The sequence below is a fragment of the Dreissena polymorpha genome, chromosome 4 (assembly GCF_020536995.1).
Source record: "Dreissena polymorpha isolate Duluth1 chromosome 4, UMN_Dpol_1.0, whole genome shotgun sequence".
Classification (NCBI taxonomy): domain Eukaryota; kingdom Metazoa; phylum Mollusca; class Bivalvia; order Myida; family Dreissenidae; genus Dreissena; species Dreissena polymorpha.
The window spans coordinates 68302389-68415232 of NC_068358.1; the positions used below are offsets into that span (position 1 = coordinate 68302389).

At 35.4% G+C, this 112844-nt stretch overlaps 4 protein-coding genes and 2 long non-coding RNA genes across 19 annotated transcripts; 2 read left to right on the forward strand and 4 right to left on the reverse strand.

Moving 5' to 3' along the window:
- Positions 1-9703: 9703 nt before the first annotated feature.
- Positions 9704-18786, reverse strand: LOC127878182 (collagen alpha-1(I) chain-like). Its single transcript, XM_052424670.1, has 6 exons — positions 18543-18786; positions 15331-15557; positions 14410-14486; positions 11020-11097; positions 10647-10835; positions 9704-10448 (listed from the first exon to the last, which is right to left on the reverse strand). Exons 1-6 carry the CDS (start codon positions 18603-18605, stop codon positions 9967-9969), a joined length of 1116 nt encoding a protein of 371 aa, XP_052280630.1. The 5' UTR covers positions 18606-18786; the 3' UTR covers positions 9704-9966.
- A 58-nt stretch (positions 18787-18844) lies between these two features.
- Positions 18845-35487, forward strand: LOC127878177 (protein Daple-like). Of its 14 annotated transcripts, none has more exons than XM_052424654.1 (14): positions 18845-18995; positions 20422-20551; positions 21024-21127; positions 22025-22148; positions 22755-22877; positions 23019-23150; positions 23759-23887; positions 24630-24761; positions 25368-25496; positions 25878-25981; positions 26431-26608; positions 27050-27130; positions 28794-28874; positions 34096-35487. In XM_052424654.1, exons 2-14 carry the CDS (start codon positions 20429-20431, stop codon positions 34372-34374), a joined length of 1719 nt encoding a protein of 572 aa, XP_052280614.1. In that variant the 5' UTR covers positions 18845-18995; positions 20422-20428; the 3' UTR covers positions 34375-35487. The 14 variants fall into 14 exon arrangements, with proteins under 14 accessions (XP_052280614.1, XP_052280610.1, XP_052280612.1 ...); XM_052424650.1 differs by having other exon boundaries at positions 18981-19050; XM_052424652.1 differs by having other exon boundaries at positions 18981-19050; positions 34105-35487.
- Positions 35488-50607: 15120 nt separating this feature from the next.
- Positions 50608-67673, forward strand: LOC127878178 (uncharacterized). Its single transcript, XM_052424665.1, has 13 exons — positions 50608-50641; positions 57361-57456; positions 58239-58931; positions 59188-59401; positions 61186-61274; positions 61875-61937; positions 62336-62422; positions 62588-62713; positions 64754-64927; positions 65165-65257; positions 65561-65590; positions 65810-65872; positions 67379-67673. The coding sequence occupies exons 3-13, from the start codon at positions 58283-58285 to the stop codon at positions 67483-67485; spliced, it is 1695 nt and encodes a 564-aa protein (XP_052280625.1). The 5' UTR covers positions 50608-50641; positions 57361-57456; positions 58239-58282; the 3' UTR covers positions 67486-67673.
- Positions 67674-68228: 555 nt separating this feature from the next.
- LOC127878183 (uncharacterized) lies at positions 68229-100640 on the reverse strand. Its single transcript, XM_052424672.1, has 4 exons — positions 100517-100640; positions 72918-73382; positions 70638-70755; positions 68229-69303 (listed from the first exon to the last, which is right to left on the reverse strand). The coding sequence occupies exons 1-4, from the start codon at positions 100554-100556 to the stop codon at positions 68892-68894; spliced, it is 1035 nt and encodes a 344-aa protein (XP_052280632.1). The 5' UTR covers positions 100557-100640; the 3' UTR covers positions 68229-68891.
- LOC127878188 (uncharacterized) lies at positions 82112-85893 on the reverse strand. The gene is made up of 3 exons (XR_008048762.1): positions 84616-85893; positions 83464-83564; positions 82112-83091 (listed from the first exon to the last, which is right to left on the reverse strand). It is a non-coding gene; the product is annotated as an uncharacterized LOC127878188 (long non-coding RNA).
- On the reverse strand, positions 86589-87522 carry LOC127878187 (uncharacterized). The gene is made up of 2 exons (XR_008048761.1): positions 87088-87522; positions 86589-86942 (listed from the first exon to the last, which is right to left on the reverse strand). It is a non-coding gene; the product is annotated as an uncharacterized LOC127878187 (long non-coding RNA).
- Positions 100641-112844: the final 12204 nt, after the last annotated feature.

Below are 112844 nucleotides of genomic sequence, written 5' to 3' on the forward strand. Positions count from 1 at the left end.
ACTTGAACGGTTTACAGTCATAGCTCGTGCTTTTATGGAAAAACAATTATACACATAGATGTCTGACGTCATTGCCTTCGCGTAAGACTGGGAGTCTTTCCATGTTCGAGCCGGCGCTAGACAAGCCGATAGTCCGTGGGCATAGTTTAAAACCGAGCCAGGAAAAATAAGCTCTGACCAGATGATTAAACAACAGCAATGTAAGATTTTATTATAGTATTCTAAGTCGGGTCGCGTATTACTGCTGTGTAAGTGGCAGCGTTTATAAACATTACCATTGATCTATTTGCAAGTTCATCATTTGCGACTATAGGTAACTATTTAAATTACTCCAAAAGACGCTTTCGGCTACAATCTCACTAAAATAATATCATAAGTTCGCTCCCTTTGTGGTTGTTTTAACTGGTTATGTTATTAATGAGATTTCAATGGCAAGCCATATAAAAAAATCACTTTCGGCGTCGGTGCAACAGTGGCAGATGTACATATGTGGGATTTGCATTTGTTTATATTGTAGCCACGAGCAATTTACTTGTTACTGCGACTTAGTATCAAGCCCGACGACTAAGTTATTCGTGTAAACGAATTAGGTAGTCATTTGAACGAGTCAGTCATTTTTTGTGATGAATTAGTATGTCGTCGGAACGACATAGCTACCGATAACTTTTAACATATTGATTACATGTAAACCAATATTTAAAATAAAACATATTATTTAAACTTTATTTTACGAATTATATGTATCACGCGGCCAACCATTAGTACTTATTATCATCATAATGACTTATGATCAAACCTTCAGTATGTAACCTTCATCTCAGGACTTCCGCTGTGCACATGTAACCTTAAGGTTCATTGGAGGGATAAAATTAATCAAAACTTTGATTTGGTTTTTCTTCATTCAATGTGGTACAATATGGTCAAACTATATATCATTTTAAAGGTAAAATCGGATAGAATAACATAAACACATTTTGACATTCAATATTTTTTTGCTTTATTCATATTTTGGTTTAAAACCAATACATTTTTACACTAATTTACAAAATCTCAATCTCAAGTTAGGAAGGATATGCACTACCGTAAGTTAAATAAATACAAAGCTATATACATATACAAGGTCAAGTTAGCAACATTTCACAGAAAATTATTGTAAGAAAACAACAAATGAGTTATTATTCAACTGCATTTTTTGGATAATTTTCCTAAACAAAGTTTTTAAAATAACTAAACTGAACTACTTTTTAAAAATCAAGGTATGGTGGATAATAAGAGTCACCATTCAATTTCAAGGGCTTAACAATTTTGCTATAACCAAATGGAAAAGTTTAAACCATCTCAAATTGAAATAAATTGCAGACGACATATAAAATTGTTAATAAATATAAAGAAATAGGGTTGGATGGGTAGAAATCATTGTAATAAAAGGAGATATTGCTCATCAATAACAAGATTTTATGAGTTTTGTGCAGACGGCTCTAGAAATCATAGTTTCACATAAAAATACAGCTACATGTTGGTATCATGGTTTTTTTTCTTTCTTCCTTCCTGAACAACTACTGTCCTTGTATCGTTTTGAATAATGTGTTCCTTTTGCCAAACCGAATCTTTTTATACATTTGTATATCGATTCCTTCTACCCATTTTAAAAGCGTGGCACTCGTTGTGCTCCGTAGAAAAAAATGTGCATTACAAATCGGTCGAAATCACGTGAATTAGTAAGAAAACCTGGTATGTGTATACACATACCTGAGAAAACACATCATTATTTTGACAGATAGGTCGCGACTAGTAAAACAACTGTTAACATTAATCAGGAAGAGATCGCGCTTAATAACAGAAATGATCACACAGAGATACAATCACTTACCCCATTTCAAATATTTTCCAGCTGAAAACAGGTATTTTTTTAGTGTATTTGAATTGTTTTTCTGGAGCCGTGGTGCATCTCACATAATATCCATCCGACTTCCGTTGTTTTCACTTTGTTATTAAAAACTCCGTTTAAAATAATTATTTTTACATTTAGGTTGTTGAATCGAATTATTATTATATATTATCAATAAAATAGTATACCGTGATTAATTGAACGGAGTTTCGTATCGATCTTTCTGTCAGTCTGTAAGCGTACTATTTTGTGCGCAATAATACAAGTACATGTGATTCGACAACAATTGTAAACATTGGTGAAATGCTTCTTACAAATTTTTTAATTTTTTTTGAGTGTTTATGAGGTCTGATCATGCAGTTTGCACACATCAACGGAAAGATTACAATCCAATGCATTTGTCATCGTCAACCGTTTGGAATGTCAATTAGGCGATGAGTGAGTTTAAGCATGTTTCTTTCAATTTTATTAATTTAAAAATGACTGCCCCTATCGTCATGAAATGGCATGTGTTTGAGTTTTGATATTTCTAGAATTGTATATTTTTTTTACTATTTAAGCGTAACTTGCCCTAATCAATGTCGATATTATTAACTAGTTGAATAATTTCCCGCCGATATAAGTTTAATAAACATCATTCAGATTTTTGAAAATAATGTCTATTTTTTGTGTTAAAATCGCTTTGTATTTTGATTGATTTTGTCGATGGTATGAGACTTTGCTGCACAAAATTGATAGCAGTTTGAAGGAAACCCATCCTTTTAAGCAAATATGTAAACATTTTCAATGTGGCACTCTTCGTTTAGTCAAATTTGAGTTCAATGCTAGGGGTCCCACATTTTTCGAACTGAAGCCTCTACATGAAGCTTAATAGCATATTGGAGATAATCGCAGCGAGTACTGTGATTTTACCTGACCAATTTGTAGCAGCAGATTCTTATTCACTACCAGTGCTGCGTTAAAATGATTTCACCAGACTGACATAGATGTGTTTAATATGAGACATTATTAGTAATGTTTGTCGTTAAAATGCTTAATGCTTAAAATGCGGCATCTACCAATGCTGCTAAAGTAGTATACATATTAGTAGCTGTAAAGTTTATAATAATAATAAAAGTTAATTACTTTTCTCATAAGACATATATACGTTCTGGTGTTTCAAAACATACTTTTGGGTATTACAATATAAATTATAATTTATTTTGCGTATTTTTACTTTCAAATTAGGATTCGAACCGATATTCGCTATCCGAGCCTTTGGATTCGAATTCGGATCCGATTGAAATTTTAGATTCGGTGCAGCATTACAGAATACAGTCAATGCCATAATTAAACATACGTAAACACGCCCCTTTTAAATCAATAGCGCATACAAATTGTTGTTTGATGCAAATTTAATTTAAATTGTACTAGAAAGAAACAAACGTGCCGTTATAACCTGCGTCAAACAATATGCATTTCGTCAAACTCCCAAAAGTTCGCGAGAAGCGAACGAATTTTCGATTGACAAGTGTTCAGGGGAAGCCATTGTGAGAAAAAGAACTATTGCATTATGATTTCTTTTTTTTTTTTTTTTTTTTTTTTTTTTTTTTTTTTTTTTGTATAAGTATATTTATTCACCAAATGACGATACAATTGCACACATTTTGACATAGCAATAAAAAAAAAAATAGCAAAAAAAAAAAAACATGCGATAAACATATCTGTCGAAATTTATAAACGAGACAGCAGCAAGCAATATTCATAATTACATACGGTTCGACAAATAGATCAAAGCATACAAATGCATGTTCTGGCAAAAAAAAAAAAAAAATTATGTTAAAAAGTTGTTCCAAATTGCTCGAAAGGTTTCTATTTGATCTTTATTGAAAGCAATTGTCTCCTCAATGTTAAGCCTATTATGAAGATACGTGTTAAAATGATAAATATTGGGAATGGTGTTCTGATATTTATTTCTAAAAATATAAAATTTTGCCAACAATATGATAAAGTTAACAATATGTGATGTTTTGGAATGACCAACCGAAACGTTACAAAAGCTAATATGTTCATAATCAAAATTTGAAATGCTCGGCAAATTCGCAGTTTGTTCGATATACACTTTTACACTGTTCCAAAACTGTTGAATTATAGGACAATCCCAAAACATATGCATATTTGAATCTACTGACATGCTGCAAAAATCACACAAATTGGAATGTGTCAAACCACACTGCAGTAAATAACTATTGTTAGGAATAATTTGCATAATATATTTATACTGAAAAGTTCTTAGTTTGGTATCGTGGGTCAGTCTAAACGGTTGAGTAAACAGTTTATTCGTTTCAAATTCTTTATCAAAAATTAATTCCCATTTTGTAACTGCCTTGATTGGATTGATTTGCTTCGTCAGTACGAATTTTTGGTATACTAATTTGCAGATTTTAGTTGACTCTGTAATTGATGAAAGTAAATTTTCTGGTGGTTGATAAATTATGTTTTCAGTTTTCAGCTTTTCTATCCAATCTTGTGGCACACTTTTTATGAGACTATAGTATTTCAGAAAATCACTGTTATTTAACTCGTACAAGTTTTTTAATTGCTCAAAACTATAAAATTGCTTTATTCTATAGTCGTATATTTGTTCTACATGATTGAGTCCTTTAATATGCCAGCTTTTGTAGAAAAATAAACCCTGAGAGTTTTTTATAAAAGAGTTGTTCCAAATTATTTCTTTTCCTATAGTTGTGATGTTATTTTGAGCGTTAACCTTATTCCAGACCTTAAGTATCTTTTTTAAGAACACTGATCGAATTTTAAGTGTGTCTATATCGTCAGGTTTAATGTGATTTTTTAAAATGAAAAAATTTCCATAGCTTTCCAGAAAAGTACTGTATAATTTTGTTATTTTGGATTCCGGTTGATGTATAAATCGTTTAACCCAAGAAGCTTTGAGACCATCCACAAAGCTTTCTATGTCAATCATTTTTAAACCGCCATTTTTATATTCTTGTATAATTTGGTCACGTTTTATCCTGTCTGGTTTATCGTTCCATAAAAATTTGAACATAGTTGTTTTTAAAGTTTTAATTTTACTTTCATCTGGTCCTTCTAACACTGTAAATGGGTATATTAGTTTTGGCAATGCAAAAGTTTTGATAACTGTGATTTTTCCTATAAGTGAAAGATTCCATTTTTTCCATTTATGTAAACAGTGTTCAAATTCCAGAATTTTTTTACATATATTGTGTTCAACCGTTAGATTAGTAGTGTTGAATATAGTTATCCCAAGTGTGGTCGCGCTTTCACATTCCCAATCAAATTTTTTATGTGGACAGAATTTTACATTTCTCCTCATAAGTGCACCTAGTTTCATTACAGAGCATTTATTGTTATTCAATTTTAAACCTGATATGGTTGCAAAATTGTCAAGGGTCATAATTAAATATTCAAATGATTTTTGACTGCCGTCAAGAAGAAAACATGCATCATCTGCAAATAATGTTTGTTTGAGTTCAATATTGCCTATGTAAATTCCTTTTATATTTGTATCATTTCTTATATAATTCGCTAATAATTCAATACATAAGATAAACAGATAGGGCGAAAGGGGGCAACCCTGCCTCACTCCCTTTTTGATGTCGAAGAATTCCGAGAAATAACCATTATTAATAACACTAGTTTTTGCATTACTATAAAACAGTTTCACCCACTTTAGTAGAGATTGGCTGAACCCCATGCCTTCTAAACATTTATACATAAAAGTATGGTCTAAACTATCAAAGGCTTTTTGAAAATCAGAGAAAAAGATCAATCCTGTTTCTTCGGCATCGTTTATTTTATCAATAACTTCATTCAGAATTCTTATGTTTTCTCCAATATATCTCCCTTTTATGAATCCCGTTTGATCTGTGTTTATTAGTTTTTGAAGAAAAGGTTTTATTCTATTAGCTACAGCTTTACTTGCAATTTTATAGTCAACATTTAACAAAGAGATTGGTCGCCAGTTATCAATAGATAGAATATCTTTATCTTTTTTAGGCAACAATGAAATAAGACCTTGTGTTTGAAGTTCGGTTAGAGTTCCTGTTTCAAAAGAATAATTTATTGAACTGATTAAGTATTGCTTTATGTCGGTCCAAAAAAGTTTATAAAATTCTGTTGTTATTCCATCTGAGCCTGGGCTTTTGTTATTTTTCATGTCTTTCAATGCTTGAGAGCATTCGTATTCTGATAAATGGTCGGGGTATTTTTCTCTATCATCGTTTGATAATTTTACAATATCTTGAAGAAATATGTCACTGTGTTCTTGGTCCAAATTTATGTCTTTTTTATAGAGTGAAGCGAAATATTGTTTAACATTTTCCAAAATTTTTGAGTGATCGTTTTCTATTTCATTATTAATTTTAAGCTGTTTAAGTACTTTTTGTTCAGATCTTTTTGATTCTAAGTTTGAGAAATATTTGGTATTTTTTTCGGCTCCCTCAATCCACTCTGCTTTTGACCTTATTAGAATCCCTTTGATTTTCTCCTCATTTATCGCATTAAAATTATTCTTTTCTGTTTGATAAGTTTGTAGTAATGTTTCGTCATTAGGGTTATTTTTTAATTGTTCTTCAATATTATGTAATTTTGCCTCTATTTCTGTTTCTCTTTTTATATTTATTTTCTTTTTGTATGATGAGTATTTTATGCTATCATCCCTGATTCTTCCCTTTATTAATTCCCATAAAATATTAGGGGTCGTTTCTTTGTTAAAATCAACTACCTCTTTTATGGAATTTTTAATCAAAGTTTTATAATCTATGTCAAAAAGAAGTGAATTATTCAGTTTAAAATAACCTGGACCCCTTGTTAGGGTATCAAAAAGAATGCTGAGCATGACAATTGAGTGATCCGATTTGAAGCCATGGTTAATAGTACAGTTTTTTGCATTGCTTATCAGTGAAGCTGCTAACAGAAAATAATCGAGTCTACAAAATATTGGCGGGTATGAGTTGGAATGCCATGTATATTCCTTTGCCTCTGGGTTAAAATTTCTGTAAATATCTACTAAATCGTGTAATTCTTTGATGTCATTGATTTTATCAGAACATTTTTTATTGGTATCATTTCTACCATTCAACTTGTCTTTTATAAAATTTTGCACGGCATTGAAGTCACCACCAACTATCGGTGAAAATTCATCTAAGTCAGCAATAGTATTTTCAAGTGTGTTGAAAAACGTTATGTCGTCATTATTTGGCGCGTAAATGTTAATAATAGCTATTTTGTTATTGTGGACTAATAGTTTTAAAACCTGAAGTCTTCCAACTATTATTTCAGTATGTTCAATAATATGTATTGCACTTTTTTTGTTAATCATAATTCCTACTCCTAAACTATTGGTACTTTGGCCACTTAAAAACGTATCCCCTGACCAATCTTTGGCCCAGGTCGAATTGTCTAGTTTGTTATCATAATGAATTTCTTGCAGCAGTGCTATGTCAACGGCTTTTGATTTTATATAAGTTATAACTTGTTCACGTTTTTTTTTTGCAACTAAGACCCTTAACATTAAAGGTGCATATATTTAGACTTGTCATGTTTTCCTGTTAAATGATTTGACTCTGTTTTCAATATATTTATAATTATTGCAGCGGTACACTATCCCAATTTTGAAATTTAAATATGCTTTCTTCAAAAGTATAAATGAAACAATATGAAGGCCAGTCTGCATTTTTGAAACAAATAAAATAGTTAGGTGTTGCATTTTGTATGTAGAAAAAAAAAATAAGTGTCAAGGTTATTTGAGATATTATCACACAAGCGGTTAAGCGTAAAACTAAAATTTCATATAAGCCTTATTATGTATATAACATTTAACAAAATGCATGTTTTTACATAAGTTGAAAAGAAAGTGAGGACAAGTATCCATTAAAAACTATGTTAAGCACGCTTAAAAAAACCGCGCGCTATTCAACAAACAAAAAAGTTCATCACTGTAAAATGATCTTGTATAATGTTTCTTAAACAAATTAATGGATTTATATTGAATGTCAGTTACATTGAAAAAACAACAACAGGTCAATTACTACAATAACAGAAGATATATAGACAAAAAAACAAATATATACATACATATACATATACATGCATGCCTACAACAGGTATATTGTAAAGGATATAATACAAACTATTTGTGTTGGATCTTTAAAAACCAAAAAAAGCTATATGTAATATCGATGCTGTTATTTTATGAACAACCAGTCTGCCGATATCACATAACCCTCATACTATAATCTTACACGGAGATAAGAAAAAGGTGGGGTCTGTGACTTGTAGTTTTACATTTCAATAATGCAAAGTAATCTTAAATTTGCGAAAGCGAAATTACCTAAGATTATTTTAGGCATTTATTCTTATAAACTATTTTATATAATTCAATTATGTTTATTTGCGAAATGTATCTATCTCAATTACTCATCATGTTCCTATGCTAACATAAATACTCGGGTTCACTTTTGCTATGAGCAACTAACATATTTCGAAATCTATATACTAGAGCATGTATTTTATAGCAACAAACATGTACATGTATGAAAAAAACATCTTACTGTAGCAAAAACAGGACACGTATTTCTTCCTTACATGGCATATGAATGTATTACAAACTTAACAAATAAAATAAAAAATAAATACATTCATATTATAAAAATGTATACACATTTTTGTTGAATTGAAAACAAAAAAAATACGGAGCCATCCATCCATGCCACACACACGTACTCACATACCCACACTATTTATTTATGTTAATAGCACAATAACTACCATTATGATGCTATGTTCAAGGTCAGTGCTCTCTTTCGTTTATCTTCTTTAATAATCCGGAAAAAAAAACAATGAGTGTTCCTCGCATGAATTATAGTTTACAGGTAACACATTAAGTAATTATATCGGACAAGTAATAACTTGATGTTTTAGAATGTTGTGAAAAAAAAATATGCGTATTGAAACAAACAAAACGAAGCGAGAACAAAGGCGATATCACATCGCATCGACCTCGAAAGCATGTCATGCATCGTTGATTTTATTCAATAGATTGTCCGATTTACAATATAACGCTTTTGTTTGCATAACCGTTAGACGATTGTTAGATTACAGATTCAATGAATTACTATCATTACGGGCTTGTATAGTGTTTAAAAAAGAAAAGTGGTCAATATAATGAAGAACTGTAGATACAGGCATATAATATAGTACAGCATTAATCTTTGTAGTAAATGTAAGCACGTGTGACTTAACAACACCATTTTGTATTTATTTACAAAGTAATTTACTTATTTATTTATACATGTATTTATTTATTTACTAATTTATTATTTACACATTAATCTTTGTAGTAAATGTAAGCACGTGTGACTTAACAACACCATTTTGTATTTATTTACAAAGTAATTTACTTATTTATTTATACATGTATTTATTTATTTAATAATTTATTATTTACACATGTGTATACTTGTATTAATATGTATGAGGTCCAGCGTTTTAAGGCCACGGTAGATCGATCCACTCTTGGTAGTCTTCAAACCGAACTACTATAATCTTTTCGGCCTTGCATTATGATTTCGCAAATTGCGTATTGTTCAGAATAATTATACATTTAACTCATGGCCGAGACAGGCCTAGGCTATACCCAATCGATTTTGTCCCTTTATGATAAACTGTATGTTGTTTTTATGATGACATCAAAGGTCTCGCAGTGATCGATGTTACTTACGCAAAGGCAAATGGCAGATTTGATTGGCCCATGTACAGACTACAGTAGACAAACAAACGATCTTTTGCATTTTAATGAATAGTTTATTAATGTCCATCGGCGTTAACAGAGAACTAACGGAATCTTTCAAACAAATTAATCAGTCGATTTATTTAATATACAAGTAAAATTTCAATATTTAGTACTGCTTCCAATACATGTATATGTAAAATTCAAAGCTAATTTACAATGTTCAACCAATGTATAATATCTAACAATTATGTGTATTAAATATAGCGATATAATTGCTCTTAGATAACGATAAAACCAGGTGTCATCGCATTGGATAAGTCGGTTAACCCTTCGTGGGAGCGGCAACAGCGTATTTGGAAGGAGCGGCGACAGCGTATTTGGAAGGAGCGGCGACAGCGTATTTCGAGGGTGCTGCAGCGTAGTATACGGGTGCCTGAGCGACATATCGGACTTGGTAGTAGGTGGCGGGCCCTGGTGCTCCCTGTGGGCCGGTCTCGCCCGGAGCGCCTTGATATCCGCGGGGACCCTTGCCTCCAGGGACGCCTGTTGGTCCCTGTGGTCCTCCTGCACCGTCCGCGCCTTGTTGTCCGCGCTCTCCGGGCATTCCATGTGCGCCCTGCTGTCCCTGCTCACCTTGATCCCCGGCATCTCCTGGTGGTCCTGAAATGCCTCTACCTCCTTTCTCTCCTGGGTAGCCGGGGAATCCCTGTGGTCCCTCGTATCCGGTCACGCCCTTTGCCCCCGGGGCTCCATCCACGCCATTGACCCCGGCTGCGCCTTCTTCACCCTGCTCACCGGGTACCCCTGAGAATTCAGAAAAAAATCTATTTTTCTGGCAAAATGAATAGTATTAATTTATAAGTTACACACGTAAGGAGATCAATTATGCATATACACCAAATACAAATTTTTTTAAAGAATGTTTGTACACAGCGACCCTATATACAATATATTAACGGTATGCATTTTGTATCTTTGATGTGAATGGTGTTGCGCACATACCTGGGTATCCTGTCTGGCCGACTACACCTGGTGGTCCTTGGACGCCCTGCTCACCCTCCGGTCCCTCCGCTCCATATGGTCCATAGGGGCCGGGTGGGCCACGTGCGCCGCGGTCTCCCTTGATTCCCTTATTTCCTTCCTCGCCTGCAGGGCCAGCGGCGCCGTTCTTGCCTGGTTTACCAGGCGCACCTAGAAATGGAGTGCTAGACAATGATTTCCCGTGAATCTGCTTGGTGGCCACCTCACATAGGATCAAGATACATACATATGGAACATACACTTGAAAAAAACACCCACTTATATCTGTATATTAAAAAGAAACAATTGCGGTCGAAATGCTATCAATATCAGGTTATGTGCGTCTTGTACTCACCAGCGGGTCCCTTAGCGCCTGCAACCATCAATGCCATGGGTACCCCGTACCGGTATCCGTGTCTCTTCTGGCGAGAAACTGCAACATTGTCCGGATACATAAACTAATGATGTGAAGTTAAAATAATTATTTGTGTACGTACTAACGACGTATATAATAGCTATAATATGGTGTGTAATGCATGTTGACTTAATGGAACAACTCGCGTCTTTTACACGAGCTGCACAAGGCTGCGGTCAATCGCATGCTAATTAAATGAATGTATAATTATGTATATGCTTATAACAACCGAGTTACACGACGCGGCGCTGTGTCGTGTAATGACTTTCTGAATATAAAAACGTATTTTATGTTAACCTTATTCCACACTTGCGCGCGCTAACTCAATAAACGTTCACGCGTCAAATACGCGAGTTGCATCTCTTGTTGTTGAGTCGTGCTTAGACTGACTGAACGTAAACGGGCCTTATATATAAGCTGCTTACAGCGGCGCAAAGGCGCGTACAAACTGTCTTCTTCATTTTTTCGGCGTAAGCTGCATAAGCCAGCTTTTCACCCTGACTTGACCTTTGTAAGTGTCCAATAAAATTCAAATAAAATTTCCCGCGGCTAGGTACGAATGAATACACTTCATTTATTCCATTGGCTGATTTGAGTATACCACCAGAACGTTGGAAACATATCCGCGTCTTTGTAACACTGTTTTACTGTATGAAACAATTTTATCTCTAATGAAAATGCTTAATAGATAGAACAGTTTTACACTCAATTCTCGACATCAATACAGTTTGTGCGTACACCTTTTATTTTCAGAGTATTACCAGCGCAAAAGCGTTTATACTTAAAAGGCTATGTTCTCATATTTAGTACTTACTTCCATATTCCTGTCAACATGTTAACATGTAAAAGTATAAAGAGCAGTGGAAGCGATGCCTCACTTTAAAGAATTGCATTTCAACCCGCGAGGTTTCGGGTCAAGTCGCGGACATTCAGAGTTTATATACAGGTCATCACCGGAGTTCGCGGTCAGTAAAATAATCGTTATATAATAAAGACGCTATCCATGAACTAGGTGACCTGGAATTTTCTGTAGACCAGAAATATGTTAAAAGAAGATATTCAGCAATATAATTATGGTATGTCAATAATAGATTCTTAATGTGTTTTCAACAATACAATGATAAATATTATTTTTAATAAATTTAACAATAATTATTCCACCATATTGCCTAATGTACTAAAGTGATATTATGAGCATGTAACAGTTTATAGGTGTCTATCGCAACCGTTGATTATTTTTTATGTTTCTACTTCATATACACTTATAGTAATTAATGCATCATCAACATACTAAAACAATATACCAGAAAGAGAAAAATAATGCATTTGAATATTAACCGTACTTTCGTTTGACAACTGATCATGCGTTTACGAGTTGAACCTAAATTTAGTTTTAGTGCAGATTTGTTCATACGACACAAAGACACAATATTGTTTTACGGATCATTTCGGCTTACAGGACTGGGTGGGTCACGTAAGAATATCGAATATAAAATATATTTTTATAAACAACTGGTAGCAAGGTGAGTTGCAGATAATTGATCAGTAACCACATTTTAACTAACTATTTTGACCTGTTAATTCTTTTCAGCTCAATTCAACAGTGCAAAATGCCCATAATATCACTTTAAGCATGAGCACGATGATTCTCGATACTGTTAATAAAATCTGTAAATCAAATAGCAATGCCCGACAGACCACTAAAACAGGTTTGTTCTCGTGTGGCCGGTTGACTCATATGTTTAAATTTCACTTCCATTCTTCTTTTGGTTTTCTGTTTTGTATCTATAGGTTTATGACCAGCAATATGTTATAATGAAAAATAAGCCGCGAAAACTCCCCGTAACATCCCGTACTGCGTGTGATGCAGCTAAGAACTGCACAGAAAAAGACATTCGCTATCCTTGATCTCATTCATTAAACTATTTACGCCGTATATCTTTTTTAAAGATATTTCTTGTTATCGAGTGCACCGGGATTGTCTCCCATATGGCCATCGCCCCCAGAAATACGTGTTAGTTGGTTACCCCGTTCCAGAGGTGACCCTGGGTCTTTAAGTGCCCGGTGTATAGCACCTAGTACACTGCACCTCGGTTTAACGTCTCATGCGAAAGACGAGTTAGTAGGTTAGGTTCAGCGAGGGATCGAACCAGCGATCTCTGGATTGTGAAGCCAGTGTGTTACCACTAGACCACGGATCCGCTACAAACTTCTTTGCCGTCCACGCTTATATAGCAGCGCTGAGGTGCGAGATGACTTGCTTAACAAATAAAACAGGGTGCAGGATCACGTGACTTTGTGTGGTTCCCCCTTTGGACTTTAATGGATGTAAACACGACGGTCAGTGGTGCTCTAGTTCAAATAACTGTTAAAAGCAATTTTTTTTAAAGAATTTCAACTAGTGCATACAAAGAAAGATTTTTACGCTGCTTATTACAATGTGAAATACGTCAGCATTAATGTATTTTAAAGGCCTGTGTTCTTGTTCAAAATTCGATTTGTACTCCACGATTATGCTTCACGCAACGTGAAATTTTGTCATCGATTTCAGACGTATTCAAGTTTTCATTCTTATACCTAAAGATATCGGCACAAGCTGCAAGAAAACTGTCTTTTTACTTAAGATTTTTGCAAATGTATTTCAATTTCTTGAGATATTTGCAAAAAGTTCTCAACTGTGTGATTAAATTCCTTCCAGCCCGTGTGTAAAGCCCGGAAAATCACGTTAATTCTGCACCCTGAACGCCTCATACGCAAGCAGTATACGACCGCGCTAAGTCGTGCTTATCCTAACATACACGCGTCTTATACGTGACTCATATACCGTCTGCTGACACACATGCTGCGCATGAGGAATACTAATCTTATGGTTACAGTATACTAATTATTTAAGTTTTGCAAAGCTACACTCTCCAAAAATCATACCCATTAATATGAAGACACAAGGTCGGAGACTACATGATACATTGACAGCGCCAGTTGGCGGTATACCTTCATCAACTGGAGAGTAGCCGGAAAAATCATGAATGTAAAACAGTGAATTCTTATTCGTGTCAATTTCTTAATCACATCGAATGGCCTATCTTTTTTTATTCGATTCGGATTGGAATGCTGTCTATGGTTATGAGGTTACGTACGCGCAAAATGTTGCGTTTATTATTTATGTTTTTTTTTGCTATATTATTGCTTTTACATCGAATTTATCATATACATATTTTAGAATATTGAGACATTATACACGAGTCATAGCAAGCGGTTCCGTTTCGCAAAGGAACTACACACCTCATACGCAAGCTGTCATGCGCGGCACAGCATGGCTTGCTGACTTACTTATCTCCTTCTCCTCCTTGATGATGCCCTCGAGGTCCTCGATACGCTTCATCCATTGCTCGATATCGGCCCTGTCTCTGTGATAACAGAAACCCGGTGCATAGGTTAAATAGAGACACTGGGGGAAAGGTAAAATGTCCAATAAACATTATTTTCGCATTTGATTTTGCTTGTATTCATACATTTCTAGACTTCTCTTTAACCCATTTATGCCTAGCGTCTAGAAAAAGGCCTTGGCAAACAGCGTAGACCCAGATTAGACGGCACATGATGTGGCGTCTCATCTGGGTCTACGCAGTTTGCTTAAAGGAATTTCTGTAAGAAATATTCTATACATAGAAATAAATATACTAGAAATCCCTAATTTTGGAAATAAATTGATCCAATGTAAAAGGATGGGAGAGTTCACTAGGCATAAATGGGTTAAAATAGCTGAATATAAACGCAAATTGTCTGTTTTTTATTTGAAACTTATGCAAAATTAACGGTGTTGTGATCAAATTGTAAAGGTATATATTACATCTTATATATGGTTAAAGTAGAGCGCGCTATAAGGTTAGAAAAGGTGAGCAGTAATTCAAATTGCAAGCATTAAATTCATTTTTAAGTTGTTGCTATTGCCATGACATTTTACAATACATGAACGATGATCACATTTTCATTGTAAAAAACGCCTATTATTTTTTCTCAAATAAAGTGCCCGCCTTGTCGACATACTGACACACATGTTAACACGTGTCCAGAACGCGCAAAATGACAAAAATATAAATATTTCTTAGGATTAAATGTTTACAACCGACAGTTCTTGGCATGACTAGAAGAACACGAGCGGTACATTATGTACAAATAACCTGCGCAATATACAACACGAAACTTAGATTTTTTTACAATATTAAAAAAAAATTATGAAGCATGACTGACCTCTGCACTTGTGCCTGAAGCTCCGCAATATCCGAGCGGATATCGGCAGCGGCCAGCGACACGCCGACGACTAAGAGCAAGATGCCGCCCAACATTGTTCCGGTAGTGTTAGATAGATACTGCCGGCACAGAACTGAAGGCGATCTGATGGCGTGGCACTTTCGGCGAGGGGTTTTGTCTGTCAGTCTAATGCAGGGGCGGAGCAGGGCTAAATGCATCGAGGCGTACTGTTGATCAAGCAATAAGAGCATGTATTCATCTTTGACGCTCACGGCAATATTTCCAATTAAGAATTGGTTTAACGGTCCGTGTGGAACTAATTATCATATGGGGAACACGTGACCAGTTCCTTCATGATAGCTCACTTATAAAATGCACCACTGATCAGATACATGCCGTATTGTCAAAAATATATACTACAACAAAAAGATGTGAGGGCATTTCAAAATTTATTATTTTCTCGAACGCACTATATGATATCACTATATGGTCACCGGGGTGTTGGCCAGCACTCGTAATTAATCCAAAGCGAATTTATAGTGTGAGATGCATTTTTGCTACAGTATAAAGTTTTTACTGAAAATTGTTTAAATGGGTGGAATTGTGCTTAGTGTGTGTGTGTATGTGTGTGTGTGTGTGGGGGGGGGGGGGGTGAACATCCAGGAGTAAACCCCATCTTTACAGTAGTATGAGCACCAACCATACTCTGGAGCACCGGGCATTGAATCAGAGATGAAAACATTTTATACCAACAACTCCGCTTTAAGATTTTCACTAATAAATGGTAATACACGAATATTCAGTTATAAAAAAGAAATGGAAAACATGATACTTAAGAATAAAGCACTCAATTCTTCTTTTGTTTATGACGTGAAGCTGCGATAAACGGGTGAGCTTGTTGCGAACCTCTGTGTCGCGCTACGCTCTGCCTCGCGGGAGTAATTTAATCAGAGGAGGCTCAGCTAAGTGTAAATCAGTATTCAGAAACGTTCACAATAACGGTTTAAGTAAACAACGTGTTCTGTAGAAGTTTCTACAACACATAAGTCATATGTTAGTCGGTTTCTATTTAAAATATTTATACAGAGCGTCTTGTTCATAGCCTCTCCTTCTGATTTCTTTGTTTCTATGTCAAAAGATAATTATATGAATTGTACTTTTGTACTTAAATCTTTTAAAATATAATTTCAATTTAGTGTTGTTAATCGATGAATAACCAATATGGGCTTTTCGTGTAAATTTACTGCGAGGTCGTAAGACCGAGATGATAAAAAAGTCTTACATCAGAACGTCAAAGAGTTGTGTATTGGTATAATAATAATAAAGACAATGCAAACACCCATGGTTTTGAATGTAACATGATTTAAAAAAATGTTATTTCATTTGAAATGAGTACCTTATTATTATATTATGTGCTTCGGTGCTTGAGTTCGTTCAGCAATATCAATGTGTACTTTATAACAGTTATATTGTTCTAAGCGAGTATTGTGTTAGAAAGTATTATTGTTCACAGACACATTGGTGTAAAGTTATATGTTTTCCCATTGTGTTACATGTATCAGCACTTTCATTGGTGGTTCTATAGTGACTCGTGTTCATACATTTCTGTTTCGATCACAATTATTACAAAATATGAGCGTTTGAAAAGCCCACTTGGTAAGTTGGATGGGCATCGGTCGAACCTCACATTGGCTGAGTCTGCAGTTCTGTTATCTCAAAAAAAAAGAAATCGCTTAGAACATAGTTTAAAACAGACACTGGATAAGCCTCCAAGTTTTCACGGTCAATAAAGCGCCAGATAGGAAACAGTGTTTGGCTGGCGCTTCAAAGCAGATAAGCATTCTTTGAACGCTGGCATCCGCCCCAACATTGTTCATGTGCACAAAGGATATGTATTAGAGTAAAAACAAGGGATGTTTCAATATTGATTGATATAATATGGCCAAAAATGAGTGTACCGCACTAAAGGTTATGTAAAGACTTCTATAACTTATTTCTTATTTTAACATATTATTATTATTACTTCAATAATGATCATTATTTTAGACATTGCAAACGCCTTTGTGTAACAATTTGCTTGTAAATGATCTTGTCTAATTCGTTTTGCGTTCTCTATTTTAAATAGCCTTAATAATATAAATTGGGTCAAATGCTTTATTTTTAACTGCAATCTGCTAATGACTAAACTCTTAATAACGCCAAATGCTTTCATTGTAATTATTTCGATATTTACCACAGTCATACAAGCTGTACTTCAGAAGACCAATGTCGAGTTGTATTCGGTATTACCTTCCCCTGATACCACGTTAATGGGTCAGGCCCAGACGCCAAACAACAACCACATACGTTGTGTAAATCGAACCGATCTAAAAGAACGTGTTTTTTTAGAGAAGTTCTTCACAGCTCATTAATCAATGGATACGTTTAACGGACAGAACTTGAGTAGATAAAGTTTGGTTGAAATTCATTGTTTCATGTACTGAAGAGTGAAGACTGTTGTGCATTGATTCGTCTCAAAATGGACACCCCTTATGTTTAAAAACAACTGTACCAATTTAAATATTACGATTCGTTCCTTCGATTTTAAATTAAGATTATTGATGGAGAATACTCTCGTTATTATAAAAACTAATTTAAATAATAATAATAATACTTACATGTATAATAATAATTATAATAATAATAATAATAATAATAATGATGATAATAATAATAATAATAATAATAATAATAATAATAATAATAATAATAATAATAATAATAATAATAGTTATAATAATAATAATCACAAATTATATATAAGAATAGTACAATGCAAAATGAAAAGAAACAAACGACTTGTTTTATTGTGCGACTGATAATACATAATGTATATGATATGTGATACGTCACCATTTTTTGTAAACATCACCGGATTATTTTTAAATGTTTCATGAAGGCGTTAAAATACTTAATGATACTGATAGCAGATTTGTCTTTTTTAACTATACCTATATATTGTTTACATGCAATTGTAAGTGCGTATGTATATCCATAATGGTAATTGAGAACAGATTAATTATTACCTTACATAAGTAGGCGATATTACCCGAGTCAATTAGTGAGTGAAATCTGTAAGGATATAACACTGTCAAATTTTGTGGTACATACAATTTATCTGGCACAATTTCGTTATAAATTCAAACAGAATATACAAAAAGCAAACAACATACCTGGAAAAGTTTTAACGCATCGATTTGACAACAAATTATGTCAAAAACACTTTTCCCTGTCATTTTATTTTATTGTTCGTAAATAGAGTATTTAACGTGTAAGTTATTATTTATATCTGATGATTTACTAACAATAACGGAACGGTACAGTTTCCAGATTAAGGGATACAGCATGTTTCAGATCATTAGTAAATAAAACATTGTGGGCTATCATCGGTTAATTTATACACGGTAAATTCGAAAAATATGGTGTGCATTTTTCCGATTGCACGCACCAATGTTATTAATTCAAATAAACTAACTTTATTACACGTGGTTTTATTCATAAATAGCTATCATGGGCAACTAAGACCATAGCTATCGATAAACGATATGGACAGTCGAACAAGCCCTTAACAAGGAAGAAAATTAACGATTTGATAAATTGGAAACGAAGAGCTGCATTTTCCAAAAGTATGTTACTTTCCATTTCGATAATTTGTGGTCTGAGTTTCATCTTGCTCAACTGGTATTTGTGCATTTTACTTGTGTATGATTATTGTGGTATTGTTTATAAATACTATAATATAAAACGATACTTTAAATACATAATAACGATTGTTTATTTTAAAAAGACATCAAATATGAAGCTGACGCAATAGACAATTTTATTGTTATACTTTAAGAAATACTTTTAAATGTGTTGAATAATGGACATACACAAATATTTAGTCAGGTAAAATAACATTGTTCTTCGATGTTCATAAAATTTATAATAAATCTAGGTGGTGTTTATACTTGCATACAGATTATTACGAGCGTCGTGAATGTGAATTACTTAAAAGTAAATGTAAATGAATTTAACCCATTTATGCCTAGTGGACTCTCCCATCCTTCTAAGTTGGATCAATTTATTTCCAAAATTAGGGGTGTCAGGTATATTTATGTAAATTTTTAATATTTATGTCTATTTTTAGAATATTTCATAAAGAAATTCATTTAAGCAAACAGCGCAGACCCAGATGAGACGCCGCATTATGCGGCGTCTCATCTGGGTCTACGCTGTTTGCAATGTCATTTTTTCAGGACGCTAGGCATAAATGGGTTAATTTAATTGTTTTTATGGATAAAGGATAACTACACCGAAACTACACCGAAATAAGGTTAGGTATTGAAAAAAAAATTGTTCAAGGCTTAATCAAGTATTCACTTGTATATTCTGCACATTTCTAAAACATGGAAATCGAAAGTAAAACTGAAAACTAAGCGACGAGATAACAGTTTGATTCAGTCCCACCGTTCGTCGGTCTGTTTGTTAGTATAATATGTTTGGATAATTTGGAAAGTCAACCTATATGTATGTTTGTTATTATTTGATAGTATGTTTGGATAATATGGGAAGTTAACCTATATGTATGTATTTTTGGATAATATGGGAAGTCAACCTATATGTATGCATTTTATTATTTGATAGTAGGTTTGAATAATATGGGAAGTTAACCTATATGTATGCATTTTATTATTTGATAGTAGGTTTGGATAATATGGGAAGTTAACCTATATGTTTGTGTCTTGTTCTGTGAAAATTGGGCAAAATGCATGTGCGTAAAGTGTCGTCCCAGATAAGCCTTTGCAGTCCACGCAGGTTAATCAGGGACGACACTTTCCCTCAAATGGTATTTTTCGTTAAAGGAAGTCCCTTTTTACCGAAAATCTAGTTTAAGCGGAAAGTGTCGTCCCTGATAAGCCTGTGCAGACTGCACAGGCTAATCTGGGACGACACTTTACGCACATGCATTTTGCCCAATTTTCACAGAACAAGACACATTTATATATACACTGTCATGTCTAGTGGTTTGCTGTCGATGAACATCATATGGTTTCGTTTTGTTAAATTTAGTTGCACGATGGCATCGCGAACAGATTCCCGGGCCGGCCAGTCAGTACAGAACATGATAACATGTGTTGAGGAAGTGCTGCGTCTAGCTGGACCTGCCAAAGACCAATTAAAAGGACTGCAGCCGTACATTGTAAGTATACTTTTCTTATACTTTGTTATTGTTTACTTAAGTGTGTAGCCATTTTGTTGGTGTTTTTACCTTCTTTTTTTATTGCAGTCATATACAGTCGTTAAGCTAGCCTTCTTACACATTTCCTAAGAAGTTTTGCAATAGTAAGATCACATACTTACGCCAAGCACTGACCACTGCCCTATTTAAGTTCGATAAAGTGGAGAAACAGCAGTTCATTTATTTCAATACCCCCCCCCCTTCCCCCCATAACCGATGAAGCCATGTTTGTGCTGTAAATGCCCATGAAATAAAATATATATGATATATACATACATGTATATATAATTCGGGGGGGGGGGGGGCTGGGGCGCTTAAGGCTTTCTTAATATATCTTATTTTACCGCATCCTGTATTAAATTTGTCTTTTTCATAACTGTATTACATAAGTGTATCAAAATATGTATGACAAACATTGCATTCTATATTTTAGAGTCAGCTATTAAGTCAGCAGAGCGATGAAAGGAAACATAATTATGACGCATTATTGGCTGAAAATGCACAACTCAAAAACGATCTGCTGGCATTGAAATCAAGGTATGTTCAACCGTGTGGGTGTTTGTCTTTAAGTTTAATCTTTAACGCAAGTCGCGTCTCTTTGTAAATCGTGATATGTTTGTTAGACGCTAAGTAACAAGCAATAACTTAGAAAACAAGTTATTGTGCACCCCATCGGAGATATTGGGGGTATTTTGCTTTCAACCTGTCAGTCGTTCGGTCGAATAGTCGGTCGGTCAGTCTGTCCGTACAAGATTCATCTTAGTATATACTACTATACTATACTATAATCGTCAGATTGGAGAAAATAAATATACATAGCGATTTTAAGCTCAACATGTAAAAGGTCAATACTAAAGGTGATATCTTGAGAACGCTATTACAAGACTTACGATCATGCATTTTATAATAGTGGTTAATCGGGAGTAAATGAAGCCTAGCTTTTGTAGTCAACATTTTTAAGATCAATGTCGCTGGAGCTTGTTCCATGAAATCGGTTTCAACACGATACATATAGAACGTTTAATTACAATAGGAAAGAAAATAAGAGAAAAATTGATGTAAGTCAACTTGGACTTCGATATGTTTCAAATCAAGAACATTTGAGCTTTTAACATGAACAATATATCGAAACGATATATAGGAAACGGTTTTAAAAGGACAATAAGTATGCTTAAAATTCTTGAAGGAGTGATTATCCAAATCGAACGTTGAGATCAAAAGATGAAACGTCGATGATACATGTATTTTGAATACAAGGCTGCAACTCGTAAAAAAAAAATGTTACAATGATTTTTACTAAGCTTTTTAATGAGGTCGACGTTTTCGTCGCGTGCTGTAAAGTGGGATGTGTAATGCACCGACAATAACACAGCATGGTCTTTATTTCTGACAAATTATAAATTAAAACATTTATCACGTAAGAATTTCTTTCAGTCAACTAACCATCTGCAGTGACGGTAGGTCAATAGAAATGGTGTTAGCTGAAATGCAACAAACAATAATGCGGGGTAAAGACGAGATACTTCGAATAAATGCAGTCCGTCTCCAAGCTATCCAGGTTTGCATAATTGTTATTATGGTTAGTGAATGGTAAAAGAGTCAATTGAATGATATCTAATTAGTCTGTTTTCACAAATGAACAAATTTTTGTATAGCATAAGCAATTCATACATCAAAACCTGTTAATAAGCATTTCTGTTGATACATATATGTTCTATCTAACAACGATATTGTTCGGATTCGAATTTAAAATCAGGAATGAAGACCGCTTGCGCCATATATTGATCGCACTGGTTTAGAACCTGTAAATACATTTGTACATGTATAACTCTGCTCTTCAGAATTAGTTCAGTGTTTAATGTACCCGATGGAGTGGTTCAATACAACAATGTTTGTACAAATTCGTATGATTCCTCTGTTAGAAAACGAAATAAAACTTGCGCAAAAAAATCTTATTTTACCACACGTATGTGACCCCTTACAAGTTTACATGTAATAAAAAAGTCATGGAACAATAGTAAGACCAATTAATTTGCCGTTAGGCGGCTGCAAGCTGTTAAAATTAAATTATTTGTGTTTATTATTTTACCAAAACATTGACAATTTAAAAAGTTTCAAAACCACAATCTAAAGAAGCCAGAACAATTATAGTCGCCTATTACAGGAGGAGCATATCCAAATGCAAACACAACTGGAAGAGATGAGGAGTACGAATGCAACGCTGAATTGCCAAATTAAATCTTTAAAAAACGAGAGAGACGAGCTAGAAAAATCTTTCTCCGACCAGGTAAATTAAATGAATAAAATATATTCGTAAATAAACCTTCACTCATTTGAGGAATGTATGTTATTCGTGTAAAAAAAATTCTTAACAATATTTTGTTAAGTATTTTAAAGAGGTCATTCTCATATACTGAATGCTTTTCAGCACGATCGTAACAGTAGTTTGGAAGCGGGATGCAGCCAAATTCAAACTCAGCTGCAATACATGACAAGCCTGAATGAAACCTTAAGCAGCCAACTGCAGTCTTTGCAGAAAGAAAGCGATTTTTCCAGGAAGGTTAGTCTATAAATCTTCATATAAGCATTTGAAATAAACAGATTTTTACCATCTCAAACAGGTTAAATGTGGGTATACTGGAGTAACCATATTGCTTTGTACTCTGTTCAGTAGGTTTGTAACCTTTTTTCTTTCGATCCATTTTTCAGTTTTTGTTCTACTTTAATGAGACTTTTTACACCTCATACCGTTAAAGTTCAAAACGGCTGACTTGCGGTCGATCAAGTTAAGTTTAATTAAATGGGCAAGTAATACCTCACGCTCCATTTTTCAAAATCAGTAGGGTCCATTTGATACGTTTGTATTGATCTGATTTAAGGCGGGCGACAGACAGCAATCTTGAAATTATGATGTTTTCGAGAGCGGAATATTTCCCTTAACTTGAATGCACTATATGAATACAGTTCATAGTAGAGTAAAACAATCGCGATTGTTTTACCCATGCAAAATAACAGAATTGCCTCCGTTTTCTATTTTGTTTTGATTTATCAACTGGCGGCGATCTTCGATTTGTCAAAGTGTTTTTTTTTTCCACGAAACTTGATACACTTCATGAACAATGTTTCATCATGCAAAAGGTTTGATTTTGCTGTTTTAAATCTCCAAAGCACGAAGCAGAACGTCAAATATTGCACTTCGAGTTGGAAAAGATTAAAAAGGACTATGAGCAACAATCCAAACAACTACACGAAGTATTAAAAGAAAGGGAAACACTGAAGGAACTCGTGGCAAGCCAGGTAACGTGCACACTTAATGTGTATAGCATATGTCTTAAATGAGCAACTAACATTATGGTAGATGATTTACCACCACCAAAACGACAAACAGAGATTAACATGTCATAGGTGTCTTATCAGCCTTTCTTTTTGAATTTATTGTGTCCACAAATAAATAAAAACGAGCATTTTGTATCTACAAAAATCTATGTAATCATACCACGTCTAGCGTTGAAATTTTGGCTATTGCTGTAAGGAACACTTATTGTTTAGGTGTTAACTTTATTAGCTCACCTGAGCGATAGCTCGGGGTGAGCTATTGTGATCACTCAGCGTCCGGCGTCCGTCCGTCCGTCCGTCTGTCTGTAAACAATTTGTAAACATCTTCTTCTACTAAACCATTGAGCCAATTTCAACTAAATTTCATGTGGAGCATCCCTAGGTCATGGGACAAAAGAATTGTTAAAAAAAATTTGATCACATAACCAAGATGGCCGCCATGACCATATATGGTAAAAACCTTAAAAAATCTTCTTGTCAGAAACCGCTCATCAGATTTTCAAAAAATTTCACAGGGATGACCTTTGAAGGCTCCCCTGAAAAAGTTGTTCAAAGAAATTTGATTCGTCAAAAAACATGGCCGCAGGAGCTCGTTGAACTTTGCATGTTTATTCGTTTTTGCCTATTTTGTGAAAACTTTCAAAAATCTTCCACATTTTTTGTATTTTAAAGAGGTCATTCTCATATACTGAATGCTTTTCAGCACGATCGTAACAGTAGTTTGGAAGCGGGATGCAGCCAAATTCAAACTCAGCTGCAATACATGACAAGCCTGAATGAAACCTTAAGCAGCCAACTGCAGTCTTTGCAGAAAGAAAGCGATTTTTCCAGGAAGGTTAGTCTATAAATCTTCATATTAGCATTTGTAATAAACAGATTTTTACCATCTCAAACAGGTTAAATGTGGGTATACTGGAGTTACCATATTGCTTTGTACTCTGTTCAGTAGGTTTGTAACCTTTTTTCTTTCGATCCATTTTTCAGTTTTTGTTCTACTTTAATGAGACTTTTTACACCTCATACCGTTAAAGTTCAAAACGGCTGACTTGCGGTCGATCAAGTTAAGTTTAATTAAATGGGCAAGTAATACCTCACGCTCCATTTTTCAAAATCAGTAGGGTCCATTTGATACGTTTGTATTGATCTGATTTAAGGCGGGCGACAGACAGCAATCTTGAAATTATGATGTTTTCGAGAGCGGAATATTTCCCTTAACTTGAATGCACTATATGAATACAATTCATAGTAGAGTAAAACAATCGCGATTGTTTTACCCATGCAAAATAACAGAATTGCCTCCGTTTTCTATTTTGTTTTGATTTATCAACTGGCGGCGATCTTCGATTTGTCAAAGTGTTTTTTTTCCACGAAACTTGATACACTTCATGAACAATGTTTCATCATGCAAAAGGTTTGATTTTGCTGTTTTAAATCTCCAAAGCACGAAGCAGAACGTCAAATATTGCACTCCGAGTTGGAAAAGATTAAAAAGGACTATGAGCAACAATCCAAACAACTACACGAAGTATTAAAAGAAAGGGAAACACTGAAGGAACTCGTGGCAAGCCAGGTAACGTGCACACTTAATGTGTATAGCATATGTCTTAAATGAGCAACTAACATTATGGTAGATGATTTACCACCACCAAAACGACAAACAGAGATTAACATGTCATAGGTGTCTTATCAGCCTTTCTTTTTGTCGTTCTGACGTATAAACGTGTCTTTCTTTCGTGTTGGCGTTTTGACGAATTTCTTAAACCCACAAACACACCAGAAGGGTATGGCAGAAAATAGCCAAAATAAAAAAACACACTGTCCCTTTGCTCCGCTATATTTATATTCGAGGTCAGTATATATATAATGCTATTAAATTGTGTTTAAAACCTTTGTTGTTGCAAATGAATCGACTAAAAGACAAAGTTTACCAAACACAATACTGCTTATATAGAAACGACAGTTAAACACAAGGATTCGGCACTCAAATGAAGAATTCGATGCTGTCGTTGAGAAAAACGAACAACTTCAGAGAGACCTTTTGGCATCTCAGTCGCGGTAAATACGTGTTTCTTTTAATAGAGGCAATGCGTTTTGTTATAAACATAAATACACAAATATCGACAATTCGGTTTTCATTTTTTATAAGTGAATCTTTTGTCCGCATGAAACTACAATTTTAATATTGTACAAACATCTTGATTTGATCAACACTTCAATTGATAACTTCGTAAATAACTGTATTCGTCATTCTATTTATTATTTGAACACAATGTTTTTGTCTGAAAATTGCTTATTTTAAAACTTGTATAATACTTTGCATGTACATTATCGTTAAAAAAATCTAACTAATATGAGTGTATATTATTTTGTAGCAATAAGTCTTTACTATAAGCACCATTGTCTTTTCATATTAAATACAGGTCGTGTTACTCTTTATTCGGGAATGTATGTATAGATTATATTCGCTAATTCTGCTTCAAAAGATTGTCATATTCTGATTACAGTCATCTACCGGCTCACCAAGAGCTTACATTTACTGACGAGTGCAATCCTGAGCATATTGCTGATTTGTACAAGAACTTGTACAAAAACTTCTGGCCGGATGCTTTTATTGAAGGAACAAAATTCTCACGCCTCAAGACCGACTACAGTGTTAGCCGACTAATTCTGAATGTTTATAACGTGAGTATATCATGAAATCGAACTTGATAATACATTATTTCATAGATAATGTACATAAGCTCTCAATTACATCTTACATATATTAATAACGTGCTCTGAACGATAATTAAATTTGTATAGAATCTGATCGAAACAGAAAATTATAAAAGATGACATGCTTTTCACTTTTCAGATTTATGAATAAAATATTTGGTATAAATATCTAGGCTAACGATTGAACTAATCAATCATTAAATGCCCCTATATTTTAATGCCCAAAATATCGAACCTATATAATAGTGTTTTATTTCTAGCAGTATAAATAGAGGAAGTAAATTATTTAGTGCTTAATTTACTGAATCAAATGCACATAACTGTTAGCATATTTTCAGCATTTTGGACTACAATAAAGAATATAGATAGCGTCCGTCAGTATTTATTTCCGTTTTTGTTTTGTTATAGGCCGTTTACCTATTTTGTAAAGACGAATGTGCTCGCCAACGTGTTAGTTTAGAAAAGGCGTTATCACTAGATTCGGAAAATGTAAGATAATCCCTTCCATATAAATACATTTGGAAACTTTAATTATGTACTGGAGTGTTTAGTTAGTGTTGTACTAGCTCAGTTGATGAAAGTCGAAATGAACTATTTTTACACAGCACGCGAGATACGTCATAATTTGCCTTATCACTTCATTGAAGATAAAACTACGGAATGCTGGTTCGAATTAATTTTGAGTGAAGGTACATAGCGGATACAAATCGGATGATATGTATTATTAAAGTTACGGTTGAGCTGGGCTGGAAGTCTGTAATCGGCCCTAGCCGCAAAACGGCCTTTACAGGCTATTTAGTCGTTTATCGGCAGCGGTGCAGATTATATACGTCATAATTGTCTAAATAATAACTTCATTAAGTTTCAAGGTAAAGCGACTAAATGGGTCACGTTCTTTCAATTAACGGGTCAAGAAATAATTAATAATGACTACATATTATTTAATATATCGTAATTGCGAAACTATTATGAAAGGCAAGGCTAGATGCGAAACTTAATGACGACATTGTCTGAAGATAAATATGATGTTGACAATTATTTTATGGAGGGGCGATAACCAAAACATGTCGTAAAGAAATAAGTAAACATACGAAGTATTAAATGTGACTAACCAATATGTCAAATAGTGTTCGCACGTCCCGTGTTGTTATACGTCGTGACAAAAAATAACGAAACTCACCATTATCCATATTATCTGAACATTTCGATGTCCTCATAAGGTTTACATAGATAAAAAAACTATGATGAAATATGCATAATTAATAAAGCAAAAACTATAACGCCCTTATTTTCGCGATCTCGTATCGTGATCTCGTTCCGCACATTGTGTTTTCACTTTCTCGCAATTGTATATAAACTCGTCGAAAATGCACACGATACGAGATTGCAGAAGAAATATCGCTACTTCGCATTGTTATATCGTAACTGCAATACTTTATGCCAAGACACGAGATAGCGATGCAATATCCCGAAGATGCGATATCGCGAAACAATTACGAGATATTACCCAAATAATATCGCGATATCGTATCTTCCATCACAGATTGAGATCTCGGATTTATCTTTTGCACACAAAGTTCATACTTTTTTAGACTTTTAAGCAGTCGAATGTGTAGTGTATATTTCAATAATCATCCCTTATTAGGCTTTAATGCCTGTTTGTAGAAAAACTTAACGTCACCCCCCCACCCCAGGAACATATGTCCTCAATATCCTCAACATCATAATTATTACGTGCAATATAGAGCAATACTTTCTGGTTTCGTTTTTTTTGCACCAAAGACAAGATTTTGAAACCAGCAAATTAAGATAAGTTTAAACTAGTTTGGTGAAAGGCATACCAGAATTTACGGAAATGGCTCCTCTGTATACGCGTATTTCTCTCAGCGTTATTATTAATATTTACATTCAATATTAAACGATAAACCTTTTTACTTACGACTCGTATTTTTTCCGAAAAAAAATTTAATCCGTTGTTCGTTGGTTTTCTTACTTATGTTAATTGTGGAAAGTATTATATAAGTTTAAAATTGCATGAAATGTTTTGTGAAATGTGATAAAAACAATTTCTGCAATGAAGGAAATTAAGATCATGTTTTACATAAAAAAGTTTTATTGGAAGTTTTTTATTTATTTATTTATATCATTTTAGAAGCTTCTGCCAGAATATAAACAACTCATTACGCTAGTAAGATGCAAAACTACACAAGTTGCTGTGGATACAGTCTTTACGGTACCATCACCGCTTTACTTGGCATTTCATTATTAATGTCCATATAGTTCATGTACCGTATGAAATGTTGATTTGTTTGGTTTTTAAATATCTGAAATTCCGTAAATGTATATTATTATTAATATCTGCAACTTATTAAAAATATGGATTTAAATCTTATGTCTTAACCTGGAATTTATCGTACAACGTAAACAAAATGTTGAATCGGTTTTTTTTTACTTTACTCTGATGTTGTTGTTCTTTGTTTGGATCTGGATTTAAAAGTATTTTAGTCATATACCAGCTCATTCTGGCACAGTTGGTTAACCGGTACTAAGTGCATATAGTAATGCCAGTGGCTGACAATAGCCCCCACTTGCATTAGAGATACAGGAGGATGAAATAATGGCATTACCTATCTACCAACATATTGGCCGGAGAGAGAAATAAATAATACTATAAACATAAAAGCTTTCATGCATAGATTTTCAATATCGAGGTCGAATGTTTGACTTAGTGGTCATGTTCTAAGTTGTATGTGGTTATTCCCTTATTAAAGTAACATTACTACTCAAAATAAACGAAAATTTCCTACAATATTTCGTAAAATAAAGCTAGACAATTAAGACAATCATTCCTTATGGCAAATTGCCGAAATTTCAATGCCAGATGTGGTGTGGTAAAATAGATGTTTGTGGATACAAAATGCTCGTTTTCATTATGGTTTTAACATGGTACCATTTTAGTGTTCGTGTGTCGTATGAATAGATATATTCGCAGGAAAATAACATGGAATTTATTGTGTCCACAAATAAATAAAAACGAGCATTTTGTATCTACAAAAATCTATGTAATCATACCACGTCTAGCGTTGAAATTTTGGCTATTGCTGTAAGGAACACTTAGGCCACGACTTTTATATTTCTTGGTTTACAAAACCGCCGACCCTAATTTTTGGAAAATGGGAAAAAAATAAAATCGGAAAATCGTCTTTTTTTTATATATTTTATTCCCGACCGCACTGAAAAACGAGCGAAACGAGAAAAAAACGATCCGGTTTGAGAACGGTTGCGAATAAAATCAAGTAAGTACAATCAACGATTGGTTCACATATATTACAGAGATCGGGATATTTTTCAATGTGACACAGTATGTACCAGTCCTTTTATGGGCACTTCTCAAAATTTATTTAATTACAGACAATAGGAAAATCAGCGTCAGTAAAATGTCGACCGCATCAAAATTTATTTCCGAGTCTGTGACGCAACTATATTGTTTAACATGTTTATTATATTAAACAAACCCGATATTATAGTAGATGAAAAAGTATTACCTTGCAATTTGATAATTAGTATAAATAATCCAATAAAACACTGCCATTGTTTACGATATATGTGTTTAGGAATTTTGTAAACACGTCCGCCATAGTTTATAGGAACTGTACAGAAAGTTTGGAAATCGGAACAAATCGGTATATCTCGGAAAATCACTGCTAAATGTATTTGTCGTTTTAATGCTTAGGGCCGAGTAATTTCGGCAAATCGGAACTCAACTTGCGTAAAATACTAGCTCAATTAACCGTTAAACTCCGCCTCTGTTCTCTGCAAAAGATTCGAAGGCGGAGCTATGCACGTGCTATTATTAAATTGGAGGATTGCAATTGAGAAACAAACGCACGATTGGTTCGGCATGTTGATTGCTAGACAAAGGAAGCCAATTTTGTCGGCGCGAAATTTGTCGCTTTATTGCTGCAGACAGCAAGCGGCTTTCCTTTGATGACGTCAAACTGTCAATTCACACAGACTGCACATTTTCGAAAGACTTTAACTGGCTCCTTGTTTACAATTCCAGTAAAACACTTGCTAACATTAAACTTTGGATTAAATTATCAAAATAAAGCAAAAGCCAAGTTGACAAATATGATTGTATTAATTCGCGACAGTTCAAATAAGACGTTTTGCATTGTGAATCAACGAGTTTTCATGACAACAACAACTTTAACAAACATTACCGCGACGACGAGGGGATCGATCTACCTCGATTATTTTTCATGGACGATGTCATAAGTCGAATAAGAGCAAACACATACTTTGTGTATGAGTAGTTTATCTTATATAAGATTTATGCAACGGGCATCGCATTGCGTAATGGTGCGCATCGAATTACGGAAATGAAGCGCAGTTTTTCGTTTTAATGGGAGAAGAACGCATGTCATTTAATGGAGTGTTTAAAATTGCCTGATGTTACAAAAGGTGCTTTTAGGTGACTCATTTCATTTGAAGATATAGATGTGTTTCATTTCATTGCATAATTTGATTTTTCGTCTCTGTGTTAAGGTTATAAAAGATATGATGTCTTTGTTCTGATGTTATTAGTATTAACTTATTTTTCCAATGATGTTTTTTTTTTTTTTTTTTTTTCGACCGCCCGATGGACCATTTTCAAAATAATTTTTGTAAACCAATAAAAAAAAAAGTCATGGCCTTATTGTTTAGGTGTTAACTTTATTAGCTCACCTGAGCGATAGCTCGGGGTGAGCTATTGTGATCACTCAGCGTCCGGCGTCCGTCCGTCCGTCCGTCTGTCTGTAAACAATTTGTAAACATCTTCTTCTACTAAACCATTGAGCCAATTTCAACTAAATTTCATGTGGAGCATCCCTAGGTCATGGGACAAAAGAATTGTTAAAAAAAATTGATCACATAACCAAGATGGCCGCCATGACCATATATGGTAAAAACCTTAAAAAATCTTCTTGTCAGAAACCGCTCATCAGATTTTCAAAAAATTTCACAGGGATGACCTTTGAAGGCTCCCCTGAAAAAGTTGTTCAAAGAAATTTGATTCGTCAAAAAACATGGCCGCAGGAGCTCGTTGAACTTTGCATGTTTATTCGTTTTTGCCTATTTTGTGAAAACTTTCAAAAATCTTCAACTTTTTTTGTCCGATCCTTTCCAAATTTGCACAGTGTCTTTATATCAATGAGGACACGAACCCTACAAAAATGAGCATTATTGGTCCATGAAGTACAGAATTACCTCCCCTTGAATTGAGAAATGGTGTTGTATGCAAAATCTCATTTTACAGCAGAGATTCTAAATCTGACCTGTAAATGAGCCCCATATTTACTGCCAGTGCTAGGTTACCTTTTCCCATTTGATCATTCTTCAAGTATTGGTCTTGTAATGCTGCTACTGCTTCTGCTACTGCTACTGCTACTGCTACTACTACTACTACGACTGACGACGACTACGACTACGACTACGACGACCACTACGACGACGACGACGACGACGGCGACGACGACGGCGACGACGACGACGACGACGACGACGACGGCGACGACGACGACCACGACGACGACGACGACGACGGACGACGACGACGACACACGACGACGACCGACTACGCGAGACGACTACGACACTACGACGACGACGACGGGACGACGAACGACGACGACTCGACGAACGACGACGACTACGACTCTACGACGACGTACACGACTACTATGACACTACTACGACTGAGACGACGACGACGACGACGACTACGACAACTACGACGACGACACCACCACCACCACCACCACCACCACCACCACCACCACCACGTCTACTACGACGACGGCCACGAACGACGACGACTGTTACCACGACGACGACGACGACGACACTACGACGACGACGACACCAGCTACACGACTGACGACGACTACACACTACGCACGACGACTACACTACTACTAATTCTACTACTACAACTTCTTCTACTACTATACTACTACTACACTACTACTAATACTACTACGAATACTACTACTACTACTACTACTACTACTACTACTACTACTACTCCTCCTACTACTACTACTACTACTACTACTAATACTACTACTACTACTACTACTACTACACCACCACCACCACCACCACCACCACCACCACCATTCACAGTGACAAAAAACGTATTCACACAATGGCTGCTACTACAACTTATAGCCCATATAGAGGGGCATGCATGTTTTACAAACAGCCCTTGTTTCTATGGGATTTTAACCACAACTGTTCATGTTTATCTCCGACACATATTTTTAGGTCACCTGTCATGATGTTACACGGTGAGCTTATGTGATCGTGTGATGTCCGGCGTCCGTTGTGCTTGCCTGCGTGTGTCCGTGCGTCCGTCCGTCAACAATTTGTTTGTGTAGACAGTAGAGGTCACAGTTTGCATCCAATCTTGATGAAATTTGGTCAAAATGTTTATCTTGATGAAATCCGGTTTGGGATTGTATTTGGGTCATCTGGGGTCAAAAACAAGGTCACTAGGTCAAATAATAGAACAACCTTCTGTAGACAATAGAGGTCACAGTTTTCATCCAATCTTTATGAAATTTGGTCAGAATGTTTATCTTGATGAAATCTGGGTTGGGATTTTATTTGGGTCATCTGGGGTCAAAAACTAGGTCACTAGGTCAAATAATAGAAAAACCTTGTGTAGACATTAGAGATCACAGTTTTCATCCAACCTTTATGAAATTTGGTCAGAATTCTTGATGAAATCTGGGTGGGATTGTATTTGGGTCATCTGGGATAAAAATCTAGGTCAAATAAATAGAAAAACCTTGTGTTGACAATAGAGGTCACAGTTTTCATCCAATATTTATGAACTGTGGTCAGAATGTTTATCTTGATGAAATCTGGATTGGGATTGTATTTTGGTCATCTAGAGTTAGGAACTAGGTCACTAGGTCAAATCATAGAAAAACATTGTGTAGACAATAGAGGTCATAGTTTTCATCTGATCTTAATGAGTCAGGTGAGCGATTCAGGGCCATCATGGCCCTCTTGTTTTACGAAATACTTTACGAAAGTTTCGTTGATTTTGAGCGCTATAGAGACTTTAAGTTGTTTGGTAAAGGATTAAAGACCTTTACTACATGTTTTATATGTTACTTAATTAATGACAAACTAAAATATAATAAGAACGAAACGCTTTATTCCGGAAATACACCCACAAATATATTACAGAAATTTCGATTGAATTTGTTTAAAATACACCGAACGCTAGCTTGCTTTCATGCAATACAGGAATTATAATGAAAATAGCATACGTTTTAGAGTTAATAATTCAATATTAAATACATGTCCATTCAACTATTTTTATTTAACTTACTATACCCGTTTGTTGTTGCATACGCCACATGATTAACAAAATAGTATTGTTATGTTTGTATATACAGTTATTTCAGAATTCGAACGCATCAATCGAAGTCAAACAGTTTGCCGAGAAGATTCAACCCTTCGTCCAAGAGAGTATTCGAATATGTTGGCTCATGAACTTGCATGACCCACCGCTTACTTGTACCCAGACAGTATGGGCACATGGTACTGCGTTCGACGGTAATATGTATGAATGTTATAAGTGTGTAGGCGATAAAATAGATTTTATCGTTTGGCCCGCACTTTTAATGTCGGAAAATCGCCAAATTCTCGCGAAAGGTATTGTTGAATGTTTTTAGAAAGTTCATCCAATAAATGCATGCATTTTTTTCAACGTGAGGAGGACTTCTGTTTGCAAAAAAAACAAAACTCAAACTAACGCGTATTCAAGTTAGTATATAATGTTGATTATCCTTTAGGTCTTCTATAAACATAGTAATGTAATAGTGATTGAAGATCTCCAATAAGTTAAAAAGCGACGCTTTTAAATAGTATCATTTAAAGAAAAAAAACTGAGATGGACAAGAAAGCAAACCGCTAAATAAGAATCGTACTGAAGGATATCATTATTTTGTATGTGCATAAAATGACCACTTCAATTTATATTCGCCCTTTAAAGAGGCCGTCCAACAGATTGGTAAATTGACAAAATAAAAAAAGTTGTTTTAGAATATGCATCTTTTGACGATTTGAAAACCTGAAAATTATAAAGCGTCGAAACGCGAAACGATTGAATAATTTGGAATGTTCTGTTGTTGTAGTTATATTTTGGGAAACTACAAGGATTGCTTATATAGGTAAAAAATACTTCCGCTCTAAGCATGAGCATGGATAGTCGAGTGGTCAAGGCGGGAGACTTTTTACACCAGTACTTCAGGGGTCAGTGGTTCGAGCCCTGTTGAGGGTTACATTTTTCCTTTTTTTAAATTGTATTCTTGTTTTGTTTTTACTGGAGATTTTTAGGTCAAATGTTTAAATTTATCAATATAAAGCATTTAATGCCATGCTTCAATACATGCTAAAATATATTGGACGGCCCCTTTAATAACTGCGATTCTATATCTTCTGTATGGCATTATGGATGTGCTTGTATGATCACGGCGTGTTTAAATACAAATTCGTTTTGCTATGTCGTATTTTGTTGGCAATTGACGGGCACGCTTTTAGTTTGTCAGCATCATTTTTTGCTAATTATAAACGTAAATTATATACGTTATATCGATTGATTTTTTTTATTGAATATGATTTTATTGTTCCGTCATATTTTAAGCCGAAAGTTAGTAGTATTATACTATACATGTTCATTTAACCAAATACACAAAACCGTTGTAGGAAAATATTTCAATTTGATTTGTCTATACATATATCGCTGAGGTGTTGAAGTGATGAGGGAATACAATTAAGATATAAGGCATATTGTTCTTGTTTTTATAATTCATTTAATTAAACAGATTTCAAACAAAATACGCATAGAGTCAAAGTAAAGCTGCATCAGAAATAGAGAACACGGACGATGCGGTATTAATATAAAACTAATTGTTGAAACAAACACACGAGCAATTTTAAGTTTGAAAATTTTCAGCAATTATCAATAACATGCAGTTTTAGTTATTTCGTGTTTTTTTTTTGGCAACGTGGCATTCAGACGTAAACTTCAGCTCGTATAAGGTGTTATGTTCGTTCAACGTCTTTTTTTATATTTTATTTTCGGAAATGAATACAAAGTTCCTTTTTATTAACAAATGGAGTAGAAGAATGAAGTAAATGTGTTCAAACAGAGACACCGTCGATGATTAAAAAACTATTATAACATTTCAACAATTGAATATCAGAAGCACTGAACATTAACGACATTAGAGTTTTATAAAATTCCAACTTTTTTCTGTTCAGGCAAAAGTTCATTCATGTGCAAAGGACATGATCACTGTTGGGAAATCCCCAGTAGTCTGTGCAGATTCGGCTATACGTTAAATTGAAACAAAATGTTCTCTAAAACAAATACGTTTAAGTGTCGGTATCGGCGCAAGCTTGATCGTTATTAATTTTTGTTTAAATAAACAAAATAGATTTATGGAACCAATAATTGATCAATCTATCAATTTTAAGAAACATTCCTCTTTCGTAGTCTTTTGTCGGTTTAAAATTGCATAATGAAATGATGAAATTAAATAATATTTAGTCTTTTATGTATTTGGAAATGTGCTTATGTCGACAATATTTTGTAGCTACACATAAAACATTTACAACTTGGTTTTGCTTTTTATGTGTAATTTATAAAATGTTATTTTATTAAAATATGTATTAATATGAATATGTTAATGATTGATATAAGCGAACATTTGCGTCTATCATTTACATAAAATACACCGCAAATGTTTTCATACTGTTTTTTGGTGTATGGTTTTCTTTATATATTCAGAATGTATAACATTACTTATTTCAGTAATTATACAGAAAGCGTGTTATGTATTTGTTTTATTTTAATGTTGATGTTTTGATAAGCTATAATATGTAGAGAGCATTTCTGTGGAAAGCTAAAATAAAATTGAGTTCCCTTGTTCTGACGTGAAATTTACCCTAACCATTTCGATAAAGGGAATTCTAATAAAATGCATGACTTGGAACTCAAAATGTGTGTTGATTTGCTAGTCGAGGTTTGTATAGAATATTTCAAATTTCTCAAAGTAGTGAGAACTCAAACACTAGTCTACTTAATAATTATTTTTTTCCGCGTCAGCCTTAACCTCAGTCATCACACTGGTTAATCTAAAAACCTGTAAAAAGAACTATAATAGACACAAACCCAAGTGTATAAAGGTTTACTTCAAGCATTTCACATTTTGTATATGCTATTTTTTAACACTCAATAGTATTCCGTACCATTTGGGCCAAAAGTACAAATACGCCAACAAATTGTCACTACGGTATCAATTTTGTCACCGCGGTGATATCTATTTTGTAACTGCGGTAACAATTTTGTCACAGCGATGACAAATTATAAATGTTGGTATATTTGTTATGCCTTCGGTTACATTTATTTGTTTGGGTCAGTTTTCAACCAATCATTTTCCCCGTAACAAATCGAGATTTCTTCAAGAAAATAACTAAACAGGTTTTTTCGACACACTTTCTTATTAACCCATTTATGCCTAGCGTCTAAAAAAAATGCCTTGGCAAACAGCGTAGACCCAGATGAGACGTCGCATGATAGGCGTCTCATCTAGGTCTGCGCTGTTTGTTTAAATCAATTTCTGTAAGAAATATTCTAAATATAGAAATAAATATACTTGACATTCCTAATTTTGGAAATAACTTGATCCAATTTAGAAGGATGGGAGAGTCCAATAGGCATAAATGGGTTAAGGTTCATGGGAGGGATAAAATTCATTAAAACTTTGATTTGGTTTTTCTTCATTCAATGTGGTACAATATGGTCAAACTATATATCATTTTAAAGGTAAAGACGGATAGAATAATATAAACACATTTTTGACATTCAATATTTTTTTGCTTTTTTCATATTTTTGTTTAAAACCAATACATTTTTACACTAATTTACAAAATCTCAATCTAAAGTTAGTAAGGATATGCACTACCGTAAGTTGAATAAATACAAAGCTATATGCATATACAAGGTCAAGTTAGCAACATTTGACAGAAAATTATTGTCAGAAAACAACAAATGAGTTATTATTCATCTGCATTTTTTGGATTATTTTCCTAAACAAAGTTCTAAAAATAACTAAACTGAACTACTTTTTAAAAATCAAAGTATGGTGGATAATAAGAGACACCATTCTATTTCAAGGGCTTAACAATTTTGCTATAACCAAATGGAAAATTTTAAACCATCTCAACTTGAAAGATATTGCAGACGACATATAAAATTGTAAATAAATATAAAGTAATAATTATGGCTGGGTAGAAATCATTGTGATAAAAGGATATATTGCTCATCAATAACAAGATTTTATGAGTTTTGCTCAGACGACTCTAGAAATCATAGTTTTACATAGAAATACACAGCTAGGTATCATCTTCCTTCCTGAACAACTACTTTCCTTGTACCGTTTTGAATAATGTGTTCCTTTTGGCAAACCGAATCTTTTTATACATTTGTATATCGATTCCTTCTACCCATTTTGAAAGCGTGGCTCCGTAGAAAAAACGTGCGTTACAAATCGGTCGAAATCACGTGAAGTAGTAAGAAAACCTGGTATGTGTATACACATACCTGAGAAAACACATCATTATTTTGACAGTTGCCAGAGTTGGGTCGCGACTAATAAAACAACTGTTAACATTAATCAGGAAGAGATCGCGCTTAATAACAGAAATGATCACACAGAGATATAATCACTTAGCCCATTTCAAATATTTTCCAGCTGAACATTTTCCCCCACACGTCTTTTTTAGTGTACTAGTATTTGTTTTGTTTTTCTGGAGCCGAAGTGCATCTCACATAATATCCATCCGACTTCCGTTGTTTTCACTTTCGTTATTAAAAACTCCGTTTAAAAGAATTATTTTTACATTTAGGTTGTTGAAGCGAATTATTATTATATATTATCAATAAAAAAGTATACCGTGATGAATTGAACGGAGTTTCGTATCGATATTTCTGTCAGTCTGTAAGCGTACTATTTTTTGCGCAATAATACAAGTACATGTGATTCGACAACAATTGTAAACATTGGTGAAACGCTTCTTACAAAGTTATTTTTTGGAGTGTTTATGAGGTCTGATCATGCAGTTTGCAAAAATCAACGGAAAGATTAAAATCCAATGCATTTGTCATCGTCAACCGTTTGGAATTTCAATTAGGCGATGAGTGAGTTTTTAGCATGTTTCTTTCAATTTGATTAATTTAAAAATGGCTGCCCCCATCGTCATGAAATGATAAGTTCTCGAGTTTTGATATTTCTAGATATGTAAATTTTTTTTTACTATTTAAGCGTAATTTGCCCTCATCAATGTCGATATTATTAACTAGTTTTATAATTATCCGCCGAAATACGTTGAATAAACATCATTCAGATTTTTGAAAATAATGTCTATTTTTGTGTTAAAATCGCTTTGTATTTTGATTGATTTTGTCGATGGTATGAGACTTTGCTGCACAAAATTGGTAGCAGTTTGAAGGAAAACCATCCTTTTAAGCAAATATTTAAACATTTTCAATGTGGCACTCTTCGTTTAGTCAAATTTGAGTTCAATGCTAGGGGTCCCACATTTTTCAAACTGAAGCCTCTACATGAACCTTAACTATATGTGGGAATGCTAATCGATAAATGATAATGCAATTGTACCTTAATTTTTGTCATCCTTGTGTCCGAAGATTACAATTACTTCCGCTTCCGGTTCAGGTGGTTGTGTGTTTTTCCGCTCCGTTGTAAAATCAAGAAATTAGTGTCAAATGGATACATTTATACAAGTGTTACAGGATAAATCATGACAATGAGTGAGTACAATCGCATACAAAATTATAACAGCGTTGAAAAGTCAGGAGATATGAGGTTATAAACAGATATTCATATTTCTTTATATGTAAAGTTTGACGGATATATCGTTGACAACACGAATTTTCCTCAGAAATCAAGAAAATCGTGGGACATCGTGGTATTTGAAGAACTTGAGAATCTTAAGAATCTCATGAATGAATAATTGGCTTATTATCTCAGTGTTTACCAATTTGATCAACCCGCATTCTTCGTGTATCATCGAGTGTTCTTAATTATAACAATAGACATCAACATCAACCGATGACTAAAAAAGGTCAAAAACAAGAACAAAACAAAGGTGGAAAGAAACGCACAAAGCAAGAGGCGTCCCCGAACTCTGTGAGTGATCAGCCGGAAAAGTGTCACATGGCGGATAGCTCACCAACCCAAACTGGCACTCAAACAAGTGCAGCGACTGCATATAGCCCCCTTCCTGCCAACCCATCATACGGCGGCCAGTACTACCCACTCCACCTCCAATTCATGACCCCTCAAAAACAAGCTACTCCACCTAATGCACCAAGCCAGTACCACCCACTTAATCAGTACCGAGTACATTCACCAACAATACCACCACCATGGGCGACAGAAATCATGCAAGATATCAAATTTATAAAAATATCGCTAGCAAAACTAGACAAACTGGAACAACTTGTTGACAGAATAAACGCGCGAGTCGAAAAAATGGAAAACGAATCTAAAATGAAAGACACAAAAATCAACGATATCGAAAACGCACTGCAGTTCACCAACAGTGAAATGGAACAATCTAAGCAAAAAATTAAAGACACTAGCTCAAGTGTAAAAGTCCTTTCTGATCAGTGTTCGAACATATCATCAATGCTAGCGGACATAAAAACCAAAACAATCGAATTAGAAACCAAAGCAGACGACTTAGAAAGCAGGAGCATGAGGGAAAATCTGCTTTTCTATGGCCTCCGGGAAAATCAACAGGAAAACTGCGAACAATTAATATAACAGGTAATATCGGAACGTCTCGAGATAGTGGACAATATTATATTCGACCGGGTACACAGACTAGGTAAACCGCACCTAGGCAAATCGAGACCCATCGTGGCCAAATTCCACTATTACACACAGCGCGAGCAAGTGCGAACAACGGCAACCACAAAGTTTGATATCCTTAAAAACGCAGGCCTCGGCATCGGCGTCCAACAAACCAAAACCGTCCTCACCAAACGACGTCAGATGAGCGACGTGTTTAACCGCGAAAAATCAGCAGGAAAACAGGTGAAATGGGCAGGCTCCCGACTCATGGTACGGGATAACAGCAGTGACCAATTCAGAGAAGTGCTCAACTAGAAACGGCAGGGGGAACTAAGAACTATCGCTTGGAATGTAAACGGTCTACGTAGAAACATTAATGATGAAGACTTTACAAAATTTATTAAAAAGTACGATTTAATATTACTATCAGAAACATGGACTCATTCAAAACAAAATACTAATTTAGAAATAAATTAATACATTGGTCACCATCTTTTTAGCAATAAAAGTCATGGAACAAAAAAAGGTCGCTTTAGTGGCGGTCTTAGTATTAATTACCATGAGGAATTTAAAAATTACATATCTATTGTAAAACAAAATAGCAATGGTATATTGTGGATCAAAATAAAGAATGAAATATTCTCTAATAACCAAGATCTATTCATTTGTCTGTGTTACATACCACCAACTAAATCTAAGGTTCATATAGGCAAAGATTTTGACTTTTTTGAAGAAATCGAAAAAGGAATAGAACGCTATGAACCTCTTGGCATTACTTGTATTGTTGGCGACTTTAATGCTAGAACTGGAACTCTCTCAGATGTTATAAGCTATGATATGTACCTAAATGTGACGGTATTGTTGGCGACTTTAATGCTAGAACTGGAACTCTCTCAGATGTTATAAGCTATGATATGTACCTAAATGTGACGGTATTGTTGGCGACTTTAATGCTAGAACTGGAACTCTCTCAGATGTTATAAGCTATGATATGTACCTAAATGTGACGGTATTGTTGGCGACTTTAATGCTAGAACTGGAACTCTCTCAGATGTTATAAGCTATGATATGTACCTAAATGTGACGGTATTGTTGGCGACTTTAATGCTAGAACTGGAACTCTCTCAGATGTTATAAGCTATGATATGTACCTAAATGTGACGGTATTGTTGGCGACTTTAATGCTAGAACTGGAACTCTCTCAGATGTTATAAGCTATGATATGTACCTAAATGTGACGGGTGACTGTGTAAATGATGATAACGAAAATATTGACAATTTGCCTTTACGTAATAATCTTGATAAAGTAATAGATAACCACGGGCACAAATTAATTTCACTATGTAAATCAACATATCACGTTATAGCAAACGGACGATTTAAAAATGATAAAATCGGTCAATATGCTTTTACATCACTACGCGGTCTCAGCGTCACAGACTATTTGCTAGTAAATATAAACTGTGTTCAACTTGTACATGATTTCAGTATACTGAATTGGAATAACTTTTCAGATCACGCCGCCAAACATTTTTCATTCAAATTAAATGAATACACAATAAATAATAAAAATTGCAATACAGAAAATCACACAGAAACTAAATTGATATTTAACCAAGAATTAGCGCATATATTTCGTGAATCATTAATCAATAATATAAATAAACTTACGGATTTTAAAAGCAGCAATGCATCAGATCAGGTAAAACTGCTCACAACCTTCATGCATGAACAAGTAACACGGGTTTTCAGTAAAACTTTCTTTCGCAGTCAGAACGCTAATCCGCAATCAAAACCCCCGTGATTTAACATAGACTGTCACGAAGCAAAACACGAGTTTAAAAATGCACGTAACGCCTTCAACCGCAATAAATCAACTGAAATCAGAGTATATTTTTCGAAACGGAGAACCGTTTATAACAAAATAAGAAAGTCTGCACAAAATAAATACAAAATAAATCAAGGTACCAAACTTGAAAATATCGCAAAATCACAACCTAGACAATTTTGGAAATCTGTCAAAAAACACTATAATAATAAAATCAAACAAATAAACAATTTACAAACGAATCAGCTATTTGAACACTTCAGTTCCCTTCTATGAGAAACTCAAACTTCAAATGAGCACACTGAACATGAAAATACTGAAAACTATGCAATAAACGATCAACATTTAGATTGCGAAATAACAGTAAACGAAATACAGAAGGCAGTTTTTTAACAAAAGAATAATAAAGCATGTGGACCTGATGAAATATCAACAGAATTCATAAAAAGTGCGTTTGATATCATAACACCTTACCTACACACACTATATAACAACCTATTTCATAACACTATATACCCTGAATGCTGGGGATTGGGCTACATTATACCAATATTTAAAGGAGGTGATCCTAACCTAGCACAAAATTACAGGGGAATAACACTAAATAATATACTAGCTAAGATATGTTCACAAATTCTTTTCAATCGGCTCTCAATATGGACAGAACAGAATGAAGCAATAATAAAAAATCAGTTTGGGTATCAAAAAGGCAAAAGCACAACTGATTGCATTTTCTTATTACAGGCAATCATATCAAAATTAATTCACAGCGGACAAAAAGTGTACAGCGCATTCATAGATTATGAAAAATGCTATGATAAAATAAATCTTCTATTCTTATGGCAAAAACTTGTCTCACATAACATAAGCACCAAAATGATTAACGCTATTAAAGCGATGTATTCAATTGTCAAATCAGCAATAAATAATAATAACACGATATCGGACATCATATAATCTTACCAAGGAGTAAAGCAGGGCGATTGTGGATCATCCTTATTGTTTATGGTATTCGTAAACGATATTTTAGATAATATTTACTCGATATAAACGATATATTTTCAATCAATGAACTTAAATTATGTTTAATACTTTACGCGGATGATCAAGTTCTATTCGCAACATCACCCACCGCTTTACAATCCGTGCTAAACGATATCGAGGTATACTGTAACACATGGAAACTAAAGATAAATACAACAAAAACAAAAATAATTATATTTGAAAAAAGTACAAGACACGCAAATATTGACATATTCCTATATGGCGAAAAACTTGAAGTAGTCTCATCCTTTAAATATTTAGGAGTTTATTTTTTCAAAAACGGAAACTGGAATAGAACTCAAAAGTGCATAGCAGAGCAGGCGTCAAGGGCAATGCATAAACTATTTTCCGTTTTTAATCAGTATGAATTTCAAACACAAGAATAAATAAAATTATTTGACGTCTTAATAAGTCCAATTTTAAATTACTCAGCTGAAGTATGGGGTCAACATAAAGCTAAAGACATTGAACAAATCCATTCGAAATTTTTAAGAAAATTACTATGCGTAAAAACATCAACTAATCTAATGGGTCTGTATGGCGAACCGGGAAGAATCCCTATGAATGAACACCGAAAAATTAGTATGTTTCGATACTGGATAAAAAAAATAAACTTACAGGAAAATAACATAATAAAAAAGGTTTATCTCATGGTAAAAATGGACGCAGAAAATGGAGTCAATAACAATAAAAATAACTGGGCATCACAAATAAAAGAAATGTTGGAACATATGGGCCTTGCGGAGTTATGGATAAACCAAAGCATTGCTAAACCATCACTAGATACCATTAAACTCAGGATACTAGATCAATTCAAACAAACTGGAAAAGTAATATTAATCAATCTGGAAAGCTTAGCGCGTATTGTACATTCAAAAGTAATTTTGAAATCGAACCATACCTAAAAATCATAAAACAAAATAAATATAGAATAGCAGTAAGTAGATTCAGACTATCTTCACACAAACTGGAAATTGAACAAGGGCGTTATTATAATATAAACAGAGAAGACAGAACATGCAAAATCTGTAATTCACATTTAGTTGAAAACGAATATCATTTTATTCTAACGTGTCCCCTATACTCTCACATAAGAAAAAAATACTTAAAACCATACTATTGCAGATGGCTAACGATAATAAAATTTAAAATCCTTATGTCCATAAACAATAAAAGTGAACTGATAAACATAGCAAAATACATATATCACGCAAACAATTTAAGAGAAGAACTTGTAAGTGATTAATCGATCAATGAATTCACTCATCACACACTACCGATATGTTCATATACCTACTATTATATATATATTGTTTATTATTAAATAAAATCCTTTGTATATGCATACTTATGTCTGTCTAAAGTATACATGTTATGATTCATATTTACGTGTTGTCTGTCATACAGGTATCTAATATATATATATATATAGTAAAAAGAACATGTACATTATTTGTTTCACGCATGTATTATTCAATGAGAACTGTATCACACTATCTCTTACTTTTATTTGTTAAAATTGTTGATTAAATCTTAAAGCTTTTTTTCAATATGTCAGAATCATATCCACATTACAGGTTTTACATCCAATCAATCAATTAATACATAAACATTGACATTTTTCAGATTTCAGACTATATTAAAATGAAAGAAAAGAAAAATTTATAAACATGTTTAACGCTTCCTGCGCTCATTTATACAGATGTCATTTATTATAAAAGAACTAAGAGTCTAGGAGAAGCAATCGCGATATATGAACACATCGAGACTTACTGATTTTCCTCCCTTAACGATCTTTTCACCTTTATACTGCAATGAATGAAACACCAAAGCAGTCGATTAAAAGTTTTCTTCCTCCTCTATCAGATACTAAATGCAATCCTCTGAACCTGAAGTATATTTGTATTTACTAATGTAGGCTAGAAGCTTTATTGTAAGCTTTATTGCTGAATAAATGTCGTTGTTGTTGTTGTTGTTGTTGTTGTTGTTGATTACAATTACAAAACTCATGGTTTATTCATATGTTTTTTCACATGTTTTCGTCCTTTATTGAAATATAAATCTCGACCCCGTAGTAAATGCTTTAGTCGAAGACAATGTTAATATTCGCCGATTTGCCGTTTTGCAAGACGTTATTTCATTGGTCAGTTTGATTAAGCTCTTATCAAACTCTTTGGGTCAGACAAAGTATCACCGCAATTACAAATATATCACCGCAGTGATAAATTTATTACCGCCGTTACAAAATTGTCACCGCGGTGACAATTTTGTCACGGCGGTGATATCTATTTTTAGCTGTTGGCGTATATGTACTTTTGACCCAAAAGGTACGTTATACAATAGTCTGTTGAAGTAGATAGACTTTATTCCTTAAATTAAGTAAGTTTGGTGTATTTGACTTTGCCATATGCAGCATAGAACTGTCTTTTATGCACTCGTTGAAATTCTTAAGATGTTTTTAAAAGATATTTAAGAAATGAACCACTTTCCGGTTGTGTACATCCATCAACGTTTTAACGTTGAAACACACAAAGTCACGTGATCCTGTAATGCCTCACAATGAACTTATTTTTTAACATGTAAATACGGTGTTCCGTTATTGCCACTCATTTTTTATTTCGACCTCTAGATTATAGCTATGAGATATGATTTTGTATGCTCGAACATGATTTCGTTACTTCGTTTTGTGTCCCCGCGTTCTCGCCCTTGCAATCCAGAGGTCGATGACGCGAAAAACAAGTGGATTAACAGAACACCGTAGGTAATGCAAAACTAGGGAAACATATGTTTATCGCTAAACGACTTTCCGTTGTGTTTGTTTTGTTTGTCGAACGCTGGCATCTCCTAAACGCATGTTACTTCTTATACGGATTTCATATTGTGTTTTATTTATAAACTCTTAATTAACAGAGATTATGTCTCAACTGGATTGAATAATTATACTTGTAGTTAAGCGCTAATTTTTTTTTATCTTATTATGCATTAATAGTTAATACACAGAGATAGAGATTGAGATCCGGATGTAAGGCGTGCCTGGAACACATGTACGATGTACGCTTTTACAAACAACAGTGTTTGATGCATATTAACCACAATTAAAAAAGCAACACTATAAAAGTCAATACATGGAGTTTATTGGAAACACATGTAGAGTTGAGCGTATTCACTGCTGTTTCTGCTTATATTATAAAAGAATAATCTATAGGCTACGAGATGTTTTCTTAGTGCCGACAGAACAATCTGGGTCCGAAAATCACGTAACCAATGAGTTATCGATTTTTGCATTATTAAAGGGCAAATCTTAAATCTTAATATAAATGTAAACGCCTTTTGCGTTTTTAAAGACAGTGCATGGTTCTGAAAAAAGTGTATTTATTAAATTGCTGTTGCGTTGTCTAAGTACACAGATATATTGTTGTTATAAATAAAATGTCGCATACAAACAGCATTGGTTTGTCTTCAACCCTTTAAAACGTTATCAAGGTCAGAAAAAAATTACACTAGATGTTTTACAAAGGCAAAAACTCACGTTTAATCTTTTGTCCTTATGTATTAACTTATAGTTTAATCTCATATAATTATGCTAGATAAAAACACTTTAATATTGGAAATTGGCGATAAGTTACTAGTTTTATTTTGTATAATTAACTGGGAACATTTGAGAATTTAATTCGAACTCTCATAGTTTTGAACCATAAATTCAACCATAAAGATACACAACGAAGATTATAACTCGTCTGTATTTAAACAGTGTATTGTCGTTCAACATTCAAAGACCAGCTGTTGTTTCCTTTTACTAAAAATACTATATTAATTACAAAGAATATTTCAATACATATACACACAGAAATATATACATCATTATACGTGTAGCTATATTTGTTTGATATAATGATATCGAAACGAAAACTTTTTATTCGGCGTAGCTGTATTAAGCCAGCTTTTCACCTTTCCTGACCTTTGTAACTGTCCAATAAAATTCAAATAAAATTTCCCGCGGCTAGGTCAGAATGAATACACTTCATTTATCCCATAGGCTGATTTGAGCATATGACCAGAACATTGGAAACATGTCCGCGTCTTTGTTACACTGTTTTACTGCGTGTTCAGCATGCAACAATTTTATCTCTTATAAAAAGGCTTAATAGATCGAACAATTTTACACTCAATCTCGACATCAATACAGTTTGTGCGTGCACCTTTTATTTTCAGAGGAGTTCCAGCGCGAGAACGTTTGTACTTTAAAGGCTATGTTCTCATATTTAGTACTAACTTCCATATTCCTGTCAACATGTTAACATATAAAGTATAAAGAGCAGTGGAAGCGAGGTCTCACTTTAATTCATTGCATTTCAACCCGCGAGGTATCAGGGTCAGATACAAGTCATCGCTGCATCTTCACGACTAACTTATGTGCTGACCAAAGTTCGCGGCGAGTAAAATAATCGTTATATAATAAAGACGCTATAGCGTGAACTAGGTGAACTGGAATTTTCTTTAGACCAGAAAGATGTTAAATGAAGATATCCAGCGATACAATTATGGTATGTCAATAATAGATTCTTAATGTGTTTTCAACAATACCATGATAAATATTATTTTTAATTAATTTAACAATAACTATTCCACCATATTGACTAATGTATTAAGCATGAGCGCGATGATTCTCGATACTGTTAATAATCGAATCACATAGCAATGCCCGACAAACCACTAAAACAGGTTTGTTCGAAGAACGCGCGTATAAATATTTAAAATATGTACGGATACTTCGCCTGTGGTCGGTTGACTCATATGTTTTAATTTCACTTCCATTCTTCTTTTGGTTTTCTGTTTTGTATCTATAGGTTTATGACCAGAAATATGTATTAATGTAAAATAAGCCGCGAAAACTCCGCGTAACATCCCGTACTGCTTGTGATGCAGCTAAGAACTGCACAGAAAAAGACATTCGCTATCCTTAAAAGGGATCTTTTCACGGTTTGGTAAATTGACAAAATTGCAAATGTTGTTTCAGATGCGCAAATTTTCGTTTAAGTTATGATATATGTGAGGAAACAGTATTACTGAACATTTACCATTGTCCAATATATCCATTAAATGTATCTTTTGACGATTTAAAAAAACCTAAACATTATAAAGCGTTGCAACGCGAAACGATTGAATATTTTGGAGAGTTCTGTTGTTGTCGTTTAAATTTACGAAACTACGAAGATTGCTTATATAAGGTATAAAATACTTAAACTGTGTATACTCGGCGGAATAGCCGGGAGGGCTAAAGCATTTTTACTTCAGACTAACTCCAGGACTCCGGGGGTCACTGGTTCGAGCCCTGGTACCGGCTACTTTTTTTCCTTTTTTTTAAATATTATTTTTGATTTTTTACTGGAGCTTTTAAGATCCAATGTTTACATTTATCAATATAAAGCAATTAATGACAAACTTCAAAATATGCCAAAATCTGTGAAAAGGCCCATTTAATCTCATGGGAGGCGGATAACGACAACGAGCGAGGCATGGTATTGAAATGCGCATGGGGGGGGGATTAGAGGGTTAGGGTAAGGGTTAATGTTAGGGATAGGGGTCGGGTTTGGGTTAGGGTTAGCCTTTACCCACACCTTAACCCTTACACGACCCCTAACCCTAACCTAACCATAATCCAGGGTTATCTCCACTATACCATGCCTCGCTCTTCCCTAATCTCATTCATTGAACTCTTTACCTTTCATAAACTCCAACCACAATCAACGCCGTATATCTTTTTTAAAGATATTTCTTGTAAATAATGTCTTGTTTTTGTTGTCATGAAACGGTACTGGATTATTCATGAGCAGGTGTCGCAAGCGAGGCTTATCTACTAAGGACAGGTGCTTCCCTGGGCTGGATAAGATAGCAGTCACAATTGACGGGGACCTTTATGACGTACCATTTGGGTCAAAAGTCAACAAGACCTACTAGGTAAAAAGAGAAATGTACGTCGACGTACAATACGTCGACGACGTACATTTTTTTGTACTTCGACGTACAAAAGTATACGTCGACGTACAATTTTTACCGACCCTTGAGTGTTAGCCAATCAGAAGACCCCTTACATCTGTTGCTTTGATCCGCAAATAAAACATTCACTGCGCTATTTTCAGACTCTATACGATTTTTATTTCAAAATTTGATTCCATATTATTTGGCCTATGCTTTCTACACAATCGTGTTACCACCATAAAACAGCGGAAGTCTACACTGTGTATTAGCAACCTGCTGTGGTGATCCCTATCCATTTGAACGTCAAATTATGACATATATATCAGACATCAGCCGGCTGTCTAATAAAGTGTTTAATATCTATTACTTAAACCGATTTTAGAATAAAAACCGTCAGGTAGATACTTATTTTTAATTCTTTGTTTGTTTTTTTTATTTCAATTTTTGATATTTTTATTCATTTTGTCCTCAATTAAAAAAGAGATTTAAAGCATTTATTATGAATATATCTGAAGAAAAAGCGGATCAAGAGACGAGCGTTTTGATTGGCTGTTCAGAAAATGTGTACGTCGACGTACAAAAATGTACGTCGACGTACAAATTGTACGTCGACATACAAATATATACGTCAAAGTGTATTTCATAATTGTACGTCGACGTACAATTTTTGTACGTCGACGTACATATTGTACGTCGACGTACATTTCTCTTTTTACCTAGTAGGTCTTGTTGACTTTCGACCCAAATGGTACGCCATAGACTTTGTCGTGTGTGTTGCTGTCCCCACCCCCTGCTAAGGCCAAACAAACCTAGACACAGTTCTTTGTATTTTAACTATAACTGAATGAAAGAAAAAAAAAGAAGACTTATCAACTTGTAGCTGGCAAAACGTAATTAATTATAAAAACGACGTCAATTTTGTCACGTACGTTTACTTGATGAACTATATATATATATATATATATATATATATATATATATATATATATATATATATATATATATATATATATATATATATATTAAATACACGATTAAACATGATATATATATAATATTTAATCGTAACCATGGCACCTTCACTAGCCTCGTTATCAGGACAACAAACTATTGTTTAAACCAACCGACCTAGCGATGTCGATACCAATGTAGATAATCGAAAACCGGAAATCGCTTATCTAATAGCTGACAGGAACGTGCCACCAAGTACAATTTATAATACTCAAATTAAGAAATGCTCAGTAAAGAACTTCTCAGAAAATTTTAGAAATACTAAACTGACATAAACTGTTTATTAACATTAAAGAGAAACCAAACTCAAATTGCGAACAATGTATTTGCCTCAGTTATTTCTTATAACTTTTCTTAACACATTATGGATTTTATCAAGAGGTACGTACCGAAATAAATACTACATTTAGCGGGTTTTAATTGTAGGAGAATATTTTTCATCTCCCATAAAGGGACCTTTTCGTGTTTGGTCAATTTACAAAATTAAAACAAAATGTTTCAGATTCGCAAAAAATCGTTCTAGTTATGATATTGGTGAGGAAACAGTAATACTGAACATTTACCATGCTCTAAAATATCTATAATATGCATCTTTTGGCGATTTTGAAACCTGGAAATTATAAAGCGTTGGAACGCGAAATGATTGAATAATTTGGAGAGTTCTGTTGTTGTCGTTATATTTTGTAACACTACGAGGATTGCGTATATAGTATAAAATACATCACTCATTGTATGAGCATGGATGGCCGAGTGGTCTAAGCGATAGGCTTTTACTCCAGGGATCAGTGGTTCGAGCCTAGTTGAGGTTTTCTTTTTTGTCTTTCTTTAATTGTATTCTTGTATTTTTACTGGAGCTTTTTAGATCCAATTGTTACATTTATCAATATAAAGCATTTAATGACAAACTTCAATACATGCCAAAATCTGTGAAAAGGTCGCTTTAAACGAGTGAGACAGACTCCTTTCAATGGGTCTGTGTTTATACGTGTCAAATCTGAATTAAATCGTTTGGCAAAATGGTATATATTATGGTATTATTATCCGGGTAGAACCGTTAATTGACTATTGATAAAAATCGAAATTTCAGTCGCGAGGGCCTAAGCTATTTTGGATTGTTTTATACCTCTTGAGAACATTATGGAAAAACTCGCCCGTGCGTATCCGAACACCAACTCGATACGACATTTTAAATGTATGACAATATATTCTAAAAGTCACAACAATATGTAATTTTGAATCTTTTTGATTTTGAAGATTATTTTTTAATTAAAATAAAAACGATTCTATTCCGTTTAAGGATTTTTTCGCGTTGTTATTTGGAAATAATGGTGTTTGACCTTTGTAAACGCTGCGCAATATTACACACTTTTACTTTTTTCTATTACACCTATTGATTGCAGACTGTGTGAACGCCTTAAGTATACTTCAGACATGCGAGTAACAACTTAAGACTGCTATTGGAACTTAGAACTAATATTATACACGCCGGGTATGCGGATACTTTGATAACAGATGGCACTTCGATACCAGATAACAACAAAAGCCACGCGCGAGAGTTGAGTTCTTCAGCTTTTTTGCATTTATGTTCTGTTCATTTGGTTTTCAGACACGTAACATTGTTTGGTTGATTAATGGTATAGTACTTCGTATTGCGGAGCAAGAGTGTCGTGAAAAAAACAGTGGATTATAAAAAAAGAGATAAAATGTCATCGATAATCGTGGTGAATTCGATGATCAGTACGTATTTCAGCAAAATAAAAATACTTGGAAATAAATCAAGAACATGCCAACTAATCGAAATAAAATATCAATATGTCCATTAATGTGAAAACATGTTAAATTCTAGTTGAATAACGTATTTGAGGAAATTCAAATGTTTTAAGAGTCGGATGCCAAATTTTTATGGAAACTCTTTTACCGATCAATGACACTTCGATTCCAGATAACTCGATACTTTTTACCAGATATAACACACTCTATTTAGTAAATCAGAAATGCACAATTCGCTGTGGAATACTGCGATAGTAAGCAGGCAATAAAAAAATGTATGTACTGACGTAAATTACAAACGAATTACCGAAACATGTTCTTTGGAATATGATAATACAAGGGAAGGGGAAGAGTTAAGCTCAATATAAAGGGATTTTTCCAATTTCTTTTAAATTTTGTGGCTACGCATTAATATCGTCTTCATGATGCGATTCTAATGAGCTCCAATGACAAATGATTTTATGAGGTGTATTGGCCGCTTTAAGACCCCTTGCTCCCCTTATCTATGGTCCTGCTATAAGTTCAATTGAACACAGTCGTGTTAATCCACATGATCCGTTGTATTTTCAATTCCCTTAATCTCAATTTACCACTTAAAAACAAGTTTATTATTTAGGCAATTATATTCGGTCTCACTTGAAATATATTACTAAAGAAATAAGCATTTGAATCTTATTTAAAATTTGCACTTATAATTTTAATTATAAAAATAATAGTAATAAGATTTTTGAAAACGAACAACGCCATTGGTTATATTTTACATGTGTATGCAATTACGTTATGCATAGATTCCCAATGTGTCGGGCCTGACAATGCAAATTGATTCGTACTTCAAAATGTTTGGTTAGAATAGCCATAATATAAATAAATGCATTTCAGGTAGAAGATAAAACTCGTTTATCAGAGTGCCCAATTTGTTGAAAGTCTCTGTTATCCGAAGTGCCCTATATCGGGATTTAAAGTATCCGCAACTTCTTGAATACCACCTATTAAAACATGCTCTATCTCTGTTTATATTTAATTGAATGCTATCAAAATTTCAGTATTTGAAGCATAGTGATTACTCTACATGCTTGCATATCAAACAATTTCTTGCAATATTTCTAAGTGGTTTTATTTTAACAGTATCCAGATTAAGTTTGCAAATCCAGATTATTTGCAAACTTATTTTTTTTTAAGTTTTGCATATTTGTAGGGGGGGCATTGATTAGTAGGGGGGCATTGATTACATACATAAAATTGAAAAAAAGAGTTAAAATGTTTTTGGAAAGTAGAGTTATTTGATGATAAAGTTGCCATCTCCCGTGGGATCCCAACGGAGTTTTGGCTCCCCATTAAGAATTGCAATTCACCCACGGGAGTTTTTTCCAGACGGGAAAATTTATCCTATATTTTACAAAAAATGCAATTTAAATAGTATGCTTTGTTTACTGTTTCAATGTTTACAAATACACACGGTTAAGTCATAATTGTAAGAAATATGTACTTAAATAAGAAAATAAAGTGTTTGTAGATTTTCTTCTCCCGTGGGGTTTTTACGGGGGCCCCCGCCAAACTCCCATTTCCATTAAACTCCCGTGGGAGGTTTGATAGGTCCCCCGTGGGATGTTTGACGGGGGACCCCGTCAAACCCCCATTTCCAATGAACCCCAATGGTAGTTTCACGGGGGCCCCCCGCCCATTTACCATTTCAATTTTATGTATGTACTCAATGCCCCCTACAAATATGCAAAATTTAATTACAATTGTTAAATAAATAAATAAAATAAGTTTGCAAATAATCTGGATTTGCAAACTTAATCGGGATACTGTTTTTTGTTAAAATGTATACTGTTCATCCAGTTTATGCTGTTTTCCGACCGAATTTTCTATTTTTTGGGGAAAAATCTACCATTCTTCCGTGATGTTTTTCTTTGCAATAGAAAAGGATACACCATTTATAAACTCGATCATGCGCCTTGTCTAAAAAACTAATTTTTTATGATATAACTTTAAAAAAACGATGAACTTACCTCTCGCGCGTGGCTTTTGTTGTTATCTGGTATTAAAGTACCATCTGTTATCAAAGTATCCGCATACCCAGCGTGTTATATAACAGTTATATCTCTCTGGCGGCTTTAGGACAAGGGCATTGAGAGTTGGTTCGATGCAACTCAAGCTCCGTTGTCTTTTGATAGTTCTGAGGCGCATGTGTTTGTTAGGTGATCGTTTTTGACGCAGTCGGTTGAGATTCATCGGCATATGATTGTCAGTTCGATTTATGCACATACATTCATGCATATATGATTGTCGGATCCGTTTTATGCAAATATGATTGTCGGGTGACGTTCATGCGTACATGATTGTCGGGTTGGAAAATGCGGACTATGATGAGAACTTGGTCGCAAAAAAAGATGGAGATCCAGGGGCATTGTGTTGTCTTGGAGGTTTCATGCGTGCATAATGCTGTGGGAATTTTAGGTAAATAAGCGAATCTGGCAGGAGAGAGATCAAAGGGCAGAGATCTGCGGTTTTGGAGACTGTTGTGCGTGTGTCGTATGGCAAAGATTTGGATTTGGATTTCAGTGATTGACACATTAAATTCAAACGCATATGAATAATGATGGAAATTTCGGCGAACTTATTTGTCGAAGGATTCAGTTTGAGTCATTCTTATGTCGCTCTCAGTGTTTCAGTTTTATTTTCGTATATACAATATTAAAATTAAACGTAAGTGACTGACAGTAATTTAGTTAGATACGCGTGTGGCTTTCAGCATTTTACATTTACCGGTACGTGTTTGACGGTCATTATGTTACTAATACCTGTGGAACTGTAAGTATTTATGTCATACGCGTGTGATTGCTGTACGCTTGTTACTGTCAGCGCTTCATTAATACGTGTATGAATGTAAGTAATCTATATTTCCGCCATATGAGAAAGTGACTTCATTTTAGTAGATGTCCTTAGTTCAGACATTGTAACTTCATTACTCTGACTTTTCGGACGCACTTATTTTTCGGATACCCTCTTTTTTATCCAAAATTGTTCGTGACTCTTAATATTCGGACATACGGGTTTTTGTCCATAATTAATTTCTCTTAATTTATTTCGGACAGTATATTTTACCGCGCTATTCTACAGACTTCGGCCCTTTTTTTGCTTACTAGTATCTTGTGACACTTTGATAATGGATTTTTACAACCAAATTAAGGTAATAAAACCTTGCAGATGCATGCCTTCGGACCATTTCAGGCAAGAGTTGGCAAAGCTGTGGAGTTGTATTTATTTTTTTAAGCAGAACAAGAAGAGTCAATCACAAGAAAATTATTGAACATTGATTTATTGCATTTATTTCAATATAATTATAATTGTCGGACGTTGTCTCTAAATTTTCGTACACCTGTAATTTTGGAATAGTTTTCGCATCTAAATGTTCGGACACGGAAAAATAATTATCACATGCCTTACCCTGTTTCCCATGTAATATATACGGAATATTACGCTAGTCAATTGTTCCAAGAGTTTGTATCACTCGAGTGGCTTGTGTGATGACGTATCACACGAGAGGCGGAGCCTCGAGTGTGATGCTAAATAGCACAAGCCACTCGAGTGATACAAACTCTTGGAACAATTGACTAGCGTAATATTCCTTTTATTATATACAACAACTAACGAAAACAGTTAACAATTGTATTTTTTACTTTAACAATACTGACAAAACAATGACTAAAACGGTACGCCATAGTTTATTTAAGACGCGTATGAATACAGTTTATGTAAATTACCGTGTAAACATTCGAACCGGGAAAACACAGGTTTCCGACACGCTTACCTTAATGCCATCGTTAATCCAATGTTTATAACTTTTAAGTTGACAACTTTATACCGATGTTTATAACAAAAACGTTTAAACGATATGCACTTCCACTTCTATCTTCCATGTCTTTATCGAAACTTAGTTTAAACCACACTATTTTATTGTCTTCCTATCGAAATATACATTTATGCATGATAAACACACACTCCAAAATACGTTTTGAATTTGTTCGATGTTTTTAACAAATAGTTTACTGTTAAAAAACACCACGTCCGACAGGTCCTTAAATTCCATAGAGTTTAGATAAAACTATTGTGTTTCGTCACAGAAATGACGTCACACGATGTACTACGTAATATATTTCGTTATATAAACTATTTCTATTTTCGATGCGCGTAATGTGACGTCATTAAATGGGTCGAAGTAGTCCGGCTAGTATGGTAATACGGAATTGGAAACAGCGAGTACTTAGCGTAATACGGAATTTTTTATTTCAAAGATTGATACAGTCTGTATTTTGTTAAAAGCATTAAACAGGTATATAATAAAACCATTACATATATTTTTATTTTGCTGAAATGACGTTGCAACGTAAAATGACGTCACGAAATGTAAACAACATTCGGGATTTATCATTATGTTTGCGTAAATATATATTTAATTTGCCAAAGGCTCGCTTACTAACAAAATTCCTGAACTCGTTTAATAAAATATTGTATGATATGACAACTCGTGCCAGATCCTATATTTATTTTAATGTGTCCGGAAACTTAGAGTAACTACGGTATTGTCATTTTATAACAAAACGTGGTTCATGTATGTACTGTGTATTTTTTATTAAATTGTTTACACGAGTTCATTATAAGGGAAACAATTTCGCACCTGGATTTAATGCTATGAATGGAACCAACTGCAATCAACATCTGTAATAATCGACTGTTTCGGTTTGTTTAGGAACGAGTTAGTAACGCCTGGGAACGAACAACTATGACTCGTGATATCTACATAAGCATATGATACTGCGCCAATCCGAATACACGCATGTTAAAAAACGCAAAATGTCTGTTATTGTACTTTATGTTTGTTTTGTTTTTTCGTTTTTTTTTAATAGTACTACGAGTATACTATGGGTTACTAAGTCGTGGGAGCGACTTACTAAATCATGGTCAAGACATAAATAAAACATGACACAACCGGCGACCTCTTAGTTTAATACTACCTCGGGTGTACAGTACCATGATGAAGAGACTGCTAAAATGCAATTGCAACAGCCATATTATTATACAATCTCGTACATAAATGTGCTGTTTGTTGACCCGTACATACACGCGCTGTTTGTTGACAGGGGAGACGCTGGACGGCTGTCCGCCCGCTGACCCCAACTGTCACCCTTCCTGTATCGAGTACGTCGCCCACTGCAGATACTGCCGGTGCACGAATGGTATGTGAACCCTTCAATGACAAAATTGCTTCCTTATTTAAAATAATAATTTAGCATCGCTCTGTAAAAACGGGACCTAATGCATGTGTGTAAAGTGTCGCTCAGTCCGCACAGGCTTTTCAAGACCGACACTTTCCGCTTTTATATGTTTTTTTGTTTAAGAAATTCTTTTGTAAACGACAATCCAGTTAATGCGGATATTGTCGTCCCTGATTAGTCGGTGCGGACGGCACATGCTTATCTGGGATTACGTTTTTCGCACATGCATTAAGCCCGGTTTTCCTAGAACGAAGTTCATTTTGTGACACTGTTTGCGCAAGCGTCACCTACGTTCAAATAATTTGCTTTACGCACAGATGGGGTAATCACGTGACAGTCAAGATGGCGACGTCCTTGTCGAGACAGGCAATTTTCGCCGTTTTATACCATTTTATAACTTTCATAAATTGTTGAAATGCCACTCACATTCCCACCATATCATTAAGAAAGGCGTTTATATCATATTAATATTCGCTGAATATATAGAATTTACTCACGATTTTTTTAAGTAGGAGCTGTAAGTTTATGATCTCGCTATGAAAATTTGTAGCGAGTCAAGTACGCTTATCACTTTCTTGCTGATAGGGTTATGGCTGGAAAGTGAGCGACCTTTAAAAATAATAAAAGTAATTAAGGGTATACAACGACTAAAAATACTTGTCTCGGTATGGACGACGCCATCTTGACTGTCACGTGGAGAAGCCCTCTGGTAGTAGTAATTGATATTATTTTGTCCCTATTAGCTGGCAGCAAAATAGATTCCGGTAGTTCAAGCTTTTCTTCTGGGATGTCCACTGATCACGAATGGAATGCGGGTTTCGAGGAGGGGTCCTGGTCAGACAAGATGGACTCAAGCAGTGGTGCATGGAGCCACTCAGATAGCTCTGGGTACGGCGGCGGCAGTGGCGGCAGCGGCAGCGGCTCAAACACGGAGACCATCCGGTACGTCGTGGTGGAAAAAGAGCCTTCGTATTCGGAATCCATCTATCCTGGCGGTGGCATGGGGTCCATGCACAGCATGCCGAATCCATTCCCTGACGGTGGCATGGGCCCAATGTCACACTCGCCGTTTTCCAATTCCATGCTCCCCTCACTAGGTCCAGGTAGCAATGAAGTAATAGACACGAATTCCATGCACGGAGCCGTGGTCCACGTGCCTCTGGTGTCCCCTGGGCAGCCCAAGTACTGTGTGCGCTGTAGGATTATCAGCTGTCCGACCTCGTGTGAACGTGTGGACGAGTACGGGTGCCACAGTTGCCCCTGCGCACCCTCTCGGTTCCAGACAATGCCCATAATGCGCGACTGTTCGAACCCCGAGCCGCGGCACCAGCCGGACTGCTTGGCAACAAAACTATGCGTCGAGTCATGCCAAGAAGCCTACCAATTGGGCGAGGTCGGGTCTGACGGATGCCGGTCATGCAAGTGTATTCGCCGAGGTATATACTTTTTTAAACTACATTTGAAATTCTTAAGCAAATGTCGTGTTGCTTGCTGCTGTATACATGTTTCTAAACTAAATCATTTGGATTAATACAGCTTTATTACTATATGAAAATAGTAAATTCGCTACTTGTTTCTTGAGACGAAACCATGTTCTTACTTTTCATAAGCAGGCCATTGAAATAGCAATGGGAAATGGTATCAGTAACAGAAGCATTTAACCTCTATTCATGTATCGTTGCACGTGTTTAGCCGCCGCTACGACCCCCAGTCCCGAAGGCGCTAGCTGCCCGGCCACGCTGGCCTGCATGCTCAAGTGTACAGACGGATACGTGCTCGGCGAGACCGACTCCCGCGGCTGCCCCTCATGCAAGTGCCTCTCCAAGGGTCTACAGCAGCCAAACAGCAACAAGGATAACAACAGCAACAAAAACAACAATAATGAGGGGAACAACAAATGGAACACGTAAGGATTGATATTTATTGTACTATACAGTGCTGCCGGTTTACCGTAAACAGTTACAGCTGCGAGAACTATATTTTTATAATATATTTTTTTGATTCCATATCAATGGTAGCTTTTTAAAAAGTATTGTAGTCGTTACACTGGATATTATTTAATAACTTATTATAATTACGAAAATACCTTAATCAGTCCATGTTAGTTAAAGATGGCTAATTTTTTTTAATTTATCCGAATATATGTATTCAAAGTATAGAATGTCTTTAGAATATAAGGCATGTTAGAGTCGCCACAGATTTAGAAGCCAGTAAAACACAAAAGTAGTGAACCAGTATAATTCATTTATACTGGCAATTAACCCACAAAGCCCAGTGAAAACAATTCAAAAAACCGCATTATCATACTAGTTCATATAGTTGAGAAATGCTGCACGAATCTTTTAATAATGTAATACTTTAAGAACCGCAGTTATTTCAAGAAATGGATTCGCATGGCCATTTTTACACTGTGCAAGCTAGTATCCCTTTCTCTCATAGTGTCGGCCTTCCTCAAAGTATCGTGCCTTTAAAGAAAACCATCCAAGAAGTGCTGGAAAGTTAATGTTTGTTTTCAATTTTTAGCAGTTGTAATTTATTTGATGGTTATCCATGACTATAACGACGATCATTCTCATGATTTCCGATGTTCGTTGGAAAGTAGGTCATGTTCATTCCAGAGTGATGCTATTATTTTGAATTACGTAACACACACTTATGTTTGTTGGTTTATGGATTTAAAGTAGCTTTATTACATGTTTTATATGCCGCTTATTTTTAAATAAAATGTAAACATATTTTAAGAACAACATGGGCAAGAGTTTCGTTTTTCCATTAAGTTACTATTTTTATTTGTGAGCGTTAGCTCACAAATAATGTAGAGGCAATTTTGCAAACCAGTATGGGCTTAACTACGCTAGGAACCGTAACCCGTAATTGCCTGTGTGGATAACTGCAGTAAAATTTAGGAGACGAGGAATGCTAGACTAGGAGCGTCTGCTCTAACCACCGCATCTGCCTGTTTATAGTTCCCACTGGTACACTACATAGTGTGTATGTATTCAAAAGTATTTAACATCTTGTAAGACAACGTCGGCCAGTCTAGTGTATATCATTGAAATCTGTAATATATTGGCTGCTTTCAGGGACAACGGGGTTTAATGCATGTCAAATAAGATTAGCCTGTTCACACGGATTAGCTGTATCAAAGATTTGAAGAAAAAAAACACATCTCGACCTGTGCTTTAAGACACACTCTTTATAAATTTGAATTGGTTGTGGTTATTTCAAACTTGCGATATAAAAAGCCTTAACATAATTTTAAAAACTGAGTTGCGTCTAAGATTATACAACAGCGAACAAATTCGGTGCCTTCAGTGCTTTCAGCGCTTTGATTAGAACAAGCACATTCGCATAGTAACAAATTTAAGCAACCAATCAGAAGGGCGGATATGCGACAATTGAACATGATAAAGATTACTACAGTGAGCTAAGTCTAGCCAGTATTTTGTCAAAAAATTGCCGATTTAAATGCTGTTTTCGTTGTTATGTCCAAGAATACACATTTAACTTTAAATTGACATATAATACATGCGTGTATATGTATTTGTTCACTTCGAAAATTCGTATGTGTTCATTATGATGACCGATCGATACTACGGATAGACATGCGAAGCGCTCACAAACGAAACCTTATAATTCTTCTGCAATATTTTCCCTTGTAGCTGTTATAAGATTATTTTCCCTTTTCAGAGATACTTCCAATAGTAACAACAACAATAACAACAACAATAACGGAGGAAAGAAGAATTGCAAAGACGGATCCAGCGGAATGCTCGCAAGTAAGTCCAAACTGAATACCAAAAAAACGCAGCTTTCATAACAAGCTCTTTTAGTAACAGACACATCCGCGGCAAGCACAACTATTTTTGTTTTGTCATTAGTTATAACAAACAAACATGCATTATGTATATCACGATCTAAGAGAAAACAGTTGCTAAACTCTACACAAATTACAGTAAATTAACCTATGATTGCAATTTCTCATGAATGGATGTTGACAAATGGCGTATCATTTTACGGAGATTTTCAAAAACGTGTTCGAAAATATTAATATACAAAAGCGAATGATTTAATATACTAAATTAGTTGGTACAATTTGCTTTATCAAAATAATATAGCTCGCTTATACTAAAAAGAACTTGCTTATTAAAAATAATCTCCTATTGTTGCAATTGGATTTTCACTTTGCTTTAATCCGAAAATGCACAGACACATCCATGGATGTATTTGGTCTTTTAAAGGTATTTCCCATAAATAACTACATTTTAAATGGAAATACTCAAAAAGACATTCACTATTTATCGGTATTTTTAATTCATTCGTGATCGAATAAATGTACATGTAAACATGCTCAGTGAAGTGTGGTCTTACTTTTGCAGGTACGAACGGCATAGGAAGCGGCAAGTGTGAGCCCCCGCTGTGTCTCAGCGGCAGTATGTCAGGTGGGAAACAAACCAGTAGTCAACAATGAACACCGCATTAAGACCTATCACCTCTCACTAACACATATAGACATTTATGGAGCGTAGCTTTCTAAGATATTTTTTTCCTGATTTTTCTGAGAACATAAGACCGGTTAAAACGACCGAGAGACGAAAAAATTAATATATATGTATAGCCCCTCCACTGCATGCCTGTATTCTAAGCTATGTATTTAAGTAACTTTTTCGTATATTTTTGTCATTTTGAAGGTCTCAATAAATCGCTTTAAATTGATACATGTAAACATCTGGAAAGAGAGCTCCAGTTGGAAAAAAAGAATATTATTTAAGAAAGAAACGTGTAATGTCATAAACTAGTTTAAACTTTAAATTAACAAGTTTGACGTCACTATTTTCAGTGGATCAGGCGATGCAGATGGGAAAGGATAGCGCTGGGGGCGGGGTGGGGGCAGGAGGCGGCTGGGGAGGCGACGACTGCGGAGAAGGTACGCAACCGATGTGCATGTATTTACATGTCTACTATTTCAGCTAGTCCCTACCATGATTTTTTTGCATATTAGTTTATGATATTCGCAATATATATCTGATATTACCCGAGGGTAACCCCGTATTTAGAAGAACACGCGCGGTCCACAACCTCTCTCTTTCAGGTAACATGGACGGCGGCTCATTCGGGGGAAGTTCCGGCTCTGGCTATACTGACATGGGCGGCAGTTCCGGCTCTGGCTATATCGACATGGGCAAACTGTCGGGTATGACCGGATCCGGGTCCTCGGGTAAGAATCACGTGGCAGGAGCAGTACAAGTGCATGTTTTTTATAAATATTACGTTGTAATTATAAGACAATATTACATTGTAATTATAAGACGTGAGCATCATTTTTCTCCATTTCATTATTGTATGAAATGTTTGGAAAAAATGTGGATAATTTATGCAACAACAACGTCGTATTATGTTATTCATAATAATCCGAATTTCTCTCCGACAGAAAATATTTGATTGAGATGTATGGTGAACGTGAAGCTTTAAAGTGCATATCGTTGAAACGGAGCTCATATAATATGTTCATTATTCAAATAAGTAGGGATATTTGTAGTTGTCGGTCGATTATGCATTTTATTACAAGAGCGATGAGAAATATTGATATTTTTACGAGAGGCGTAGCTATAAATGAACACATATTTTCTATTGTCACGAGTCGATAAAAAGAGATAATCTATCAAATATGAACAAACGTTCTTTTCATTTAATTCTCTTTCCACATTTATTTACGTAAAACGAATGTATGACCCTTTCATGCATTTTTTAAAACATCCAGAATAATATATACGTGTAGATCTATGCTGATTGTCACGTCAAAATCTGTCAAAAATACTAAAGAAAAAAATGAAAATTCACAGAATACTTACTGTGTTCATTTCGTTTAACGAATTGTGATAAAAAATTACAAAATACAATTTAATGCATCATTTAAAAGCTAGAGGTATTAAATGGAATTTTATATCGACAATTCGATAATGTAAAGTGAAAATGTATTTGTTTGGTTTTCATCTATTATAATTCATTACCCCAGCCGCCGTGAAACACTATATTTTATTATAAGTAAATGAAATTTATTTATCACTTTCAAAATAGTTGTTTTCGCAATATTGGGGGTAATCTGATAATTTTATGAACAATCGACAGGTATTTAGACAAAGAATGAGTATAACTTTAACGCTTCATTTGTTTTCGCGTTTAAAATAAAATAACAAAACTTTCTGCATATTCTTACCATCGAGTGTCTTTATTTGTATTTGTATTTTTAATCACTTAAATTTATTTTTTAATGGTATGTTGGTATGCCTTACGTGACAGAGAATAATGTGTAAATTTAAGCCTGAAGACGATGTACATTTGTATACGTCTGACTACACTGCCTGTCTGTCTTAAAAGAGTTGAACTAAAGAATTTCGCTGGAACAATGACGTAAAATTGACGTCATTTTACGATGAAACATTGAACGTTATCGATATTGTATCTGTGTACCGGTGGTATATAGAATTAAAATATAAAACAATGCATTTTTTCTGCAATGAGCCCGGTTTTTCCGTCCAGCACTTTTCAGTAACATCCCAAAAAAATGTAAAATATACATTTCATTAATGTATTTGAAAAATGTTGTGGTCATATTTGATTGATTAACATAAATATCTTAAAACTATCAAGTTTTACCCTGTTAGTACAAACATTTGTAACAAATACATGCGGATTCTGGACGTGATGACGAATCAATGCCGTTTATTTCAACGAGAATATTTTAAGATTTCGTATACACATCATGAATGCTAAGTGGTGTCCAATCTGTTACATCATTGACTTTTAACCAATATAAATTGTCTGTTTTTGCAAAATGCCTTAACATATTTTTGTTTTCATTTTATTAAATCGTAGGACTTTCCACAAACTCAGCACTGAACTTAAAATTTTTGGTTAACACACCAACTTAAAATTCACAAAATGTTGGACACCAAGCTATTTATGATGTAACAAAAAGTGCTGGACGGAAAAACCGGGCTCAAATACTATATTTATAACAGACTAACGGTGTTTCCGTACTACAAAAGTAAGGCGTTTTTTTAATTTACGCATATTCTTATCATTGAATTATCTATGAAGGTAAATTAAATCAATTCCTTTATTTCAAAAATTTATATCGATTCGATTTATATTTTGTGTAATCAATGAACGCGTAACATAATAGTGAGTAAAAGCCTAAATTATAGTTGCACATTCACTGAGCACTGAACTCTTTCCCAATTCCATCCTACTGCAGGTATGGGTGGATCCGGAAGTAGCGGTGGCAATCCTTTCATGAACTCTATGAGCGGCGCTGGGGCTGGTGGTGCTGGTATGGGCGGAGGCGGTGGTGGGATGGGCGCCATGGGCGGCGGCGGTGGTGGGATGGGCGCCATGGGAGGAGGCGGAGGTGGAGGAGGCGGAGGAATGCGTGAGTATAGCTTATAAAAAACGATCTAAGGTATATTAGAACATGCACAGCATGCACGGGACGTATATGGCGCATATAGACAAACAAAGTGATTTAATTACAAAGCTATGTTATATGTTACCTACATATTATAGAACTTAAATATTAATATTGATAAAATTTTCTTCAATATTTCTCGTTATACGGGTAACGCATTTTGATATTTGGTGAAATTATGTTGATGCTTTTCGTCCACAGCCTTCAGTCCGTTTTCCTCGGCCATGTCGGGTGGCGGGCCTGGCATGCCAAGTGGGGGACCAGGAGGCCCAATGGCGGGCGGATCTAGAACAGGTACCGCGCCTCAGTCGCATGCGGACCATTGCAGTATAGCGTGTACAACATGCACTTCGTTATACATTCCCAGACAGTCTACACCATTCCTAAAGTTTACATATGAAGAAAATGATATGTCTTACCATGATTTACAATCTGTATTACATACATTTTAACAGTTTATATCATATAGAGTTAACTTTAAAACTATTATGTTGTATAGAATAATTTTTTTAACTTAAAACAAATATGAAATAAATAACATACTAAACTGACAATTATCAGCTTCTTCGATTATAAACTTTCCCCTGATATTTTCAGGAGGATCTGCAATGGGTACGGCTTCAGCAGGTATGGGAAACAATGCGTTGCAGTTTTCATACAATATATGTACTGAAACATTTACTAATTCTTCTTTATCTTCGGATAAAGTCATATAGTATGAGAAGCTTACGGTCTTCATTCATGAATTTAAAGATGATAACTATGCGTAAAGTAATTCCATTGTGTAGTGCTTTTTGACCTTACCAGAAATAGCTCTGATATTATAGCACTCTTTCATTGTTGAAGTGTCGGCAACTGCCTACAATAAGGATTGTGTTGGTGCCGAGTGCTCGGCTAAGAACGGCATGCGTAAGTATACACAAATGTCCGGTGTCGTGGGGAAAAATACCTAGCTTAAAGCTGAAACTGCGGTATTCATGCATTCTTGACATTTCTACCGCGATTATACAACTTTTCTCTTGCGTTCCTCGGCATGCAGGTTTCTTAATCCTTCAGTCCTCATATTGCATGTCTCCCTTTGCACACCTCATTTGACAGTCTTCATCTGCACGCCTCACCTTGCAAGCCTCAAAATGAAGTCCACTTCATATGGTAGGACTTGATACATCATTCCTATTTTTGGAGCCATTATCTTGAAATAATGAAAATGCAATTTTGCCTCACCTTACAGTACTCACTTACAGTGTTTTCCATGCAGAACTTGTATTGCAATTCTAATCCGTTATTGATCTTTTTGCAGGCCCCGTCTCATAGTGCTTATTTTCCTTCTTTTTTTATTCTCGTTAAGTATTAATCAATCATCGTGCAGTCATTTTACAGTCATCTTACAGGCTTTATCATGTATTCCTCATCTTACTTTTCTCATTTTAAGTCACACCCCACCTTATCTAATGTCTGAATTTTTTAGTACTTTATAGCACTTCTTTTACAGTCCTTATATAAGTGTGCTCATCGTACAACTCCCATGTTACAGTCCTCGTCTTGCAGACCTTTTCTTACCAACCTCATTGTACTGTCCTGATTTAACGGTCTTCATCTTACAGTCATCATTTTTCAGTCCTTCTCTTACAGTCCCGATATTGCATTCCTCATCTGGCAGTTCTTCTTGCAATACACATTATATAAGTCGGATCTTGTAGTCCAAATCTTACGATCTTATTCTTAAAGCCCTTAGCGTCCAGGCCATTTTTGCAGACCTTATCTAAAAGTTCTCATCTAAAAGTCACTGTCTTCCAGTTCTCATGCTACACTCATAATCTAACAGCAAGTCTCAAACTGTAACCCTTATCTTGTAGTTTATTACAATCCTCATCTTACAATTGTCTTCTTATTCCTGTCCTCGTAGTGTAGTTACTTTCATTGTTCGGTCCTCACCTGTCAGTCCCCATCATACTTTCTTCATCTTGAAGTTTTCATCGTACATGTCTTATTTTGAAGACGGTGTCACCCTCTTCTTGCATTAGTCATCGTGCGATTGCCATCTTGTGAACACGTGTCTGTTACAAACTACGAAGTTCTATCTATAAGAATGAAGCTTGCATCTTACATTCTCATGCTTTCTAACATGCTTATGTGGCGCGTAATTGTTGCATCTGCCTTTACTTCCGTATGTTTAAGAAACCGCAGCCTTTATGAATTACGTCACTATTATAACCACATGTCTTCAACATGATGTGTTCCTTCAGGTAATAATCGCTATATTGTATTATAAAATACTAATTTTATTGATAAATTTTTTTTTTAATACTTGTTTCATGTAAATGTAAGTAACATGTAACTCTATATTTCAATGTTCAAAGGCATAAACGCATGTCACGTGTTGTCACATACGAGTTGATGTCACTTGTGTTGTAGAACACAAGGACTGCCCGGACCTGATCCACTGCCTGGTAACGTGTGACGGCAGCTACAAACTCGGGGCGCTCGGGGCAGACGGCTGCCAGACCTGCTCCTGTACGTAACTCGACACACAGCGGACAGCCAATGTCTGTCGACATTTTCAAGGAAACAATAGGCTTCTTAGCCACCGATTTTTATACATTTTCATACCTTTTGGTGATGTGAATTTATTACTAAAAACATTTTGATTGAACAACCTTCCAAAAATTGTAATTTGCTGTAAATGAAATAAACATAGTACTTAAGTGTTCATTACGACTCATTGTTTGAATACACTATATATCATTGAGGCGGCTTATGATCTTTTATGCAATATTACTCCGTTCAAACGGATCATTCATCTGCTGCCAATGACACAGCCTAGCCGAATGGACATTTATTCCGTAAAAAGATATAGTATGTTTCTATTTACTAACAACACCCAAATTTAAACTTGTTAGTTTTAATTGATATAGTTTACACAACTGGATTCGTTTTTATAAAAGGTAGAGTAAAAAATTGGAATACAGAAAGCTATTGTGATGCGTTATGCTCGGCATTTAACACCACATTTAAGTACATTATTGTAAACAACATATTCAATCCTAATTTGCATGTATAATCATATTCAAACGGTGAATTATGCTTCCTTCGGTCATACAGTTTTGACTACGGGCCCCGAGCTAGGCTTGGTCGCCATTAGTCATCTATGACAAACTGTTACGGTAGCGGAACCACCCAAGCTTTGACGAATCGACACAACGTAATAAACTTACTCTACGAAGGATAAGCATAGAACATAGGTAATCTTGAAAAAACCCTTGCAAACAAAATATTGGCCGTTTTATTTTTACATATCACGCTCATTTGAACACATCTAAAAAATAATAAATCGATAAATCGATACATGATTGTATCAGAAATGCATACCAATGTATAATATTGTTTGATAATAAGATCTTTGGATATCTCTGACAGTGTGCTGGCTGCTCGGTCGCCTACACTCTCACACGTGTTTATGTAAAGGAACAATACTGATGAACCTTCAACAGCAAATGAATTAAAATAACACCATTGGAACCGAAGTACGCTCTCCAATGATACGCTGTATCAATATATGGGTTAATAGTGTGGAAACAAAATATCCTTTAAGGGGCAATCACTCCCCGAAAACTCACTGGAGCGGTGCGACATGAATATTATCGCATGATCTCACTGTAGGGTCACTTCATATGAAGCTTAATCACATTCGCATACTTATCCAAGAAAAAACACACTACAAAACCCCAAAGTATTCCATCGCGCAGAGCTTCAAACGTTAAATGCTAGGTATTTCATTTTAAATGTCTAAACCTAACATTGACAGTATATTCCCATACTGGAAATTTAACGTCGTCTTCTTTAATTTGTCACACAAATTTGACAATATTTCGACCTAAAACTACTTCAATATAAGAATTTCTATAAACTCCAGTCAGTTCAACTGCTCTCAGGCGAGATTCCGCCGCCTCCAGCTCTCCCAGATAAGGCGGTACTGGTACGTGGGCCGGTGTGTGCGCGACAGAAGCTCCTGTATCCGACAGTAGCGGCCAACTGGGTCCGGGATGCCAGGAATCTCACTGTGGGTCGCCCACTGAATGTTCCGGAAGTGACGTACGAGGCTCGTACTCAATAGCGTCTCTAACGCCTCGTATTCGCAGCCCTCGCAGTTGAGGGTTAGCAAATCAACCTCGAACACGCCGACGCCCAGCTTCATCATGAACTCGGTGGCGTTGCTGATGTAAAGAGGCGTCTCCCCACCCATGCCGGAAAACTTACTGGTAGCGCAGGCGTTGTTACCTTCGATCTTTACAAACAGCACCTCGTTCTTTGCACCCAAACCAAGGTTGATCACAGTGACTCTAAAACACAACATTAAAAAATATTTCCACTGTTAAAAATATAACGCATGTGTACAAATGGATAAGACTGGTGTTAACTCTAATGGCGACTGTCTAGTGTATGTACATAAGCGACTGTCAACATGTTAAACATAAGCGTCTGTTAAGTACTTGTACACTAACTGCTGCCTGGTGGCTGTACATAAGTGACTGTCTAGTGGTTGTACATAAGCGACTGGCGAGTGGTTGTACGTTTGCGTCTGTCTTGAGGTTGTACATTAGTGACTGTAAAATGGTTGCATATTAGCGACTGTCTAGTGGTTGTACATTAGAGCGTCTCTAATTGCTGTACATTAGCGACTGTAAAATGGTTGCATATTAGCAATTGTCTAGTGGTTGTACATTAGAGCGTCTATGATTGCTGTACATTAGCGACTGTCTAGTGGTTGTACATTAAAGCGTCTCTACTTGCTGTTCATTAGCGACTGTCTAGTGGTTGTACATAAGAGCGTCTCTAATTGCTGTTCATTAGCGACTGTAAAATGGTTGCATATTAGCAATTGTCTAGTGGTTGTACATTAGAGCGTCTATGATTGCTGTACATTAGCGATTGTCTAGTGGTTGTACATTAAAGCGTCTCTACTTGCTGTTCATTAGCGACTGTCTAGTGGTTGTACATAAGAGCGTCTCTAATTGCTGTTCATTAGTGACTGTCTAGTGGTTGTACATTAGAGCGTCTCTAATTGCTGTTCATTAGCGACTGTCTAGTGGTTGTACATTAGAGCTTCTCTAATTGCTGTTCATTAGCGACTGTCTAGTGGTTGTACATTAGCAAGCGTTTAGTGGTAGTAAATAAGCGACATTCTTGTGGTTGTGCATTGTCAAGTGGTTGTATATTAGCGACTGAGAAGTGTTGTACATTAGCCACTGTCTAGTGTAAGTCTAGTGTTTGTACAATAGCGACTGTTAAATTGGTTTTACAGGAGCGACTGTCGAATAAGTTGTAAATTAGCGACTGTCTGATTGTTGTACATTAGTGACTGCTTAGTTGTTTTACATTAACAACTGTCTAATGGTTGTACATAAGCGACTGTCTAGTGGCCGTCTTGTTGATTCAGTACGATCTGTTTCACTGTGTATAATGCACTGTCACCATCAGACTGACACTTGAATAGTTATCAGTTGTCATAAAAATAGGGTAAACATTTTCCGTGTGTGGAAATCGGATCCAGGGCATGACTTGCAGCGCAAATGTCCGCGTCAGACGTGAAAAAAATGTGAAAAAGAACCGCACTGTTTTAAATACATACATCTATAATATATGATATTTCATAGGTTAAATTGCTAGTTTTTACCTAGAGTTGTTCTGAAATTTGTTTCTTAGTATTTCGGCGTATTGTTCCAGAGGCTCTAACACAATGTAGCGCGGATTGTACAGGCGTACAAACTCAGACGCGTCGTTTCCTTGGTTACCTTAAATGTAAAACATGTATTCAGCAGTTGGAGATTCTTGTAAAGCGATACACTATTAAAACAATGTATGGATTAGGCGTTAACGACTTATTTTACTTTAAGCGGAAAATTAAGAAAGGAGTGTTATATTTACTTGATTGTGGGTTTTCATTAACCAGTTATTCTGATGCGCGATTAGTTTCTACACTTAACAAGAGGGCCTGAAAGGCCCAAAGTCGCTCACCTGAGCTAACAAGATATTATTGGGACAAATCTTCTGACCAAGTTTTTCAAAGATCGGAAAATAAATGTGGCCTCTAGTGTTAACAAGGTTTTACTATAGCCATACAAGGAAAATGCCCCGCCCCCTGGCAGCCATGTTTTTCAACCAACTGGCATCATTTTTGAACTCGTCGAAGATATTATCGGGATGGATCTTCTGACCAAGATTCATGAAGATCCGACAGTAAATGTGGCCTCTAGAGTGTTAACAAGATTTTACTATAGCCATATATAGCCATATAAGGAAAAATGCCCCACCCCTTGGCAGCTATGTTTTTCAAGCAAAGGTTACCATTTTTGATCTCATCCAAGATATCAGTGGGACAAATCTTCTGAGCAAGTTTCATAAAGATCGGAAAATAAATGTGGCCTCTAGAGTGTTAACAAGGTTTTACTATAGCCATATTAGGAAAAATGCCCCGCCCCCTGGCGGCCATGTTTTTCAACCAACCGGCATCATTTTCAAACTCGTCCAAGATATTATTGGGATGAATCTTCTGACCAAGTTTCATGAAGATATGACAATAAATGTGACCTCTAGAGTGTTAATAAGATATTACTTTAGCCATATAAAGCCATATAAGGAAAAATGCCCCGCCCATTGGCAGCCATGTTTTTCAAGCAAAGGTCACCATTTTTGAACTCATCCAAGATATCAGTGGGACAAATCTTCTGAGCAAGTTTCATGAAGATCAGAAAATAAATGTGGCCTCGAGTGTTAACAAGGTTTTACTATAACCATAAAAGGAAAAATGCCCCGCCCCCTGGCGGCCATGTTTTTTCAACCAACCGTTATCATTTTCGAACTCGACGCAGTCGTCCAAGATATTATTGGGATGAATCTTCTGACCAAGTTTCATGAAGATAGGACAATAAATGTGGCCTCTAGAGTGTTAACAAGGTTTTACTATAGCCATATAAGGAAAACTGCCCTGCCCCCTGGCAGCCATGTTTTTAAACAAACCAGCATCATTTTCGAACTCGTCCAAGATATTATTGGGATGAATCTTCTGACCAAGTTTCATGAAGATAGGACAATAAATGTGGCCTCTAGAGTGTTAACAAGAATTTATTATAGCCATAAATAGCCATATAAGGAAAAATGCCCCACCCCTTGGCAGCCATGTTTTTCAAGCAAAGGTTACCATTTTTGAACTCATGCAAGATATCAGTGGCACAAATCTTCTGAGCAAGTTTCATGAAGATCGGAAAATAAATGTGGCCTATAGAGTGTTAACAAGGTTTTACTATAGCCATATAAGGAAAAATGCCCTGCCCCCTGGCGGCCATGTTTTTCAACCAACCGGCATCATTTTCGAACTCATCCAAGATATTATTGGGATGCATCTTCTGACCAAGTTTTTTATGAAGAACAGACAATAAATGTGGCCTCTAGAGTGTTAACAAGATTTTACTATAGCCATATATAGCCATATAAGGAAAAATGCCCCGCCCCTTGGCAGCCATGTTTTTCAAGCAAACGTAACCATTTTCGAACTCATCCAAGATATCATTGAAACCAATCTGCTGACCAAATTTCATGAAGATTGGACAATAAATGTGGCCTCTAGAGAGTTTAAAAAGGCAAATGTTGACAATGCACAACGGACAACACACGACAGACGAAAAGCGATCACAAAAGCTCACCATGAGCACGTTGTGCTCAGGTGAGCAAAAAATGTTAGTGATTTAACAGATTTCGTCAATAACATTTTTTTTCAACGTCACATGATCATTATGTGTTTTTAAACTGCCATACATGGCTTCCTTTTACACGGTACGTTAACAAAGTCGTTCGATACAAAAATAACTACTTAACGTGTAAATAATCCAATAAAAGCACAGTCTATCGCAAACGTTGCATTTGACGATAGGCATTGAGAGTTAACTTATTGTATTACCCCCAACTTCAATAAGTACTGCGTCCTCTCTTGCCAGGTAGCCATGGTGGGTTCTGCGGATGTGCTCTGCCGCGCCCCAGAACTTGGAGCCGTTCTGCCCACGGTCACGTGGTCCATTCTTGATGCACTCCCGTTGGCGCGCCTCCTCTTGTGACGTCAGTAGGGTGCTCACTTGGTGCACACTGCTGAACTGTATAGGTCCGTACTTTTGAAGAAGCGCCTTTTCAAATCCTTCCGACTGATTGGCAAGCACTTTATTTATGTTCATATTAATGTCCTTTACAGAAGCATCATTCGCTCGTCGAACAAACTTATTTAAGTCATGTACATCGACATTCTGGTCATCACTGAGCGCATTGCCTTTATCAAGTGCGTGAAAACCGATGTAACCTATACCAAGGAAAATGACCCCCAAAAGGATGGCTTTCTTGACATTGATTCGTTGCATGATTCGAGAGGGATGATCTGTAATAGTAAACGTTTATTACATTTTTGGTATAATGTAAAACAACATCGAAACTTCGGAAGCATGTTTTAAATACTGTATTGTATATTATACATGTATATACGGTAATCAACGTTCTCGCCTGAACTAATGAAACAAAACACGAACAATTTCGAACAAGAGATGTGTTTGTCAGAAACACAATGCCCCCTACTGCATCGCTTTTATTTATTTGTTACCTTAGACCTTGAAGGATAACCTTGACCTTTCACCACTCAAAATGTGCAGCTCCATGAGATACACATGCATGCCAAATATCAAGTTGCTATCTTCAATATTGCAAATGTTATGGGCAATGTTAAAGTTTTCGGACAGACGGACGGACAGACAGTTCAAATGCTATATGCCGTCCTACCGGGGGCATAAAAAGTTCACAGCACAGGTTTCTACGTATTCTAATTTCCCAGAATATCTTAGCAATAACAAAGAATTTATCAAAGTTGACCTTCGGATTTCATGTAAAGGGCAAAACCTAAAAAGCATGAGAGGCAAGAATATGAAACATCATACGTAAATATAGATTACTAATATTGAAGAGAGTTGCAGTGCAAAGAACCATAACTCTTGCTAGCATACTCGCATGGCTATTGCCCATAGTTTATGTTTCATACTTAACCACTGTAAGTGGCTCTATTTCTTCTGACACATCAAAAATATGATTCTAATGTTAGTTAATAATGCACGAGGTTAAACTGTTTGCGTTGCTTCCCTTTGATCAGTGAAATGTATTTAACTTTATATTGAAACCCTCAGATTATTAAAATAAATACATAGTCTAGATTTTAGGTTATTAATTTTTTCGGCGTAGCTGTTTAACGTCACTTTTGACCTTACCTGACCTGTGTAAGTGTCCAATAAACTTCAAATACAATTTCCCGCGGATAGACACGAATGAATACACTTCATTTATTCCATTGGCTGATTTGAGTTTACCACCAGAACATTGGAAACATGACCACGTCTTTGTAACACTGTTTTACTGCATGAAACAATTGTATCTCACAGCACCCCAGTGAGGGACGGCGACACAATCAACGCCGTATATATTTTTTAAAGATATTTCCCTTTACCCTACGACAAACAGGTTACAGCCTGATCTTTTTGTAACATATCAGGCAAGGCTTAGAATGCCGAATCTGATATATATATAAAGATCAGGCAGTAACCTGTTTTTCTGCTTATCATACCTAGAACTACGTCCCATATTAAAACAAATAATGAAAAAAATCGCACAAAACTGCATTTTTAGCGGAAAACAATATGATTTTTTCGTTTGACCTGTAAATATTGACGTCATGAGCACTTGCGTTTAATATTTCTAAAACGTGTTTTTGCTGTTTGTGTTGCATTTTGTGTTTAAAATATATTACATCTTGGTATCAAATTGTTTGTTTTGTTGAATCTTATTCGATTTTACTAAAAATGATTACTTTAAAGTTGATTTCGACTGAGGAGTAATATGAAGTACCTTCTATCATCGACTGATACAAGAACTTCCTGTTGAACTGATGGCAACAAAGGTAGATAGATCTATGTTGTAGCCTAGGCCCTAAATTCGTTTAAATCAGCGGTTGAGAAATTTATTTAGCAGCTTTAAATTTTCAGTTTATCTATAATTAAAAAACGCCGAAGATCTAGTCTACTTAAGGTTTTATGGAATTACTAATGAAACTCGAAAAAAACTTATCATATATAGCTATAGTTGTAGAATTTAAAGTTATGACAAAGCTTCGTTGAGGTTAAATTACGTCACTTCAACTCAATATTTTATATCAGTATTGATGACGATGTGTTTATTACGTCATCGGGTTAATTGTGCATGCACTGTACCGGGGCTCAAAAGCTTACAGCTTTATCTCCGTGTTCAGTAAGAAGCACAGTAGTGATTTTAAAGTGACTTGTTCACAGTTTTTCGGCATTTTTAAAGTTTGTAATTAAATGCTTAACAAGGGACAAAATTGTCACAAAACCAGGTTTTCATTGTGAAAAAAAATCTGATTAAGGAAGACAACTCAAACTGAACTTTTGAAATGAACAAACAAAATTAACCCCCTTTGTAAGTTTGTTTCAAAATAAATCTATTTTAAGTTGTGGTGACCTTGACATTGGAGATATTGACGTGATTCTTTCGTGCGACACACCGTCCCATGATGGTGAACAAATGTGCCAAATAATTGTAAAATCTCACAATGAATGACATAGTTATGGCCCAGACAAGCTCATTTATTGCCAATTTTGACCTTTGAACTCAAAGTGTGACCTTGACCTTGGAGATATCGACGTAATTATTTCGCGCGACACACCGTCCAATGATGGTGAACAAATGTGCCAAATGATTTTAAAATATGACAATGAACGACATAGTTATGGCCCGGACAAGCTTGTTCCGCCCGCCCGCCAGCCAGCCCGCCCGCATTCGCCAATCTAATAACCAGTTTTTTCCTTCGGAAAACCTGGTTAAAAATTGATCAATGTAAACATCGGAACTAAATGCCTCTGACGCAAAACAAAAATACAATTAAAGAAATAAAAAAGTGTCCCTCATTAGGGCTCGAACAACTGACCCTCGGAATGAAGGCCTATTTCATAAACTACTCAGCCATCCGTGCTGCTCTAATTATCTTTGAAGTGTATCATTTATAAACACAATCCACGTATTGGCACAAATTATAACTATAACAACAGAACTATCCAAATTATCTAATCGTTTCGCGCTTGTATCAATTCGCCGATGCATATTCGTCAGCAAAAATATATTTTTGATCCAGTCGCCGCATAAGCGTTATTTTGCTCATGGATGTGCAATGTTTATTTGCTTTTTAAATATGTGACAACAAGTTGGAAATACATCATTTTGACAAACTGTGAACAAGTCCTTCTAAATTACTGACACTGTTCCTGTTTAATCTGGTTTACATGTATGAATTGCTCATGCTAACGTCATTAACAGACATCAGTCCTGTTAGAATCAGACGTATGGGCAAAATGACCGTAAACTTATTTCAATACACTACAAGGCCCTTAATCACAGGCTCAACCACTTTATGCGATACATTAATAAATGAGCCAATGCTACGTATACGAGTTGGCCCTAAGGACCAGACGTTTTGATAGTTCATGGACAATTTTATAGGGTGAGTGAGTTCTATATATGCGTTTTCAACAGAATTTGAATTATTAAAAAAAATCGGACAATGTAGTGCGATTCGGCGACGATCAATTCATCCACAAATGTACAGACAGATATAATAACAACCCATTTTGAAACGTGATGACCGTCATAAGTTGTGGTATGGTGAAACTGTTAAAAGAAAATCGATCTGATATGCCTGTGTGGCGAGCAAATGTCCAACCAATGAAATTCGCTAAAGAAATCATACACTTTTTGTTTGGTATTCCAGGTTGAATGTTCAGGCTGTCAAGTGACCTTTTTTCAAAAAGTAGGAAAAAATAGGAACTACTTTTGCAAGAAAAGTAGGATAAAAGTAGGAAAAAGTAGGAACTTTTCCCTCAAAAGTAGGAATACATAATACTAATTTTTTAGACACAGGTCCAGGAAACATAGCTTGAAACAGAGCAGGAGTGCCATCACATGTTCTGTATGGATACCCACTTGAAGCTACCTTAAGGGCCCAGAAGATTTCAGCCTTTTGTACCTGTTCCTTGTGTGATGGATGTACTTGCATACAGATAGATTTATCCCCACAACCCTGAGAGCTGCTTGGCTTTTGGGTACTTCCAAACAAACGCTTTTGTGAATTATCATGCATGTATTTCATGTTTTCCTTGTGTTTTTATCCATCTGCATGACTTATAAGTTGATTAGCACCAGAATTACTACAAGATGGACTTCATTCAGACAGTACAATATCTTGCAAACTCATTGCCGGTATCTCTCTTGCACCATGATCCCAGTGTTTTTCCACTGTTGTCCAACTTCTCCATCCATGAAGGGTTAAACTTTGTTTTCCCACTAGGAATTTTAGCACTTATAGTGTATCTATGATAATTAAGTTTCAAGCAAAGCTACTCTGATAAAGAAGTATACATGTAATTAGATGCTGTTCATTTTGGTGTATCATCAAATAAGTGGTTAGAGGTCTTCTGTGTATCGATATAAAAATGGTAATTATATTGTGCATGTTATATCCTTAAGCAGAAGACCAAATTTATTTAGTGATACACCAACTTGTTGTACAAGATTAATACTAGTATATAAAGCAGTGTCAATGCTCTGCTACAGCTACATTGTGAAACCTTCAAATTGACAATAGGGTGCAGTTATAATGACTTAAGTTACATTCAAAATGACTGGTCATTGCAGAGCAGATTATGCAACTGGAGATAGGACCTTATCACCTGACATCTTTTATGACATCATTGATTGGGCAATGAAACAGTTGCACTACATTGTTTATTCCAGTTTCAAATAATGGCTTTTACATTATTGATGACTTTGCGGGAGTGTAATAATGCCGTTTAATAATTTTAATACTTCGCTTTAACACCTTGAAGTTACCTCACTAGCTATGGCATCATTAGACAAGAATTGTGTTTGACCTGGGAAACACAATGCCCACTATTGGGCAGCTTTGAAATAAAATTTCAATAGATCATTTGGCAGGTTTAGAAATTATCTCCCTTTTAAAGCTTATTACTTCCCTTGGATTGTATTTTTTAACTTTTGACCTTGAAGGATGACCTTCACCTTTTACCACTCAAAATGTGCAGCTTCATGAGATACACATGCATGCCAAATATCAGTTGCTATCTTCAATATTGCAAAAGGTATGGCCCATATTAAAGTTTTCGGACGGACACACACACAGACAGACAGACAGACAGACAGACAGACAAACGGTCTGACAGTACAACTGCAATATGCCACCCTACCGGGAGCATAAAAATGTATCAGGGCATTTAGGCTCTGTGCATTTATCTTTAATTACTTAACATGATGTACCTATGATATCAATAGAACATCATATCCGTTGTCATGTAATACAGAATTTATTACATTATATTTGTAAATGATGAAAACTCGGCAAAGCATCAGTTTTATCTTTTTTCCAATAACTTGTGTAATAAATTCCATATTACATAACCACTCATACAATACATGTATCTCTATATCTCTACATTCCAAACAGCAATATCATGTAAACATGCATAAGGTTTGGTCAAATAGTTGTCAATGGAAACAAAATAAAACTGGAATAAACAATGGGTTCCCTCAGCTCTTGCATCACTGGGAACTGTGTAAGGTAGTGAAGTCTGCAGTGTACAAATGCTAAGGAAGTAAACAAGGCACTATTGTTACTTCAAAAAAAAACTTGTCAATAATTTTAAAAGTTACATAAGAAATAAATATTTATGCTCCTGAAGAGGTGCTAGCAGACAGTCAGCATGGGTTGTCAGGTCTCATCTAGATGAATGCACATTAACAGGGATACAGTCATGCCATAGATTCATTCATCCTGCAAGTTTACTAAATAAACTCTTTAAAAAATAATAATTCTCCATTGAAAATGAAAAAGTAGGAATAGTAGGAAGATTTGGTAAAAAAATAGGAAAAAGTAGGATCCTGATGAAAAAGTAGGAAATAGTAGGAAAAAGTAGGAAAAAGTATGACCGCTTGACAGCCTGAATGTTGGAAAAACAAATGGATTCAATGATAATTAAATATCGAAAACGTAAAGTCTACATAATTATGAAGAAACGTGTGTTGCAAAAAGATTTTGAACATTTCTGTCATTTAATATACTTTAAAACTGGATGCTAACAAGCGTATAATAAAGTTATCGATTAAAGACCGAGCTATCGTAACTGTTTGGAGATGTAAGTGAAACAAACGACATATGTTAGCCTTATCAAGATTCGTTCACCTTTGCCTTTTAGCGAATTTAGCTTTTGGATAAGGGGACAAATCTCATCGTTTCAAGCAGTAGAAACATCTTTTGATTATCTCGTGAATTATCTTACTGTATAAACACATTTGTTGTCGACGAAATATTGTTATAATCTGCAAATTTTGTTATTGGATTTATTGAGTATTATATAGTTAAGGTTTATATCGCAAAATATTTTTATTCCGGTTGATGACGTCTTAATTGAGTTGGTTGCCTATATATTTCCATTTTTAAAGAATGTGCTGTATAGAGTTGAGTTTACGTACTTACGGTGAAATATAACAAGAAATACGAAAAAGAAACATAATATATATATATATATATATATATATATATATATATATATATATATATATATATATATATATATATATATAAAGGTGAGTCATGTGATGATTCATATATCGTGCATTGGCACAACCTCCTGTTCTTAGCGCCACCTTATTGGCATTGGCTCCCTCACTTTTGGAAAATTGCAAAATTATCAATTATATCAGTAATGAGCCAATGTGTGTTGTGCATGCAGCAGCTAGTATGTGTTGAACGCAATCGGTCGATGTCATTGGCGTATCAATCTAATGGAAAATGTCTCGTCACACAGGTAAGAGACATCAATTTGCTTTCAAAACCTCCACCATGGCACAACTTAGAGAGGTCCCAACGTTTCCAAATGTGTTGTGATTGTATGTTTCTTTACATTTGTGGATGAATTAATCTACGTTTGATCGCACTACATTGTCCGATTTTTTAATTAACGCCAAATACAATGTATGTTGAAAAACACATAACATCTTCTCACCCTGACAAAGTACCCTTGAAATTTTAAAACATCCGGTCCTACACGCCATCTCGTAAATAGCATTGGCTCATTTACTAATGCCAAAAAGAGGTGGCGCCCATGATAAACGGCCGTGCACTGCCCCGAGAATTAGTTGTCTGGTTCTGATTATCGAACCACACGATCATCGAATTTACATTCTAGCATCTATCAACGGTGCTAGCCGATCCGAACATGGACAGTGTTCACAATGCAATATTTTTACAAATGCTGGGTCAACTTTTAAGAAATAACACGATACACAACTCGCGTGACCTACTTAACATCGATCAGACAGGATAAATTAATGAAATCTTCACAGAGTAAAGGGCATTTTCACTGAAACGTTCACGGACCTCGATACCATAATTCAATAAAACGTATGAAAAAACATTCTTACCGTGCTTGGCTATGCAGTATGCATCAAAACTAACTGTCCAGTGCCGTTTGAAATCTGTGTTTACATACGTTTCAACTAACCGACATTTTAAACAAACGAGTGATTTCATAGGTCCAATGCGAAGGTGTGTCTTTACACCTGAAGATTTCATTCAGTAATCTTGTCTGATCGGTGTCAAGTAGGTCACACGAGCTGTGTATCGTGTTATTCCTTAAAATTTGACCCAGCATTTGTAGACATATAACAAGATATATACATTTCCAGAAAGAAAATTTATTTCTGCGTTGAATAAGACCAAGATCGTGAAAATCGCTGCACAATTGATGAAGTTATGGCTGTTCAAAGCGATGCGCCCCGTTTTCGGGTGATTTTGAGTTGGATACCTTGTTAAATATACTATCAACTTGGCAATAGAGAATCACATGCCAAAAAAACGTTAACTTTTTCCATTAGAATTTTGTCCTTTAGGCTTTCGTGTATATATGACAAGATGTAAAAATAAATGCTATTACATCAGTGTTCTGTATTATTATTTTGCCGCAGTACACTTCTGATTTTTTGCAAAAATTACTGTTGAAAGAACGACAATGAAAAATGTCATATGACCACAAAAACTATAAAATAAGCAGTTTATAACGCCGTCATTTAACCATATTTCAGATTAAAAAAGGTTTCATTGAAAATAAATATACATTACCTATAATAAATAGAGGATATTTGTTGGATTCGGTGGAATATCGATTTTATTTCACGAGTGATCATAGAAAACAATATTTTCACGAGTGGCGCAGCCACGAGTGAAAAAATATATTTTCTATGATCTCGAGTAAAATAAAATCGATATTCTATCGAATCCAACAAATTTTCTTTTTAATTTATGCTTTTTTCACAGTGTATTTACATTGTAAATGAGTTAAACTGGATACTTTCGCTGGATTTATGACGTCATTTCGTTGGAAAAATGACGTCATTTCACAATAAAACAGTGACAAATATCGATATTTTTCACTGTTATTTTTTTCACTGTTTAAAACAGTGGAATACCAGTTTTATTTCACTAATATTTCTCTATAAACCACCTGAAAGCATAAAATAAAATGACGTAAACAAAAGCACTCACTATCGCCAATATCCCGTCTGTAGATCTGCCGTGGAATCATATGGAATTCTATGGAAATCGTTAGATGGAATTCCGTGGAGTATTGGCACTAACTTTCCATCCGATTCCATGCAATCAATGGAAAAGTGAAAAAAAAACAGAAGGGGGACTTGATATGGGATGGAATTCCATAAAATGCCGTGGAATTCCATAGAATTCCGTGGCATTCCATATAATGCCGTGGAATTCCATAGAATGCCGTGGAATTCCATAGAATGCCGTGGAATTCCATAGAACGCCGTGGAATTCCATAGAACGCCGTGGAATTCCATAGAATGCAGTGGAATTCCATAGAATGCCGTGGAATTCCATAGAATGCCGTGGAATTCCATAGAATGCCGTGGAATTCCGTGAAAAGCTATGGAATTTAATAAAAAGCTGGAATAAAATAGAAAAAAAACAGATTATAGATCAAAGGCATTTTATTGATTTTGAAAAACAAATGTGAATGTAACTAAAGGTTTCATCATAGAAGTTAAACAAGAACAAGATCTGGCATCAATCATTAACCACACACATGCAGTCACAGTACATATTCAAAAATGAGTGGTTTTACATTTTCATAAAGTACCAACTCTCTTAACCACAGGCATGCATGCACACATTCAAAAACACATCCATAAACATGCATGCATATACAGGTGAGAAAAGAAAAACTTATAAAAGGCACAATATAAAACATAGAAGTAGAATTTTACATTTCTCTTATGACAAGTATACCTCCTTTCTCACATATGTTCATAAACACACACAATTACATGCACACACACATCACGCACAATTGTTCTAGAGTTTTTTCTCATAATTTTTAACGTTCAACAACTGTTCCTTATTAATTCTAGAACACTTTCAGTATGATAACAGAAGTTCAGTTCTAGTTGATGTGTTCCAGTACAATTCTAGAAAAGTTCTGAAGGTTAACTTCAAATATTTAAGTCTGAAACCAACTTTCTAGAAAACAAATTCCCATGCAGACAGCCAGTATTCAAGTACTGAGCATAGTTAATAATAATACATAACAAATTAACAACTGTTGTAAATTTGTTATTTATTATACTATGCTCAGTACTGTTGAACACGGACTTTATTCAATTATCCAAGTTTCAAATTCCTAAATTAAAAAAAACACAAATAAATTAAGACAAAAAACAAACACAAAATACAATTCACAAAATAAATAACTGGTCCTTTTTATACAGGAAGTAACCAAAATAAAACATGTCACCAGCCACAGACTGCCAGGCTTAACACAGAGGCTAGTTTTTAAAAATGTTTGTCCAAGTCTTCCACTGCCATTTTCCTTTTCTTCTGAGAATATTGAACACCAGTCACTGCCTCCGGGTCTTTTTGATATGAGGTACATTGTATACTGCTCACATGTGCTCTACAGAATAAAAAAACATAAAAATGTCTAAAGCAAAGAGTTATTTACATTCAAACTATAACAAGAAATTGCAAAGCAATATGGTCCCCTACCTGTTAAACTTCACTATTTTAAGTTTGTTAAATATCTTTGTTGCCATAGCAACCAGAATTCTTGCATTATACACAACATGAAATGACGTGCAAAATGTCCTTATTGTCATCTGTTCATGTTTCAAGTTTCATGAAAAAATACTTATAACTTTTAAAGTTATCCCAGGATCCAGAAAAGTGTTACTGACTTGGACCAATATATTGAATTCCAAAAAGACAAAATACTTTCAGGTGGTTAACATTAAATAACTTATCTAGCCCAGGGCATGACAATATTTACCATGAATTTGTGGCCCTGTAAGTCCTCTAGGTAAATGCGCTTAAAGAGCCGCTTTGCTGTTGGATTATTTCCCTGCCAAACTCTGCAGTATCTTCCATCAACTGGTCAATGGTAATTAAAGCACATAATGAAAATGTATAGGGAACTTAATTCATGAATTGTTTTAAATATTAAGTTGTTAAATGGTCTTTAGAAAGAGAACTAAAAACGAAGTGAATACATCGCAAAGCACTAAGCATAACTTAATTTGTTGGTATGATTAGTACAAATTTATTATTGCTATAATTAGAATGATGTGTAATTCTATTGGTATGAAAATGCACACTCAGATACCTAAAAACCAATTCCATTGGTTTAATTTTTTATTTACAAGCAAATACGTTGAATTGATATCCCTCGCCAACATGCTTCTGGACACATAAGTATGATATTTGACACTCAAACAAGCATTTTTTAAAGATACAAAGGGCCATAACCCCGTTTTTAACAGATGGTGTACAATTCCATTTGGCCTGCATCATCCTCTTATCCATATATATACTCGAACCAGGTTTCAATGAAATCCGCCAAAGCACTTCCAGGATATGGCCTTGGACACACAAAAAAGCATTTTTTCAAGATACAAAGGGCCATAACTCTGTTATTAACTAATGGTGTACAATGCCATTTGGCATGCATCATCCTCTTATCCATATACATACTCATACCAAGTTTCAGTGAAATCTGCCAAAGCACTTCCAAGATATGGCTACGGACGGATGGAAAGACGGACAGACGGAAGGATGGAAGGAAATACAGACAACGCCAAAACAATATCCCTCCGCCTATGGCGGGGGATAATAATAAACATTAACACCTTTAATGAGCATTGAGTGCTCAACATGCACAGTACAAAACTTCCCTAGCCTGCAGTTCCATAACCTTGCATGATAAAATTCCGATACTACATTCAACGTTATTAATTTCTCTACATAGGTCTTATTACTTCCTTTTTCAACCTGCAAACTCCACTAAGTGAAAATTTGGGTGACAGCTGCTTTTAAACTAATATTTGCCATACTAAAACCTCAAATATCACATAAAAAGGTCTACAATAATGTCATAAGAAGATTAAATTTAAAGGAATATTTAGAAATAATAAAAATCACAAACCTTTAGTTGTTGTTCTATTCCTAGACAGACTGCTCAAACACTGTATGCATCACTCTTTAGCAATATTTCATGTCACTTTCCAAATGATATAAATACATAAGTATTTTAAGAAAGTGTTTTTAATGGAAAAACTAATGAACTCTTTTGTTTGTTAAATTTCTTTAACTTTATTTTAATAAGTTAAACCAGTACATTGTCCACCATGTTTCATGTTTCAATCTAACAGGTAAACTTTCTGTATTTGAATTCAGCCAATTAGAAAAGGCTGTTATATCTTATAACCAATAGATTTGCAGCAAACATACCCAACATCTGATGTACAACACATGCTTGGCTTATCAGATAGATTGTTATTTGACAACCTGGACTGGCTGAGTTTGATAATGAGAAAAAACAGTGTGTATACCACTTGGACAGGGTTAAGGAATTTAAACTTGTAGAAATTGCTTTGAAAGTAACAACTACTCCTACTTCTGCAGAACTACTACTTTAATTACTACAGCATCAACAACACCACCACCAACAACAACAGCAACAATAACAGCAGCAACAGCAGCAACAACAACAGCAGCAACAACAACAGCAGCAGCAGCAACAACTGCTACTACAGCAACAACTGCTACTACTGCTACTTCTATTGCTACTACTATTGCTACAGAAACTGTTAATGCTACTACTTCTACTACTACTACTACCACCACAAACACTACTGATACTAAATCAATTACTACAACAACAACACCTACTACAACAACAACAACTACTACTACTAATACAGCTACTACAACTACTACTACTACTGCTGCTGCTGCTGTTGCTACTATGAAGTCTATTTGGCTATTTGTAAGTGTAAGGTGTTCTTTATGTGTTCTTATTCCCCATTAGAACTTGTGTAGAACTTACTGGTTCTTAAAGCGTTCTAGATGTGTTCTAGAACTACATTTTAAAACATTTTTAGAAATTTTTGACCATATTTTGTCCTTGAAATGTTCTAAAAAGGTTCTTGAAAATATTGGAACAGTTTCAGTCCTAAGCCATTTTCCACAAATGTGCTGGATTTATTATAAAAAAACTGTTTTGGAACAATTCCAGAACATACGTTTTAGAACACAAATATGGAACAGTTCCAGAACTGTTCTTATTTCTAGAACAAATTTATAATTATCTTTATTGCATTTTCTTTTAAATACAAAATACTTGATGCAAATAAATTCATACATGTATTAAACTACATATACATTTCAGACAACCAGCGAAAATTTTCTAAGTTATTTTCCATTGATTTCCATCCAAGAAAATGTTTAAGTTATTTTCCATAACGATTTCCGTTGAAAAAAATGGCTAAGTCCAACTTTCCATGGTGTTTTCCATAAATTCCGTGGAAATGCATGGAATTTTAGTCGAGATTCCGTGGAATTCCATAACAGCTTCAGATGGAAAATTGGCAAGTGGATGGAATTCCATCAAATTCCATGGATTTCCATCGATTTCCGTAGAATTCCATAATATTTTCTATGGAATTCCATAAAAAGTGCTAATGACTATGGCAGATTTACAGACGGGATAGGATCACTGTTTACAGCATTATCTATCCTGTCGGATCAACAGTTGAAGCATCTTTTCACAAATTTGTAAAATTGTACATTTATCCAATGGACAAACTCTGCAACAATTGTTTTTGATTTGATTATACTTTTTCATGAAGTACACGATAGTGACCCCCTATTGGCGAGTTGACTGTATATATATATATATATATTTGATAGTGAAATATTTTTTTCAGAAAAGTTGATTGTTCTTTATAATATGATTATTTATAATTCAAAATGATGTTTTTCTCTAATTAATATCATAGCCACACGCATACCGCCTGTGATTAAGAATAAAACAAGGGCTGTTTGTAAAACATGCATGCCCCCCATATGGGCTCTCCGTTGTAGTGAGAGCCATTGTGTGAATATGTTTTTTGTCACTGTGACCTTGACCTTTGACCTAGTGACCTGAAAATCAATAGGGGTCATCTGCCAGTCATGATCAATGTACCTATGAAGTTTCATGATCCTAGCCATAAGCATTCTTGAGTTATCATCCGGACACCATTTTACTATTTCGGGTCACCGTGACCTTTGACCTAGTGACCTGAAAATCAATAGGGGTCATCTGCGAGTCATGATCATTCTACCTATCAAGTTTCATGATCCTAGGAATAAGCGTTCTTCAGTTATCATCCGGAAACCATTTTACTATTTCGGGTCATCGTGACCTTGACCTTTGACCTAGTGACCTGAAAATCAATAGGGGTCATCTGCGAGTCATGATCAATCTACCTATCAAGTTTCATGATCCTAGGCCTAAGCGTTCTTGAGTTATCATCCGGAAACCATTTTACTAATTCGGGTCACTGTGACCTTGACCTTTGACCTAGCGACCTCAAAATCAATAGGGGTCATCTGTGAGTCCTGATCAATCTACCTATCAAGTTTCATGATCCTAGGCCTAAGCGTTCTTGAGTTATCATCCGGAAACCATTTTACTATTTCGGGTCACTGTGACCTTGACCTTTGACCTAGTGACCTGAAAATCAATAGGGGTCATCTGCCAGTCATGATCAATCTACCTATCAAGTTTCATGATCCTTGGCCTAAGCGTTCTTGAGTTATCATCCGGAAACCATTTTACTATTTCGGGTCACCGTGACCTTGACCTTTGACCTAGTGACCTCAAAATCAATAGGGGTCATCTGCGAGTCATGATCAATGTACCTGTGAAGTTTCATGATCCTAGGCCCAAGCGTTCTTGAGTTATCGTCTGACAACCACCTGGTGGACGGACCGACCGACAGACCGACCGACCGACATGAGCAAAGCAATATACCCCCTCTTCTTCGAAGGGGGGCATAAAAATGTGTTTCTATTTTGCAAATTAAAAACAAATTAAGATGATAGTAGCAGAAGAATTATGCATCGAAAGAAGTCAAGCACATACACGTTTCAGGGCTTATTGTTATGCTTTACGTTAAATTTCGTGTATTGTGGAATATTTCATGAACATGTATCTAAGTATAAATAATATAAAGGGCAACAACTCTTACAAAAGCCCCAAAATGTAAAACCTTGACAACACGCGCTCTAAATGTGTGGTGAAAACCGCACGTAGGATTAAAAGCTTTTTAATGCATTTTAACAAAGGGGAATAACTACGTAAAATTATACCGCAATTGTTCAAACCTCGATTTATTGCAATGAAGCAATGCTAAATAATTATAATGTAAACGATTAGCGAAAATCGCACGCAAAATGATGGAGAAGTTGTGCACATAAGCCAAAATACATTTTAAACAACGGCAAATAACTTTAAAAATTGCAAAGCTGTTTAAAAAAATGCTAGCTAGCAATTACAGATTGAAGTTTAAACAAGAGGGCCATGATGGCCCTCAATCGCTCACCTGACTCATTAAGATCAGATGAAAACTATGACCTCTATTGTCTACACAATGTTTTTCTATGATTTGACCTAGTGACCTAGTTCCTGACTCTAGATGACCCAAATACATTCCCAATCCAGATTTCATCAAGATAAACATTCTGACCACAGTTCATAAATATTGGATGAAAACTGTGACCTCTATTGTCAACACAAGGTTTTTCTATTTATTTGACCTAGATTTTTACCCCAGATGACCCAAATACAATCCCACCCAGATTTCATCAAGAATTCTGACCAAATTTCATAAAGGTTGGATGAAAACTGTGATCTCTAATGTCTACACAAGGTTTTTCTATTATTTGACCTAATGACCTAGTTTTTGACCCCAGATGACCCAAATAAAATCCCAACCCAGATTTCATCAAGATAAACATTCTGACCAAATTTCATAAAGATTGGATGAAAACTGTGACCTCTATTGTCTACAGAAGGTTGTTCTATTATTTGACCTAGTGACCTTGTTTTTGACCCCAGATGACCCAAATAAAATCCCAAACCGGATTTCATCAAGATAAACATTTTGACCATATTTCATCAAGATTGGATGCAAACTGTGACCTCTACTGTCTACACAAACAAATTGTTGACGGACGGACGCACGGACACACGCAGGCACGCACAACGGACGCCGGACATCACACGATCACATAAGCTCACCGTGTCACTTCATGACAGGTGACCTAAAAATATGTGTCGGAGATAAACATGAACAGTTGTGGTTAAATCCCATAGAAACAAGGGCTGTTTGTAAAACATGCATGCCCCCCTATATGGGCTATAAGTTGTAGTAGCAGCCATTGTGTGAATACGTTTTTTGTCACTGTGAATGGTGGTGGTGGTGGTGGTGGTGGTGGTGGTGGTGGTGGTGGTGGTGGTGGTGGTGGTGGTGTAGTAGTAGTAGTAGTAGTAGTAGTAGTAGTAGTAGTAGTAGTAGTAGTAGTAGTAGTAATAGTAGTTGTAGTAGTAGTAGTAGTAGTAGTAGTAGTAGTAGTAGTAGTAGAAGTAGTAGTAGTAGTAGTAGTAGAAGTAGTAGTAGAAGAAGTAGTAGTAGTAGTAGTAGTAGTAGTAGTAGTAGTAGTGGTAGTAGTAGTAGTAGTAGTAGTAGTAGTAGTAGTAGTAGTAGTAGTGGTAAAAGTAGTAGTAGTAGTGGCAGTAGTAGTAGTAATAGTAGACGTGGTGGTGGTGGTGGTGGTGGTGGTGGTGGTGGTGGTGGTGGTGGTGGTGGTGGTGGTGGTGGTGGTAGTAGTACTAGTAGTAGTACTAGTAGTAGTAGTAGTAGTAGTAGTAGTAGTAGTAGTAGTAGTAGTAGTGGTAGTAGTAGTAGAAGTAGTAGTAGTAGTAGTAGTAGAAGTAGCAGTAGTAGTAGTAGTAGTAGTAGTAGTAGTAGTAGTAGTAGTAGTAGTAGTAGTAGTAGCAGTAGCAGTAGCAGTAGCAGCATTACAAGACCAATACTTAAGAATGATCAAATGGGAAAAGGTACAATGTAACATAGCACCGGCAGTAAATATGGGGCTCATTTACAGGTCAGATTTGGAATCTCTGCTGTAAAATGAGATTTTGAATGAATTAAAGGGAGGCAAATCTGTAATAAAAAGAACATGCATAAACCGTAGTTGTTTCCCTTGTTTGAACCATGCTAAATCCTTACAAGTTTGGAAAGAATTGGATGAAAAATTTGGACTTTATTGCATAAACACCATTTTCTCAATTCAAGGGGATGTAATTCTGTACTTCATGGACCAATAATGCTAATTTTTTGTAGGGTTCGTGTCCTCATTGATATAAAGAAACTGTGCAAATTTGGAAAGGATCGGACAAAAAATGTGGAAGATTTTTGAAAGTTTTCACAAAATAGGCAAAAACGAATAAACATGCAAAGTTCAACGAGCTCCTGCGGCCATGTTTTTTGACGAATCAAATTTCTTTGAACAACTTTTTCAGGGGAGCCCTCAAAGGTCATCCCTGTGAAATGTTTTGAAAATCTGATGAGCAGTTTCTGACAAGAAGATTTTTTAAGGTTTTTACCATATATGGTCATGGTGGCCATCTTGGTTATGTGATCAATTTTTTTTTAACAATTCTTTTGTCCCATGACCAAGGGATGCTCCACATGAAATTTAGTTGAAATTGGCTCAATGGTTTAGTAGAAGAAGATGTTTACAAATTGTTTACAGACGGACGGACGCCGGACGCTGAGTGATAACAATAGCTCACCTTAAGCTATCGCTCAGGTGAGCTAAAAAACAAATCACCAGCAACATGTAGGAATAGAGCACATAAGCTTTTATATGTAATTTAAAACAAAGACCATGGACTCTTTTTTTTCAATATCTCAATCGTAAAACTGTGAAAATATACGCTGTAGCATTTGGAAATAAACATTGCATAATTTAATGACGATTATCTCATGCAAAAATTAAGGAGTTACAAACGGACGCTTATATATAATAGCTTGTGTTTCTATCGAAAATAACAAATTAATTAAGTACATGTTATAATATTCATAGGTATATACCATAAACGGAATATAGAATGGTCGTGGTGGGTGTACATGTATTGTCCACCAACGCATCGACACGGGCTCTGAGTTGCCAACACTCCAAATAGGGACCGACATAACGACATATCATACTCAAGACTCGTGGTTGTCTTTATTATTGTGGTACCAACACACTTCCAAAGAGATCGCACAAAACAGCCGTCATATTGCAATTATTTTTTACAAATGCTGTGTCAAATTTCAAGAAATAACACGATACACATGTAATCCGATTAAGACCTAAGCGATCCGGTAATGGCTGAATCAGTGTACCATGAAATTCGCGCTGTAAACAAATAATATTTTTCGGAAATTTAAAACCGCTGGCATGTTTCAATAGGAAAGACATGTGTCTATCTAGGTTTAATGGTTTAATTACTGAATGCATGGTGTTTACCTTGAAATGAGACTCGAAGTCCTAAGCTATCCGTTATACACCAATCGACTGTAGAAGCGAACAAATTTATGTTAACTATTATCATCGACTGTTAAATGCATGTCAGAGGACAGCGTGTCTGAGTTTAAAGTATAATTTATGATGTTGTAGAATTTCGTTCGTGTTTAAAGAGGCCTTTTCACGTTCGGGTTAATTGACAAAATTGAAAAAAGTTGTTTCAGTTTAGCAAATTTTCGTTTTAGTTATAATATTTGTGAGGAAACAGTAATACTGAACATTTACCATGCTCTAAAATAGCCATTATATGCATCTTTTGACGATTTAAAAACCTGAAAATTATAATGCGTTGCAACCCGAAACGAATTAATAATTTAGAGAGTTCTGTTGTTGTGTTTTTATTTTGTGAAACTAGGAGGATTGCTTATATAAAGAATAAAATACATCTGTTATTGCATATAGAAGGATGGCCGAGTGGTCTAAGTGGTAGACTTTTTGCTCCAGGGCACCACGGGTCAGTGGTTCAAGCCCTGCTGAGGGTTACCTTTTTTATTTTCTCAATTTTATTTTTGATTTTTTTTTACTGAAGCTTTTTAGATCCATGTTTACATTTGTTCATATAAAGCATGTAATGACAAACTTCAAAAAATGCCAAAATCTGTGAAAAGGCCCCTTTAATGTATAATTCTTTGAATAAATATGTGTGATTAAGTGATTGCTATATACGGCATGCAGGTTCCATAATACTCACGCCCCTTTATTTAAAGCACTGCTCTGTCATTTTAACACTTGGCCCGTAAAACACTTAAAATGCATTGGTAAAACAGACACATGGAAAATCTTTACGAATGTATAAAACTGCATTCTATAATTGTTTACTAGAAATGGCGCAGCAGTGGCTGACGCGTATCCCCACGCAACATGTTTGACCCAGGGGGGCCCCAGGGTTGGTTATGGGGCCATTCATAGTTGAGATTGACCGTATTGTCATAAGAGAAGTTCAGTATCAATTAGATGTGAATCAGTGTAGAAATGCAGAAATTATTGGGTGTGGCCTATTATGGGTGGGGTGCCCCAGGGTTGGTAATGGGGCCATACATAGTTGAGATTGACCGTATTGTCACAAGAGACGTTAAGTATCAATTTGAAGTAAATCGGTGTAGAACTGAAGAAATTATACTAAAAGGCAATTTTGGGTGGGCGTGGCCTATGTGGGGGGGGGGGGGGCGCCCCAGGGTTGGTTATGGCGCCATGCATAGTTGAGATTGCCTGTATTGTCATAAAAGAGGTTCAGTATCAATTTGAAGTGAATCGGTGTAGAAATGAAGAAATTATAGTAAAAGGCAATTTTGGGTGGGTGTGGCCTATGTGGGCGGGGCGCCCCAGGGTTGGTAATGGGGCCATGCATAGCTGAGATTGACCGTATTGTCATAAGAGATGTTCAGTATCAATTTGAAGTAAATCGGTGCAGAAATGAAGAAATTATAGTAAAAGGCAATTTTGGGTGGGCGGGGTGCCCCAGGGTTGGTAATGGCGCCATGCATAGTTGAGATTGACTGTATTGTCATAAAAGAGGTTCAGTATCAATTTGAAGTGAATCAGTGTAGAAATGAAGAAATTATAGTAAAAGGCAATTTTGTGTGGGCATGGCCTATGTGGGCGGGGCGCCCTAGGGTTGGTTAAGGGGCCATGCATAGTTGAGATTAACTGTAATGTCATAAGAGAGGTTCAGTATCAATTTGAAGTGAATCGGTGTAGAAATGAAGAAATTATAGTAAAAGGCAATTTTGGGTGGGCGTGGCCTATGTGGACGGGGTGCCCCAGGGTTGGTTATGGCGCCATGCATAGTTGAGATTGACTGCATTGTCATAAAAGAGGTTCAGTATCAATTTGAAGTGAATCGGTGTAGAAATGAAGAAATTATAGGAAAAGGCAATTTTGGGTGGGCGTGGCTTATGTTGGCGGGGTGCCCTAGGGTTGGTAATGGGGCCATGCCTAGCTGAGATTGACCGTATTGTCATAAGAGAGGTTCAGTATCAATTTGAAGTGAATCGGTGTAGAAATGAAGAAATTAAAGTAAAAGGCAATTTTGGGTGGGCGTGGCCTATGTGGAAAGGAGCCTCAGGGTTGGTAATGGGGCGATGCATAGTTGAGATTGACCGTTTTGTCATAAGAGAGGCTCAGTATCAATTTGAAGTAAATCAGTGCAGATATGAAGAAGTTAATGTAAAATAACATACAAAATGAGTGAAAATCTCTGACCCGGCCCCGCCCCAACCCCCATTACTTTTGACCCAGGGGTCAGATCAAAATTCCGTCACTGTCACCGTCGCACATATGCTCATTGCTACCATGTATGTAAGTTTCTAGTGCTAATAGCGTAGGAGGAGCAGGTGGCCAGGACGGACGGACAGACGCACATCACAACAATATCCCTACTTTTTCTCTGAAAAAACGTGGGGATAACAAACACAAACGCGAGGTTTGCGATTATGTTAAGCCCATAATGCGATATTGCCTTTTCAGTTGTTACAGCGCTGAATTACAGCTTGCGGCCTCGTCTATGCAACTTGTCTGGGTATTGGTCATAAAATCCTGTCTAGGCATATTGCCATTTTCGTCCAGCTCTGTTTCAATTTCATTTGTCAGTTACTGGTTTGATCGAGTATGTGGTTTACTAGTATTGTTAAACCAGCTATTGGAGGCGGGTAATATCATGTAATAGTAACTTTTTTCTAAATGTATCGGTTTTTCGTGGTATATTAAAGGGGCCTTTTCACAGATTTTGGCATTTTTTAACTTATTCATTAAATGCTTTATATTGATAAATTTAAACATTGGATTGTAAAAGCTCCAGTAAAAAATCAAGAATAAAATTAAAAAAAGGAAAAGAACATTGCCCGGAGCAGGTTTCGAACCAGTGACCCGTGGAGTCCTGCCAGAATCCTGAAGTAAAAACGCCTTAGCCTACTGAGCTATTCCGCCAAGTACAAATACTTGTTGTATTTTATACCTTATATAAGCAATCTTCGTAGTTGCACAAAATTTAACGACAAAAACAGAACTCTCCAAATTATTCAATCGTTTCGCGTTGCAACGCTTTATAATTTTTAGGTTTTAAAATCGTCAAAAGATGCATATAATGGCTATATTAGAGCATGGTAAATGTTCAGTATTACTGTTTCCTCACTTATATCATAACTAAAACGAAAATTTGCGAATCTGAAACAACTTTTTTCAATTTTGTCAATTTACCAAAGCGTGAAAAGATCCCTTTAAAGGGACCTTTTCACAGATTTTTGCATGTTTTGAAGTTTGTCATTAAATGCTTTATATTGATTAATGTAAACTTTGGATCTAAAAAGCTCCAGTAAAACATCAAGAATAAAAATAAAAAAATAAAAAAAAAGTAGCCCGCAGCAGAGCTCGAACCAGTGACCCCGGAGTCCTAAAGTAAAAACCAATTAGACCGCTCGGCCATCCTGCCAAGCATGTATGAGTGACGTATTTTATAGTTTATAAAAGCAATCTTTGTAGTTTCACAAAATTTGACGACAACAACATAACTCTCCAAATTATTCAATGATTTCAATGGTTTCGCCTTGCAACGCTTTATAATTTTCAGGTTTTTAAATCGTCAAAAGATGCATATGATGGCTATATTAGACCATGGTAAATGTTCAGTATTACTGTTTCCTCACAAATATCATAACTAAAACGAAAACTTGCGAATATAAAACAACTTTTTTCAATTTTGTCAATTTACCAAAACGTGAAAAGATCCCTTTAACGGGTTGTGTCGAACGTAGTACATGTATTGGTGTTAATAAAATTACGTAAGTTTTGTACATACACGATTAACTTAAAATGCGTCATAAACATTTGATGAATAAATTTATTTGGTAACTGTCAGTTTAAAGGGGTCTTTTCACAGACTTTGGCATATATTGAAGTTTGTTATTAAATGTTTTATATTGATAAATGCAAACATTGGATCTAAAAAAGCTCCAGTAAACAAGGGTTGTTTGTAAAACATGCATGCCCCCCATAAGGGCTGTCAGTTGTAGTGGCAGCAATTATGTGAATACGTTTTTTGTCACTGTGACCTTGACCTTTGACCTAGTGACGTGAAAATCAATAGGGGTTATCTGCTAGTCATGATCAATGTACCTATGAAGTTTCATGATCCTAGGCCTAATTATTCTTGAGTTATCATCAGGAAACCATTTAACGGTTTCAAGTCAATGTGACCTTGACCTTTGACCAAGTGACCTGAAAATTAATAGAGGTCATCTGCCAGTCATGATCAATGTACCTATGAAGTTTCATGATCCTAGGCGTACGCGTTCTTGGGTTATCATCTGGAAACTATTTTACTGTTTCCAGTCACTGTGACCTTGACCTTTGACCTAGTGACCTGAAAATCAATAGGGGTCATCTGCCAGTCATGATCAATGTTCCTATGAAGTTTCATGATTATAGGCGTAAGCATTCTTGAGTCATCATCCGGAAACCATTTTACTATTTCGAGTCACTGTGACCTTGACCTTTGACCTAGTGACCTGAAAATCTATAGGGGTCATCTACCAGTCATGATCAATGTGCCTATGAAGTTTCATGATCCTTGGCCTAAGCGTCCTTGAGTTATCATCCGGAAACTATTTTACTGTTTCAAGTCACTGTGACCTTGACCTTTGACCAAGTGACCTGAAAATCTATAGAGGTCATCTGCCAGTCATGATCAATGTTCCTATGAAGTTTCATGATCCTAGGCGTACGCGTTCTTGAGTTATCATCTGGAAACTATTTTACTGTTTCCAGTCACTGTGACCTTGATCTTTGACCTAGTGATCTGAAAATCAATAGGGGTCATCTGCCAGTCATGATCAATGTACCTATGAAGTTTCATAATTATAGGCATAAGCATTCTTGAGTCATCATCCGGAAACTATTTTACTATTTCGAGTCACTGTGACCTTGACCTTTGACCTAGTGACCTGAAAATCTATAGGGGTCATCTACCAGTCATGATCAATGTACCTATGAAGTTTCATGATCCTTGGCCTAAGCATCCTTGAGTTATCATCCGGAAACTATTTTACTGTTTTGAGTCACTGTGACCTTGACCTTTGACCAAGTGACCTGAAAATCTATAGAGGTCTTCTGCCAGTCATGATCAATGTTCCTATGAAGTTTCATGATCCTAGGCGTAAGCATTCTTGGGTTATCATCCAGAAACCATTTTACTATTTCGAGTCACTGGGACCTTGACCTTTGACCTAGTGACCTGAAAATCAATAGGGGTCGTCTACCAGTCATGATCAATGTACCTATGAAGTTTCATGATCCTTGGCTTAAGGGTTCTTGAGTTATCATCCGAAAACTATTTTATTATTTCAAGTCACTGTGACCTTGACCTTTTACCTAGTGACCTGAAAATCAATAGGGGTCATCTGCCAGTCATGATCAATGTTCCTATGAAGTTTCATGATCCTAGGCGTAAGCATTCTTGGGTTATCATCCGGAAACCATTTTACTATTTCGAGTCACTGTGATCTTGACCTTTGACCTAGTGACCTGAAAATCAATAGGGGTCATCTACCAGTCATGATCAATGTACCTATGTAGTTTAATGATCCTAGGCCTAAGTGTTCTTGAGTTATCATCCGGAAACAATCTGGTGGACGGACCGACCGACATGAGCAAAACAATATACCCCCTCTTCTTGGAAGGGGGGCATAAAAATCAAGAATACAATTAAAACAAAGTAATCCTCATCAGTACTCGAACCACTGACCCCTGGAGTCTTGGAGTAAAAGTCTTCTACTTTGACCACTCGACCATCCGCGCTTAAACAATTTGTGATGTATTTTATACTTCATATAAGCAATCCTTGTGGTCTCGCAAAATATAACGACAACAGCAGAACTCTCCATATTATTTAATCGTTTTGCGTTGCAACACTTTATAATTTTCAGGTTTTTAAATCTTCAAAAGATGCATATAATGGCTATTTTAGAGCATAGTAAATTTTCAGTATCACTGTTTCCACACAAATATAACTAAAACGAAAATTTGCGAATCTGAAACAACTTGTTTTCATTTTGGTCAATTTGAAAACGTGAAAAGGCCCCTTTAACGTGTGTGTCTTAACTCTTTCAACATTTGTATATTGTGTAAAGGGAAGTTCAAAATAAAAAAGGTCGGGATACTTAATTATATTGTTGAACAAAGGACAAAATTGTCAAAAAACCAGGTTTTCAATTTGAAAAAAAAAGTCTGGTAAAGGTAGACAACTCAAACTGAACTGATTGTTCATAGTTACCCCAATTGTTTCAAAATAAATCTATTTTTAGTCGTGGCCACCTTGACCTTGGCGAAATTGATGTGTTCTTTTATGTGACACACGGTCCAATGATGGTGAACAAATGTGCCAAATGATTTTCAAATCTTACAATAAATGACATACATGTAGTAATGGCCCAGACAAGCTCATTTATGGCCATTTTTGACTTTGAACTCAAAGTGTGACCTTGACCTTGGAAATATCGACGTAATTCTTTCGCCCAACACACCGTCTAATGATGGTGAACAAATATGCCAAATGATTTTAAAATCTCACAATGAACGACAAAGCTATGGCCCGGACAAGCTTGTTCCGCCCGCCCGCCAGCCCGCTGACATTCACCAATCTAATAACCAGTTTTTTCCTTCGGAAAACCTGGTTAAAAATAAAGAAAAGGCATATTGCTCTTAAAACACGACTCATCCACAATTAATTTCCGAAGGATCACCTACAAGTTAAGGTCATTCAACTGTGAAAGAGCGCCCAGTAGCTAGAGGACTCTAAAACGCAAGCTTTGTGGCGTACGTACGGACAGTGAATGCGTATAGCTTCCAACTCTCTGGCATAAAAACTCCTACCAAAAGTTAAATAATTCAGTTAACATTATTTCGACTAATGCAATGAAACATGATATTATTTGTACTAAAAATGGCATCCTCACATGATCATGCAGTAAAATATACATACAGTACAACATTAACTGTCTTACCAAATGCTATGCCGTGAATGTTTAGTCCTTATTTCTATTCTCCAACTAAACGACCACAGGCAGCAGTATCATAAATTTGCCCCCCCCCCCCCCCCCTGGACCCTACCCCCCCCTCCCCGAGTTTACCCCAGGGGTTCCAGATTGTTAAATGTACACCTATTGTGTATGGTTTGACTTTTCAACAACGAATATTGACAAAAATACATAGTCTGAAAAAATAACCCTCGTATAGGTATTATCAGGGTTTTCCCCAGGCCATTTAAGCGCCCTTTGCCGGGGCGCTTGAATTTTGAAATCAGAGTCCCCGGGGCGCTTGGAATTTTCCGATCAGTGTATTTTTTAGTAAAAGAAAGTGGAGATTGTCCGAAAAAATCAAGGTTTCTCTATCAGTGTATCAATATTCCCTGTTTTAAAAGAGCACTCGGTACCTACTTTCACAAGTTATCGCCATAAACACCACATGGGGTAATGGATAATCCACTGATAAGAGAATAGCATGACGCGCGTATCGATTATTCTAGCCACATTACACAGTCATTTTAATGCTGACAAGGATGTATCAGGTAACTTTCCAGTCGTCAAACTGTGATGTTCATCGTCCAATCGGTTACGCGAATGCTTATGAGGGCGGGGTTAACTATCGACCATTATTTTTGATTGACGTCGGGCATGAAGTAAGAGTTTATCGCAGCTTGATTAGCAAGAAGTTGTACCATTTACTTAATATAAAACCGGTAGTTAGTACAGTACAGTACATTAAAGACGGTTTCGGGCATCATCATCACACCTTTTTACTGTAAACAAGTGTTACCTATGACTCATAATTAATACGAGAAATTAATTGCAAGTGGTAAACAATTAATTATTATAGTGAGTAAGTTGTGCATGTGACTCCCGGTTACAATTATGTGATAACAATTTAATTCCAGTACATGTATATTTCATTTATGTCCATTTATAGAACTGATTCACCTCGTTTTTTCTGACATTTATTCGACACGGTATGCGCTTTAACAAATTTTCGTTGAATTAATGACGCACACTTGAAATGTTTCTTCCGATAATCGATAGTAAGAAGACTGATCGTGCAACCGGTCGTGGACAACGTGAATTTCATGCATTATTCCGTCAAAACATGTATTCGACTCGTAAAGTGTTTAAACAAATTATCGTTGAATTTATAACGCAACGGTTAATAATTGTTGAAATCTCAAATGGGAATAATTAAAATTGTAATCCGAAACCCATTCCCGTAAGTCGATGTTAACGCGTTTTTAATCTGAAACACACTTCCGAATGTAGATGTTACCGCAACGTTAAATATTTTTGCTTCAAATTAGCAGTGCAAATTTATTTTGTGTCGAATCTTTTTCTCAATTAAAAAGAGCGCGAAAATAATGCAGCATGTACAACGTCGCGTCATTTGCATACAAAAGCGTGTGTATTGAGCGTTTAAACAAGCACACAACAGGTCAGGGGATTGACGCATATTTGGAGGCAATATTTCATCAAATCTATAAATAGTCACTTAAAAAATGGCAAGGTTTGTGTAAATAAATAATTGAGAGATTTTATCGTAAATATTTACCAGAAAGTGATTGATAAAAACGGAATAAACGGGATTATCGGGTAATAAATAGAAACTTGAAAAGTAGTAAGTATACAGTAATAGAGTCGGGTTGAAAGGGATGTATTGGGCAATCGTTCGAGTCGGGATTTTACTATCTGTGCGGGAAAGTTTTAAAACAATTAAACAATATAAAAAAAAATATATTTTTAAATGACTGGGGGATTTTTTTGAAGAGTCATAGCGCACTAAATGACGTCTTTTGACGCTGTTTTTCGTTGAGTTATAACGCACCACAGAACGTGAATTGACACGTTAAATTTTACAAAAAATCAACGTCGGGAGGGGACACCCCACCCGAACAAGGTATGAAACGCCCTATATATATAGCGAGAAAGTCAAATTTAATTGAATATTAAAGTTATTAGCCGAGCAGGAGATTGGTTAGTTGTATAATCACGTTGCTTTTACTGTCTTTTAACGAATCCAGATGCATTTTGTCGGCAACTGCATGGGAACATGTGTGTTTTTAGTGAAAAAGGTCACGTCCAGTGTTCCACAATCTTTTAGCAATAGGCAAATAGTGCTTCCATACCTTGTGTATATATAGTACATATACGAGGGTTATTTTTTCAAACTGTGTATTTTTGTCAATATTCGTTGTTGAAAAGTCAAACCATACACAATAGGTGTACATTTAACAATCTGGAACCCCTGGGGTAAACTCGGGGGGTGGGGGTAGGTCCCGGGGGGGGGCATATTTATGATACTGCTGCCTGTGTAAACGACAGATAATATACCAAATCTTAATGCTAGACGAAGCCTCTGTCAGTGTGACACTGAACTCATCAGCAACCTACCAATAAACAGTATCTCGACTTCTCGGAAGGCCGTATACATAATATCGCAACATCCGGGCACAAGAGTTAGAGCTACGTGCCCCCTGACGACGGTCCTCGGATGTTTCGCCCCCAAGACGTTTCCGCCCTGGTCGATTCGCACCTGGTCGTTTCGCCCCCATATTAGTGGAACACTAGGTGTTGAGTAGTTTAATTGGTGACCATTATAAAATCATCAAAGAAAGTACCCTGAAGCAAGAGTCTTAAATTAACAATGTATTTCATTCCCTCATTATGTAATTGTGATAAAACAGGTGTTAGTTATGGTAGCTATAGCTGTAGCGCAAACAATATTTAGCGCTGCGCTATTTTATTTGCAGTGAGAAATAGGTCATGATCGTTATTTATATATTTTAACGATTAAATTAAGATTTTTTTCAACATGCAAACAAGTTGTTCTACTTTACTAAAACAAATTAGATTAAAAACAAACAATAAATATATCAATTTCAACTTGCCAGGATGTAGCCTTTGTTTGTCGGGTCGAACACCGATGATTAAGTACACCAAAACAGAATAGGACGATTACCGACAATGGTTGTATACGTTTTAAAGTGGTTGGAATTTAACATGGCCGTAAGTAGTATACACAAATTATGAAGTTAAAATTAAATTTTAAAAAAGAGTTTGCATTTTATCTTAAAGAAACATTCGATTATTTGCTTCATAAAGATGAATATGAGTGTTGCGTTTGCGCGTTGAATATATCATAAAACATAGTTTCTTACTAAGGATTGTAAACGTAACTGTCTGTCAAGGTAGCGAAAAATGTTCATCGTTGCAATGTTAAGTTTGAAAGTGCGATCACGATGCGTGATTTCGATGCGATGGTGAAAGAATACCATGCCAGATCGTAAGATCATTTTTTGAGAACATTATTCGAGATCGTGATAATAATATTATCTAGCCGGTGTTCTCCTTTCGTGTTCTTGCTTGTTCGATCTTTGAAAGAAACGAGGGCAAGAGAACCAGATCATGAAAGGAAGACATTAATTACGAATCACGATACGATCACGCATACGATGCTAGATGGCGATATAACCTTTGCGACACGCATGGTGTTTGCGCTTTCAAGCACCATGACCCGCGTTCTCGCACACCTTGTATCTTGTTGTTGCAGTCTCGACTTTGTAATTAATATATCCAAAATGCGAAATAACGAGTATTATACCAGAACATCGTATCGACGAGTATCGAGAAAACATTGTGCACTTTCATTATTCGCAATAAACTATTTTTGTAAATGTTCAATATTTTCCCATATATGCACAGTGTCGATAAACACTGAACGCTATCAATGAAAAATCCTTTCGTCGCAGCGTCGTTGGGCCAATCGAATAGCGCTTATGATATAATGGTTATTTATATAGAATGCATTTTAACCGACTATTATTGTTTTCTTAAGCATAAACTTACTCCAGAGGAGCTCGAGGGTAAGTACAAAACCAAGGGATGAATTCAGCAATATATTCTCGCGACCTAAAACAAAGACCTCAAACAAAGAATACAATTAGTACAATATTTTTGCAAAATGTCAGACTTGAATAGTATTGATTTTAAATCATCGCCTTTAACGACTTACCAAATCCCTCTAAAGGAATAACCCGATTATGATCTATTTTTTGACTCGGCGAAGCAAAGGTTACACAAGCAATTCTTATATAACAATAAAAGGATTGTCGTTTGAATTAGAAATACTTAACACTATATGTAAGTTCTTTAAAAATATATTGGATTAGAAGATTGCGATCGAAATTGGAAAATGGATAAATTTGTCAAAACTTGTACAGATTGTATTTAATTGAACCATTTTTGATGAAAACTCATTAAGCTCGAATAAATAATGATTTCTGAAAACACTTATTGCAAGCATACTCGTTTGTTGCTATTATTTTCCAAAAATATAAAATATTTTAAATTGCACAATTTTTCAGAAACGTTTCATATTCGCGTCGTGTGTTAAAGGGGCCTTTTCACAGATTTTGGCATTTTTTAACTTATTCGTTAAATGCTTTATATCGATAAATGTAAACATTGGATCGTAAAAGCTCCAGTAAAAAATCAAGAATAAAATTTTAAAAAGGAAAAGAATATTGCCCGGACCAGGTTTCGAACCAGTGACCCCTGGAGTCCTGCCAGAGTCCTGAAGTAAAAACGCTTTAGCCTACTGAGCTATTCCGCCGAGTACATATACATGAAGTATTTTATACCTTATATAAGCAATCTTTGTAGTTTCACAAAATTTAACGACAAAAACAGAACTCTCCAAATTATTCAATCGTTTCGCGTTGCAACGCTTTATAATTTTTAGGTTTTAAAATCGTCAAAAGATGCATACAATGGCTATATAAGACCATGGTAAATGTTCAGTATTACTGTTTCCTCACAAATATCATAACTAAAACGAAAATTTGCGAATCTGAAACAACTTTTTTCAATTTTGTCAATTTACCAAAGCGTGAAAAGATCCCTTTAAAGTCGGGATGAATAATATTAGCGATGCGATAAAAAATTAATCTATGACTTTTAAATAAAGCTTTTTATAATAAATATGATGAATTATGTAAACAATAAAATTTCACCCAAACTATATTCCTTGTCTATGTGTAATAACCTCTGTAAACACATGCATAATGAAAATCCAGGAAAGTGAAAGCTGCACTTAAAACAAAAAAACAATAATGCCTTGTGAGTGTTTATTTAATATATGCTATAAACATCCTACCTTAGTATTCAATTCCGGAAAGCATCACTTATTGGAGTCAATATTTTTTAAATATTGAGGAAATGAGTGGCCATGCCCAGTTCTTGACATGGAATTAAGCCGTCTACTGGTTTATAAAACATCTACGTGCAACAAACGCCATTATACAACGTGCAATTAAATATGAACAATAACTGTTCGAGGCATCATTTGTGCATAATTTAAGGCATACAAGTTATAAATCAACATTGTTCTTGAAGCAAACTTTATTTGAAGGTAAATACTTTACAAGTTACACGAATTTAATCATTTCACATTTGCAAATATTTGAATCTGGTACTTGAACGTCTCCGACAAAGATGCGGCAGGCGTTCCGCGTATTCGACAAGGACGACGACGGCAATATCTCGACGCACAAGCATCGGACCGTGATGCGCTCCCTGGGCCAGGACCCGACGGTAGAGGAACTGGAAGACATCGTCCTCCAGGCCGACAACGACGGTGAGTGCCCCTGACAATCGCATGATCATGTGCCTAATGGAGTGTGTTGCTGACAAAACATGTGCAGATGTTTGGAAGCATAGGTTTCTGATGATCACTAAAATTTGTTCACAAGCGCATGCAGAAAATGTGACGCATTGTTCACGTTCGGTCGTTTCATTGAATACTCAGTTGAACCGTTATTTTATTTAAGCTTGAAATCAGTTTCGCGCCCGTTATGCCTTAATCAGGGCTTCCCCTGGCTCAAAAATTTCTTTCGCCAACAATTTAGCCAATTGGATTTTTTTGTAGCCAAATTTTAGAAACTGTAGCCAAAGTTTTAGCCAAGCATTTAGGACCGCCTCGTAAAAGTCTAGGGGTGTAAGAACACAAATAACTACAATATGAAGCTGAAATATATTTATTACTATAATCATCCTTTTAAAATATTGTACATAACAGAATATCAGTTTATAACAAAAAACATTTATAGATATGCATCCATCTAGATATACATACATCAATGACATCTTTAGTCTTGATCAACTGTTATGTTTTGCAAAGATTGAAATATGTGCTCAAGAATGAATATCTTTAATATATTGAAAATGTGCTTATTTTGTAAACAATGTGAACTGAACATGTGCTTATGATGTATGTATAAACTGATATTCTGTTATGTAGAATAAAAGTATGATTATTACATTATAAGCACATGTTCAGATGCTTTATTTTCAAAGCCTCTCACTTCATATTGTTAAACAGTTATATTTGGTCATTTGGATATGATATACATCAGCTTTGACAGCTTCTGTTGTTAAAACATTTTCTGTAAGTGGTGGATGATTTCTAGGCTCAAATAAATGAATGTTTTTCACGCATATTTCTTGACAGAAAGGCCCAGATAATTGCCACCATCCATTCTAGTTGCCTGAAATATGATAAAACATAGTTTTACAAACTATCAACAACAAACCAACACATTAATGTCCGTATCTTTAAATGTCCGAATTTTTAACAAAACCGAAATATATTACAACGAGTGAATGGTATACTTTTATTTCCGAAATTGTTGGTTTCAAACATTACCTTTCCCAAAATATTATAATAATGAAACTATTAAACAGAAATTCTCTTTTTTTCCTGTTGAAACAAGATTTCATGTGTTTTTGTGAAGAAATAGTTTTTTGTTAAATGCTTTTGCAGGGCCCGTGGTATTGACATAATATTCGATAACACCTTTTGTTTTCACACCAGCAAGCGTTCTATACATAGATGGTGACGTCACTGCCAGTACACAATGCACCAGCAAGTTTCCTTTGTTTTGATGACCGGTTCTGACCGGTTTGCTGCAGACTGCGTATTAAATTTTCTGGTTAATAACACGATGATGTAATGACGCACAGTCGACGGTTTTAAAGAGTTTACTATCTGGGATGGTACTTGACAGACAAAAAACGTTTCACCGAGCATTTTCGCCAACCGCGAATTTTATTCGCCGAATTTTAAAAACGTTTCGCCGAGCATTTTCGCCAACCAAGAATTTTATTCGCCGAATTTGCGAAATTTTCGCCAACGGCGAATTTGGCGAACGACAGCGGAAGCCCTGCTTAATATAACCAGCATTTTGTTTCTATTACGAAAGCTCATTCTATCTTAAGGCTTTCCGACTGTGTTTTATAACTGCAACACCCGGTCCTTGTTTTATGTGAATTATGATCATAAATCATTACAATTAAATGTAAGGATTAATTATTAAAATTGATTTAGGTTGAATAATGCGGATGGATAATGGATAATAATCACACCAGACATATATTTCTGTTATCATTCATTTACCTCAATTTTTAAAGCAAAGTGCACTCATTGACCTTTTGACCTAATTACAGTGTCGTCAAGCATCCCAGAGGGTGACATCCCATCCAGATTTTTTTTATTTATTTTCAATCATTATAATCATTATCAATCATTATAACATAAAAGGAAGCCATGCCTAAGAAATGCCAACATATGTCAGATTTCTGGAGATTTAAGGCCAACTACACAGCTTGGTCATTTTCAGCCAAATGGCGATGCAAGCAGAGCGGACGGCGTAAATGGGTATTATTAAATTCCGTTCGAGTCAAAAGTATATAAACATGGGTTAAACTGAATAAAAGGAACATAAAACTACTACTAGTTATAGTAGTAGTAGTAGTAGTAGTAGTAGTAGTAGTAGTAGTAGTAGTAGTAGTAGTAGTAGTAGTAGCAGTAGTAGTAGTAGTAGTAGCAGCAGCAACAGCAACAGCAGCAGCAGTAGTAGAAGGAATAATAGTAGTACTTATAGTAGTATGTTATGTTATATCAGAGCCTTGCCTTTATGACGTTTTCATTGGCTGATTAATTTGAGGGAACAAGATAGTATCTTTTTCCCTCTATATAATCCGCGTCTGTAATTGGCCGATTGTCTTGTGCGCACAATATAGCGATTGTGTTTTCCGCTCGAACAAAAAAAGACAGGAAAAGACAATTTCTGTTTTCCTGTCTTTTTTATTTTTGGAACAGAAAACACAATTTCTGTTTTCCTGTCTTTTGTTGTTTTTTTCGGAACGGAAATCACAATTCTGTTTTCCTGTCTTTTCTTTTTTTGGAGCGGAAAACACAATTTCTGTTTACCCGTCTTTTTTTATTTGTTTTTGGAGCAGAAAACACAATTTCTGTTTTCCTTTCTTTTTATTTTTTGGAGCGGAAAACACAATTTCTGTTTTCCTGTCTTTGTTTTTAATTTGGACAGCAGATGTCACCTTAGTGCCACCGTATGTTTACCTAATTCATTTAGAATACATTATTTTCACTATAAATATTGACTTTGATCCAATTATCATCTGAAAAATACGATTTCGCGATTATTCAAAGATCGACGAGCCTTTTTACCTGTTTACTTATGGATATCTAATTTACGGTTGCACTAATGTAAAGTTATCGTGGACGAGTTGTGAAGGCGATGGAGTAGAAATTTTTTTGGGGCGCAGGTTCGAATCCTGCCGACTTTTTGCGACGCGTTTTATTTCTTTTCTTACGTAATTTGATTGAATATAGCATATAAGCTATGTTTATTGTTAAATATGTTTAGAATTGTATGCACACCCTTCAATTTTTAAAATTAAAACAACGTTATGACTAAATTGGGTAATTTACTGCTGAAAATACGAATGATGCATGTTGCATTTTTATTTAAAAAAGTAAACGGTATGTCTGTCTATTTCTTGGTATTTTTGCTGCATATAGTGTTTCTATAAAAAATTAGTTTAAAATATAACTTAAATGATACTATTTTGAATTTTATGACACTTTGTTTAAACCGACCCAATTTTTACTTGGCTGAAATCATTTACATTTCATGGCGCTATTCCATAGAAAAAAAAATGTAAAAAAAATGTCTGTAAAAGAATACTTATTTCATCTTGTTTAAATTTTAAACATCTTTACTGCATCTGTACACACCAACTGCATGCCCATATTTGGAAATTTTAATGAATTATGGAACTTTTATTTACCCCAGTGGTGAAAATAAACTGGACAAAAGCCGAGCGTGAGGGTGGTTTTGAAAAAATCGGTATATTTTTTTAAAAAGCATGGAAAGCCTACCTACAAATTTGCATGCAGTTCAGTGAAATGATGCTGATTAGGAAAATAATTAATTTAATTATATTTGGATATGTGCCCATTAGGGGTGCGCTACCTTAAGGCTACCAATATCATGGTTAAGTTTGTGATACAAATTTTTCCAAAATAAATGAATGCGGATGGATTTTTTTTAAATTCTACTTACTTTTTACATACAACAATATATGTTATTCCCCAAGTGTTTTCATATAACAAAATAATCATATACTTGCGCATTTATTATAATTAAGATATGTAGATCTTGCGGACAAAACTTATTATAGACATCAGACATGGAGTAGATCGTACTAACCTAACTTTTAAAGTGTAAGAGAGAGTGAAAAGAATACTGGTTTCAAAGATGGCGATTTCTAAATGAGTTTTAGTTTATGGGCAGGTTTGTGTATTTATTCTCTAAATTTGACATTATTATTATGTGCATGATGACCTACACCGAGTTATTTATTTCACAATAAATCTTCAAACTTTGCTTAAAAACAAACACACAAGTTATTGTCGTCTTGGCGCACTTTTAGAGTTCCTTACGAATTTTTCTGTTTTCCTGTCTTTGTTTTTAATTTGGACAGCAGATGTCACCTTAGTGCCACCGTATGTTTACCTAATTCATTTAGAATACATTATTTTCACTATAAATATTGACTTTGATCCAATTATCATCTGAAAAATACGATTTCGCGATTATTCAAAGATCGACGAGCCTTTTTACCTGTTTACTTATGGATATCTAATTTAAGGTTGCACTAATGTAAAGTTATCGTGGACGAGTTGTGAAGGCGATGGAGTAGAAATTTTTTGGGGGCGCAGGTTCGAATCCTGCCGACTTTTTGCGACGCGTTTTATTTCTTTTCTTACGTAATTTGATTGAATATAGCATATAAGCTATGTTTATTGTTAAATATGTTTAGAATTGTATGCACACCCTTCAATTTTTAAAATTAAAACAACGTAATGACTAAATTGGGTAATTTACTGCTGAAAATACGAATGATACATGTTGCATTTTTATTTAAAAAAGTAAACGGTATGTCTGTCTATTTCTTGGTATTTTTGCTGCATATAGTGTTTCTATAAAAAATTAGTTTAAAATATAACTTAAATGATACTATTTTGAATTTTATGACACTTTGTTTTAACCGACCCAATTTTTACTTGGCTGAAATCATTTACATTTCATGGCGCTATTCCATAGAAAAAAAAATGTAAAAAAAATGTCTGTAAAAGAATACTTATTTCATCTTGTTTAAATTTTAAACATCTTTACTGCATCTGTACACACCAACTGCATGCCCATATTTGGAAATTTTAATGAATTATGGAACTTTTATTTACCCCAGTGGTGAAAATAAACTGGACAAAAGCCGAGCGTGAGGGTGGTTTTGAAAAAATCGGTATATTTTTTTAAAAAGCATGGAAAGCCTACCTACAAATTTGCATGCAGTTCAGTGAAATGATGCTGATTAGGAAAATAATTAATTTAATTATATTTGGATATGTGCCCATTAGGGGTGCGCTACCTTAAGGCTACCAATATCATGGTTAAGTTTGTGATACAAATTTTTCCAAAATAAATGAATGCGGATGGATTTTTTTAAAATTCTACTTACTTTTTACATACAACAATATATGTTATTCCCTAAGTGTTTTCATATAACAAAATAATCATATACTTGCGCATTTATTATAATTAAGATATGTAGATCTTGCGGACAAAACTTATTATAGACATCAGACATGGAGTAGATCGTACTAACCTAACTTTTAAAGTGTAAGAGAGAGTGAAAAGAATACTGGTTTCAAAGATGGCGATTTCTAAATGAGTTTTAGTTTATGGGCAGGTTTGTGTATTTATTCTCTAAATTTGACATTATTATTATGTGCATGATGACCTACACCGAGTTATTTATTTCACAATAAATCTTCAAACTTTGCTTAAAAACAAACACACAAGTTATTGTCGTCTTGGCGCACTTTTAGAGTTCCTTACGAATTTTTCTAAATTACCGCCATTGTCCAGTTAAGTGAGCAGTTTTTCGTACTAAGGAAAAATCCGAAAGCTTCAGCATTAGTTGAACCCCTTCATTGTTTTTTCAGGCACATGTCATTTACCGATGAACGTGGTAATTCGAACTGTAACCCCACTTTTAATTATTGGAGAGAACAGTAACAACCCCTAACAATTATAACTGGTTCTTTTGGAATGTCCGCGTGTTATTTGCGCATATGGCAAATGTGTTACAAGTGATTACACTGCACTTGAAGTGTGTTGCTTTGTTTCCCCTTTTCCTCATCGAGTAAATTAAAACGGTATTTTTAAGCCATCAATTGTAACTTGAAGAGGGATATATAAATTGTATGCCGCAGAGTCTAAGGAACAAAATATTAATCTGTTGGCCTTTATCAACGTACCATACGCTCCTTAAATCAATACATGGGCAATCGATTGTGTTGGTTCTATTCAGTTTACATAAAATTTCGGCAACTTGTTCAGTGTCAACAAAAATGTACTCCAGCGTTTTGAGAGTTAACTCTATTGGCGAACTGTTTAGCTAACCGCGAACGTAGAAATAAGCAAGCTATATGTGGTTTGACATTGAAGCTAAACAAAGTGTATTAAAATTCGTTCCACGAGCATGAATATACGATTCATAATGATCATTTGAGGACTTCAATTGTTATAGATGTTTATGTAGAGTGGTTGTGGTGGAAAGTGGCATTGGCTTTTCAGGTATGCAAAGGCACCGAACTGCTACATTGAAAAAAAAAGACAAAGTCGTATTATCGCGACACTTTGCAATTAAAAAGATATAATTAAATCAGTAAACAAGAAATATATATTTTTTTTAATATTCGGCGTATATCACGACTTTGAACAAAGATAGAATGTTTTTTACCATTTTACGTTATTAAATTAGAAATAAAAGTTTAATTAGCACTGCGTTCTTTTTTCATTTAATAGTCGCATATCCACCGCATAAAATGTTTGTTATTGAGTGCACGTATATCAAACTGCATAAAAGTGTTCGTTGATACAAAAGTTACTGCGTGAGATCACATCATGTGTCCGCGCATGACGTATTAGGAATTATTACTTAATCATCGAAACACACGGTATGCTGATTTTTGATAAAGACAGTTTTCTTTTCACTCATTCAAATAACACAGCTACATCCGCAGATTATTGCATAAAAAGAATTTCGCATGACGCTGGTCCTTAAAAATCTCCGACAGACTGACCGCGTATGTTACACACGTGTGGCTGGTAAATTAAACGATTTCCTCGGTACCGTGGTCACAGAAAATTCAGACCATGACGATGGTTTTTATTCTTTCTCAGCCTAATTGAAACAAGAGGGCCATGATGGCCCTGAATCGCTCACTTGACTTACCAAATACAATCCCAACCCAGATTTCATCAAGATAAACATTCTGACCAAATTTCATAAAGATTATATGAAAACTGTGACCTCTTTTGTCTACACAAGGTTTTTCTATTATTTGACCTAGTGACCTAGTTTTTGACCCCATGTGACCCAAATACAATCCCAACCCAAATTTCATCAAGATAAACATTCTGATCAAATTTTATAAAGATGGGATGAAAACTGTGACCTCTATTGTCTACACAAGGTTTTTCTATTATTTGACCTAGTGACCTAGTTTTTGACCCAAGATGACCCAAATACAATCCCAACCAGATTTCATCAATAAACATTCTGACCTAATTTCATAAAGAACGGATGAAAACTGTGACCTCTATTGTCTATACAAGGTTTTTCTATTATTTTACCTTGTGACCTAGTTTTTGACCCCAGATGACCCAAATACAATCCCAACCCAGATTTCATCAAGATAAACATTCTGACTACATTTCATAAAGATTGGATGAAAACTGTGACCTCTACTGTCTACGCAAACAAATTGTTGACGGTTTTTCTATTATTTGATCTAGTAACCTAGTTTTTGACCTCAGATGACCCAAATACAATTCCGACCCAGATTTCATCAAGATAAACATTCTGACCAAATTTCATAAAGATTGGATGAAAACTGCAACCTCTATTGTCTACACAAGGGTTTTCTATTATTTGACCTAGTTTTTTTACCTAGTGACCTAGTTTTTGACCCTAGATGACCCAAATACAATCCCAACCCAGATTTCATCAAGATAAACATTCTGACCAAATTTCATAAAGATTGGATAAAAACTAGGACCTCTACTGTCTACACATGGTTTTTCTATTATTTAACCTTGTGACCTTGTTTTTGACCCCAGATGACCCAAAAACAATCCCAACCCCGATTTCATCAAGATAAACATTCTGACCAAATTTCATAAAGATTGGATGAAAACTGTGACCTCTACTTTCTAAACAAGGTTTTTCTATTATTTGACCTAGTTTTTGACCTAGTGACCTAGTTTTTGACCCCAGATGACCCAAATACAATCCCAACCCAGATTTCATCAAGATACACATTCTGACCAAATTTCAAAAAGATTGGATGAAAACTCCGACCTCTATTGTCTACACAAGGTTTTTCTATTATTTGACCTATTATGTGACCTAGTTTTTGACCCCAGATGAGCCAAACACAATCCCAACCCAGATTTCATCAAGATAAACATTCTGACCAAATTTCATAAAGGTTGGATGAAAACTGTGATCTCTACTGTCTACACAAACAAATTGTTGACGGACGCACATACGGACGCCGGACATCACACGGTCACATAAGCTCACCATGTCTCTTTGTGACAGGTAAGCTAATTATAGACAAAGCCAATTATTTTATAGCAATGTTATGTTCCGATTAAAGGCTTGACCTTGTCTTACCAAGCGACAATCATTCATGATATGCAAAACCGTATGTTTATGTGGTGATATTGTTTTCAAGATGTTCATTAGGGGCTAAGACTGGGGTAGAAGTCAACAATGTGCTCTTTCACTCTGGGTCATTCCTGTGTGGAGTTCTAGTAGGCAATAGACTGACTGCGGTCTCGGGGCGTGTTCACAAAAAGTTCCAATGCCTATGGGCCCCGCGATGCTTAATTCGGCAATGAGTTCAGCGCTCTAGTAACTGAGTTATCCGGCCCATTTTTTTGTGGAGTAAAGCGGACTAGTGTGCACATGTTTGGTAGAGGACCCTTCAAGAGGAAGATTGGTGTAAATTTTCATGCAGATTGGCCAAGAACATACGACAATATGTCAATTATACATGACTTTGAACTTTAGTTGTAATGCCCGCAAAAACACCCGCTTTTATCGATGTTCGCTAATATTTTTCGAATACAAATTTGGTAAATCCATGTTCAAAATACACGCGAACACTGCCAGTTTGTACTAAAAGATGATGTTATCTAAGTGATATTATATTCGTTAAACAGGAAGTAACACTGATTACCAAACCAGTGTCCCCTGTCTGGCATTATGATAAGCATTA

Excerpts from the sequence above, each read along its gene's own strand:
- LOC127878182 (XM_052424670.1), bottom strand. The coding sequence starts at position 18,605 with ATGACAGGGAAAAGTGTTTTTGACATAATTTGTTGTCAAATCGATGCG. Across the intron at positions 15,558-18,542 it reads ATGCGTTAAAACTTTTCCAG|TACGCCTCGATGCATTTAGC; the intron begins GTATGTTGTTTG and ends CTTGATCAACAG. Across the intron at positions 14,487-15,330 it reads CTTCAGGCACAAGTGCAGAG|AGACAGGGCCGATATCGAGC; the intron begins GTCAGTCATGCT and ends CTGTTATCACAG.
- LOC127878177 (XM_052424650.1), top strand. The coding sequence starts at position 18,998 with ATGTTACTTTCCATTTCGATAATTTGTGGTCTGAGTTTCATCTTGCTC. Across the intron at positions 22,878-23,018 it reads AAAAATCTTTCTCCGACCAG|CACGATCGTAACAGTAGTTT; the intron begins GTAAATTAAATG and ends AATGCTTTTCAG. Across the intron at positions 25,497-25,877 it reads AGGAACTCGTGGCAAGCCAG|AAACGACAGTTAAACACAAG; the intron begins GTAACGTGCACA and ends CTGCTTATATAG.
- LOC127878178 (XM_052424665.1), top strand. The coding sequence starts at position 58,283 with ATGTCCACTGATCACGAATGGAATGCGGGTTTCGAGGAGGGGTCCTGG. Across the intron at positions 61,938-62,335 it reads TCTCAGCGGCAGTATGTCAG|TGGATCAGGCGATGCAGATG; the intron begins GTGGGAAACAAA and ends CACTATTTTCAG. Across the intron at positions 62,714-64,753 it reads GACCGGATCCGGGTCCTCGG|GTATGGGTGGATCCGGAAGT; the intron begins GTAAGAATCACG and ends ATCCTACTGCAG.
- LOC127878183 (XM_052424672.1), bottom strand. The coding sequence starts at position 100,556 with ATGTATACGGCCTTCCGAGAAGTCGAGATACTGTTTATTG. Across the intron at positions 73,383-100,516 it reads AGTCGAGATACTGTTTATTG|ATCATCCCTCTCGAATCATG; the intron begins GTAGGTTGCTGA and ends TTACTATTACAG. Across the intron at positions 70,756-72,917 it reads AGTACTTATTGAAGTTGGGG|GTAACCAAGGAAACGACGCG; the intron begins GTAATACAATAA and ends TTTACATTTAAG.